Raw genomic sequence first — 144,179 nt, forward strand, 5'->3', positions numbered from 1 at the left:
GAAGTGCATGGTGATTCTGTGTATCATGAGCATGATCGGGTATTTAAAAGAAAGCTGCATAAGTGGGTGAACTGCCTGTATTTGTGACTATCACTTCCATCTAATAGCTGAACCTCGATTTGGCCTGGCCCTGCTCCATAAGCTTCACTGCCTGAAGGATCATTGTGTTATATCTTGTCCTTTTTGTTTTCTGTGCCTCATGCATCACTGAGGTGGAGAGCACATTAGCAATCAACATGCTCACTGACAGCTGCTGCTCACAAAAATTGGATTCAAACCTAGAAAAAAAACACTTTACAAAATTAGCATTAAGTATATATTATATATATATATATAGCATAAAAAATAACCAATACCCTAGTGAACTGTGAAAACAGCATTAATGGATGTATAACACATTTTATTAAGACACCCCCTCTGGGACTGAATCAAGGTATGTAGTTGCTACAGGAGCATTCCATCAGGAACAGGCTCCCAGACATTCATATCACTAATACAGTGATCCTGAGGCAAACCTTGGGCATAATTCAATGGAGTCACTCTTACTGTGTCGACAGCTACATTTGTGTTATATGAGAAAAAGTCTGACATACACTGGGATCGTGAATTATTCATGAGTGCATTACACGATGGATATCTAGCAGCGGCTACAAAGCAGTAATAATGAAGAGTTTTAGATTATATCATAAACCAAAAGACAAAGCTCAAGCAATTTAGAACCGCCATCGGAATCCCCAAGATACCCTCCTGAGTAATTTTTAGTTGTATATCTAGATATACCGTACACTAAATTTTAGGGCGTGATTCGATTCAGTTTGCGGTCTACTTTTTCGCCAAAGGCAGCCATTAAAATGGACACTCGGGGCTGAATTTTACAGGCCCTTTGATCCTGGGCTGGGAGGTGGGGGAGGGAGAAAATAGAGGGCAGCTGCATTGGGATGGCTCTCTGACACATTCCTACCACCGGGGGACTTTCCCAGGGCTGACCAGGGAAATGGATCCGCTGCTCACTACACGGGGTTGGGCAACCAATCTACATAGTTAAGGCCCCAATTAGGGGTGATTTTGTGACCTCACTAGAATTTTGTTCCCAGCAGAGCAGACCATACCACGTGAGGAGGCCACCTGCTCGATGGAAGTGGTCTCCCTGCAGCAGGCCAAGGCGCCAGCGGAGTCATAGGACCCATGCCCCAGTGACAGGGCCGCAGGCAGGAAAGGCTGCATCCACCCGGATGGGCCTGCCTCCTTCGTCCCCCACCGCCCCCCATTCCATGAACTTTTGACTTACCTGAATGCCTTCAAGGGCACTTCCATTTTGAGGAACCCCTGCAGTCCCTGACCTGCCTCAAAAGCAACCTCCCCTGATGGGGCTGCTGAGCTAGCCTTTTGATTGGGTCGGCAGCATCAAGAGGAGCTATTGCCATCGGTAACAAGTCAATGAGTTCAGAGGTGGGCAATTAGGATGTCACCTCCAGGAAGGTTGCTGAGCTGGTCCCGCTGCCAGCAAGTGCAGGCTCAGAACCCCCATTTGGTCCCAAAACCCACAGGAATATCCAACCCTTAGAATCGTTGAACTCAGTGATGTGTGGGGCAGCAAAGAGAGACACGACAAGATATGACATGATGAAGGGCCAAGTTGAATGGCTCACAAAGTGACTGGATGAGCCTGGGTTTAAAAAGCCTTCAAGAAAACAGATAAAACCAGAAGTGGCCATCACAAACACAGACAGGATATTTTTATACATCAATGCTATCTTTCTCTGATTACCTTAAATCAAAATGCCCTACATCCATTCAACACCTGGGTCACACTCTAACCAAGCATGGCCATACATAAAGCAAGCATAAAGGCCCGGATTTTCAACATGACGGAGGGCCTCTCCATCATGGCAAAAATAGGGAAGTGCCCAAAAATCATAAGCCCAGCCCCAAATACAGCACTTCCCATTTTTGAGGGAGGGGGGAAGGGGGGCAGTTCACATTTCATGCATGCGTCATTCACAGAGGCAGCAGGGCATTTAAATCATCAGTTGTCTCCACTGAAGGTGGATTTTCATATCCCAGGAGTGAAACCCAAAGTATGCAGAGTAGAACCAGTAAGAGCAGGTTTGAACTTTATGCATTTTTTTGGATATCCAGGTTGCCTCTTTGGAGAGATAAGGTACCCCTTTGGAATATTATCCACTTGCCTGGATAAGTGCAGCTCCAACTACACTCAAGAAGCTTGAGACCATCCAGGACAAAGCAGCCCATCCACAAACATTCACGCCCTCCACCACTGACACACAGTAGCAGCCATGTGTACCATCTACAAAATGCGCTGCAGGAACGCACCAAGACTCCTCAGACAGCACCTTCCAAACCCACGGCCACTAACATCTAGAAGGACAAGGGCAGCAAATACATGGGAACACCACCACCTGCAAGTCCCCTTCCAAGTCACTCACCAACCTGACTTGGAAATATATCGCTGTTTCTTCACTGCCACTGGGTTGAAATCCTGGAACTCCTTCCCTAACAGCACTGTGGATGTACACACCACATGGCCTGCAGCAGTACAAGAAGGCAGTTCACCGCCACCTTCTCAAGGGCACTTAGGGATGAGCAATAAATGCTGGCCTAGCCAGTAATACCCACATCCCATGAATGAATATTAAAAGAAAGGTGCTCTTTGGGAGAGGTTGGTGCCCTTTGGAATTGTTAAAAGCAGGAATGAATGTTTGTAAGAAGTGCATAAACTCATTAACTCTCAAGCTCATTGAAATTGTTAACAGACCTGTCAAAATCAACTGTCAAAACTGTCAAGAGGACTTGTCAAAAGTGTCAAGAGTAACTATCAAAGGCGCTTGTCAAAGTGAGCTGTCAAGGCATTTAAAAGTCTTGCCCTTTAAATATTTGGAAAACAAATGCCTGGTGTGTTTTAAAAAATCGTTGCTTGCTATTTCACTCTGTTGACATAAGCCTAAGGGTTTCCATGAGTGGATTACTGCTGCATTACTTATTTCACAACCATCAATTGTCACAGTAGGGTACATGCCATTTCACAGTTTGATTAACAGTCACAATTGGTTATAGGCTCTTTGAAATGGGGCTATGAATTCCAATGCTTGTTATAAGGATTTGTGCACTTGAGTGAATGTTTGTTGTTATGATGCTTTTTTTTTGAATGAACATAAAAGTAGTAATTGGTTTTAAGAATGAGAGGATTTTTCAATATAGTGAAGTCCTCAGTAGGTACTTAGAACTTTATAGAACTTTATTTTATCTCATCTCTGCATGGGTCTTGAAGTCTGTCTATGGTGGAAACTAGGTGAGTTGAAATGGTAGGTGTAAGGGCAAAGGGTATTGGGTAGGTGCATGAATTGGCACAGAAGCTTTAAAGGGCCATGGGGGGTGGATACAAGGGCATTGGTTGTCATGGAGGCTATGAGAAGCCATGGAGGATGGGTATAGGGGCATAGCTTGACATGGATGGTATGAGAGGCATGCGGGTGCGTACAGAGGCCTAGTTTGGCATGGAGGGCGTCAGTGGCCATGGGGCACAGATACAGGGGCTGGGTTGGCATGGAAGGTATGAGGGGTTATGGGGGTTTGGTACAGGGCATGAGGTGGCATGGCTTGGCATGGATGGGGCATGGAAGTGTGTGAATTGATGAGGAGGTGTGTGGGGTGAGGGTTGGAGGGATGGTTTACATTTTATTCTTTTTATTAATTTTTGGACACAGTGCTGGAGGCCCGAGGCAGGCCTTCCACAAACCCCCCCCTGCATCTGGCATCGTCCTTACTACTTCTGGGTTTGCCTGCCCCAATATCTAACATAGCCCACTACCCCCTCCACTCCCAACCATCCCCCACCACCCGCTGACTGAAAATCTGACATAAAGTAGGGTTCGTGGAGCCAGGAGTTCTCCCGACTTTGAGCACCGGACTTAAGGATGAAAATCTAGGCCAAGATCTTGCATTGACCTTGCATTGAGTTACTGTCTTTATTTCCTGGTTATATGGGCCTAGCAAGCCTGTGGAACTGGTTTTATTGCCAGCAGATTTCAATCTCAATCTATAAATATTCACTTGCCAGTAAGGGTGGACTATTTTCAGAATATTTTTATCATCTCCCTCAATGTCAATCCATCTGCTCCAAGTATGCTGCACCACTTAGGACACCTGGAACTCTGTCATAGGTGAAGAGGCTTTGTAACAAAAAGAAAGCACTGAGCTAACAAAGGCCCAACTCCGGATCATTTTAGTTTCAACCATCATCAACACTATGACATAAAGCAGGCAACACACTCTTTTGTCCATACTAAAACTCTTTATTCCCCTCTCCAAGCTACAGTGGAAACCCCCTAACAGGATTAAAGAGAGGAACAAAAAAAAAACCACGCCACTATTTTTGACATGCAGACTTTCACGTGTGAAATTTGACCCAAAACAGAACTCTACAACATTTACTCTTCTGCCAATTCTTGTTTCGTACTTCTGGAAAGAATACAAATAAAAAGCTTGCTAGTTCATTTAGGTACAGAGAAGGGTATTTGAGCTGGACTTATTTAAGAAACAGCTTCTCTAGCAGGAGGATTGTAGGATTGGTAGCCTGGAAGGACGAAATCCAATGAGCTGAAGGGCCAGCTTCACCCAGACATATTTGTTGATTCTACAAAGTGATCCTTCTGTAACCTTTAAATTTCAAACTCGCTACTTTGCAATCATTTTGGACTCTCTCTGCACAATCATTAAAACGACCGTCATTGTTCCTCATAAATTCCCTTCTTCTTTCTCCTAAGGTTCAAAACTTCTTCATTGCATTGAAACATAAGCTGATCATGCTGCTGCCAAGTCAAAATCATAATTATCCAATACCTCAAAATGAGAAATTCTCTCAAATTCTCCATTCTACTTATCAGAATCCAAGTTTGAGGACACCTATAAAAGCTGTAATGTTTGATTGGCCGCTTCTTCTTATCTGCTACACTTTTCAGTAATATGGCCATGGCCTTTCACCTTTAGCTTCTTGAGTCAAAAACAAAAACTTTACTCACACCAACAGTAGAGGCTGATCAGAAAAAGCCAAGATCTTATACAAAAGGACATATTTTACAATTTTATGCTCTCAGTTCATATATCTTGGGTGCTCCTATCAAGAAATCAGGCATGAATGTTAGGATAAGTTTTAATGCATGGAAAAATCCTTTGAGATCCCCTGATCATGGCACCCAAACCGACTCCACTCTTGACACGCACAGCTACAGCTCCAATTCAGCCACACAAATTTGGAAAATTTCACTTCAATGTCTCTGAGTTGAATAATTATGACAAGGCTAACTTTACACTGTTACATCTTTAGAAACACTTACGCAAACAGAAAGAATATCACTCTCACCAAATGGAGAAATTACATTTAGAAATGGACGCACGTTTTCTAATATTGCTAACCTAAAACTTTGTCAGAAGATGAGGGTGTTTTAATTGGCAGTTACTTATTTCAGCAGTATGTTTCGAGTAAACTGGCTGCTTGAAGCAGGTGGCTGTCTAACAAAAATGGCCATGAGCTCAAAGTTTCAGTATGTTTTAAAAAAACCCCACAAAGTTTGAGAAGATCAAAAGTTAGCTGAGAAAGTGCTCAATTTGCAGTTTGCTTGACTCAAAACGATTCTCAATAAGCAGTCACATGAAAAAATTCTTGTTAGCCTGTCTCACGTTACAAAAGCCACTGATGTGTGTTGACATAAATCATTTTTTTTCACAATTTCTTTTTCATTTAAAAGGGTAAAATGGATGTTTCGACAGAACTATCAACTTGGATTTTCCACAGAACCGGTCAAAGTCCTTCTGAGAGAGACGTTCTGCATCCAGACCACGACATTGATAAATTTCCTCCTCTAAACAAATCAATAAAACTCTCTCTATCTACTCTAAACTGCACTGCTCCAGCAGGGCTGGTAATTACATTGTCAAACTACTGTTTCACACTGATTGACTGTAACCCTCTTTCCTTGCTGGCATTTGATTGGCAGCTAGTTTATGCTGCTTCATGCTGATTGGCAGCTGTTTTAACTAATGCCAAAGGCAACAGTTAAATTCCCCAATCTGTAACGGCCATCCGAGCCAGCTCTGTCACTCTGGGAACCTCTGTCATATTAACATATCAAAGTGATTGTCTGACAAGCTAGCTATGGGTCTTTGTGATCAACTTTAACTTAGGCACTGCTGTGGAATGTTCTGGACTTTTCCTCAAAAACATATTCATGTGAAGTCTGAAATACAGCTGAAATGTTTTAACATTATTTACTTAATGATTTTCTTTTGTGATAGGAAAACAAAAAAAAAAGTTAGCATGAATTATTGTTTTCATTACAGGGTCCCAGAGGCTCATGTCAATTTGAACTAAATTAAAAGCAGCCATCAGAAAAAAAACTTTACTCGCTCACACAGTTTTGGCAAACATTACAAACCCATTAAGTGTAGATAAACTTGTATCCATTTAATGTTTTAGAGGGATGCTATTACAAAATACTTCTAGCTTGTAAGTATAAAAATTGTAATTTCAAAGACAATTGGACTGGAAATTTGCTACTGAAGCAGGTAGCTCGAGTTGGGAACTTCCCCGACTCGACAGACCTGCCTTGGTTTAAATGGCTCTGAATCATGCAATTTTCACTCTAGAAAGGTGGGTGCAGGTTGGAGTTGGGCCTGTCGACCCCATTGCCAGATATTTGCCCATTCACTTAACCTATCTATATCCCTTCATAGCCTCCTTATGACATCTTCACAACTTATTTTTCTACCTATCTTTGTGTTGGCAGTTGGCAGACAGTAAATAGAATTAAGACTAGGAAAAAGTCACTTGGTCCCTTGAGCCTGCTCCACCATTCAATAAGATCATGGCTAATCTGATTGTAACTTCAACTCCACATTCCCACCTACACCCAATAATCCTTCACCCCCTTGCTATCAAAATCTATCTATCTCTGCCTTAAAAATATTCAAAGACTTTTCTTCCACTACCTTTTGAGGAAGAGAGCTCCAAAGACTCACAACCATCTGAGAGAAAAAAATTTCTCCTCATCTCTGTCTCGAATGGGTGACCCCTTATTTTTAAACAGCGATCCCTAGTTCTAGATTCTCCCACAAGAGGAAACATCCTTTCTACATCCACCCTGTCAAGATCCCTCAGGATCTTATATGTTTCAATCAATTTGCCTCTTACTCTTCTAAACTCCAGTGCATACAAGCCTAACCTGTCTAACTTTCCTCATAAGACAACCCTCCTATTCCAGGTATTAGTCTGGTAAACCTTCTATGAACTGCTTCCAATGCGTTTATATTTAAATAAGGAGACTAATACTATATACAGTACTCCAGATGTGGTCTCACCAATGCCCTGTATAATTAACTGAAGCGTAACCTCCCTACTTGTATATTCAACTCCCCTTGCAATAAACAATAACATTCTATTGGCTTTCCTAATTCCTTGCTAACTTAATGCAATTCATGCACTAGGACGCCCAGATTCCTCTGAATCTCAGAGCTCTGCAATCTCTCACCATTTAGATAATATGCTTCCTTTTTATTCTTCCTGTCAAATTGAACAATTTCACATTTTCCCACATTAAACTCCATTTGTAATTACAAAGACAATTGGACTGGATTTCGCTACTAAAGCAGATAGTTTGAGTTGGGAACTTTCCCGACTTGGCAGACCTACCTTGGTTTAAATGGCCCTGAATCATGCAATTTTCGCTCTAGGGAGGTGGGTGCAGGTTGGATTGGGCCCGTCGACCTCATTGCTGGATATTTGCCCACTCAGTTAACCTATCTATATCCCTTTGTAGCCTCCTTATGACATCTTCACAACTTACTTTCCTACCTATCTTTGTGTCTGCAAATTTGGCAACCATACCTTCAGGCCCTTCATCTGAGTCAATTATATAAATTGTAAAAAGTTGAGGCCACGGCACTGATCCCTGCATTACATCATTCATTACATCTTGCCAACCAGAAAATTACCCATTTATGCTTACCCCATTTCCTGTTAGCTAGCCAATCTTCTATCCATGCCAAGATGTTACCCCCTATACCATGAGCTTTTATTTTCTGCATCAGTAAAGTGATGGAAGGGGTCACCCATAGTGCTATCAAGCAGCACTTGCTTAGCAATAACCTGCTCATTGACACTTAGTTTGGGTTCTGTCAGGGTCACTCAGTTCCTGACCTCATTACAGCCTTAATTCAAGCATAGACAAAAGAGCTGAAGAGGTGAAAGTGACTGCCTTTGACATCAAGGCAGGATTTGACTTACTGTGGCATCAAGGAACCCTGGCAAAACTGGAGTCAATGAAAATCAAGCAGAAAACTCCCTGCTGGTTGGTGTCATACCTGGCACAAAAGAAGATGGAATTCATCATGGAATGTGGGCATCACTGGCTAGGTCAGCATTTATTGTCCATCCATAATTGCCCTTGTTCAGAGGGCATTTAAGAGGATCTGGAGTCATATGTAGGCCAGACCAGGTAGGGACAGCAGATTTTATGAAAATCAACATGGTCATCATTAGACTTTTAATTCCACATTTTTATTGAATTCAAATTTTACCATCCACCATGGTGGGATTCGAATCTGGGTCCCCAGAGCGTTACGCTAAGTCTCTGGAATACTAGTCAGTGACTAGTATGCCACCATACCCCCTGTACATAACTGCAGGAGCTCCTTAGAATAGTGTCCTAGGCCCAACCATCTTCAGTTGTTTCATCAATGACCTTCCTTTCATCATATGATCAGAAGTAAGGATATTCGCTGATGATTGCACTATGTTCAGCACCATTCATGACTCCTCACTATTGAAGCAATCCATGCCCAAAAAGCAGCAAGACCTGGACAATATTCAGGCTTAGGCTGACACATGACCAGTAACATTTGCACCACACAAGTGCTGGGCAATGACCATCTCCAACAAGAAAGAATCTAACCATCTCTCCTTGACATTCAATGGCAATACCATCGCTGAATCCCCCACTATCAGCATCCTGGGGGTTACCATTGACAGAGACTGAACTGGACTAGAAATATAAATAATGTGGTTACAAGGGCAGGTCAGAGGCTAGGAATCCTGTGGTGAGTGACTCACCTCCTGACTCCCCAAAGCCTGTTCCCCATCTACAAGGCACAAGTCAGGTGTGGGATGGAATACTCTCCACTTGCCTGGTTGAGTGCAACCCCAATAACACTCAAGAAGCTTGACACCATCCAGGACAAAGCAACCTGCTCGACTGACATCTTGTCCTCAAATGTTCATTCCCTCCACCACTGATACACATTGGCAGCAGTGTATACCACCTAAAAGATGCACTGCAGCAACTCACCAAGGCTCCTTAAACAGCACCTTCCAAATCCATGACCGCTACCACCTGGAAGGACAAGGAAAGCAGACACATGGGAGCACCACCACCTGCAAACATGATTTCCCTCTCACAAAACAATGTTGACTCTACCTGGTACCTTGAACTTATCTAAGTGCCCTCTATAATGTTTTTAATAATAGCTTGTAATATTTTCCCTATGACAGATGTTAAGCTAACTGGTCTGTTCTTTCCTACTTTCTGTCTCCCTCCCTTTTTGAATAAAGGAGTTGCATTTGCTCTTTTACAATCTAATGGAACCTTCGCCAAATCTAGGGAGTTTCAGAAAATTAAAACCAATGCATCAGCTATTTCACTAACCATTTCTTTTAAAATCCTTGAATGAAGTTCATCAGGACTCAGGACCCAGGGAATTGTCAGCCAGCAGTTCCAACAATTTGCTCAGTACCATTTCCTTGGTGATTATAAATTTCTTGAGTTCCTCCCTCCCTTTCATTTCCTAAACTACAGCTATTTCTGGGATGTTATTTGTATACCCTAAAGTGAAGACTGATGCAAAATACCTGGTCAATTCATCTGCCATCCCCTTATTTTCCATTATTAATTCCCCAGACTTACTTACAATAGGACCAACACTCACTTTGTTAGCGACTCATCTGAGGGGCCATGAACCATGAGTTATGGAGAAGCAGCCCCGACTCCATGAAAATGATGGAAGCTGGGAGATGCCTACCCCCACAATGGAGCCAACCTGGTCATAAGTGCAAGGTGTGGACTTGCTACCCACATTCTTACCCCATGCCGGCAAAAATTGCCAGTGCTGAGAATAGGAGTGAGAATCCCAGAATAGAATCCTGCCCACCATACTAAATGGCTCTGGGGTTGTCCCGACTCCACAAAAATCCAGCCCAGTGTCTGCTTTGAACATTTAAAGATTAAGAATCCATTTGTGATCTTTGCATTAACTGAATTTTTGGAGGATTGTCCCAAAATATTATTGCTACAAAAACTGTGATAGATTAGAATTACTGCAGCCAGCCATTCACTTTGCTCTGGTAATATTTTGTTCTACTGGACCTTTTACACTAACCCCGGCATACATATGGCCTTAAATGACTGGCTTCTCCTTAGGACAGTAGTTTAGTCAATTCCTGAGTATGTTCCATTAATTCTTAATTTAATTGGAATTTTTAATTATTCAAGTTTCCTGTTACAATGTTCATAATTGTTGCATAAATGAAGCATCCAGTTAAAAGGATTTGAAGCAATGGCTAAAATTAACTCTTTCCACACTAATATGTAATGCATCCTAAGTACAGATCGGAAGAAGAAAGACCTTCTTTCTGAAAATAAACAGACAGCTATTGTAACATCGATGGGGAGTGGCTGCAGCATCTAATAAGGAAGACCATTGAGTGTGAGCAGAAGAATAGGATTAGACTGCATCTACTGAGGAGAAAGAATTAATTATAGAGTGCCTTTCACAACTTCAGAATGCCACAATAATGAGGTACTTCTTGAAGAGTAGCCACTGACAAAATGTAGAAGCCAATTTATGCATGGCCAATTTGCACTAACAGCAATTAAATAATGACCAGATAGTGTGTTTCAATAGTTTTACTTGAGTAATAAATCTTGAGCAGTAAACCAGGGAGAAATCCCATGCTCTTCTTTAAAGTAGTGCAATGGACTCTTTTAGGTACACAAGTAGAGCAGACTTGGCTTAACATCTCACTCAAAAAATCACACCTCAATTCTGCACTCAAGTTTCAGACTAGATTTTGTGCTTTAATCCTTGGAATGTGGCTTGAAACCACAACTTTCTGACTCAAGAAGCAAGAATGCGACCACTGAACTAAGGCTGACACATTCAGTGGAAAAAAACAAGTTCTGATTCCACGATTCAGCAAGCACAAGGATGATAGGTGAATGGGACTTGTTGTCAGTAAGGTTTTGGGCAACAGAGTTTTGGATGACCCCAAGTTTATAGAGGTTAGAATTTGGGAGGCTGGCCAGGAATGCATTGGAATAGTCCAGTCTGTTGGTAACAAAGGCAGGAATGAGGGTTTCAGTGGCAGATGAACTGAGACAGAATGACGTCGGACAATATAATGGAGCTGGAAATAGGCGATCTTTGGTGATGGCACAGATGCAGAGTCAGAAGTTTATCTCGGTCAAATCTGACACCAAGGTTGTGAACAGTCTGGTTTAGTGTTAGACAGTTGCTAGGGAGAGAGATGGAGTTGGTTACTAGGGAACAGAATATGGACCACAGTCTTCCCAATATTTAACTAGAGGAAATTTCTGCTCATCCAATACTGGATGATAATTTAGCAACAGTGGAGGAGTTAAGAGAGGTGGTAGTGAGGTAGGACTGGGTATCTTCAGTGTACATGTGAAAATGCTGTGCTTTCAGATGAAAGCAGCATATAGATGAGAAATAAGGGGACAGGGGTCAAGGATAGATCCTTGGGGGACACTAGAGGCAATGGTGCACGAGCGGAAGTGAAGCCATTGTACGTGATACTCTGGCTACAATTAGACAGATGAAGTGAGTCCTACCCAGCCAGTAGAGTGGCATTGGAAAAGGTTGGTGTGATCAACCATGTCAAAGGCTGTGGACTGTTCAAGAAGAATGAGAAGGGATAGTTTAATTTTGTCACGGTCACGTAGAATTTCATTTGTGAATTTGTAAAGAGACATTCTGGTTCTGTGGCAGGGGTGGAAACCTGATTGGAGGAGTTCAAAATGGAATTCGAGGAAAAATGGGCACACATTTGGGAAAGAACAACACGTTTAAGGACTTCTGAGAATAAAGGGAGGTTGGAGATACTTTGCAAGGATGGTGGGGTCAAAAGTTTTCTTTTTTTTTGACGAGATGGATGATGACAGCAGATTTAAAGAGAGTGACAGTGCCTGAAGAGACAGAAATGTTAACAACATCAGCTAACATGGGGACCAGGAAAATAAATTGTCATTCACTGTGAATAGGGTCTTGGGAGCAAGGGGTGGGGCTCATGGAAAAGATGTGATCAGAGGGGCACGAAGAGAGATAGGACAGAAACTAGAGAAAGATGCTAGTTCAGGGAGGAATGCTAGAAGAAGTCTGGCTGGATGTGTTAGTTGAAGGGAAGGAAGTAAGAGGTAGATGATCGGGTAGTCTCGATCTTCATGACAGGGAAATCTGTGAGCTCCTCACACTTTTGTTGTAAATAGGGTTGGAAAAAGACAGGGGATAGGGATTTAAGAAAATGATTTGCTGTAGAGAAGTACAATGTAAGAATTGTCTCAAAGCCTAGGGGCTATCCATTGCAATAAAGTACAGCATCTGTGGGGCACCATCTTGTCTTCATTTTAGCTTCCTTCCCCTGTTTACAACCATCAGTTTGGTAACAGATTTTCAACTGATCCCATTTACAATGCACAACATGTATTTGTTTGTTCCACTGTTTCTTTGATCCTAGCCAGGTCGATCTCATTATGCCATTTCCAAACCACCTGCCAGTCTCAAATGAGTGAAAATAGGTTTATGTAAACAGCACTCTCTCACTGGTTTTCTGTCCAGTGGGCCTGATGTGCCTGTGATTTCATACAATCTGACAAACATATTGCTCTGGAGGGATATCTGAGTGTGTGCTTTGCGCCATTCAGGGCAAGAGTAACACACTGAATTCATGATATCACCCATGCAATAGGTATGATGTTAGACATCAAAACAGAAGGAAAATTCTATTTTGCTAACTTACCCAACTGTATACATCAGTACAACAGATAAATTGTGATTTTTTTCTGCACAGCTCTGGCATGACTCTGAAAATTTAAGGCTGTTTACTGCATCGCCATCCAGGATAAAGCAGCCTGCTTGATTGGCACCCTTTCCACAAACATTCACTCCCTCCACGACCGACGAACAGTGGCAGCAGTGTGCACCATCTACAAGATACACTGCAGAAACTCACCAAGGCTCCTTAGGCAACAACTTCCAAACCCACAACCACTACCATCTAGAAGGACAAGGGCAGCAGATACATAGGAACACCACCACTGGAAGTTCCCCTCCAAGTCACTCATCACCCCAACTTGGAAATATATTGCCGTTCCTTCACTGTTGTTGGGTCAAAATCCTGGAACTCCCTCCTAACAGCACTATGGCTGTACCTACACCACAGGGAGTGCAACGGTTCAAGAAGGCAGCTCACCAACACCTTCTCAAGGGCAATTAGGGGTGGGCAATAAATACTGGCCTAGCCAGGGACGCCCACATCCCATAAATGATTTTTTTTTTTAAATCACTGCTAGAGGCGGTGGCACAGTGGTATTGTTGCTGGACTGGTATTCCAGAGACCCAGGATAATGCTCTGGGGACCTGGGTTCGAGTTCCACCACAACAGATGGTGAAATTTGAATTCAATAAAAAATCTGATGATGACCACAAAACCATTGCCGATTGTTGTTAAAAAAAAACCCATCTGGTTCACGAATGCCCTTTAGGGAAGGAAATCTGCTGGTCTGGCCTACATGTGACTCCAGGCCCACAGAAATATGAGTGACTCTTAAATGTTCTTTGAACAAGGGCAATTAGGGATGGGCAATAAATGCTGGCCTAGCCAGTGATGCTCACATCCCATGAATGAATAAACAAAAAAAATTATTATAATCACCCTACATGGCTCTCAGAACTTGAGGTACTACATGCCCACAATGTTCTCAGGTTTAGGATAATAAATACATGGGAGCCCAATTTTATCCTTAGATGTTGACTATTGATGGGACTTCCTGCAATGACAAACTAGGGCCTGCACGCACACTGACTAACTTCTACCAGTGGAGCGGCCCACTGTTACAACAAGTCCCCGGCCGAGGTCCCCCAGTTTGTTAATTTCCCAAACGGGACCCAAAATTTTGTTATGCTCCCGGCTGAGGAGGAATGAACTTGCTTCTTCATTCAATCCCCTCGGTTGGTCACAACAAGGTTAATTTAAAAGGATCCCTTCCCCCTGTGGATACCTTTTCCCAGTCCAAATGTATTTATTTATTTTAGAAGGAGCCAATTTAACCAGGCTTTCTTGTGTCAAAGAAAGAGTAGGTTTATTGGTTACTAAAAACCCAAGAAAATAATAACACTACACACATTCACATAGATCAGAAATGAGAAGTAAAGAGTCCAAATAAAAGTTAAAAAGGATATAAAAATCTGTCTTTGGCTTGTCCGTGTGGCATAGATGGTGAAATGTTGTGGCTGTTAAGTTGGGTGAGTCCAGTAGAGCTGACTTTGGCAGTTTTGCAGTTGGCTTTGAGACACTTGGTTCTGCAGCATAGCTGAAGAAGCTGTTCTATTTCCTTTTTGATTGTGGCTTCTGCTGAGCCTTGCCTCCAGCAACAGAGAGAGGCTTTGCCAGCAACTGCAGGGGCGACTAGTTGATATTCTTCTTGCTGTCACACACAACACATCAGCACACACTTTCTGCTCTGCAGCTAGCCTCTTAACCTATTTTTCCTCCTGTAAGGGGGAAAAAAAACATGTCTTGCACCCAGAGTCTTTTTTCTTCCATCTTCGACCATTTTACACATTCTGAGATATAACTCAACAGGAGATGGATTTTAGATGACTGCTGAGATGTGGTAATTAGTCTTTGTCTCCGCAACCACAGTCAATTAAAGTTCAGTCTTTTGCATCTTTCCTATCTCCCTTTCAAGTGCCCTTGCTTGAAGAAGGCCATGACACCTTTTCAGGTGTGATATTCCGTGTTCTCTCAGAACAGGTTTGTCAGTATGATCCATATAGGAATTTTCCAGAAAGTGATCAATTTACATGATCAGCCATCTTTTGCTCAGTGTCCTTGCATGTATTTCTTTAAATTCACACAAGTCTTCCTTAAAAAGTTCAATATGCCCTTAGGTAATAAGTGGCTGCAACTGGCTTTACATCACACCGCTCAGAATTTTAGGCCCAGTTGTTTGGGGGAATCAGCTGGATGATGGAATATGAAACCATTGATGATTGTTTTTCCGAAGCTGCCCGTACATAACCAGGTGGTTAGAGATACCAGATGGGTATCAATGGGCAGAATTTTCCCAGATCTGCACTAAGTGTGGTAGCAGGCGGGTAAAATGATGTTTTACCCGTCAGCCGTGATGGCGGGTTTTCACACCATATCGTCCCAAACATACTTCATTATTTATGCATTACCGGGAAACACACTGTTTCCATGGAGGCTGGGGTCTCATTCGCCCTCCCGCCGTTGCATCGCACCAGCTGCCATGTTTATAAGGCAGCCACCAGCACACCGCTCATCACTACAAGCTCATCACCACTGCCTGGAAGACACGGCCAGCAAAGGAAAAAAGACCCCAGCCCCCCCGGGTTTAATGACGGTCACCCGAATGACTGCTGGATGCTATACAGGCCCGCCGGGATGGCAAGTACACTCTGGCCGCAGGATGGGCAGCAACATCATCAATTTAGCAAAGGAGGACCAGGGGATTGATTAAGAAGGGGAAAATAGAGTACAAGCGTAAGCTTGCAGGGAACATAAAAACTGACTGTAAAAGTTTCTATAGGTATGTGAAGAGAAAAAGATCGGTGAAGACAAATGTAGGTCCCTTACAGTCAGAAACAGGGGAATTTATAATGGGGAACAAAGAAATGGCTGACCAACTAAATACATACTTTGGTTCTGTCTTCACAAAGGAGGACACTAATAACATACCAGAAATGTTGGGGAACACAGAGTTTAGTGAGAGCGAAGAACTGAAAGAAATCAGTACTAGTAAGGAAATGGTATCGGGGAAATTGATGGGATTGAAGGCCAATAAATCCCCGGGGCCTGATAATCTACATCCCAGAGTACTTAAGGAAGTGGCCCTAGAAATAATGGATGCATTGTTGGTCGTCTTCCGAGATTCTATAGACTCTTGAACAGTTCCTCCAGATTGGAGGGTAGCTAATGTAACCCCATTATTTAAAAAGGAAGACAGAGAGAAAACAGGGAATTATAGACCACTCAGCCTGACGTTGGTAGTGGGGAACATTCTAGAGTCCATTATAAAAGATTTAATAGCTGAGCACGTGGAAAACAGTGGCAGAATCGGACAGAGTCAGCATGGACTCATGAAAGGGAAGTCATGCTTGACAAATCTACTGGAGTTTTTCGAGGATGTAACTAGTAGAGTTGATGAGGAGGAGCCAGTGGATGTGGTTTATTTGGACTTTCAGAAGGCTTTCGACAAAGTCCCACATAAGAGATTGGCGTGTAAAATTAAAGTGCATGGGATTGGGGGTAGTGTATTGAGATGGATAGAAAACTGGTTGGCAGACAGGAAACAAAGAGTAGGAATAAACGGATCTTTTTCCGAATGGCAGGCAGTGACTAATGGGGTACCGCAGGGATCGGTGCTGGGACCCCAGTTATTCACAATATATATTAATGATTTAGATGAGGGAATTAAATGTAATATCTCCAAATTTGCAGATGACACAAAGCTGGGTGGGAGGGTGAGCTGTGAGGAGGATGCAGAGATGCTTCAGTGCGATTTGCACAAGCTGAGTGAGTGGGCAAATGCATGGCAGATGCAGTATAATGTGGATAAATGTGAGGTTATCCATTTTGGTAGCAAAAACAAGAAGGCAGATTATTATCTGAATGGCTATAAATTGAGAGAGGAGAATGTGCAACGAAACCTGGGTGTCCTTGTACACCAGTCACTGAAGGTAAGTATGCAGGTGCAGCAGGCGGTAAAGAAGGCAAATGGTACGTTGGCCTTCATAGCCAGAGGATTCGAGTACAGGGTCTTGCTGCAATTGTACAGGGCCTTGGTGAGACCACACCTGGAATATTGCGTGCAGTTTTGGTCTCCTTATCTGTGGAAGGATGTACTTGCTATAGAGAGAGTGCAGCGAAAGTTTACCCGACTGATTCCTGGGATGGCGGGACTAACATATGAGGAGAGATTGAGTCGATTAGGATTATATTCACTGGAGTTCAGAAGAATGAGGGGGGATCTCATAGAAACCTATAAAATTCTAACAGGACTAGACAGGACTATGCAGGAAGGATGTTCCCAATGGTGGGGGAGGCCAGAACCAGGGGTCACAGTCTGAGGATATGGGGTAGACCATTTAGGACTGAGATAAGGACAAATTTCTTCACCCAGAGAGTGGTGAGCCTGTGGAATTTGTTACCACAGAAAGTAGTTGAGACCAAAACATTGTATGCTTTCAAGAAGGAGTTAGATATAGCTCTTGGGGCGAAAGGGATCAAAGGATATGGGGAGAAAGCGGGAGCAGGCTATTGAGTTGGATGATCAGCCATGATCATAATGAATGGCGGAGCAGGCTTGAAGGGCTGAATGGCCTACTCCTGCTTCTAGTTACTATGTTTCTATGTTAATCCAGCTTGGGAGGTGGTGGCAGCGATGGTCAACGCCAACACCCTTCAGAAGACAACAGCCACCCAGTGCCGGGAGAGGATCAATGATTCTTCCATTCCACTCATGTAAGTCACTCTTTTCATCACTCTCAATTCGCACATTCACTAGCCCAGCATAAATCCACAGGGTCCTCACTCACTGCCAGTTCAAGGGACATCACCATTCACTCTATCACACATCTTCATTATCCTTAGCCTGTCCATGGGACCACTCACCACCCACACTGGCCAGGCACATCTATCATCTGGCCTGGCAGGCATCCTGCTTACACTTTCTCCATCTCTACCCATGCAGGTCAAGTTGGCACACAACAAGAGAGAGAGGCCTTAGACCGGTCGCGGAACGCCCAAAATCAAGGTCCTCACAGACATTGACAACAGAGCCATCCAGCTGGCCGGCCACAATCTGGACCGGTCCTGTGCTGATGGTGAGGTTGGTGCTGCTCTACCAAGTGAGGATCCAGCAGTGCAACATCCATCAGACAACCATGCTGTGAGTGATGTGTCCTGTTTCACAGGCCACTGCCATGCAATAATTATTCCCCCTTGCTTTCACAGGCACACCTGCCAAACAGCCGACAGAGTCAGAATCACAGAATCACACAGTGCAGAAGCGGCCTTTCAGCCCATCGAGTCTGCACCGACATGTGAGAAACACCTGACCTACCTACCTAATCCCATTTACCAGCATTTGGCCCATAGCTTTGAATGTTATGGTGTGCCAAGTGCTCATCCAGGTACTTTTTAAAGGATGTGAGGCAACCCGTCTCCACCACTCTCCCAGGCAGCGCATTCCAGACTGTCACCACCCTCTGGGTAAAAAAGTTTTTCCTCACATTCCCCCCCACCCCTTGAATCAGGGCCTCCAATCAAGCCCTGAAGAAACTTCCAAGGGGGAATCTGAAGGTACCCTCATAGCGCTCACCCACACCCTCCACCAGCACAGAGACACACACCTCGGTGGAACCTAACTCTAGAATAGGCATGGAAACGCATACTGGTGAGCACAGTGCACAGTCTGATCCACAGCAGGCAGCGGCAGGGACTTCCGAGGTCCCTGGCATTCGGATGACTGCCAGGAATCTGCTGAGTCCGAGTCAGATGACGAGCCTCTGGACTCGGGTCATGTCACAGTTGCTGGAGCTGCAAAGGCAAGCTCAGGAACAGCAGGAAGGGATGTCCGCTGCATTCCTCAGATTGCAAGGCACGATGGAAGAGTCCGCCCCTTTTCAGGCTGAGGCGATAGCACCAGCATTGCAATGCACTGAGATCAACACTGGCAGGATGGCAGCCGCCATTGAGACCTTGGTCCAGGACATCTCTCCTGCGCTGCTGCACCGGCTTAACTTCATCGCTGATGCCTTAGTTGGTCTCCAACAGTGAGTACGTGAGAGGGGTGCCGGGCAGCTCGATCTCACTCCAGCTACCCCTTCCCCTCATGAAGTCAGCCAGGGGCTCTTGGGCACCCATAGGGAGGAGGCTCAGCATGTGCACACTCCTGGATCATCCACCCAGGTGACTCTGGAAGTGTCCAGCCTATCCGAATCCCCTCTTCCTGTGATCTCCACAGCTCTGGCTCCACAAGCCGAGGAAGGTGCCACTGCCACACAGTAGGACCCCGGAAGCAGGCCTGGGCCCACAAAGTCTCGGCCCTCCAGAGGACGTTCGCCAAAGTCATCGTGGTCAGCAGGCTGCCTCCACCTCCGCTGCGGATGTCCGGGGAGCACCAAGATGTCATGGCAGGGTCAGAAAAGTTAAGGAGAATTAGTTGCACAGCCTGGGCATGGGTGTTTGGTCACTTGTACATAATGTTCACTATTGTCAATAAGCTCCTAAGAATATCACCCTGCCTGTGGCTCCTTGTTCTGATGAGCAGTGTTCTTGTCACTCAGATGTGAAACCTTCCTGCACAAGATAAAGGCAGGTGTCTCAGTCCAGGGCCTCTTCCCTGTGCTCTGTGCAGCCTTCAGACCAAAGTGATGGTCCAGCCTCACACTCCCTGGAAACATTACTGATGCTTGCACCTTGGTGGTGCTGGTTATTGCTGTCAGAATCTAGTGGGCAGGCGCCACAGAGTTTTCTCATATTCTCTGTGTGCTCTCAGCACCTTTAAGGTGGGGCTGGCCCCCATCACACCAGCAGCTGCAACTAGTGATGCTCTACGCCAGCTCTTGAAGGCCTCAGGTGGTGAAGGCGGACATAGCATCAGATGCATCTGAAATTTCAATGCTGCGTCTCTGCCCTCGGCCAGACAGGAATCAGACGTTCACAGAGGCTACGTGAAGATTCATGGAGTGTCCTCATTTCATGTTGTCATCATCCTCCTGCGATCAAACGACTATTAGGGCCTCCACTTCATCTCCATGACAGGAGCATTCTCACAGAGGGGATCAGCGCTGCCATAAGCCAGACTGGAGTCAAATGCTCACAACTGCAATGTGAGAATCGATGGACTCACCTCACTGCATGTCATCATCATCCTCCACAACTCTAGCAGCTATCTGGGCCTCCCAAGCACACCTGCCTTGTCTAGCTGGCGCAAGAGCTTCATCCCCGTCATCGTCACCACCAAGGACCTTCTCACCCTCATTCCCACTGCCGTCCTCCTGATCCAAAGAGACGTCCAGCTCCTCCATCCCCTCCTTAGCCAGCTCATCTCCACATTGGAGAGCAAGGTTGTAAAGGGCACAGCAGATGGCAATGATGTGTGACACCCTCTGTGGCCTATATTGCAGGGCCCCACCAGACCAGTCCAATCACCAGAATCCCATCTTCAACATCCTGATGATCTGCTCCACCAAGATGCGAGCTGCTGCATGAGCCTCATTATACCTTCACTCTGCTGCAGTCTGAGGCCTCCACACAGATGTCATCAGCCACATCCTCTGCAGATAGCTCTTGTCCCCGAGGAGCCATCCCTGCAGCCTCTGGGGACCCTGGAAGATGTCAGGGACCTGCGAGCAACTGAGGATGTAGGCGTCGTGCGCATTCCCTGGAAACCATGCACACACCTGCAGGATGCGTTTCTGGTGGTCGCATACCAGCTGCACATTCATTGAGTGGCAACCCTTGTGTTGATGTAGTCCACCGCGTGTAGCGACAGAGACCTGAGCGCTACATGAGTGCAATCGCACCCTGCACCTGTGGGAATCCTGAGATCAGGGCGAATCCAATGGCCCTTACATCCTGGCTGTCCCGGTCCCGGGCGAAATGCACAAAGTTGAGTGTCATGGGGAAGATGGCATCTGTGACCTTGTGGATTCATTTGTGGGTGGCGGATTGTGAAATCCCACAGAGGTCACCTGTGGAGCCCTGAAAGGAGCCACTGGCACGGAAATTGAGCATCACGGTCACTTTCACAGCCACTGGCAATGGATGCTCTCAATGTGCCCGTGGCACCAAGTCCTGCAGTAAGTGGCAGATATGAGCAACCAGGTCTCTAGACATGCGCTGTCTTCGGTGACACTGGTTCTTGGTCATCTGCAGGAATGACAGGTGGTGTCTATATACCCTGAGTGTCGCTAGGTACCGACCAGCTACGACTCGCTGTCGCTCCTGGGCAGTGTGTGCAGGAGCCCCAGCGGCCCCTTCTTCCTGAGGTTGCTGCTCCTGCCTTTGCACAGCCAGGTGCCTAACTCGCTCTCTCTTCCGTCTTCTTCGCTCTCTGTAGGCCATCAGGCAAACAGGTAGATCACCAGGATCCATGATCCTGATGTGGTCCTCCTGCAGCCTGAAAGAGACAGAGAGATGTGGTTATCATGGCTGTACTTAGCATCCTTTCCTAGCCCTGTGTGACTGCCCCTTAACGCTTCTGGGAGACTGCTGGCAACCCCTTGGATGGCCAGAGGTGAGTGCACTGCATGGCTGCCCTGTCAGCTTGCGACATGGGGAAACACTGGTCCAAACTGGGATGCTGAGATTGCATGGGGCTGTGATCGCCTCCAACAGTGTCAGGCACATGGCCAGCGTTGGTGAGGAGATTGTACAACTCATGCAGTCCAACTGCAGCATGGTCCAGTAAAGTGGCCGCAGACTCATAATCTGTGCTGGGGTGATGGGGGGTAAGGTCTGGAGGGCTTTTTGGCACATTGGTGCCTCCACATTGTTTGTGTGGGTGGGCAGGCTAGGAGCCCGACCCCAATCATATCACTGTGGCTACGCCTGATCTATCTCAGTTGCAGAGGGATAGTCAGTTTATACAGGTGTCCCTACTGCATGGCCACTTCCCTCACCCACCCTGCCCCCCACCTCGATTGCTTGTGCGTGGGATCCAACTCCAGGGCAGCATTTGCCCCCAGATACCCCTACCCTGAGTACAGTAACCTCGGGGGCCAAGCAGCACTTGCTCTCGGACACCACCCCACCGAAAACAGTCGCTTCCGAAGCAGGGCAGCACTTCACCCAGGCCTCCCCACCTTCCTGAAGCCTGCAAAGCAACAGGCGACCCTGGCAAGCTGTGGAAATGGTGCTGTTCACTCACCTCAGTTCCCCCAAAGTGAAGGCCGCCAAGTGCACATCGCCTATGTGCTGTTGTGAAACACGTCGCTGTGCTTTCCTGCTGACGTGGACGGACGGGAAAGCGGGGGGTCCAGAGCCTGGCGGGATGGCCTTTTAATGAAATGCTGGTGTATTACAGTGAGCTCGCCAATGACCGTTGGCAGGAACTGTGGCCCGCCGTCGGCGAGCTGAGCCGATGATCGCAACCTGCCTTCCCTCCGTCATTAACCACATCGCGCCATATTGCCCGTGCCTGCCACCTATCACGTCCTCTGCCAGCGGGCATGGAAAATTCCACCTAACATCTTGAGATTGTTACAATGCTCTTCCGTATGGCAAAAGAAACCAAAGTGAAATGAGGCATAATAGGATCCTGAAATAAAAACAGAAAATGAAGGAAATGCTCGACAGGTCAGGCAGCCTCTGTGCAGAGAAACAGGGTTGACACTTTCTGTCCATAACCCTTCATCAGAACTGAGGAAAAATATAAATGAGATAGGTTTTGAGCTAGTGAAAGGGGGAGGAGGAAGCACAAAAGGGAAAGTCTGTGATAGGGTGGAGGGCAGGAGGGATTAAATGGTGAAAATTTTTGCAATAATGGGTATAGTCAAGGAACAAAAGATGCATCCAAATGGGATGCGAATGGCTGGATATTGACCATCTGAATGCAAAGTGAATGAATAAAGAAACAATAAAAACAAAATAGAGGCAACTGGGTTATGATCTAAAATTGTTGAATTCAATGTTGAGTTTGTTCATTCTATTTTTTATTTCGGTATGAAATACAGGTTGAAGCAGAAGGACTCACAAGGATTCAGGGTGCTATAAAGAGTAGTCCTATAAATGTTTGGGAGAGATCCTTGATCTTAACTTTTGCAGAGTTCTCGATTGCTGTTCTGACAAAAGGATTTTTAAATGGAAAAAAATATATATTTGGCTAAGAGTGAGGTTGTTTAGTGTTCAATTTACATTCAGACTCAATAGCAATGTAGGCATGACATTGCACTAGTAGCATCATCTTACCTCATTAGAACGGGTCTCTCTATCAGTAATACTGACTCAACCCCAGGCAACTCAAGTTGCATACTTGATCAGTGAAATGGTAAACTACCATGGAGTGAAAGGGTGGCATTCTGAATGGCTAGAAATTTGACTCCATTAGGCAACATTTCAGGAATGTGCATGTTTCCATAAAGGGTAATCTCTGTTTTTGTTTTGGATTTCCAGCATCCGCAGTAGCTTTTAGCTTTTTGTTTTTATCTTTGCTTTGAATGGTGCATTGGGTGTGCAAATCTGTTGCTCTCCGTCATCTGACCCCAAGATGTAATGGGCCTGGGATTTGATGGGTTCATTGTCAAGAAAGATTAGCTTCCCACCTAAAATGGAAAGAGATCACATTGCTTTGACAGAGTAAAATATCATAGTTTGTCATAGATTTGCATGATAATCAAAGCAGAAGAATCTAATTCAACCCAACTGAGTCAACCCAAGAGATAGTTAAAAACAGGTCGAGCACTCATTCCAAAACATATTAATGGGATGTAGCAGTGTAAGAGGAGAAGTACCTCATATAAATACTAAAATATTATGGGATCATTAGGTTGTTTCATTTGTTTTAACTTTCTGGTCATCCAATAAATGTGGCATTCTTATATCGTCACCCTTGAAATCATGTTCAAATCATTGTACAGGGCTTTGGCGAGACCACTCCTAAGTACTGCAATTTTGGTCTTCACATTTAATGAAAGATATGCTTGCATTGGAGGCCGTATTGCAAAGGCACTGAAAAGGTTCACTAGATTGGTCCTTGCGATAAGAGAGTTGTCCTAAGATGAGGGGCTAAGCAAACTGGGCCTATACTCTCTGGAGTTTACAAGGATGAGAGGTGATCTCACTGAAATATACAAGATTCTGAAGGACTTGACAGGGTAGAAACTGAGAGGTTGTTTCCAATGGCTAGGGAATCTAAGACACGGGGGCATAGTCTCAAGACAAGGGGACATCACTAGGACTGAGATGAGGAGAAATTTCTCCAAGGGATATGCAGAGTGTGCAGGAAAGTGGACTTGAAACCTAAGATCAGCCATGTTCGTATTCAGGCTCAATGGACCTTATGGTCTTCTCCTGCTTCAACTCGCGTGTTCCCTCCTATTCCTTAATTCTTCTATGTAAGGATGTAGGTTTGATATAACTTGACCAAACTCTCAAAATTGATCAAATTTTACCAGCTTGCTTCACAAATTCAAAAGATCTTTTCAAAGTAAATTGTACTGCTGAATTCTGAAAGCTGACTTTCACAGTTAGGAGAAACCTGAGAAAGGCAGGAACATCTCTACTGCTAAGTAGTGTGTAGACCTATGTTTCAATAGTCTAATACAGGATAACCATTATAAACAGCTCTAAGTGTAAATCTGATAGCAGGCAAAACAAACAATGAAATTTCTGAGAATGGTATTTGAGGGAGTTATGGAACTGTCTATGGGAAAGAGATAAGGAAAGCAGTCCTGAATATGTTGTATGTGCACAAGGCTATAGCAGACTATGGAATGTGGAAGGGCTTTTACTCCATGGTTTAAACAAAGAACTCAATACAGCATTGGACATTTTATTAAGAACATGTTTTGGACAATAGGGTCTTGCCAATATAACAACCTAGGCCCGCCCCTGAAAGGGGGCGTAAAAGATGTGGTAGAGGGATAATCTGGATTGCAGTCAGTAGGGAGGTGGCTTGGCCAGTTGTCTCGCCTACAATCAACATGAATGGTCATTCAGTGGTTGCTATATGTATAGTTAATATAACATTATTGGTGTCCTGCTCACACTGTCTTTTTTTAATAATTGGCTTTAAATTGTGTGGTAGCTGTGGTTTTGAATGTCATGAAAAAATAATAACATCTTCTAGATGGAACTTGTGGGTCCTGTGTCATCTCTCAAAAATCTCAGGTAAGAATCATAAACCTGTAGATTCTAGAAGTGGAGCTTTGCATCTACCCTGTTTCTTTGGTATCAAGGTATTAGGAAAATTACCCCCAGTGAAGAATTTTGTAGTCAAGCACAACATTACCACAAAGCCATTTAATCAAAAGGGCCTTAGCCACTAGTAACGTATTGACAAGCTGTCCCATCAATAGGTTAAAAATTCAAACTCACCTATATAACCAATTGACTGGATGAGCATCTTTATTTGTAGCCAGAGGAAAGGGACCAGCTGTGACTCTTTCTGACCAAACCCTTCCCTTCACCCTGCATTAATCTTGGAAAGGGTTCTATATCAACACAATTACAGAACAAGGATCTGAGAGCTGCACAATGTACTTTACAACAACAATGTCACAGACAGAATGGACGTGCTCTTTTACTTCCCATAATCAATATGTTTTTATATGGAAAGAAGTGTGTCTTTTCTTAGCCTTGGAGTTATATTCCAATTATATAATTCAGCAGCAAGCTTTCATGAGTTTAAATTAAAGAATGTTATTTATTCTCACACACCCCAAATTAACGCAATGACACACATTTGGTCTCATCTATGCACGTACACAAAGTTTGGATTCAGATACAATAAGTCCTCACTTAATGTTGCCCCACTTAATGTTGTCTCACTTTAATATCATTAATGAAATAGTGGCAGTATATAAGTTTGACGCTGCCAGTTTCACTTTAAGGTTGTTTGCCTTATTTTGTAGCCTGCCTGCACACAATATCTTTACCACAGCACTTCTGCTCTCACTTTCAGTCCCTCTTCCCACTCCCTTTCCTATACCTGACACTCTTGCCTCCCAGCATTACTTTCCGGCCTGCCTCCAGCACCCTCCCCCACACTCCACCCAAAATTGCTCTCCAGCCCCAACCATGCCGCCCCCCACCCCTCACCCCCGCCCTCTGTTCTTACCAGGGTTTGTTTTCAGCTGCTCTGCTCCTGGCTTCGCTGCTGGCTCTCATTGTGAACTGAGGCTCCTTGGCCCCACCTGGTGGTAGAAGATAACTGGTGCAGGTAGTCCCAGGATTCCAACAGCTTCTTGCACCAACCAACTTCTGCCACTAGATAGAGTCTGGTCAGTCTAAAATTACTATACTGAGGTGAGTGTATTTTTAAAAATTCTATCATGTATTGTATTTCTTTTATATTAAATTATTTTATTTTACAAGGTATTTCAGCTAGGACTGCATAGTACTGCACACGTTCGGTACAGCGTTTCAACTTGTACGTTGTTTTTTGTGGGTGACAGGTGTTCGAAGGAACCTAACTCTGGCTTTAACATTGATTCCTATGGGAATCTATGATTCACTTCAAGTCATTCCACTTAAAGACATGATTTTCAGGAATGTAGCAATAATGTTAAATGAGGACTCCCTGTAAAGATAGAGCACTTTTATAGACTAGAGTTACTTAAGCCTCTGATTTATGAATTCTGGTCTCCCATGCGCCAGGCTTGTGGTTTCTTGAATGGATTTGATGATTTAAAGTTGAAGTGAGAGTCTTGTAAAGCGAAGGGTTCACAGCAGGTTGTGAGGTTTTATTATAGTTGAATATCTAGGAAATTGATTCTCAGGTGAACTTTGGAACTGGAATATGTTAGGTAGTTTGGCTGCTTGATGACTTGCAGTTCATTTCAGAGTCTTATTTTCAGACTGGCTGACAACTGATGGTTCTGCTGAATCTGCTAGGTGCTGGGGTAATAAGGGTGCAGTTCCTGAACCCAATTTCAATAACATGACTGCTGGGTTAATACTTCTGAGGCTCATCCTGTCTGGTTTGAATGGGGGAGGTAATTGTGATAAAATGAGAAGTTGATAGCCACTGAGTTTCAATCTTTCCTTTAGCCCAATGGAAGAATGGAGACAGGCAGGCTGGCAACTCCATAGACTTTAGGTGTTGGCCCATCCGTAAACAATGAGATGTGTGAATTCCACAGATGGCTGTGAGATACCCTTACCTATATCCATATTTAATTGGGTATTTGCCGGAGACTTGACACTGTCTGTAGTGCAAATGGCAAAAGCCAAATGATTTGCAGCAGCCATTTTAACAGCTTGCTTGTGTCCAAATTTTAAGAGTATTGACTGAAATTTTATAATATAATAGGCCTTTACTGCACATGACAGCAACAACTTACATTTATGTGAGAAATTTAACATGGTAAAACATCTTTAGGCATTCCACGGGAATGTTTTTATTCATTTATTGGATGTGGGCATTGCTGGCTAGGCCCGTTCCTAATTGCCCTTGAGAGGGTGGTGAGATACCTTCTTGAACTGCTGCCGTCTATGTGGTGTAGGTACGCCCACAGTACTACCAGGGTGGAGTTTAGAATTTTGACCCAGCAACAGTGAAGAAATGGCTATATATTTCCATGGCCTAGATGGGAATTTCCAGTTGGTGGTGTTCCCATGTGCCTGCTGCCCATTTCCTTCAAAATTGTAGCGGTTGTGGGTTTGGAAGATGCTGTATCAGGAACCTTGGTGAGTTCCTGCATCCCATAGATGGTAACACTGCTGCCAATGTGCGTCAATGGTGGAGAGAGTGAATGTTTTTGGATGGGGTGCCAATCAAGCGGGCTGCTTTGTCCTGGATGGTGTCAAGCTTCTTGAGTGTCATTGTCGCTGCACTCATCCAGGCAAGTGGAACATATTCCATCACACTCCTGACTTGGGTCTTGTAGATGGTGGACAGGCCTTGGGGAGTCAGGAGGTGAGTTACTCATCGCAGGATTCCAAGCCTCTGATCTGCTCTTGTAGCCACAATATTTATATGGTAACCACCAGGATGTTGATAGTGGGGAATTTAGCAATGGTAATACCATTGAATGTTAAGGGGCGATGGTTGGATTCTCTCATGTTGGAGATGGGTCTTGTGTGGCATGAATGTTACTTGCCATGTGTCAGCCCAAGCCTGGATATTGTCAAGGTGTTGCTGAATTTGGGCATGAACTGCTTAAATATCTGAGGAGTGTGAATGGTGCTGAACACTGTGCAACCATCAGCGAACATCCCCACTTCTGACCTTATGATGGAACGAAGGTCATTGATGAAGCAGCTGAAGATGGTCAGGCCTAGGGCAATACACTGAGAAAACATAGAAAAACCTATGACACATAAGGGACACATTCAGCCTGTTAGCTTGTGATCTATAGCCCTATAGGTTATAGCACTTCAAGTCTATATCCATGTTTTAAATGTGATGAGGGTGTCTGCCTCTACCACCCTTTTGGGCACTGACTTCTAGCTGCCCCCCTGCACACCCCCCCTCCTCCCCCACACTCCTCAACACCTTTCTAATTCTTCTACCAATTACTTTAAATCTATGTCCCAGGTTACTGACCTCTCTGCCAAGTGGAAAAGATCCTTCCTATCCACTCTATCTAGCACCCTCATAATTTTATACCCCACAATTAAAACTCCCCTCAAACTTCTCTGTTCCAAAGAAAATAATCCCAGCCAAAAAATCTTTCCCCATACCTAAAATCCTCCATTCCTGGCAGCATTGTTCCTTTGGATGCTCCTTCAGATGAATGTAAAAATGGCACTGTTTTGAAGAACAAGGGATTTATCGCCAATGTCCTGGCCAATATGTCCTAGCTGGCGAGCACAAGGATGGTGGGTAAATGGAATTTGGTACAAGTCAGGACACGGGCATCAAAGTTTTAGATGAGCTCAAATTTATGAGGGTAGAATGTGAAAGGCTGGCCAGGTGTGTGTTGGAGCTATCGAGCCAGAACTAACAAAGGCATGGATGATGGTTTTAGCAGCAGATTGGCTGAGGCAGGGCAGGTTTCAGATAGACAATATTGATGGTGGCCCAGATATGTGGTTGGAAGTGCATCTTGAGGCCAAATATGCCACCAAAGTTGCGAACAGTCTGGTTCAGCCTTAGACGGTTGCCATGGAGAAGGGAGGCGATGGCAAGAAGAACATGTCTTCATTTCTGTTGGACTGTGGATTAAAATTACAATGGCTGAAGTTTGAAAGACATGTTCACTGGAACAGTATGAGGGATATATACGATGTTGCTGTCCTGGAACAGAATGTGCCATGAAAGACAGGATGGTGCTGAGGAGGAGTCCGATCTAATGGGGAACTGCCTAGCAACAACATTTTAATTGGCTTTTGACCAGGTGACCAGGGTTTGTGTGAGAGCAGTGCAGCAAAATAGCTCCTAGCCTGAAAGGAAAAAGACCTAAAAGCTCTCTCTCCTGTCTGTGTAAGTTTCCAGTAATTTCACAATAAGAGTTAACTGACTTTTTCTCCTCATATCCCTATGACCTGCTATCTCTCTGAAAACCTCTGTCAAGAAGCAAAGGGGAAAATCATTGTTACAGACATTGAAAGAAAAATGCTCAACCCCTTCTTAAATCCATATACACACACATACAAGACACATAAGACACACAAAAAAACATGGATTTTAATGGTGGGATAAAACCGTTCAATAGCACCAATTCCGGAGTACAGGATTTGATGGGTTGATTTCGATCGATGTCTTCCAAATTCCTTTCAGTTCTTTGTTGACGACACGAAGTGGGTCTTCCAGGTCAGCCAGGTGGGTGAACATGAGGAGCACATCATTAGCGTAAGCCAAGAGGACCACCCTGATGCCCGGCCCGCCCAGAACCAATCCCAACAACCTCCTCCGCAAGAGGCGTAGGAAAGGCTCCAGATAGAATACAATTGGCCAGGCAGAGGGCAGCCCTGACGCACTCCTCTCCCAAAGTGAAGGGTTGCTGTTAGGGACCCGTTAACTTTAACTAGACACCCTGTTGCAGTGTACAGAAGCCGGATCTGTGAGATGAAATGCGTCTCGCACCCGAATGCTCGCAGAGTCCTGAATAAACATTCGTGATCAATCTGTCAAATGCCTTCTCCTGGTCAAGAGACAGGAAGGCGCTCGTCAGACCAGTCCTCTGGGAAAAGTAGATAATGTCCCAGACCAGACGGATGTTATCAAAGATGGTGCAGCCTGGGACCGTGTAGGACTGGTCAGGGTGCATCGTCTGTTCCAGCACGGTGCCAAGGCGAGAGGACATTGCCCTGGCAAAGATCTTGTAATCTGTGCTGAGGGGGGAGACTGGGCACCAGTTCTTAAGGTGGCTGAGATCTCCCTTCTTTGGTATCAGGGCAATAACCGAAAGGGGCATCTCCCTGGTCACGATACTCTCCCCCAGGACCCCCACATAGTCGTTCCCCAGGACGTCCCAGAACGCCCTGAAGAACTCTACAGTTAGCCCACCCAGCCCTGGGGACTTGCCCCTGAAGAGGCTGTCGAGAGTGCTGGTTAGCTCCCCGAAACTGAGAGGGGAGTCAAGCTTTCTGGCGCCCTCTGGGCCGACCTGCGGCAGGTCTTCTCACAAAATTCTGCGAGCATCCTCGCTGGACAGATCCAGAGAGAAGAGGGAAGTTTAATACTCTTGGGCAACGGCCCTGATGCCTCCCAGATCTGAGACAAGGGATCCGTCGTCGGCCAGCAGCGTAAGGAGCTGCTGACGGACCCTGTGCCTTTTTTTCAGCGAGTAGAAGAAGGGGGAGCCGCGATCCAAGTCCTTGAGGAACCGGATCCGTGACCTCACGTACGCGCCCCAGGACCCAACGAGTTGCAGGTCCCACAGCGCGCCCTTCTTCTCATCGTACACCGACCACAGGGCCGGGTCCACGTCGGGCTGACGGAGACGTGCCTCCAGGTCGAGCACCTCCTTATCCAACTCCTCGACCCTGGATTTCCGCCTCTTTGTCGACACCCTCGCGTACTCCTGACAGAAGATTCAGACGTGAGTCTTGCCCACGTCCCACCATAGCCTCAAGGAGGGAAAGCCTCCTTGCTTCCTTCTCCAGCCGGCCCAGAAACAACGGAACGAGTCCAGGAACCGCTCGTCCTTCAGCAGCAGGTTGTTAAAGTGCCAGTATGCAGGCCCCGTGTGAGCGCAAAACGAAGCGAGTTCTGCCCACACCAGACGGTGGTCTGTGCACAGCACCTGATGCATGGAATCCGACGGAACACAGCACACGTACGCCTTGGAAACGTAAAGGTGGTCGCGTCTGGATGCTCCAACTCCAGGTGACACAAAAGTGAATACGCTGAAGTCAGGTTGGAGATGTCGCCAGATGTCTACCAAGTCAAAGGACCCAACCAGGTCTCTCAACTTACTCACACCTAGCGTGCGGTGCTGGGTACCATGATGGTCCCGGACCCCAAGGGTACAGCAGAAATCTCCCTCCCCCCGCCGAAGATGATGCACTCACCTGTGTCGATGGAGCCCAGATGAGTGGGCACTTCCTCAAAGAAGCTCGCTTGCTGCTGCGTGCCCAGTGGAGGGTACACATTCACAAAGTGAAGCACTGCGCACAGTATGGTGCAGAAACCGGCCTGGCACCATCCCCGAGATCTCCGGCTGAAAATGTGGGGCCAACAAGATAGCCACCCCACCAGAATTGGAGGCTAGGTGACTCATGTGGACACCCCCTCGTCACTCCAGGAGCCAGTCCAACTACCTGGACTGAGATGCGGTCAGAACGAGGGGGATGGCGGGGTGGCAAGATCTTAAACAACACACCCACATACCCCTTCTCCCCCAAGTCTCTGCAGCAGTCTTTTCTGCTCCCCCTACAAAACACACAGCTATCTTCAGCCCTCACTGAAAAAAAGTTCAGACACCCACCTCAGATGTTAAACTAAATAGTTCTTGCCTCCTGGCCTCCCTGTCCTGCAGCATCAGCAGCATCTCCCGCTTTCCTTTCTCTCCTCCAGGCCTCAGGCCCTGCAGGCTCCAGTTCCCCAGCAACACAAGGGATGGAAGAAGGCTTGAGGGAAGGCAGCAACACAATAATAGGAACAGCCACAGGAAATCCCACAGCAGCAGGAACAGCCACAGGAAACCCCACAGCAGCAGGAACAGCCACAGGAAATCCCACAGAAGCAGCAACAGCCACAGGAAATCCCACAGAAGCAGCAACAGCCACAGGAAATCCCACAGCAGCAGGAACAGCCACAGGAAACCCCACAGCAGCAGGAACAGCCACAGGAAACCCCACAGCAGCAGGAACAGCCACAGGAAACCCCACAGCAGCCGGAACAGCCACAGGAAACCCCACAGCAGCAGGAACAGCCACAGGAAACCCCACAGCAGCAGGAACAGCCACAGGAAATCCCACAGCAGCAGCAACAGCCACAGGAAACCCCACAGCAGCAGGAACAGCCACAGGAAACCCCACAGAAGCAGCAACAGCCACAGGAAATCCCACAGAAGCAGCAACAGCCACAGGAAACCCCACAGAAGCAGCAACAGCCACAGGAAACCCCACAGAAGCAGGAACAGTCACAGGAAATCCCACAGCAGCAGCAACAGCCACAGGAAATCCCACAGCAGCAGCAACAGCCACAGGAAACCCCACAGCAGCAGGAACAGCCAGAGGAAACCCCACAGCAGCAGGAACAGCCAGAGGAAACCCCACAGCAGCAGGAACAGCCACAGGAAACCCCACAGCAGCCGGAACAGCCACAGGAAACCCCACAGCAGCAGGAACAGCCACAGGAAACCCCACAGCAGCAGGAACAGCCACTGTAAATCCCACAGCAGCAGCAACAGCCACAGGAAATCCCACAGCAGCAGCAACAGCCACAGGAAACCCCACAGCAGCAGGAACAGCCACAGGAAACCCCACAGCAGCAGGAACAGCCAGAGTCAGCACCGAGCTCAACCAAAGCAACAGCCACACAGCTCAGCAGTAACGAGCTGCAGCTGAGACCAATCGGGAAGCACAGCTGGGCATGAGTGCTAATCATTTGTACATAATGTTCACAAATTTAAATAAACTCTCTACAATGTCTCCCTACCTACGACTGCTTGTTCTGATGAGCAGTGTTCGTGTCATTCGGATGTGAAACCTTTCTGCACAAGATAAAGGGCAGGTGTCTCAGTCCAGGGCCTCCTCCCTGTGCTTTGTGCAGCCTTCAGACCAAAGTGATAGTCCAGCCTCACACTCACTGGACACATTACTGATGCCTGCACCTCGACGGTGCTTGTCATTGCTGCCAGTATATAGTGGGCAGGTGTCACCAAGTTCCGTCATTCTCTCTGTGTACTCTCAGCACCTTTAAGGTGGGGCCGGTCCCCACCTCTTCAGCATCTGTGACCAGTGATGCTGCGCTCCTGAAGAGGTCAGATGCTGAAGGCGGACAAAGGATCAGATGCTTCTAAAGTTCTGTGGCTGCATCTCTATGATATGAACCTGATCACAGAGCGCAAGCGAGCTGCCCTCTGCCAGACAGGAGTCAGACGTTCTCAGAGGTTATGTGAAGATCTATGGAGTGTCCTCACTGCATGTCATCATCATCCTCCTGCAATTGAGCAACTATTAGGGCCTCCTCTGTGTCACCATGACAGGGGCATTATCAAAGAGGGTATGTGCATTGCCATAAGCCAGATTGGAGTCTAAATGTTCATAGATGCAATGTGAGGATCTAATGTGAGGATTCCTGCATGTTGTCATCATCGTCCGCAAATGTAGCAGTTATGAGGGCCTCCCGAGAGCGCCTGCCTCGTCTGGCCAGTGCGAGGGCCTCATCGTCATCATCATCGCCTTCGAGGACCTCCTCAACCTCATCACCATTGACATCCTCCTCATCTCCTGCATCTCCCCCTGAGCCAGCTCCTCTCCCCGTTGCAGTGCCAGGTTATAAAGGGCGCAGCAGACGGCGACAATGTGTGGCACTCTCTATGGAGTATATTGCAGGGCTCCACCAGACCGGCCCAGGCACCAGAACCTCATTTTCAGCATCCTGATGGTTTGCTCCACCAAGTTGCGAGTTGCGGCTTCGCTCTGTTGCAGTCTGGGGCCGCCGCATGGGTGTCATCAGCCACCTCCTCTGTGGGTAGCCCTTGTTCCCGAGGACCCATCTCGGCAGCTTCTGTGGACTCTGGAAGACATGAAGGATCTGTAACCAACTAACAATGTAGAAATCGTGGACACTCCCTGGAAACCGTGCACACACCTGCAGGATGTATTTGTGGTACTTACACACCAACTGCACATTCGGGAAATGGAAGCTCTTGCAATTGACATAGTTGACCATGTGTTGCTGTGGAGATCTGAGCATCACGTGAGTGCAGTCGATGGCACCTTGCACCTGTGGGAAACCCGAGATCTGGGCAAATCCAATCGTTCTTGCATCCTGGCTCTCCTGGCCCCAGGCAAAATGCACAAAGTTGAGTGCCCTCGCAAAGATGGCATCCATGACCTCATGGATGCATTTGTGGGTTGCGGCTTGTGATATCCCACAGAGGTCACCTGTGGAGCCCTGAAAGGAGCCATTGGCATAAAAATTGAGCGCCGCGGTCACTTTCACAGCCACTGGCAGTGGATGCTCTCCATGTCCCCATGGCACCAAATCCTGCAGTAGTTGGAAGATGTGACTGAACAGTCCCTTAGACATGCACACTCTTCGGCGACACTGATTCTTGGTCATCTGCAGGAGTGAAAGGCAGCGTTTATTTACCCTGGGTTGAGCTAGGCACCAACCAATGACTGCTCACAGTGTGTGCAGGAGCCCCACCCGCTCCTTCTTCCTGAGGGTGCTGCTCCTCCCTCTGTGCAGCCAGGCGTCTCCGTTGCTCTCTTCATCGTCATCTTCACTCTCTGTATGCCACGAGATATACAGCTAGTTCACCAGGCTCCATGCTCCTGGTGCACTCCTCCTGCAGGATGAAAATGAGAGATGTGTGGGTTAGCTTGGGTATACTAAGAGCCAGTCTTGGTTAAGTCTGAAGGCCCCTTAATGCACCCTGGGGAGTACTGGCCTCTACCTGGATGGCCAGAGTTTAGTGCGCTGCATGGCTGCCCAAAACCCCACCTTCCTTCGCCCCACTTCGCTTGGCCGATTGGGGGCAGCTTTGCCCGTTGGACTGCATGTTGTGCTCTCAGCTCAGGCACAGGCATTCTCCTAACCCGCTTTGGAAGGCTGCACTGTTAGCTTGAACCATGGGGGAGACTAGTCCAAACTGGGATGATGACATTGGAAGGGGCTGTGAACACCTCCAGCAGGGACTGCTCTATGGCCAGCTTTAGCAAAGAGATTGTACAATGTACCCAGTCATCCAACTGTTCTGCAGTCCACTAAAATGCTCAGTCTGTGCCCAAGGAGTGAAAAGCTCTGGAGCACTTTGTGGCACTTGCATGGCTGTGTTGCTTGAGTGGGCAGATAGGCTAGAGTTATGCGGAGCAGGCAGGCAAATGGATTTAAGGCCACAATCAGATCAGCCATGATCTTATTGAATGGCAGAATGACGGAGCAGGCTCGGGAGGCTGAATGGCCTCTCCCTGCTCCTATTTCTTATGATCTAATGATTTGAATTGTATACGAATTGTTTGCCATCATCACAATAGCATGTGGCAGAAGTGCAGAGCTATGATCTGATCCATTGGTTGTGGGATAATTTGGCTTTGTCTATCACATGCTGCTTCCACTGTTTAGCATGCAAGTAGTCCTGTACTTTAACTCCACTAGGTTAACATCTCATTTTTAGTTATGCCTGCTGCTGCTCCTGGCGTGCTCACCAACACTTCTCATTGAATCAAAGTTTTCAAACCAAAGAGGACTTTGCAGGGGCGACTGGTCAGAGTGTGCTGTTTCAGTGCCGAGCTCAATGTCAGGTGGTCCACCTACTGTTATTCTTCTTTGACTTTTCTGTAGCAGTTTGGTACAACTGAGAGGCTTATGAAGTCATTTCAGGGGGTAGTTAAGAGTCAGCCACATGTGTCTCCAGTCATACGTAGGCCAGACCATGTAATGACGGCAGATTTCCTTGCCTGAAGGGCATTAGTGAATCTGATGGGGTTTTATAACATTCCAATAGTTTCTTGGTCACCACCACTGAGATGAGGTTTAAATCCCAGATTTATTAATTAATTGAATTTAAATTCCACCAGCTGCCATGGAGCGATGTGAACTCCTGTCCACTGATTATTAGCCTGAGCCTCTGGATTACTAGTCCATTGACATCACCATGACATCACTGACCCTGTGAGAGACTGCCATGCCATTTTTCAGAACTTATCTAAAGCACCTTAGATCCTGCTGACTTACCGAGTTCATTAAACATCTTCCAATACTGAAATGAGATCCAGCCATACCCACAGCCACCCACTTCCATATGAACTGTGCTGCTGCATATAACACCTCCTTCCTTAGTATCCCAACCAATGCATCCCTCCTTATTAAATTTGGGCCATCAGCAACTCTTGGTCAACCTGTGAAAAGTTTCCTTATTCAACTCCATCCATTTCAGGGCTAATTCTAATAATCTGTTCAGTCTTTTAATTCTTTAAAAATATAAATTGTTTCATCCCCTCCCCAAATTCCTGGGCTCCTCTGGCGAATCTGGCAGTCTACTGATAGGACTCACATCCTCATCATATCAGCATTATTTAAATGAGCAAACACCAGGTTCAGCCTATTCTATTGGAAATTGGCATGAGTCTCACTTAATTTTGTTTACACCCTGATATCGGGGTCCAGTGTTAAAAGAGCTTCCTGGATAGCTAGGAGAAACATACAGGATAAGGTGAACAGTATCACATCCTAAATGCATACTAATTAAGTTAAAGCCTTTCCTATTCATGAAATTGAGGGGGTTCCCGTATAAGCCTTTCAGTGTATCCCAAAAGTGCTTAAGGAAATTCTGCTGACTCTCTTCTGGAATTTAGGATAGTCCAGATCTATAGGACCCATTTTCCCAGTGATTACTGGTAACCAGTATCCTGTTCATAATACCACTGATGCTGCCTGGAAGGCCAAATGGCCTACTCCTGCTCTTATTTTCTATGTTTCTATGTCCCATCTCATGTGACACATCACATGACGGGACATGTTTCATTAAATTTTTAATGTTTTTAACAATGTCTTTAAAAAGTGCTTCAATCTCCCTGAGACAGCTCTGTGCCTCAGGGAGAATGAAGCGCTCTTTCGTGCGCATGCCCGACTCTCCCTCCTCCTCCCGCCCGCACAGGTAGCATTCAGCGCTACCGCTCGCAACCCACTCTGGGCGGGCTTTAATTGGCCCACCTGCGTGAAATCACAGTGCCGAGCCAATCACGGGTGGCAGTCGGCTCCGCGACCACCCGCGCCCCCTCCCGCCATGTCCGCCCAACCAAAGTAAAATCCTGGCTTATGTTTCTATGTCACAAATAAGCATAAGATAAAGAGATGCTGAGCCAGAAAGAGTCCAGTTTTATGGTGTAACTTGGTTAAAAAAATTAGTTTTGTGGGTTTTATTTCAAAGCTGGAGAAAGAAGTAGAAATTAAGGTTTAGCGAGAGAATTTGAGAGAGGAGACCTTTGTAGTCATGGGCCAGACCACCACCCCCACTCCACCCCTAGCGGGGTGGGAAGCATGAAATTGCATGGAGCAGATTCCCCCTGGGTTCTTGCCCGCCCCGACATCGAACTGATTTTACGCTGGGGCGCGCACAACCTCAGCCGGAAAGCCTGCCCTTGCCCCAATTAAGACCCTTAAGTAGCCCCTTAATGGCCACTTAAGGGCCGTTTCCTGGTCAGCCTCAATTTCAGGCTAGCGTTGTATGATAGCTCAGGGTGAAGCCCGGAAGTAAAGCTAGTTGGATCTCAGGCAGGAGGGGGGCTGGCAGGGAGACACTTCCATCAGAAGTCCCCTTAAGGTGCAGTGACCTCTGGATCTCCTCCCCCACCATCCCCTAGCCTATCTGCCGAGACCCCTGCTGACCCCCAGGCCTTCCCTACCATCCCTGCCCTTGGACCCCAGCCACTTACCTTGTCCTCCGGGTCCTGGGACTTAGTGCCAGGCAACTCCCTGCAGTGCCTCTTCCTGCCACTGCAGCGCTGTGCTGGAGAGCTGCCAGTCAATCAGATTGGCCGGCCACTCTCCCAGGTAGGACTTCCTCCTAAGTGAAGGACGAAAGTCCCACCTCATGCCAATGTAAAATGACATCAGGGCTGCTGATTTGGCGGGGATGTGTTCCCCACCAACTCCTCAGAGATTCAGGCCATGGTTCTTTAAAAATTGGAATGAATCTGGAGATCTTCAGGCATGTTCTGACACCAGGTGAGAAACTGTTAAAAAAGCTGAATTCCCATAGTTTGACTCCTAACAACAAAAGACCTCAAGGACAAGAAATCAGGTGGAAACAACACACAAAAAAATTACACCATAACAAAATGTTGTAAGAATTCATATTATCACCCTTCCATTTGGTGTTTCATCTCCCTCCTGAACAAAGAAAGAAGCTCCACTCTTAAAATATCAGTTTGGTCATCAGAATTTGAGATAATTCAAGGTTTCATCTAAATGATTTTCTTTTATCAATTCAATGCTTCATCAGGGTCAATCTACCGTTAAATAGGTGAGATATTACAAATGTTAAGTCTCAGTTGCAAATACAGTGACAGTCACACAAGACATTACTATAATAGTAAATTATTTCAACTTTCATTATAAAACAATTGTACTGCAGATAAAAAAAAACAGCGGCGGCTATAACTTTCCAGTAGCTGGAATGTGGCAAGACCCTTTCAACAAGTGGGCTAGTAAAAGAGTTACTGTAACCAAAACCCACTCAACATTTTACATTTAATTTAGTATATACCATAGTTATGATGTACAATGAAATACACTGAAATAAAAATAAACTCACAAATCATTTCAGCTTTGATTGATTTAGAATGTAACATGGTACTTTTGTAGACACTCATGACATTAAAATTAAACAGAATTCAGTCTGGGCCACCAACTTGTTATTTTTCAGATGGGGTGTTTCATCTAAAAAGCATGTTTCTGAGTACCTTGTCCATCCAAGCATTACATAAACAGGCTTCAACTATAGAAGTGACAGGAGACCTGTTTTTGTTTTCATGGAACTTCCTATGTGGGAATTGCCAAGCAAAGTCTGTTTTTTTCAATCTTTGAACTCTATTTTTGTTGGGTCAGAAAGAGAATTGAGGGTTATTCTCACATTAATACAAAAAAGTTAATCAAACATTCAAACTGAGGTCTTTTTAGCTCCTGCCTATTAATTTTTCTGGAGTTGTAATGAGAGAAAATGAGGAAAGTGGGGGGGAATAGATTAATAGCTGCTGTATGTGGGCAGATAGTTCAGAAGTGCAATACAGAAAGAGAAATGGGACAAAAGCAATATTAAGAATGGGAATATGATTGAACTGCAATGTTTAAAATAATTCTCTCTCCCTCCCAGTTTGTGAGCAAACTCAATCTGCTTGAACCCTGCTAATAGTTTTCAACTAGGATTTAGCCTTTCTCATCCAGCAATAATCCACTGGAATCCATTTCTTTGATTTCAGCTCAACTAAACCAAATAAACACTCCCTAAAGTGTCTATTTTTAGTGAAAACAAACACACACCTAGTATCTACAACAATGCCACATTGAAACTGCTATGTAACCACTTCTAAATTCAGAATCTCCAATCGGGTTATTTTCGGTGAGTGACACTTTTCAGTTTGAAATGTGCTGTTAAAGAAGGAAAGCCTGCATATAACCAGATGATATGGACTGTTAAAAAGAGATAGTGTAATAATGTTGTTGCTGTATTTCAAAATAGCTGATAAGAGCATATGGCAAACAATAATTTTATGTAGAATCTCTCGACAGTTACATCATGACATTATTTCTCCTGTGCATTATGAAAAGGTTGGGCAAGATGTATTACTTCATATTTTATTTTCTTGTAACTAGCCACAGAAAATTAATTTTCCCTCATCCATCCTCCAATCAGACCATCATACAACAATCCTCCAATATTTGGATTTGAGTTAGAAATTTTGTTTCCCACAGCCTGGGACTGGCTGTTGACCAAGAACTAATTTTTAAAAATTTGTTCTTGGGATGTGGGCGTCACTGGCTAGGCCAGCATTTATTGCTCACCCCATTGCATTTGAGGGCATTTAAGAGTCAGCCACATCAGTGTGGGTCTGGAGTCACATATAGGCCAGCAAATTTCCTTCCCTAAAGGGCATTAGTGAACCAGATGGGTTTTTACAAAAATCAGCAATGGTTTCATGGTCATCACTAGACTTTTCATTGAAATCAAATTCTACCATCTGCAGTGGTGGGATTTTACCCCAGGTCTCTAGGGCATTGCCCTAGGTTTCTGGATTACCAATCTAGTGACAATACCACTATGCCACCGCCTCTCCTAGAAGATTAGTCTTGTGTGACACCCATTTTTCCTTCATATGTGCAGTACTTTAGATTCATCATTATTAAGTTTCATCTTCCACTGTTTGTCCACTACATATTTTAACCAACATATTCTATGATTTATAAACTGTCTCTTCTGATTTCACTGCCCCTCCTAGTTAGGTATCAATAGCAAGTTCGATGAATTTGCATTGTTTCTGAGTCTGGTTTATGATGTAAATTATAAACCGTAGCAGTTCCAACACTGAGCCACAGGGCGCTCTGGAATTCTACCTTCCCTGACATAGCTCCTCAAGCAATTGCTTGTTTTCTACCCTCACTGCACTTTTTATCCATTCCCAGAGTTTATCACAAATCTTCTTTGCGTTTAATCAATAGCCTTTCTTTTGGGCCATATAAAATTCCTGTTGGAGGTTTAGATATGCCGTGGTCACAAGGCTTTCCACAATCTACTTAGGTTGTAATTTTCTCATAGACCTGGATTTTATGGCCATACGTATTGATGAGCTTGATCAGGCAAGACATTTCCCTTCTGAAACTATGTTAACTACTGTTTCTAGTTTATCTTTTTAAAAGACAGAGAATCCTGAAGTTCACTCCTGATATTTAATAAGATTATTTTATATCACACAGAAGTAAGACTAGTTGGTCCATAATTACTTGACTGTTTTGTCACCCTTTTTAAAAAAGGTAGCATTGCTGGCTTGTTTTCAAACTATTCCTTAACACCGTAATTGTGGGGCCTCATAAACCTCCTCTGCACTCAACATTGAGATAAATATCATATATTCCTCGTGATTTGTTTGCTTCCAGGCCTTTTGATCTGTTTAAGACTTTTTTTAACTCATTCATGGGTTATGAACATTGCCAGCAAGGCCAGAATTTATTGTCCATCCTTCGTTCCATGTCATTTAAATTTTTTTAACTAATGAAGAAGTTTAAAAGACGGAGTAGACTTGACACTCAACGTGTCCAATCAAGGTAAAGTAGCAATCAACAAAACCAACATAATGTTGAGCTTCAATAGAACATGACAAAGTCAAAATGGACAGTGATCAGACCACACCACTTGTATTGCATCCAGTGTAGTTACCAAATCACAAGGAAGAGATTCAAGACCTGAAGGTAATGCAAAGCAAAGCTATAAGTCTGATCTATAGCATCAAAGAACTAGATTATAAGGAAAGACTGAAGGCACTTGGGCTTTTCATCCTGAAAAGGAGGCACCTGAGAGGGCATCTTCTATATAATACAATGGTTAAGGGAATAGAAAGATAAATCTTGAACATTACTTTAAACTAAGAATAGGACAAGAGGATACAGATTCAAACTAGAAAATAGTAAATTTAGGATTGATGTGAGAAATTCTACTTCACACGCACAATGATCAATGCATTGACTGCTCTTCCAAATAGAGCAGTAGAGATTTAAACAATCCCTGCAATCAGTTTCAAAATGATTGAATGCTGCAGTTGTTATCTAGGACAGATGGTCTGAAAGGCCTTCCTCACCCATATTTGTCTTATAAAACTTTGCATTCCCATAAACGTATACCATGTTAATAATTTTAACATTCTAATTAAAAATGATCTTCACATTTCTGAACCTACCACCACCATCCTGCCCCAATCCCCTTCAACATCCATTCGTTTTGATGGATGGAAATGTAAAGGTTGATGAGTGTGGAAGTGGAAAACCCTAGCCAAGGTAATCACTATACTGGTATTAACAGTGGTAACATATTAACAGCATGCTTTCATATGTGCATATAATTGTTATGTTAAATCATAGAGCTCTGTTTAAACTGGCAAACAGCAAAGTGTTCTTACCTCCAAAGCTGACTTTTTTTGTCATTTAAAGGAATTTCAGGGCATTCGTCAATGTTCCATTAAAGATGGACTAATGCTGCCTCGTGTAATTTAGGCTAATATCAAACTGCCATACAAATTTATACTATCTTGGCATAACTGCTCAATAGATGTTTCTGATAACTGTAGTCTTGATTTTAACTCACTCAAAACCCACTCAGCAACACGGAATTAAAATCGGGCCTATGTTTCTTGCATGGGTCAACATGTCTTTGTTTTCTCTGCCCTGTGGTAAAGATACAATAATACATTTTCCAGTCTTTTGTATATTCCTGCTGATGCACAATTTCATGGTTTCTCCATTTCAGTATGTGAACAAACCTTGGGGTTATACACAACAGATAAGTTCTCTATCAATGGTTTTGACGATGCAACTTAATCTATTCAGAGAAAATGGTATCAGTTTCAAGCAAATAGCTCAAATGGGTGATGATGGGTTATAATTTTTCTCTCACTTGTAACCCAGCTGCAGTCTATTCCTTGTATTTTCAAACATGTCATATTATTCCTATGGCCAGTGAAATTGGCAAAAACATCTCAAACAGTAAAATACTTTAAATCAAAGGGCAAGCCAAATGCTTGACTGGCTGACCCCATTTGCACTTTATTAATTATATAAATAGATTAAAATCAAATGAACAGAAGTATCACCAGTTGCACTGATGTAACATTTGTACTTTGTTATAATTTTGCCTAAGGTTCTGTTCCTTCACCCAGGGGCGGTTAACCTTTAGGTGGTAAAAAATAAACTCTTCGTAAACAGAAATTAACATTATTGAGTGAAACACAGCCTTTTAACTATACTTATACTGTGAGCGGTTAACACCCGCATTAAATCAAAAGATCGAGCAAGGTTATTCAACGTTAAGTATTTATCTGACAATATTGGCAACAATAATTTTTTAAGACTCTGATACACAAAGTGCTGTAGTAAAGATGTGCTGTAGGAGAAGCTGTTTTAACTAGAATTGACACTGGTGATATGAAAAGACTTTGCTAATGTTGTGTTATTTGCTCCTAAATGAAGGGTCCTTCATTAAAGAATAACAAGATTCAAGATATCTCTTCTATACACATGCTACTTGCTGACTAACATTGCTCCAACTATTGTATCACGTTTAGATTACATCACTTCCCGTGATATTGTATACAAAATTATTTACATATTCAGTAGTGTGTTCATCAGTATTAAAGCGATTAAAGGAATGTCACAACAACTAAATGTTAATGTAATTGCCATAAATATCCTTTAAAGAATGAATTGAGTGGAAATATTATGGAGTAATAAGAAACAGCAAATGCACAAAATGAATTCTGCACATTGGACTTTACAAATGAAGATTATAGACAGATTCCAGATTGGGTAAATTTCCTGTCAGAATTTATAACTAACAGATTATTGAAGTGCAATAAAAAGAAACTCAAAACATTGTGGGGACCAAACTGAAGAGCCACTGAAAATGGGCATGGAGATTGCAACACATAATTAACGCATGCCAGCTGATTATAACACAGTGTGCCAACTTAGGGCTGCCAGCTCATTTGAATGTTCTCTGAGTACAGATGAATCAGCATCAGCGGAGGCATTGATATTCAATATCTGAGTAGCTAACACTGCTTAAAGCTAGCCTGCACTTATTAAAAAGGGGGGATGGGGAGGAAGGTGGTGTTGCATTGTGGTTGTAGCGGATGCTTGGAGTCATTGATGAAGAGAATCTGAGCTGGGAAAGAGTGAGAAATGGTACAGCACGGGAAAGATAGGGCCCCAAGGTATTCAAACGCTGCATTGAAGGTCTTGGTGGAGAAGGAGGAAAAGAAGAGAGATGTTCCATACTGGCATGGGGGTAGGAGACACATCCAGACACATGGGGCAGAGTAGTTTGCTCGTCGGGCGAGCACACGCCTGACCCGAATGAGGGTAAAATGATGCACGATGAATCCAGGTGAGCGTCCCAATGTCATCGTGCACTCGCAGAAACTTCGGTCGGCGGGAGGGCAGGCGGGAGTCGGCAGCCCACTCGCCGATGATTAACAGGCTTATTAAGGCCATTAAAGTTCTAATTAAATGAAAATTTTCACTGCCTGTCCAACCTTACGGTTGGCGGGCAGCTGAAAAGGCCAAGTGGCCTTTGGACTTTTTGCGAAACCTCATCCACAGGCGGGATAAGGTTTCGATCAGTGACTTAATAAATTTAAAATTTTTGAAAATAAATTGTAACGTGTCCTTGCTCATGTGACAGGGTCACATGAGGGGACATGTTATTAACATTTTTAAATTCTTTATTTTTTTATGTTCAAAACGCTTCAGCTCCCTGAGGCAGCCTCAGGGACCTTTCACTGCACGCACCCACGCATGTGCGAAGTTCCACGCTCGCCTCCTCCGCCCCCACACAGGCAGTGCTGAGCGCTGCAGCGCGTGGTTCATGCTGGCTGGCCATTAATTGAACAGCCAGCGTGAAATGACGGTCATGGCCCGATCGCGGGCGACAGTCCGATTTGCGGCCGTTCCCGCTTGCCCCCGCCGAACCCACCCAATGACCGGAAAATCCTGGCCATGGACAAATAGGAGCGGCAGCAGAGAGCTGTGGGGAAATCAAGCCCTGAGGACCTGCATGCAGTGTTGCAAGAAGTTGAATGACAATAGTGGTTAAGATGGGTCACCAGATGCCATATCCTACCATCTGCATTAATAGCCTCAGTTGCTGCCCAAAGTACCACATCCCCATCTCCCACCTAACAACAATCTCTATTAATCAGCACTCATACCTAACATACGTATGCTTCACCTCACACTCACACACCTAGTACTGCTGCAAGCCTCACACCCATATCTCACAGCTTGCATGCATTGCCAGCTATTCAATCATGACATCACCCAAAGACATTGCATGATACTCACTGACACACTTCCCTCTCTTTTGCAGGACATAGTGACAGACAACCAAGGCAGCAGAATCTAACTGGAGGGGGAGAGGCATGCCTGCAAACCTAACCCCTGTGGGGAAGACAGGGCTACCCATTATTAGAATGACCAATGTGAGGATGATGTGGCCAGGAGAGAGCCTGAAACTATTGAAGACAACAATATCCTCGTACTTAAATGTCCTTCTCACATCCCACTTCTGTCTCATGCCACAGTCACCTCTGATTAACAAGCTGCAGATGGTGTTAGTGTGCACCTTTTATTTCCACCCTCGCCTTTCCCTCATCCACCACCCTCCCCCCAAACACTGCTACCACACCTTTTTGCTGTTTCAGTTGAGATATCCCACCAGCAGGACAGACTCAGCAGAGGTGGCAGCACAGTGGTAATACAGTCAGGAGGGAGTTGCCCTGGGAGTTCTCAACATCAACTCTGGGCCCCATGAAGTCCCATAGCATCAGGTCAAACATGGGCGAGGAAACCTCCTGCTGATTACCACATACTGCCCTCCCTCAGCTGATGAATCAGTACTCCTCCATGTTGAACACCGCTTGGAGGAAGCAGTGAGGGTGGCAAGGGTGCAGAATGTACTCTGGGTGGGGGACTTCAATGTCCATCACCAAGAGTGGCTTGGTAACACCACTACTGACCGAGCTCTAAATGACATAGCTGCTAGACTGGGTCTGCGGCAGGTGGTGAGGGAACAAACAAGAGGGAAAAACATACTTGGCCTCATCCTCACAAACCTGCCTGCCACAGATTCATCTGTCCATGACAACATTGGTAGGAGTGACCACCACACAGACGTTTTGGAGATGAAGTCCTGGTTTCACATTGAATCGTGTTGTGTGGCACTACCACCATGCTAAATGGGATAGATTTCGAACAGATCTAGCAACTCAAGACAGGGCATCCACGAGGCACTGTGGGACAGCAGCAGAATTATACTTGAACACAGACTGTAATCTCGTGGCCCGGCATATCCCCCACTCTACCATTACCATAAAGCCAGGGAATCAACCCTGGTTCAATGAAAAGCAGGAGGGCATGCCAGAAGCAGCACCAGGCACACCTAAAATGAGGTGTCAACCAGGTGAAATTATAACACAGGGCTACTTGTGTGCCAAACAGCATAAGCCGCAAGTGATAGACAGAGCTAAGCGATCCCACAACCAACGGACCAGATCTAAGCTCTGCAGTCCTACCACATCCAGTTGTAGATGGTGGTGGACAACTAAACAACTCACTGGAGCAGGAGGCTCCACAAATATCCCCATTCTCAATAATGGGTGAGCCCAGCACATCAGTGCAAAGGATAAGGCTGAAGCATTTGCTTCACTTTCAGCCAGAAGTGCTGAGTGGATGATCCATCTCGGCCTCCTCCGGAGGTCCCCAGCATCAGAGGTGCCAGGCTTCAGACAATTCGATTCACTCCACATGATATCAAGCAACGGCTGAAGGCACTGCAGACTGCAAAGGCTAGGGCCCTGACAATATTCTGGCAATAGTACTGAAGACTTGTGCTCCAGAACTTGCAGTGCCCCTAGCCAAACTGTTCCAGTACAGCTACAACACTGGCATTTACCCGGCTATGTGGAAAATTGCCCAGGTATGTCCTGTACACAAAAAGCAGGACAAATCCAACCTGGCCAATTACTACCCCATCAGTCTACTCTCCATCATCAGTAAACTAATAGAATGGGTCATCAATCGTGTTAGTTTGGGTTCCGTCCAGGCCACTCAGTTCCTGAACTCATTACAGCCTTGGTTCAAACATGGACAAAAGAGCTGAGCTCCCGAGGTTAGGTGACTGTGACTGCCCTTAACATCAAGGCCACATTTGACCAATGGTGGCATCAAGGAGCCCTAGCAAAACTGGAGTCATGGGAATCAGCGGGAAAAATCTCCATCAGTTGAAGTCTTACTTAGCACAAAGGAAGATAGTTGTGGTTGTTGGAGGTCAGTCCTCTCAGCTCCAGGACATCACTGCAGGAGTTCCTCTGGATAGTGTCCTTGCCCCAACCATCTTCAGCTGTTTCATCAATGACCTTCCTTCCATCATAAGGCCAGGAGTGGGGATGTCCACTGACAATTGCATAACGTCCAGCACTATTCACAACTCCTCAGATACTGAAGCAGTCCATTTCCAAATGCAGCAAGACCTGGACAATATCCAGGCTTGGCTAACAAGCGGCAAGTAACATTCACACCACAGATATGCCAGGCAATGACTATCTGCAACAAGAGAGAATCCACCCTTCGCCCATTGCCGTTCAATGGCATTACCATCACTGAATCCCCCACTATCAACATCCTGGGGGTTACCTTTGACCAGAAACTGAACTGGACTAGCTATATAAATACTATGGCTACAAGAGCAAGTCAGGGGCTAGGAATCCTGCGACGAGTAACTTACCACCTGACTCCCCGAAGCCAGTCCACCATCTACAAGGCACAAGTCAGGAGTGTGATGAATACTCCCCACTTGCCTGGATGAGTGCAGCTCCAATAACATTCACGAAGCTTGACACTGTCCAGAACAAAGCAGCCCGCTCGATTGGCACCACATCCACAAACATTCACTCACCCCACCACCAATGCACAGTAACAGCAGTGTGTACCATCTGCAAGATACACTGCAGGAATTCACCAAGGCTCCTCAGACAGCATCTTCCAAACCCCTAGCTGCTACCATCTAGAAGGACAAGGGCAGCAGATGCATGGAAACACCACCAACTGGAAGTTCCCCTCCAAGCCACTCACCATCCTGACTTGGGAATATATTGCCGTTCCTTCACTGTCGTTGGGTCAAACTCCTGGAATTCCCTTCCTAACAGCGCTGTGGGTGTACCTACACCACATGGACTGCAGCGGTTCAAGAAGGCAGCTCACCACCACCTTCTCAAGGGCAACTAGGGATGGGCAATAAATGCTGGCCCAGCCAGCGATGCCCACATCCCATGAATGAATTTTTAAAAAAGGTGCAACCTGGTCAGGCAGTGGAGGAACATCGTGAAGACACAACACCATCACTTAGTTTCTCACTCACAGCTACCAGCTCAGATCCTGATATTGTGTGCATCTTAGAGGTGGCCTTTATTGCAAGGGAATGGAGTATAAAAGTAGGGAAGTTTTGCCCCGGCTTTACAGGACATTGGTGAGAACACGACCAGAGTACTGCCCGACAGTTTTGATCTTCTTACTTAAGGAGGAGCATACTTGCATTGGTAGCAATTCAAAGAAGGTTCACTAGGCTGATTTCTCGGATGAAGGGGTTGTCTTATTGGGAAAATGAAGCACGTTGGACCTATACTCATTGAAGTTTAGTAGAATGAGAAATGATCCTATTAAAACATTGTGAAACAGATTCTGAGGGGGCTTGGCAGGGTAGTTTTCCCTTGCAGAGAATCTAGAACTAGGGGGATGAAGAGTCACAGTGTCTCCATAACTGCTGTCCTCTTCCAAGAAGCCAACAATCATGCAACCACCTCTACTACATTTTGCCCTTGCTTTTGCCTGTCAGTCAGCCAGCCAGCTCTCCTCATCCTTCTCAACCTATCTCTAGCCTTTGACTCAGTTGATCACACCAACCTCTTCCAACACCCCTCCATCATTGTCCAGCTGGGTGGGACAGTGATCACCTGGTTCCATTCTTAGCTATCTAATTGCAAATGGAGAATCAACTGCATTGACCTCTCTTCATGCCCCTGCGCTATCACTTCTGGTACCCCCCAAGGATCTATCCTTAGCCCCCTCCTGTTTTGCATCTATATGGCACCCCTCAGCGACATTGTCTGAAAGCACAGCATTAGTATTCACATATATGCTGATGTAATCCAACCTTACCTCACCAACAACTTTCTTGATTCCTCCACTATCTCTAAATTATTAGGTTGCTTGGACTGAACTTAATGCAGCCCGTGGTGGCAGGAATCATTGCAGCCAGGCCGACTTCATCACAGGAGAGGACCTGTATCAGTCTCCCAGTTGAGGGAAAACCTCCCCCAATTAAGTCAGAGAGTAAAAGGAGCTGACATGGGATTCCAGGCAGCTAGCGGTGGAGTGTCCATTAGGCTCATTGATGAGCCAGATGACACCCATTAACCCTGAGCCCCCCGTAATTTAGTGATGGTTCAGGGATTAAATGGAAGCTGCATGGGCCTCCTGCATCCTCAGAAGGCCACCCAGCAAAAACTGTTGGCTTTGCCAGCATGTGCAGTAATTGTAAGTTAAACCTATCATACTGTTATGGGGATCATGTGGCTGTACAGATGAATCAGCCCTGAGCGTGGGTTATCTTAGGGGGTCTCAGTACAGGCATCAGAAGCTCTGTAAATAAAGTTAGTGTTCCTTACAAGAAACCTTCCCGGTACTCCAAGTTTATTACAATTGGCGACAAGAATAAATAGTTCCAATGCCACACCTCGCCGCTTGAATGTGAGTATTTCAATTTTTAAGGGAGGAAAGGAAAGTATACTCACAATTCATGCCACTCTTCGGCAGAATCAACCCATACGACTCATCCATCGAGGACTGGAGTCTGTACATAGAGCGACTAGCTTTCTACTTTATGGTGAACGAAATAACGGCGGAGGAGAAACAGAAGGCAATTCTTCTATGTGTCTGCGGGAGCAAAACATATAACCTAATCTGTAGCCTGACGGCTTTGAATGCACCAAATTCCAGATCCTTCAACGAACTAGTAGACCTTGTAAAGGCACATTTTCAGCCTAAACCATTGGTAATCATGCACAGATTCAAGTTCAACTCTCAAGTAAGGGCCCCCGGTGAGTCTATTGCAATGTACATCATGAAGTTAAAACAGTTAACAGAGCACTGTGACTTCGGTGATACTTTAAACGACATGTTGCAGATCGTTTGGCTTGCAGCATACACAACAACGCCATTCAATGCCATTTACTTGCAAAGATTAATATAGACCTGAAGTGCGCCATGGAGATAGTACTAGCGATGGAGATAGCGGTAGCAATGGAGAGTGCTGAGAGGGAGGCTTTGCAGAGTGTACAACATGGCGCCATTCTGCAGTCAGGGAGGGAACCTGCTGCCAGGCGTGTCGCGAAGACCAGGGAAGCTACCTTGAAGTGGGACACGGTCCCTACTGCTTGAAAAACAAAAAGAAATACTGGAAGCAGCTCACCACCAATCCAGAAAATTAAAGTGTTACCTTTGTCGGGGTAATCATGTATTGGAAACCTGCAGATTTAAAGAGACAGAGTTAACATTTCGAGTTCGAATGCTTCTGAAAGAATCAAACGGACTCAAAATTCTGGCCTGCATTTTTCAGTGGGTGTGCGGGGCTGGGCCTGACACGTCGGCATGTAAAATGATGCGCGATGATGTTGGGTGTGCGTCCCGATATCATTGTGCTGTTTCATGACGTTTCATTCGGCAGGCGCGCAGCCAACTCCGGTGCGCGCCCGCCGATATTTAAACGGCCTAATAAGGCCATTAAGGCAGTAATTAAGGTCAACTTTACGCTGCCTGATCAACCATACAGTTGGCGAGCAGGCGAAAAGGCCAAGCGGTCTTTAAGTTTTTTAGGAAACCTCATCCACGAGCGAGATGAGGTTTCCTAAAGCTTTTGTTAATTAAATTTTTTAAATTTCTGAAATATAAAAACATGTCCCATCTCATGTGACATAGTCACAAGAGGGGATATGTTTAATAAAATTTTTTATCCATTTATTTATTTATCTGAAAAGTGCTTTAATCTCCCTGAGGCAGCTCCATGCCTCAGGGAGATTGAAGCACTCTTTCGCACACGTGTGCGAAAGGGCACTGGCCCCGACTCTCCCTCCTCCCCCCACCCGCACAGGTAGCACTGAGCGCTACCGCTCGCGTATTACACTGGACGGGCCTTAATTGGCCCGCCCGCGTAAAATGGCGGCACGGAGCCAATCGCGGGCGGCGGACAGCTCCGTGACCTGCCCGCTCCCGCTGAGCTCACCCGATGTGGGAAAAATTAAGGCCTCTGTGTCTCTCTCCACAGATGCTGCCAGGCCTGCAGTTTTTCCAGCATTATCTGTTTTCATTTTATGATCAGAGCTTAAGTTTAACAACTTATCTTAAATACAACACTACTAACAATGTAGAACTTCCTCGGGACTGCACTGTAGTAGCTTATTTTATACACTTAAGTCCTGGAATGTGATGTGAATCCAGAGCCTTCTGACTTTGAGGCTAGAGTACTATTGAACCAAGTTGGCACTCAGCTTTAGTAAAGTAGTTGAGTAGGGAAGAACACTTGGCAAAGTGTATTGATTAGAGGATTAATTTGGTCAGGAACTAAAAACAGAAAATGCTGGAAAAACTTAGCAGGTCACCAGCATATGTGGAGAAAGAAACAGAGCTAATGTTTCGAGTCTGTATGACTTTTCTTCAGAGCCTAAGGAACTACCTGCTTTTCTTCAAATTGCGCTTTGGGATCTATAACACAAAACTGAGCACGGAAATGGAACAGCAGTTTAATGGCTCACCTGAGAAAATCTGATATGCAACACTCCCTCACTATTGTATTGCAGAATATAGTCTGCAGTTGTAGAGGTTGATTAAACCCATCTTTCAGACTGAGGCGCAAGTATTTTTTTATTTCATGGGATGTGGGCGTCACTGGAAAGGCAAGCATTTGTTGCCCAACCTAATTGTCCTGGAACTGAGTGGCTTCCTCAACTATTGTGGAGGGCATCGCTGTGGGTCTGGAGTCACATGTAGGCCAGACCAGATAAGGACAGCAAATTTCCTTCCCTAAAGGTCATTAGTGAACCATATAGGTTTTTACGACAAACGATGATAGTTTCATGGACACCATCACTGAGACTAGCTTACAATTCCAGATTTTATCAACTGAACTTAAATTCCACCAGCTGCCATGGTGAGGATTTGAGCCTGGGCCCCCAGAAGTTTAGCCTGAATCTCTGGATTACTAGTCCAGTAACATGGGGGAGGCTGACATAGTGACATCGTCACTGTTACTGTATTAGTGTTCCAGAGACCCAGGGTAATTCTCTGGGGACCTGGGTTGGAATCCCACCATGGCAGATGGTGAAACTTGAATTCAATAAAAGCCTGGAATTAAACAGGTCTGCAAGATCAGTTTTTTAATGTGTGGTAACTTTAAATGTTTTTCACAGCTGCAAGCACAGGGGGCAGAAGTTTTATGTCCCGCATGCGGGCACGTGCCCAACCCTATCGGGCGTGAAATAGCGCGCGATGATGTCGGGTGAACATCCCAACATTATCGCGTGTTCATGTGATATTTCGGTCAGCGGGCATGCTCGAGAATCGGCAGCACGCCCACCGACAATTAAGAAGCCTATTAAGGCTATTAAAGTATCAATTAACAGGGATTTTTCACTGCCTGTCCAACATTAAGGCTGGCGGGCAAGCAAATCGGCCAGGCGGCCTTTGCATTTTTCAGGAAACCTCATCCACGGGTGGGATGAGATTTCTGAAATTAAATTTTTTTTTAAATCTAAGCACAGAATTTTTATAACATCCACGCACAGGTGACTCATTCTGGTGCATGGACATTTTTCCTGGATTTTAAATTCTGTCTTTACTGAATTTAAATTCCTCAGCTCCCTGAGGCAAGTTAATATGTAGCAGGGAACTTCTCAACTCCATTCCCATTCCAACTTGGCCAATTGCAATTTTAAATTTACAACGCCTATTGTGTTCGGTTAGCACCTATAAAAAACTTGGTACATATTAAAATATTTGTAAAATCTAAAATCTTGTTGTCCTTTTTATGGAATTTTACCTCCATGCCTTTTTCAAAATTGCTTCTGGGCAAGATTGGCAGAGCAGCCTTAATGCACTCAGGACCGTTAGGGATGGGCAATAAAGTGCCAATCATAAATTCATACCGTACAGAGGAGGTCATTCAGCCCACATTTAGGCCAGATCAGGTAAGAGAAGCAGTGATCCTTACTATCCATTTGGATTTTTTAAAACAGTCCAGCAGATTTCATTGTCATTTTCTATTGATTTCCTACAAAATTATCATTTTTATTGCATTCAATTTTACATCTTTTTGCAATGGGATTGTTCACTTCTGACTTTTGAGTTGTGTAGTAATCTGATGTGTAATATACCTTTAAGACAAACGTGGTAATGTAAGATCACATGATGTTGGTACCCAATAGCAGAGTAGCACAGGCAACCTCTGTAGCCAGTTGTCTTGAGTTAGAGTCTGAAGAGAAAAGACAGAGTTTTGAGTTGTAAGCACGCAAGTGTAGCTGTTGAGTTCCTTTTGTAAATAAACAGAATGTGTTTCTTCTAAGAACAGCTACAGAAGTTCTCTGTCTTGAAACCAACTCAGTCCCCCCGAAACAAGTGTGCAACCTGGATCCTTTAGCCCCAACAAACCAAGGGCACTGGATCCAACAGGTTGCAAGCCCAGTGCTATAACCACTAAGCTAGCTCACAGTGTCAGGGAAATATGCATTTGAATCCTTTGAATCCTAGCTCCCAAAAATGAGTGGCTTTGGGACGGGTGAGAACTTTAAAAACTTCAAATAGCCTCCAACTTACACACTTGCAAGTTTAACAGAGGTGGGACAAGAGGCAGGCAACTGTCCTGGGAATTGGATTGACCCATTAATTTTTTTAATGAGCCTGACATCCTCTGATTAAGGTAATTTTGCAGGTTTAACTCTGGGCATTGAATTTCCCAGGCCTTGGAAAAACAAACATCTGAAGGGGGTGAGGGGGTGGGAGTATTTCATTTTATTCATTTATGGGATGTGGGCATCGCTGGCTAGGCCAAAATTTATTGACCATCCCTATTTGAGGAGGTGGTGGTGAGCTGCCTTCTTGAACCGCTGCAGTCCATGTGGTGCAGGCACACCCACAGTGCTGTTATGGAGGGAGTTCCAACGTTTTGACCCAGCAACAGTGAAGGAGTGGCGATATATTTCCAAGTCAGGATGGTGAGTGACTTGGAGGGGAACTTCCAGGTTCTGGTGTTCCCATCTATCTGCTGCCCTTGTCCTTCTAGTTGGTAATGGTTGTGAGTTTGGAAGGTGTTGCCTAAAGAGACTTGGTGAGTTTCTGCAGTGCATCTTGTAGATGGTACAGACCGCTGCCACTGTTCGTTGGTGGTGAAGGGATTGAATGTTTGTGGATGTGGTGCCAATCAAGCGGTTGCTGCATCCTGGATGGTGTCAAGCTTCTTGAATGTTGTTGGAGCTGCACTCATCCAGGCAAGTGGGGAGTATTCCATCACACTCCTAACATGTACCTTGTAGATGGTGGACAGGCTTTGGGGAGTCAGGAGGTGAGTTACTCGCTGCAGGATTCCTAGCCTCTGACCTGCTCTGATTTATTTATTTATATGGCTAGTCCAGCTCAGTTAATGGTCAATGGTAACCCCCAGGATGTTGATAGTGCGGGATTCAGTGATGGTATTGCCATTGAACATCAAGGGGCGATAGTCGGATTCTCTCTTGTTGGAGATGGTCATTGCCTGAAACTTGTGTGGCATGAATGTTACTTGCCACTTGTTGGCCCAAGCCTGGATATTGTCCAGGTTTTGCTGCACTTGAACATGGACTGCCTCATTATCTGAGGAGTCGTGAATGGTGCTGAACATCGTGCAATCATCAGCGAACATCCCCACTTCTGACCTCATGATGGAAGGAAGGTCATTGATGAAGCAGCTGAAGATGGTTGGACCTAGGATATTACCCATAGGAACTCCTGCAGTGATGTCATGGAACTGAGATGTTTGATCTCCGACAACCACAACCATCTTCCTTTATGCTAGGTATGACTCCAACCAGCGGAGAGTTTTCCCTCTGATTCCAATTGACTCCAGTTTTGCTAGGGCCCCTTGATGCAACAGTCAGTCAAATGCTGCCTTGATGTCAAGGGCAGTCACTCTCACCTCACCTCGGGAGTTCAGCTCTTTTGTCCATGTTTGAACCAAGGCTGTAATGAGGTCAGAAGCTGAGTGACCCTGGCTGAACCCAAACTAAGCTTCAGTGAGCATGTTATTTTTAAGCAAGTGCCGTTTGATAGCACTGTTGATGATCCCTTCCATTACTTTACTGATGAGTGAGAGTAGACTGATGGAGCGGTAATTGGCCGAGTTGCATTTGTCCTGCTTTTTGTGTACAGGTCATACCTGGGCAATTTTCCACATTGTTGAGTAGATTCCAGTGTTGTAGCTGTACTGGAACAACTTGGTTAGGGCCACGGCAAGTTCTGGAGCATAAGTCTTTAGTGCTATTGTCAGAATATTTTCAGGGCCCATAGCCTTTGCAGTATCCAGGCCTTCAGCCATTTCTTTTTATCACGTGGAGTGAATCAAATTGGCTGAAGACTGGCATCTGTGATGCTGGGGCCCTCTGAAAGAGGCCAAGATGGATCATCCACTCGGCACTTTTGGCTGAAGATTGTTGCAAATGCTTCAGCCTTATCTTTTGCACTGATGTGCTGGGCTCCCCCATTATTGAGAATGGGAATATTTGTGGAGCCTCCTCCTCCAGTGAGTTGTTTAATTGACCACCACCATTCACAACTGGATGTGGCAGGACTGCAGAGCCTAGATCTGATCCGTTGGATATGGAATTTCTTAGCTCTGTCAATCGCATGCTGCTTTCGCTGTTTGGCACACAAGTAGCCCTGTGTTGTAGCTTCACCAGGTTGACATCTCATTTTTAGGTATGCCTGGTGCTGCTCCTGACATGCCCTCCTGCACTCTGCATTGAACCAGGGTTGATACCCTGGCTTGGTTGTAATGGCAGAGTGGGAGATGTGCCAGGCCATGAGGTTACAAATTGTGTTTGAGTACAATTCCACTACTGCTGATGGCCCATAGTGCCTCATGGCTGCCTGGTCTGGAGTTGCTTGATCTGTTCGAAATTCATCCCATTTAGCATGGTGGTTGTGCCACACAACATGATGGAGGGTATCTTCAGTGTGAAGAAGGGACTTCATCACTCCTATTTGCATGGACAGATGTACCTGTGGCAGGCAGGTTGGTGAGGATGAGGTCAAATATGCTGTCCCCTCTTGTTGGTTCTCTCACCACCTGCCGCATACCCAGTCTAGCAGCCATGTCATTTAGGACTCAGCCAGCTTGATCTGTGGTGGTGCTACCGAGCCACTCTTGGTGATAGACATTGAAGTCCCCCACTCAGAGTACATCGTACAGTTTTGGAGAAAAAGCTAAGTGCTTCCTCCTGATCACTCAAGTTCCATCAGATCATCTCCTCCTGGGTCGAGGGTCAGATTGAAACCCAAACTTCTGTGTTTCCTGAAAAAACTCTGCCACCACACCCTCCCACCCCACCCTCAACTATGCAGCCCACACTGTCAAAATTCAGTACCAAGCCTCTGTTTATCCACAACTCTCAATGTCTTTCCATTAAATGAATTCTCCTATTACCTGTATTTTTTTTTTAGCCACAATACATTACCACACACTAATCCACAGACAGTGGCATCGGCCACCTGTTTACCCGATCCACAAACATGTCCATGTTTTTTGAAATCTTTTACAGCCTTTCTCACTTTGTGCTAAACTCACTTCATTTGTGTCATCTGTAAAGTTCAAGATTGCTCTCCCACGACCACATCAAAATCATCACCGCAATCCTCCTGGAAACTAACTTGCAACCATTTACTCTAACTCTTTGTTCCCTAGCATGAAACATTTTTTCCATGTTACTATATTTCCTAATACATTATCCATGATTTTTTTCCTAACAAGCTTCTAGTGTGACACCTTATCAAATACTGTCTGAAAATCTATATACACTACAATTTTGCATTCCCTTCATCTACCCAATCAATTGTCTCTTCAAAAAAAACCTCTTCTAAACTTGGGAAGCACAACTTGCCTTTAACAAATCCACATTGGCTGTCCTTTATTAACACACACGTTTGTTAATGCTCACTAAATTGATCTTAAATTATGGATTCTAAGAGTTTGTCCACAACTATACATTCATCCTGCGCAATTAGATTCCCTTCTCTTCGATTTACTGAACTGAGCCTATGAGATGCAAAATATATATGGATTAAAGGAAGAAGCAGGCTAGGGGAGCCAAATGACCTCTGCTCATTCCATATTTTCCTAATGTCTCTTTTCAATTGGATGTTACGATATTGTCCTCTCCTTTTTAGGTTCTGCACAAATGTTCTCCACATTAGATTCTCACATGGGAGATGACAAATACTCTGATATTAAAACATAGCTATGATAACAGAGCCTGTTGATGTATATAGGAGATTCATTGCTTGCAGCAATAATTTTAAATCAGGGCCCCTTTAAGATTATTTGACAGCCATCAGCCTTAGAGAAATTCACATAACATTTCCTTTCTATCAGATTATGAGTCTGTCAAAATATTTGTGAGTTAACTACTTCCTGCTCATTTTTTCCCAACATACCATCATTAATAACAATATGATATAAATAGCTTGCAATAAGCAGCGAGGAAACCAGACAATGCACACTAGAGGTCAGAAAATGTTATGAGAGACTGATTCCTATTCATTTCTTTGCAGGCTTTCCAGCAATTGAACATCACGGCAAAGACTCAGGCCTTGGAGAAGATTATTCAATTGACAAATATCTCTCGCTAAAAGTATTTGTTTGTCAGGAATGAACAACACTTAGTCGGGCACTACCTATGACAGAAATGTGCACTTCTACAGTATTTAATAGAGTAGGTTCATTTACATTCTTTGCAATGCTTGTAAGTAAGGAGAGTTACCATCAATACTCCTTTCAATAATCATTTCCAAAAGATTAAGATTAACTTTGAACAAAGATTTTTTTTCAAAATGAAAGAGGTAAAGGATGTTAAACAGTGACTGCTGGTGGCATTCCTTAGATTCACTGGCTGGCAGGGGCTCTTGAGATCAACCGTGTGTGAACATGGAATTAAAATATACCGTGAAATAATGAGTTTGCCGAAGTGCTCTGGTTAATAATTGTACTTGGTGGCCATTCGACTTCCTAACACTCCAATTCCCTTCCTCTGATGGAACGATCAACACTCACTCTTTAAAGAAAACTATTTTTAAAATAAAGAAACGATACTAAAATTAAACATACCTTCCTAATTTGTTCCATTTTGTACCAATCATATAAAAAGACCAAAATATATTTTTTATCTTCTGTAAAACAAATATGTTGCGTAACAAAAGCTGAATTACACTTTACTTACTGAAGATTTTCATTACAGGAAGCAGGTTACCCGAGATTCTCAACAGATTTACAAAAGACAACTACTGCAAATGCTAGAAATCCTTAGTAAAAGTAGAAAATGCTGGAAATATTCAGCAGATCAGGCAGCATCTGTGGAGAGCGAAACAGATTAGTCAGATGCTGTCTGCCCTGCTGAATATTTTAAGCATTTTCTACTTTTATTAAGGATTTCCAGCATTTGCAGTAGTTGTATTTTGTAAATCTGTTGAGAATCTTGGGTAACCTGCTTCCTGTAATGAAAATCTTCAGTAAATAAAGTGTAATTCAGCGTGGTAAAAGCAAGCAACAGAAGGAGCAACTATCAAATATTGCATGTAACAAAATGGAATGGAATGTTAATGAATACCATCGATCAGGCCATCAGCTGCTTTTGTTTGTACATGGATTTCTTGAATCAATATGATACAAATGTTCATATACAAAGGAGTAGTGGATTGGATGGAAGCAGTGTGACATCCAATTCTATTTAAAAACACAAAGGTAGAGAATTGTACAGTGAACACAGAAGTAAAACTACCTCAAAAGCTTACGCCTAAGAGAAAAAATTCATACACTGAAAATGAAATGAATGTTACATTATACATTTTATCTACCCTTGTCACATCTTTTCATTGCTAATTTTTATTTGCTGTTCCTTTTCCAGCCTTCCTCCCTTATTCCTGTTAAGTTTGAAACAGTTTTAAATGAATCCAAATGTCCTCATTTCTTTACTGTATTTCTTCTTCCTTCCTTGCTGGTATACATCCTCTAATTTATTTCTTTACATTGTGTTATAGCTTTACTTTTTCTTTCAGTTGTATTTTCCATTTCTGCTCTCAATTTATTTTTCTCGCTTTTTTATTTTTTAATCAACTTTCTTTGTTTCTGTCTCATGATTCTTTAACTTTGTCTTTATTGTGTTATTTTTCTGACCTTCCTGTTACATTCACATCATCACCAAAGGACCCTTTCACTTAAACACAGGTTGAATCTGAGCATTGGTGTCCCTCCCTGATGAAGCAGCTACGGTACAAGATCTGAGAGGCGCTCCAAAAACATGTTGATTTTCAGTGTTCGGGTTTATATCGAATAATGGGAGTGATCCCACTTATATATTGAGGCTTCATTTTGTAGAAATCTTCTATTCAGCACACTCCTACCTTATTATCAATTTGGATCTGCAGTGGTTGGAGCCACAGTAATACAAACAGCAGTCATCTGACTCATGCACCGCCGCCTGCTAATTAGCACGGCTCCAATTCTACAGATCTAATTTGCTAATTCGGAAAATATGTCCCAAGATGAATGTTACACACATAAAACACCAGGGTCTTTAAATATGAGTAAGGACAAATTTACATTAATTGCTAAAGAGTAACGTAGTCTTTCAGGAGGTCAAAATGATGCACGTTTTTTCGAGCTAACTCAGAGACACATGTATATCTGCACTGGCACACCTAAGACGTGAATATTTATTTAAGGGGTTGGACGAGAGTTAAGCAGTTGTCTTAAGCCTGACTCAAGCTTTAATGTGACATCAACAAAAGCAACAATGACAATTTCCATTTTTATAATGTCTTTAACATAAAAAATGTCCCAAGGCACTTCATGGAGAGGCGTACAGGAAATGAAAACAGTTGAAAGAGGATAGATTAGAAGGGCTGCCCGAAAGCTGGGTCAGAAAGATGGATTTTGATGTTTTTCAATGGGAAGTCAGAATAGGAGAGGCTAAGCGAGAGAATTCCATACAGTAGGACCCAGACAACCAAAGTGTATGTTACCATGGTGGGGTAAAGGAACTCCAGGGTGGGAGTACTCAAAAAATAGCAAACTGGAAAAAACTCACTGGTCTATTCAGTCTGCCCTGCACAATTGTGATGTCTTGTGCATCACCATACAAACACTGCCTCCTCACTTGGAAGCATGCAGTCTCCTAGGAGAAGCAGAAAAAGGGTAGCAAAGTGGATCCATTTGGGCAGAGTTCGAAAGTATGTGGTTATGATAGCAGAAAGCTACACCACTGAAGATGGAGGGAAGGGAGGGAAAATGCATAGGAGGTCAGAGTTAGAAAAGGAGAGCGCACATCCTCACATGTAGGACTGGAAGAGGCAAGGCCTGTGCCATGAGGTAGACCACAGAGGAGAGATGGTTAAGGTTGATGGAGTAGCTGACCCTGTTGACTTTACAGAAGGTCAAGGAGGACAGGACGGTTCAATGGTTGTATAAATTGGATGATGTATTATTACAGCCAAATGCTTTCATAAGCTTTAGTGGCCCATTCCCTCTAAAGGAGGAAAGAACTTCAACTCACCTGCCTCAGGTGGGAAAGTTCAATTGGTTCTCAGCTAAGGTGGGATGGTGTACGTGAGTGTGATTTTAATCTGCGGACTGGAGAGTGGCTCAGTATTATTGACTGAATGTTATTCGAATCTAGCTTCCGAGATCAGAGAGCGGCACTGGCATCAGTTGTGGAGAAGACTGGTGCAAAATATCCTTTTATTATAGCTTTTATTATATTATAGTGGCAAACTGGGCATAAAAGTGGAGACAATTGAAAGGAGAGGAAAAAAAACTGGAGTAATATAATAGAAGTTGGCCTGCAACTGAACTTATACAAATTGTTAATCATGCTCAGTGAAATACTTTTGCATACATTCTGCAATCAAAAAAAGTTAATATCTCAATTTTTAAAACAAGCAAAAATGGCAAAATAAATTAGAGTGAGAAACAAGACAGGGGTACTTGATGTTGTGAAAATAACTATTAAAATATCTAATGCTTATCTTAATGAGCTAGGCAATTAGCCTCTAGCCTGGGGCCAGGAAATTTCCTTAAGTGAAAACATTCTAAGATAAAATAAATCCAAAGTCAAGCTGAAACCGCCAGAATTTTGTACAAACAAACCACGAGATGACAAATGCCCATATAAACACTGGACCACCCGCTGTGGACACACAGAGACCCTCCTGATCCAAGGGTGGGCTGGCACAAGCAGTTTACACCGGAGAATTTCTGCACTTTGTTAGCAAAGGGGCCATGTGAATTTTTGCGGCTGTTCACAAACACACAGATTGCGAGCACTATGGGTGGGCACTGGGGGTCAAACACAAAGAAAAGACAAAGATACAATCATACACATTCGCTACCTACTGAGTGTATGACTGACAGCAAGAGCAGAAAAAAGTGAAAGAATCGTAAATGGTTTCAAGGTGACATCATTTACACTGCAGTTATCAATCTTCAGCAGTCCCAACAAAAACAACTTGCATTTATATAGCACCTTTATCATTGCAAAATGCCCAAGGCGCCTCACAGGTTCTCTCATTTATTGTGCCTGACTGGGACTCTGATTCTTTTTCCTAAGAGAGAGCTTTGCTCTGAGCATGAGTGAGTGCATACACAGACCAGGATCAAAATTGAAATGTTTAGAGTATAAGAAGAATGCTGCCTCAACATTTAAAATGAGTTGCAGGAGAGGGTGGCAGATGTTCCAAAAGCAGGGATTCTCACGGCATTTTCAAAACTAGGGAGCCTTAGCAAGTCCCCACACTATTTCTCTCCTGAGTCTGTTTGGCCCTAATTTCAAATATACGTTAAAATAAGTGGGCATAACCTCAAAATAGAGCTCAGCCATTCAGTGCTGATGTCACAAAGCATTTATTCACACAAACGGTAATGGAAACCTGAAAATGACTCCCTCAGAAAGCCGGTGAGGCCACATCAATTGAAGAGTTCATGTTGAGATTGAAAGATTTTTGTTATGTAAGGGTATTAGAGTTACAGAACCAGGGTGAATAGACCGAGTTAAGATACAAATCAGCCGTGATCTCAATGAATGACAGAACAGGCTTGAGGGGCTGAATAGCCTAATCCTGTCTCGATATGTTTCTACAGCTTTTAACATCACTGCAGAGCAAAAGGCTTGACACGAGAGCAAGTGTTAATGCAAACCATGCAATCCTGAAAGCATTACTTGCTACATTTGCTAACCATGCAGAACTACCATTTCTTAATTGATGTAAACATTTAAAATGTTACACCTTTCCTTTTCACCCGACTCTAAACTGCTTTTCCCCATAGAAACTCAATCCTTCAGAAATCATTGCCTACCACAATATGAGAGTTCAGCACATTGATGAACCAAGACACTACACAGATGGTAAGATGTGAGTTTGTGCAGAAAGCCCCAATCATTAGTCAAATTATTTAGAGGCGCACTGAGCAGAGGTGTGATGTTGCCCCAAAGACATGTAAGAAATTTGAGCTTTAATAAATAGAGGCCAATCAAGCTAACCATCATCATGTGAACCTCCTCATGGCTACTGTATTGTGGAGAAATTAATGACCTGCTAACAAAATGATATCTTTAAAAGCCACATGTTACCACAATTTCATTAGTAAATGATTAATTATGGATAAATCTGGCATCCTCCCGTTTTTCATTAAATCAGAAATTTCACCCTCACGGCTAGTTAAGCTTAATTTTCTCACCACCAAGACGGTTTCATTTCTTCTCTGCCTTGTAATATAGTCTGAGTGGAATGTGCAGTTTGAGAATAAAACCCCTTTCTACCCTGCTCCATCAATCTGCCTCAGCTCCAACCTCAAAAGAATGCCCCTTACTGCCTCGTCTAACACTTTCTCCATACTAAGCAAATCTGCCAGTTATTGCCAAATTAAGAGCACGATATTAAGTCCGCCGGGAATTGGATTCAAACTGCCCTAGCACATTTCACAGAACATTTTTTTACAGCAAGCAAACAGAATTTCACTCTTCCACTCTGGTCTGGATTTTAAAGCAAGTTGTGAGGAGGATACAAAGAGTCCACAAAGGAATACAGATAAATTAAGTGAGTGGGCAAAAAATTGGCAGATGGAGTACAGTGTGGGAAATGTGGGATTGTCCACTTTGGCAGGAAGGATAAAAAAGCAGAGCATTATTTAAATGGAGAGAGAATGCAGAATGCTGCAGTGCAGAGGGGTCGGAGTGTCCTTACAAAGTAGGGAAGTCTTGCTGCAACTGCACAGGATACTGTTGAGGCCCGTACCTAGACTACTGTGCACAATTTTGGTCTCCTTACTTAAGGAGGCATATACTTGCCTTGGAAGCAGTCCAGAGAAGGCTCACTAGGCTAATCCCTATGATGAAGAGGTTATCTTATAAGGGAAGGTTGAGCACATTTGGTCTATACTCATTGGAGTTTAGAAGAATGAGAGGTGATCCTATTGAAGCATATAAGATTCTGATGGGGCTTGACAGGATGTTGAAAGGATGTTTCCTCTATGGGGAATCTAGAATTAGTGGGAATAGTATAAAAAATAAGGGGTCTCCCATTTAAGACAGGGATGAAGAGAAATTTCTTCTCTCAGAGGGTTGTTAGTCTTTGGAATTCTCTTCCCCAGAGAATAGTAAAGGTTGGGTGATTGAATATATTCAAGGTTGAGTTAGACTTTTGATTTTTGACCTACAAGTATGTCAAGGGTTATGGGGGGCAGGCAGGAAAGTGGAGTTAAGGCCACAATCAGATCAGCCATGACCATATTGAATGCCAGAGCAGGCTCAAGGGAGCAAGTGACCTCCTGCTGCTCCTAGTTCTTATGATCTTATGAACTAGGTCCCACAGGTGAAAGGCCAATGTTTAACCCAGCATATACAGTACTTTGTTTATTGACATATAATGAAAAATAGATTATGTTTGAGTATCAGTTTTGTGGTAGGTTGTGTTTGTTTTGGTAAGCACATGAGAGTGGGTGTGATGAGTCAGGAAGTTAAAGAATAGTGTTTAAGTAAGAATTTTGGGGCATTAAATTGGTTAACATTTGCAAAACAGGTTAACTGTGATTTGGTAATCCCCTTTCTGCCATCTCCTAATTACTTCCGCTGTTCCTTGACTAACTACCCACTCTGCACTACTAACAATGATTAATTTCATCCCCATGCTTTCAGATGGGCTGGACTCATGTTGGAGTTTGTTAAGTTGAATATGTGATGGGACGATTGAAGAATGCTGAGCTCCTAAGTCTGGCTTCACATTCGTATAAGTAATTCTATTTTTTTTTCTTACCTTTTTAGTGCCAGCCATTACTGGTTCATTCACAGACCACTTGCTTGGCTGTTTAGGCAAGACAACCCTGCCTCAGCCCAACTGCTGCTGGAACCCTCATCCATTCTTTAGTTACCTTGAGACTCAATCATTCCAATGCTCTTCTGGCCAACGTCTTACCTTCCACCATATGTAAATTTGAGTTCATCCAAGCTTTGCTGCCTGTCACCTTACACCAAGACTTGTCCAACCATCACTGCTGGTATGGTATTGGTCCGTTAATGCATCTGTTTTAAAATTCTCATCCTGTGGTTACATCCCTCCATGGCCTCACATCCCTCCATCTCTATAACCTCTTCCAGCCCTGTAAACTCCAATAATACCACCCTTCTCCATTCTGTCAGCCTTGCCACCTTGATTTTCTTTGCTCCACCACTGGTGGATGTGTCTTCAGTTCTCCACATTGTAAGCTCTGTAATTCTCTCCCTAAACCTCTCTGCTCTACCTTTCTATCCTCCTTTAAGATGTCCTTTGTCCAAGCTTTTGTTCACTTATCATAACATTTTCTTCTTTGGCTTAGTGTCATCCTTTTGTCTGATTACATTCTAATGAAGCACCTTGGGATGCTAAGTTTACTTCATTAAAGAAATTATATAAACACAAGTTGTTGCTGAGGATACAGATTGCAGTGAGGAACCTACTGCAAATAGTCTCAATCCTGTTATGTAAAAGGTCCTAAAACAGGATTTTCATATGGGCATTGGGTTTAATATTAGTGTCAGACAGGCCCTGGATGAAACTGGCACCTAGCATTCACCTGACATAAATCAAGCAAACAGCATATTGGAGTTTCAGTGCCTGCTAAACAGCCAGTGCATAATCAGATTTCTAGGAATTCATTTGCAAATCCTACATCTTTCTCCTCTAAACCATTGCACTGCTCAGGCCACTCTACAACAATAAAAGAGATATTAAACTATTTCCTGTACTTCATGCATCAATGTGGACATCAAATGCACTAGTGTAGATGTCACCACCTGTGTGCTAAAGATGGAATTGTGCATAAATGCTTTGTCTAGTATGGTATTGAACAATAAATATCAAGACGCCTCAAGCTTGAAAAAAGGAAGAGTTGGGGCAGAATTTTCTGGTTGTCGGGTGGGCATGTGCCTGACCGGAACGAGCATAAAATGCCGCGCCATGATGTCGGGTGAGCATCCCGATGTCATCACGTACCAGCGAGATATTTCAGTCGACGGGCATGCACGGGAGCTGGCAGCACGCCCGCTGACAATTAATAGGCCTGTTAAGGCCATTAAAGTACCTATTGAATTAAATTTTTCACTGCCCATCCAACCTTATGGTTGGCGGGCAAGCGAAAAGGCCAAGCGGCCTTTGGAATTTTTGTGAAACCTCATCCACTGGGCGGGATAAGGTTTCGATCCGTCATTAAAAATAAAAATAAAACATTTTCAAACTAATTTCTGACATTTATAAACAGTTTTAAATTCTTTATTTTCATGGTTCAAAATCTTCATCTCCCTGAGGAAACTCTGTGCCTCAGGGAGCTTTTCCTCGGTGTGCCCGTTCGCGCATGCACAAACTTGCGCGCTCGCCCTCCTCCCCACCCATCCCCCCACCCAGTCAGTGCTGCAGCGCGTGGTTCATGCTGGGTGGGCTTTAATTGGCCCGCCAGCTTAAAATCACGTTCAGGCCCCGGTCGCAGGCGGCTTTCGGACTTGCGACCGCTCCAGCTCTCCCCCCGCCGAGCCCGCTCTAACAAGGGCAGAATTCTGCCCTTGCATTTACATGGGACAGGATTTTTTTCGGTGTCAGGGGCCGAATTTTACAGCCCCATGACAGGAGGGGTGGGCCCAGAGAATGTGGCGAGCTGTTCAAAACCCCATTGACTTCAGTGGGACCGGAAGACCCTGCTGGAGGGAGAGGCTGTATAATTCCACCCAGGGTTTCTCATCCCAGCACCCGAAGAGTCAACAGAGAACGCATCCCCACCTATACCTGCTGCCTTGCAGCGGGGCATTAATTTGCCTTAGAGAGCTGCTGGCCAATCTGATAATCAGCAGCTCTGTAGTCCCAGCTGTATCAGGTTTGAGCAGAGGCCAGTCCTGGGACTACAGAGCTGCTGGGGGTATGACCTCATTGGAGGTATCCGCCCCTTGCCCTACACCAAACACCAGCCCACAAAACTAATGCTGTTGGGCTATCTGCTTGGCATGGTCCTCCGCTCTGCTGCCGGTAAAATAGCAGCAGGGGCTGGAATTAAGCCCTTAAGTGGCCAATTAATGGCTATTTTAAGGGCCTCAATAGGCCCAATGGTGTGCAGGCCACCCAATGCCTCAAAGGTCTATGCACATGCACCCCCATGTCCCTCTGTCCCTGCACACTCTTAGGCCAGGATTTTCTGGCCCTACGGCAGTGGGTTTCCCTGCTGCAGATCCGGCGAGCCATTCAAATCTCCGTTGACTTCGGTGGGACTGGAAGACCTCACTGATGGGAGGGGCCATAAAATCCCACCCTTCAGAACTGCACTATTAAGTTCATATTGCCTCTCCCTATTCCTTCTGCCAAAATGCAGCACCTCATGCCTCCCTGTATTAAATTTCATCTGTCACTTGTCTACCCATTCTCAGTCTATGTCCTGAAACAGCCGATTTGTATCACCTTCGTTGTTCGCCACTCGTCCAACTTGGTATCGTCGGCAAATTTTGAAATTTTACTCTGCGTTCTGATATCCAACATATAGAGTGGAATTTTCTGTGCCCACTGGCATCAGGCATGCTCGGTGGCATGAGCGGACAATATGGCGAGAAGGCCAGAAATCAGTTTCACTTGACCGATTGCACTCAGAGGTAAGTACACAGTAACTCAAGGATCGCCTGTTGGACTTCAAGGTTGAGGCGACTGTGGTGGAGGGGGTGGACTTCAAGGTTGAGGCGACTGTGGTGGAGGGGGGTGGGGGTGGGGGGGGAGGTGGTGCGGGGGCAAGGGCTGCCCTTAGGTTAAAGGTAGTGCACAAGCATGTGCAGGGTCGTGTTGATAGCGGGGGCAGGTAAATGGCCACACTTTAGGGAAACCTTGTATAAAGTGACTATTCCTCCTGAAACAGTTCAAATGCAACCACATTGACATGTGTGGAGTCAGGTCTCTAGCTTATCTGCCCATTTAAGCAACAAAGAGGCATGAAAGTGCCACCAAATGCTCCAGAGCTTTTCACCCCTCGGGCACAGGCTGCAAACTAATGAGCAGTTTAGTGGGCTGTGGAACAGTTGGACAACTGGGCACGTTGTACAATCTCCTTGCTAAAACTGGTGGAGATGCTCACAGACCCTTGCAATGTCATCATCCTGGTTTGGACCAGTCTCCCCCATGGTTCAAGCTAACAGTACAGCCTTGCAGTGCGGGTTAGGAGAATGCCTGCGCCTGAGCTGAGACCACAACATGCAGTCCAGTGGGCAAAGATGCTGCCAATTGGTCAGGTGGAGTGAGTCGGAGGAAGGTGGGGTTTCAGGCAGCCATGCAGCCACACTAAACTCTGGCCAGCACTCATTAAGAGGCCTTCAGACTTAACCAAGAGAGGTTCTTAGAACACTGAAGCTAACCCACTGTCCTCGCTCTTTCATCCCACAGGAGGAAGTACATCAGGATTGTGGAGCCTGGGTGAACTAGCTGTATATCTCATGGTGTACAGAGAGCAAAGACAAGAGAAAAGAGAGTGACTGAGGTGCCTGGTTGCGCAGAGGGATGAGCAGCACCCTCAGGAAGAAGGGGTGCCTGGGGCTCTCGCACACGCTGATGAAGAGCCACAGTGAGCCATTGCTGATTGGCACCTAACTAGACCCAGGGTTTATAGATGCCGCCTTTCATTCCTGCAGTTGACTGGGAACCAGTGTTGTCAAAGACTGTGTATGTCTAGGGAACTGGTTAGTCACATCTGCCAGTTACTGCAGAATTTGGCACCACGGGGACATGGAGGGCATCCACTGCTAGTGGCCGTGAAAGAGACCGCAGCGCTCATTTTCTACACCAGTGGCTACTTTCAGGGCTCCACAGGTGACCTCTGTGGGATTTCACAAGCCGCCACCCACAAATGCACCCATGAGGTCACGGATGCCATTTTCGTGACGCCACACAATTTTGTGCATTTCACCCGGGACCAAGAGAGCCAGGATACAAGAGCGCTGGGATTTGCCCAGATCTCGGGCTTCCCACAGGTGCAGGGTGCCATCGACTGCACTCACATGGCGCTCAGATCTCCATCGCAACAAGCGGTCGACTACGTCAACTGCAAGGGCTTCCACTCACTGAACGTGCAGCTGGTGTGTGACCACCACAAACACATCCTACAGGTCTGCGCACAGTTTCCAGGGAGTGTGCACAACTCCTACATTCTCAGTCAGTCACAGATCCCTGATGTCTTCCAAGATTCACAGATGCTACAAGGATGGCTCCTTGGGGTCAAGCCTCCCTGTCTGGCTTTAGCACCTGACCCCTTCAGGAGCACAGCATCACTGGTCACAGATGCAGAAGAGATGGGGGCCAGCCCCACCAGAAAGGTGCTGAGAGCGCACAGAGAGAATGACAGAACTCTGTAGTGCATGCCCACTACATTCTGGCAGCAAAGTCAAGCACCCTCAAAGTGCAGGCATCAGTAATGTGTCCAGGAAGTGTGAAGCTGGACCATCACTTTGATCTGAAGGTTGCACAAAGCACAGGGAAGAGGCCCTGGACTGAGACACCTGCCTTTATCTTGTACAGAAAGGTTTCACATCTGAGTGACATGGACACTGCTCATCAGAACAAGAAGCCATAGGCAGGGAGACATTCTCAGGAGTTTATCTAAATTAGTGAACATTATGTACAAGTAGTTAACATCCGTGCCCAGGCTGTGCAATTACATCTTCTTAACGTTCCTAACCTTGTCGTAATGTCTTGGTGCTCCCCGGATATCCACAGCTGGGGTGTGTAGGCAGCCTGCTGACTGCTACGCCCTGACTGTGATGAACTTGATGAGGATCCTCTGGAGGGCCAAGACCTGGAGGGCCCCAGCCTGCTGTTGGGGTCCTGCTGTGTGGCAGTGGCACCATCTTCCGTCTGTGGAGCTGGAGCTTCTGGGGTCATAGTAAGAGAGGATTCAGATGGACTGGACACTCCCAGAGTCACCTGGATAGATGGCCCCAGGGTGTGCACCTGCTGATCCTCCTCCCTATGGGTGCCCAAAGGCCCTTGGCTGACTCCTTGAGGATAAGAGATAGCTGGAGTGGGATCGAGGTGCCCCATATCCCTCTTGTGTACACACTGTTGGAAGCCAACTATAGCATTGGTGATGGAGCAACATCCTAGACCAAGGTCTCCATGATGGTCACCATCATACCAGTGTTGACCTCAGTGTATTGGCATGCTGGCACTATCACCTCACCCTGAAGGCGGACAGACTCCTTCATTGTGCCTTGCAATCTGAGGAGTGTAGCGGATATCCCTTCCTGATGTTCCCGAGCTTTCCTTTGCAGCTCCAGCAACTGAGGTATGACCGAGTCCAGATGCTTGTCACTGACTCAGACTGAGCAAATTTCTGGTCTCCAGCAATCCTCAGAGTGCCGGACACCTGGGAAGTCCCTGCCACCACCTGTGATGTACTCACCAGATTGTGATCCTGAGGCTACTTAAAGCTAGGTTCCACTGACATGTGTGTCTCTGCGCTGGTGGACGGTGTGGGTGAGCGCTGTGACAGGTCTTCAGGGAAGGTTTCAGCGGATTCCTCTGCTGAGCTTCTCTCGGGGCTTGATTGGAGGCCCTGGGTCATGGACTGTCTTGGCTGTTTGGCAGATGTGCCTGTGAGAGCAAGGAGAGATAATTGGTGCATGGCAGTGGCCTGTAAAACAGGACACATCACTCACAGCATGGTTGTCTGATGGATGTTGCACTGGATCCTCACTTGGTAAAGCACCACTGACCTCACCGTCAGTGCAAGACCGATCCAGATCCATGCCAGCCAGTTGAATGGCTCTATTTTCAAAGTCCGTGAGGACCTTGATGTCAGGCATTCCTCCACTGGTAAGGGACCTCTCCCTGTTGAAGAAGGGACTTCTCTCTCTGAAGAAGAGTCATACGGACTCGAAATGTTAACTCTGTCTTTCTCTCCACAGATACTGTCAGGCATGCTGAGTTTTTCCAACATTTTTTGTTTTTGTTTCAGATTTCCAGCATCCGCAATATTTTGCCTTTACCTCTCCCTGTTGTTGTGTGCGAGCTTGTCCTGCATGAATAGAGATGGAGAGAGTGTAAGTGGGACTCCTGCCGGGCCAGATGATAAGTATGCCCGGCATGTGTTGGTGGTGGGTGGTCCCATGGACGGGATGAGGACAATGACGGTGTGTGTGAGAGAGTGAATGGTGATGTTCCTTGCACTGACAATGAGTGAGGGCCCTGTGGATGTGTGATGGGTTTGTGAGTGTGTGAGTTGAGAGTGATGAGAAGAGTGACTTACCCTGGTGGAACGATGGAGACCATTCATCCTCTTGTGGCACTGGGTGGCTCTCCTCTTTTGCAGGGCATTGGTGCTGACCACCTCTCCCACCACCTCCCATGCTGGATTGGTGATGCTGCTGTCTCCACTGCAGCCAGGGTGGGGGTAGAGGACATTAAAGCAGACCTCCACGGCATTCAAAAGGCAATCGAGGGACATATCAGTAAACCAGTGGCTGCAGTATTTTTGCCTTTTGGGGCCATCCTGTCCTCCGTGCAGCAGTTCTGGGCTGGAAGCGCTAAGAGGTGTGTATGCGGCTGCACTTTAAACATGGCGCCCAGCCTGATGAAGCGGCGAGGTGACAGCGTGGCAGGTGAAGCAAAGGCTGCCTGCCATGGAAACGTCATGTTTTCCAGAATTACATAATTAACGTGACGCGTTTGCGATGATACAGTGTGAGAAGCCGCCATTGCGGCCGATGGGTAAAACGTCATTTTCCCCACCCGCTACTGCAATTAGTGGAAATGTGGATCCATTCCACCCATAATCAAAAAAAAGCTGTGGTCCTCGCATGGACATTTGGGGAACATTGCTGTCTACCACCTTCCAGTGTGAAAAATAATCACGTACCCTGATTCAGAACAAAAACAAAAATACCTGGAAAAACTCAGCATGTCTGACAGCATCTGCGGAGAGGGATACAGTTGACGTTTCGAGTCCATATGACCCTTCAACAGAACTAAGATGTATAGAAATGAGATGAAATATAAGCTGGTAGAGGGGGGTGGGACAGGTAGAGCTCGATAGGGGGCCAGTGATAGGTGGAGGCCAAGAAGAGACTGCCAAAGATGTCATAGACAAAAGGACAAAGGGGTGTTGACGGTGGTGATATTATCTAAAAGATGTGCTAATGCGGACATTAAGGGAAGCAAGCTAGTGGCAGATGGCCCTAGTGCGGGTGGGGTCAGGGGAAGGGATCGAAATGGGCTAAAAGGTGGAGATGAAACAATAGATCAAAATAAATTTAAAGATAGGAGGGAAAAGAAAAAAATATAGTTGTAAAAAAATTATAAATTATTGGAAAAGGGGGAATCGGAAAGAGTGTGGGGATGGAGGAGAGAGTTCATGATCTGAAATTGTTGAACTCAATATTAAGTCCGGAAGACTGTAAAGTGCCTAGTCGGAAGATGAGGTGCTGTTCCTCCAGTTTGTGTTGAGCTTCACTGGAACATTGCAGCAGGCCAAGGATGGACATGTGGGCATGAGAGCAGGGTGGTGTGTTGAAATAGCAAGCGACAGGGAGGTCTGGGTCATGCTTGCAGACAGACCGAAGGTGTTCCGCAAAATGGTCACACAGTCTGCGTTTGGTCTCTCCAATGTATAGGAGACCGCATTGGGAGCAGCAAATGCAGTAGACTAAATTGAGGGAAGTGCAAGTGAAGTGCTGCTTCACTTGAAAGGAGTGTTTGGGCTCTTGGACGGTGAGGAGGGGGAAGTAAAGGGGCAGGTGTCACACCTTCTGCAGTTACATGGGAAGGTGCCGTGAGAGGGGGTTGAGGTGTAGGGTGTTATGGACGAGTGGATCAGGGTGTCCCGGAGGGAACGATCCCTGCAGAAAGCCACCAGGGGGGGTGAAGGGAAGATGTGTTTGGTAGTGGCATCATGCTGGAGTTGGCGGAAATGGCGGAGGATGATCCTTTGAATGCAGAGGCTGGTGGGGTGATAAGTGTGGACAAGGGGGACCCTATCATGGTTCTGGGAGGGAGAGGAAGGTGTGAGGGCGGATGTGCGGGAGATGGGCCGGACACGGTTGAGGGCCCTGTCAACCATCGTGGGTGGAAAACCTCGGTTAAGGAGGAAGGAAGATATGTCAGAGGAACTGTTTTGGAAAGTGGCATCATCAGAACAGATGCGACGGAGGCGAAGGAACTGAGAGAATGGGATGGACTCCTTACAGGAAGCGGGGTGTGAGGAGCTGTAGTCGAGGTAGCTGTGGGAGTTGATAGGCTTGTAATGAATATTGGTGGACAGTCTATCACCAGAAATTGAGACAGAGAGGTCAAGGAAGGGAAGGGAAGTGTCAGTGATTTGGCCCAATGTACCATGATTCACTGTTATCAGTCCTTAAGCCAATTTTTTTGTTGCACTGAGTCTCCTATTGCATATGCCACAATTTTGTTAACCAGTATTGTATGTGATACTTTGTCAAATGCTTTCTTAAAATCCATCTAGACAACATCCATTGCATTCCCTTCACCAATTTTCTTTGCTCCTTCATCAAAGAATTCAATTAGATTCGTCAAGCATGATCTGCCTTTTACAAATTCATGCTGGCTCTCCTTAATTAACTGAAACATCTCTACGCCTGTAGAGTTTTTTTTCCTGGTTTTTGTTTCTAAAGCCTTGCCCACCACAGATGTTAAATTATTGTCCTGCATTTGCTAGAACTATTCTTCCACTCTTCCTTGAACATAGGTGTCAAAATTGCTCAGTTACATTTTTTCCTGTCAGTCTTTGGTTCAATTTTACCCTGGCTACATTCCACCTCATTCCATTGAAATTAGTTTTATTTTTGTTATTCATTCACGGGGTGTGGGTTTCGCTGGCTGGGCCAGTATTTATTGCCCTTCCCTAATTGCCCTTGAGAAGGTGGTGGTGAACTGCCTTCCTGAACTGCTGCAGTCCCTGTGGTGTAGGTACACCCACAATGCTGTTAGGAAAGGAGTTCCAGGATTTTGACCCAGCGACAGTGAAGGAACAGCGATATATTTCCAAGTCAGGATGGTGAGTTACTTGGAGGAGAACTTCCAGGTGGTGGTGTTCCCATGTATCTACAGCCCTTGTCCTTCTAGATGATAGTGGTCGTGGATTTAGAAGGTGCTGTCTGAGGAGCCTTGGTGAATTCCTGCAGTGTATCTAGTAGATGGTACACACTGCTGCTACTGTGCGTCGATGGCGGAGGGAGTGAACGTTTGTGGATAGAGTGTCAATCAAGTGGGCTGCTTTGCCCTGGATGGTGTCAAGCTTCTTGAGTGTTGTGCAAGCTGCCCTCATCCAGGCAAGTGGGAAGTATTCCATCACACTCCTGACTTGTGCCTTGTAGATGGTGGACAGGCTTTGAGAGTCAGGAGGTGAGTTACTTGTCACACAAGCCCGAGCCTCTGACCTGCTCTAGTAGCCATAGTATTTATATGGCTAGCCCAGCTCAATTTCTGGTCAATGGTAACCCCCCAGGGTGTTAATAGTGGGGGATTTAGTGATGGTAATACCTTTGAATGTCAAGGGGTGATGGTTGGATTCTCTCTTGTTGGAGATGGTCATTGCCTGGCACTTGTGTGGCTTGCCACTTGTCAGCCCAAGCCTGGATATTGTCCAGGTCTTGCTGCATTTGGACATGGACTGCTTCATTATCTGAGGAGTTACAAATGGTGCCGAACATTGTGCAATCATCAGCGGACATCCCCACTTCTGACCTTATGATGGAAGGAAGGTCATTGATGAAGCAGCTGAAGATGGTTGGGCCAAGGACACTACCCTGAGGAACTCCTGGACTGATATCCTGGAGCTGAGATGACTGACCTCCAACAACCACAACTATCTTTCTTAGTGCTAGGTATGACTCCAACCAGCGTTGAGTTTTCCCCTTGATTCCCAATGACTCCAGTTTTACTCGGGCTCCTTGATGCTACACTCAGTCAAATGCGGCCTTGATGTCAAGGGCAGTTACTCTCACCTCACCTTGGGAGTTCAGCATTTTTGGTCCATGTTTGAACCAAGTCTGTAACGAGGTCAGGAGCTGAGTGGCCCTGGTGGATCCCCAACTGAGCATCGGTGAGCAGGTTATTGTTAAGCAAATGCCTTTTGATAGCACTGTCAATTAACCCTTCAATCAAGCATAGACTTTTGGGAAAGTAATTGGCCGAGTTGGATTTCCCCTGCTTTTTGTGTATAGGACATACCTGGGCTATTTTCCACATAGCTGAGTAGATGCCAGTGTTGTAGCTGTACTGGAGCAGCTTGGCTAGGGGCACGGCAAGTTCTGGAGCACAAGTCCTTAGTGCTATTGCCGGAATATTGTCAGGGCCCATGGCTTTTGTAGTATCCAGTGCCTTTAGTCATTTCTTGATATCATGTGGAGTGAATTGAATTTGCTGAAGACTGGCATCTCTGATGCTGCGGATCTGCAGAGAGGCCAAGATGGATCATCCACTCGGCACTTCTGGCTGAAGATTGTAGCAAATGTTTCAGTCTTATCTTTTGCGCTGATGTGCTTTGCTCCTCCATCATTGAGGATGGGGATATTTGTTGAGCCTCCTCCTCCAGTGAGCTGTTTAATTGTCCACCACCATTCACAACTGGATGTGGCAGGACTGCAGAGCTTAAATCTGATCTGTTGGTTGTGGGATCGCTTAACTCTGTCTATCACTTGCTCCTCATGCTGTTTGGCATGCCAGTAGTCTTGCGTTGTAGCTTTACCAGATTGACACCTCATTTCTAGATATGCCTGGTGCTGCTCCTGGCATGACCTCCTGCATTCTTTATTGAACCAGGTTTGACCCCTGGCTTGTTGGTAATGGTAGAGTGTGGGATATGCCGAGCCATGAGGTTACAGATTGTGTTTGAGTAAAATTCTGCTACTGCTGATGGCCCACAGCGCCTCATGGATGCCCGTTCTTGAGTGTTTGAAATCTATCCTATTTAGCACAGTCAAGGGCCACACAACACGGTGGAGGGTATCCTCAATGTGAAGGCAGGACTTGGTCTCCACAATGACTGTCCGTTGGTCACTCCTACTGATACTGAGATGGACAGATGCATCTGCGGCAGGCAGGTTGATGAAGATGAAGTCAAGTGTGCTTTTCCCTCTTGTTGGTTCCCTCGCCACCTGCCGCAGACCCAGTCCAGCAGCTATGTCATTTGGGACTCAGCCAGCTTGGTCAGTAGTGGTGCTACTGATGAACATTGAAGTCCCCCATCCAGAGTACATTCTGCACCCTTGCCACCCTCAGTGTTTCCTCAAAGTCGTGTTTGACATGAGGAGCACTGATTCATTGTCTTTGTTGTTTCTGGTGCCAGGTCGCTGCCGGATGGTCTATTTCATTCCTTTTCGGTGACTTTGTGGTGGCTTGATACAATTGAATGGCTTACTAGGCCATTTCAGAGGGCAGTTAAGAGTCAACCACATTGCTGTAGGGCTGTAGTCACATGTGGGCCAGACCTGGTAAGGACGACAGATTTCCTTCCCTGAAGGACATTAGTGAACGAGATGGGTTTTTACAACAATCAACAATGGTTTCATGGTCATCGTTAGGCTTTTAATTCCAGGTGCTGTTCCAATTTAGGTGTTAGGGGTCATGATCTTCTGACTCCAATTTGTTTCACGGTATTTTTTGGTGGGTTGTTTTTTGTTTCTCATTGCTTTCTTTATTCCTTTACTTTAGTTTTGGATGTCTGCTGTCCAGCCATTCACACCTCATCTTTTGGCTTATTTTTAATTCACTACTATGCCTTACAGTTTTTGTACCATGAAACTTTTTGTCATTTAATCTCTCCAGCCCTCCACCCTTCACAGAGCTTCCCTTTTGTTCTTCCTCCCCACTCCTTCTTTCACTTCCTCAAAACCCACTGCCGTTTCATCTTTCCTCAGCTCTAATGAAGGATCATCAACCTGAAACAGTAACATTGTTTCACTCAACGGATGTTGATGTCAAGTCTTCACTTTCCCAAAAAGATCAAACTCATTTTGCTTAACATTTCCTCAAGACCTAGATTCCTGTTACTTGGACCTAGATTTTCGCTCCCGAGGCAATTGCGCAGGATCAAGAAATCTCCCAGCCTCCTGTATCTTCCTTCAGAGTAAGTGTCCCAAAAGGGGGGATCTTCATTCTTGCGGGGGCGGGGGGAGGGGGGTGGGGGAGGGAAGCTGTGGGATGGAGCCGGGCCCACTACCCCAGCACACAGATCAGAGGGGGCCACAGCTGACTGCCGAGGTGGGCTGGTTGAAAGGCCCGCCTCAGTTCTCTGGGATATCGTCCCAGTTGTTTTATTAAACATTAGCCCTCTAGGCCTCACACTTCACACCCCCTCACTTTCCAACCACTGCCAGTACCCCACACCTACCCCCATGGCCATTTATACCTCAATGCCAACTTTGTACCAACTCATGCCAATCCATTCCCTGTACTCATCCCCATGGCCCCTTATAACACTATGCCAATTTAGTGCCAATTCATGTCCCCTCACCTTCATCCTTTGTCCTTACACCTTCTATGCCAAATCACCCAGGATCCACCATGGGCAGACCTCAGGGGCCATGCCAAGATGAAATAAAATAAAGTTCTATGTATCCGTTACAGGCTTCACTATATATTAAACAAATTCCCACTCATGAAAGCCACTTTGAATTCATTTAAATTCCCTGAAGTATGTAATCCTTTGCAAAAACAAACATTTGTATTCATAGGCCAGAATTTTCTGGCCTCACTGGCGTCAGGCATCATGGCGGGCTGGGCGCGGGGGATCTGGGGGAGGTAGCGGTAGGGTTGGAGGTACAATATGGTTAGAAGATCAAAGATCAGTTTCACACCATCATGAAACCAGCCTGTGATCGTCCGCTCCACCTGTCAATGGCAGGTCGTGTTTCCTGCCACTGCCCATTGGGAATCTAATTTTAATACTTTAGCTTCTCATTATAAGCCCTGCTTGCTGGAATAAACCCTCCAACTGGATCATCTGGGCATGCCGACGTGTTTCACAACTGTACATAAGCAACATGCACTTGGCAAGCTGCACTTCGCTTGGGACTTCGAAGTTTGTTTGCCTACCTTGCTTCGGGCAGCACTCCGGTTATCCATGCCAGGCTTCGCAGGCAGCACCACATCACTTTTAGTGGGGCTCACGGGCAGGTCTCAACCTACCAGACCAGCCGTAAGGCTTTTCAATGGCTGCAGGGCTAGGGCTTACTGTGTTGGGGGAGAAGTAACCTCAGACAAGGGAAGAGGTTGCAGGGCGAAAGCTGTACAGGGGAACGGGCATATCCCAATGTGCGTAAGGGGGCACATGTTGATCTGTACAAGCAGCCTTAAGATGGCGAGGGCTGAGGAGGAGGATGATGAGACCAGATGGACATGTGAGAGCATGTGTGTGAGAATGGATGGTGATGGCCCTTGAAATGGCAGTGAATGAGATGCCAGTGAATGTGAATCAGCCTTTTGAGTGTGTGAGTTTAGAGTGATAAGATGGTTACTTTAACCTGGCAGCACAGACGAGATCATTCATCCGTTTTCTGCACTGGATGGCCAACCTCTTGTGTGCAGCATTGGCATTGACCACCTCTGCGACTGCCTCCCAAGCCAGAGTGGCGAGACTGATGGGCCTCCTACAGCCAGAGCAGGGGTAGAGGACAACGAGGCGGATCTCCGTGGCATCCAGAAGGCATCCCAGGCACGCGTCACTGAATCGGAGGTCATCACTCTTCTTGGCTTTTGGGGCTATGTCTTCACCAGAGCAGTCCTGGGCTACAAGCATTAAGAAGTGTGCGCTTGATTGCAGTTTAACTATAGGGGCCCTGTGTGAGGAGCGGTGAGGTAACAGTCTGGCAGGCAAATTGGAGGCTGCCCACCAGCAAGATGGCGTGTTTCCTGTTGCTGCATAATTAATGAGGCGGGAATGGGACGATATGGTGCGAAAACCCACCATTGCGGCCGGCGGGTAAAATGTCACTTTTCCCGCCTGCTACCGCACTTTGTGCAAATCTGAGATGATTCTGCCCATAACCTCACATCAAAGATAATTAATCCTTTAATAAGCTCTTAGAGCTGTCAAACAAAGTGTGAACTTACACTCCCCATCCTCCCCTTCCCACCACCACCACTGTGCTAATGATAATTTGTGATAACCAACCAAGCAAGATGGGAACATAGGAGCAGGAGTAGGCCATTCAGCCCATCAAGTCTGTTCCACCATTCATTTAGATCATGGCTGATCAACAATTTCAATGCGGCACCATCTCCATACCCCCTGATGTCATTAGTCTCCAGAAATATTTTGATTTCCATCTTGAACATGCTCAGTGATTGAGTTTTACAACCCTCTGGTATAGAGAATTCCAAAGATTCACCATCCTCTGAGTGAAGAAATTCTTCCTCATTTAAGGAGAGTGTGAGAGGAGGACTCCGGGACAGGCAGCCAGCAGCACCTAAAGGAGAGTGTGAGAGGAGGACCCTGGGACAGACAGGCAGTCAGCAACACCTAGAGGATCTAGTCCATCTAGAGGATCTAGCATCTAGTCTATACTCAAGTAGGAGTCAAGGTAAAATAAAAGCAAGGATCCTTATTCTATTTAGTTAAAATATGTCTGGGGAGCTCAGTCCCATTATTTGCACATCCTGTGCTATGTGGAAAATCCTAGATGCTCCTGCTGGTCTAGGATATGTGCAGGAGGTGCCTCCGACTGGAGCAACTCAAGCTCTGGGTTTTGGAGATTGAGCAGCAGCTGGGGGCACTACGGTGCATTCACGAGGCTGAGAAGTGAATGGATAGCATGTTTCAGGATGTGGTCACCCCGCAGCTTAAAGAAGTGCAAGCAGAGAGGGAATGAGTGACTACCAGACAGAAGAAGGGGGCCAGGCAGGTAGTGAGGGAATCCCCCAAGTGCATCTTACTCGCAAACCGTTTATTGGCCTTGGAAAACAGTGAGAGTAATGGTTCCTCTGTGGAGGCCAACCAGAGCCAAGGCCATGGCTTTGTGGGTGGTCCAGCTGCTCGGTCGGGGGGGGGGTGCGGGGTGGAAGGAGTGTGGAAGGGCAATAGTGGTAGGGGATTCGTTACTAAGGGGAGTAGACAGGCATTTCTGCATCGTAGATGTGACTCCAGGATGGTATGTGCCTGTACCTCCAGGGTCAAGGATGTCACGGAACAGCTGCAGGGCATTCTGAAGGGGGAGGGTGAACAGCCGGAGGTCGTGGTCCACGTTGGGACCAATGACAGAGGAGGAAAGAGAAATGAGGCCCTGCAAGCAGACCTTAGGTAGCTAGGTAGGAAATTGAAAAGCAAGACTTCAAAGGTAGTAATCACCATATTACTCCCAGTGCCACGCAGTAGTGAGTATAGGAACAGAAGGATAGAGCAGGTGAATGCATGGCTGGAAAGATGGTGCATGAGGGATGGCTTTAGATTCCTGGGGCATTGGAACTCTCTCTGGGAGAGGTGGGACCTGTACAAGTTGGACAGGTTGCATCTGAACAGGAACGGGGCCAACATCCTTATGGGGAGGCTTGTTAATGATGCTGGGGTGGATTTAAATTAAATTGGCAGGGGCATGGGATCCTGAAAAGTAGTTCAGAGAGGAGAGAAGCTGAGATGGAATTAGAAGTTAAAACGCTAGTAAGTGAGTCTGGAAGGCAGAGGAAACATAGGCTAGATAAGAATTAAGTGAGTTTAGCAAGGCTAAATGGAAAATATTTTAATGCAAGGAGCCTGAGGAATAAGACAGATGAGCTGAGGGCACAGACAGGCAGGTGGGAGTATGGTCTCATAACCATGAACAAGACTTGGCTAAAGGAAGGGCAGGATTGGCAGCTCAACATTCCTGTTTATAGGGTATTCAGACGAGATAGAGAGGGATAGAAGAGGAGCGGGGTGAAGCAATATTGATCAAGGAATCAATTATAGCAGTGAGGAGGGATGATATCTTGGAGGGATCAATAAATGAGGCCAAATGGGTAGAAATAAAAAACGTAAAAAGGGGCAAACATGCTGTTGGGTGTGTACTACAGGCCCCCAAACAGTCAGGGAGAGATAGAGGATCAAATATGTAACCAAATTTCAGAGAAGTATAAGATAATAAGGCAGTAATGGTAGGGGATTTTAACTACCCAAATATCAACTGGGATAGTTTTAGCGTGAATGGTAAGGAGGGAGCAAAATTCTTAAGTTGCATCCAGGAAAACCTTTTTAGCCAGTACATAGAAAGTCCAACAAGGGAGAGGGCAGTTCTGGACCTAATATTCGGAAATGAGCCCAGGCAGGTGAAAGGTGTATCAGTAAGGGAGCATTTTGGAGATAGTGACCGTAGCTCAGTTAGATTTAGGATAGTTATGGTAAAGGATAGGGTTGGGGCGGGAATAAAAATTCTAAACTGGGGAAAGGCTAATTTTATTAAAATGAGATATGATTTGGCCCAAGTGGACTGGGAGCAGCTACTTGAAGATAAAACTGTGTCAGAGCAGTGAGAGGCATTCAAGGAGGAAATAGCGAGAGTACAGGGCAAATATGCTCCCATAAAGAGAAAGGTGGGGACCAAGTCCGGAGAACCCTGGATGTCAAGTAACATAAAGGTTAGGATTAAGAAATTAAAAAGAAGCTCCTGGCAGATACCGAGGGCTCAGTATGGCAGAGTCCTTAGAGGAGTATAAAAAGTGCAGGGGGGAACTTAAAAAGTAAATTAGAAAAGTTAAGAGAGTGCATGAGAAAGCATTGGTGGATAGAATGAAGGAAAACCTGAAGGGGTTTTTTAAATATATAAAGAGATAGAGAATAACTAGGGAAAGAGTAGGGCCAATTAGGGACCATAGAAGTGATGTGTGTGTGGAGCCGGAAGATGCGGGTACAGTCCTCAATGAATACCTTGTGTCAGTCTTCAGAATGGAAAAGAACGACACAGGTATAGACATCAGGGTGGAGGACTGTTAAATATTAGAGTAAATTATCATAGAATCAGAAGAGATTATAGCGGGTCTAGCAGCTTTAAAATTGGATAAATCCGTAGGCCCAGATGAGATGTATCCCAGGCTGTTGAGGGAGGCAAGGGAAGAGCTATCGGGGACCCGGCAGTAATTTTCAAATCCTCTCTGGCCACAGGTGAGGTGCCAGGGGACTGGAGGACTGCTAACGTTGTCCCATTATTAAAAAAGGAAGGGACCAAGAAATTACAGGCCAGTCAGTTTAACTTCCCCCATATCATAGTCATGCCAAACCCCCTTTCCCCTGCTGGCAAAAATAGGATCTGTTCAAAATGGGGGCAGGAATTCCAGATCCAAGTTCCAGCCACCATTTTTAAAGGTCCCCAGACTCTCCATTACCCCGCAAAAATTTAGACCTTGAATTCACCTTGGTGACTCACCTCTTTGTCCTCTTGTCCAAGGGCAATAATGATGCCCATTTTGCGATGATGACCAGAACTCTACATCTTACTCAAGATGTAACACCAACCATATTTTTAAAAGTAGCTTTGTGATTTGTAGCATTGCAGTAGGAGGCATGGAAATTATAATTACCCCCTAAAAATAATTACTCAAATCCTTAAGCTATTAATATCTAATGCATATGGTGGCAGTTCAGAAAGCCTCCATGGAAGAATTCATTTAGCTTCTTAAAATGGTTTGGATGAAGCAGAATTGACTAACATTATCACACCGCTCGCTGAAATGAACTGTTTGATGCATATTATGTGGGTGTTACCATGCTTACATTTCATTACTTCATACTAGAATCAAGATTTCAATCAAACCAGCTGCAGGGGAGATGGACGAATGGTGGGGGTGGGAGGAGGGCAGCATGTGGAGGGAGGTTGGGGGAAGGGAGGAAAACATATGCACAGCTTGTTCATCCCTACCTTATTCTGAAGCAGGAGTAGAAATCAATTTACTGTTAATCTAATTGAATTTATTCTAATAATACATAGGAAGATCTCCTGTGGCATTGGTCGGGGTAGTCAGAAAGGGTGTGTAATTTTAAACGGTTATAAGGATAGGACTAAGTAACATAGCAGATAATGAGAGGAATCGTTGTTTTGTTATTGGTGAAGTATGGCCTGCATTTTTCTACTCATTGACATAAAATACCATAATAGGAGTTAACTTCAGTTTCTGGTGAGAACAAACAAATCATGTTAAAATAGGTTAAATAAATAAAGACACAGTGGGTCAAAAGGTTAGGAAGGACTAAGATGGTGAAGAGAGTTGACTTGCTCTTCATCCATAAAAAGCCCCCTATGGTCAGCATCTCAAGTAGCCTCTCCTAATCAAATTCCTACTGCTCGGCTTCATGTGCCGATCCCCGTTTAGAACTGTGGACAGAGGTGTGAATGTGAGTGACTAGCACCTCAAAGCCAGATAGCTCTGGGCAGGTGGGGTCCATCAGTCTTGGCTGGCAGCCTACAAGTTCACCTGTGATAATTATTGTGGCGTTTCACTTCTTTAAACAGGAATGTTATTCATCTTGCAGACTTGGTGTACCTAGCTTCACAGTATGGCTTTTGTGCTGGTTGAGGAATGGTCAACATGATCTTTGCAGTCGTCAGATTCAAGAAAGGTCTCACAAACAGAACAAAGGCCTCTACATGGTAAAGGCCTGACCAAGGCCTTTGACGCAGTTAACTGTGGACAAATGTGGCTGTCCTGAAAAAATGTTCAGGGTCGTTGGCCCATTTCATGATGGCCAGTGCAATTCAGAATGGCGCCTTATCAGATGCCTTTCCTGTCACCAATGGCATCAATCAAATCCATGTAATGGCTCCAACCCTGTCTACCATCTACGTTTAGGATATGCATGCTCTTGTGTGCGAGCAAAGATCTCCAGATACATATACACATTCTTTTCAGGACCTCTTCAATCTGCAAAGGCGCAAGGCTCACACAAAAATCACAGAACAACCACTAAGTAAACTCCTGTTTTCCAACCACTATGCTCTCAGAGCACACACTCCAGAAGACCCCACAGTCACGATGAATACACCCACAACTCAGAAGTTCAGAGGTTCTGTAATCTCGGGAGTATCCTCTCCAACAACATCATGGCCTGGCAAAAGCAAGCTCAACATTCAGCAAGTTCACCCACAGGCTTAGGAGAGGGCGTTGCTGAGTTCAAACAGACCCCATTTTCGCTGGAGCGAGGTCCGTTTCCGCAGTGTGTGACTTAAGGATAGTCATGAATGCTCGTAAATGGTCTAGTCAGTTAAATCCCCTGGCCTTTAAATTTTGGGGGAAAAAACAGCCTGCTCCCCCTTAAGAATTATATCCCTTATTTTATAATGATTCTCCATGTTCATCCGACCAAAATGCATCATCTCACATTTCTCTGCATTGGACTTCATCTGCCACCTATCTGCCCACTCCACCAACTTGTCTATGTCTTTTTGAAATTCTGGACTGTCCTCCTCATAGTTTACAATGCATACAAGTTTCGTATCATCCATAAGGAAGAGAGGCATAGATAGGCATGGAAGGTATGGACGGCTATTGGAAGTGGGTGGGGGCAAGAATTGGTATGAATGGGACATAAGGAGTTGATGGGGGGATAAGGGGGAGTGACGGGCCAGGGGGTCTAATATTCAACTGCACAGTTAGGATGAAGTCCCAGTGCACTGAGGAGGTCCTTTTAACCAGCCCACTTTAGGCTAGCTTTTAATTCCAGATGTTATTTAATTAAATAAATTTAACTTTCCGTTGCCGTGATGGGACATAAACTCATGTCTCCAAATCATTAATTCAAGCCTCTACTAATCCAGTGTCATAAACATTGTCCTATCATACCTACTGTGGTGAGGTGCTATGGTTGACAGCTGTAGAAGCAGGTTTTGGATTTGATAGCATGGTGGGGAGGGGTAAGGAGTCTTGAGGTGTAGAAGCCACAGAGAGAGGGTTGTTAAGATTAGCAGCATTGCAGCATATTTTAGAGTTTGACAGCATAGTAATGAATGATGTGTTTAACGGCACAGAAGGGAAATGCTGTGATATAGTAATATTGAGGTGGCAATGAAGTAGGGTCCTGAAGGCTGATGTTAGTACTGAAGTCTTTCTATCCAAGTTTATTTTTATCTCTCCTCCATATTTTTTCTGACCATTGTTTTTTTTGTTGTTGTCTGAATTCACCATAAAAAATTTTTTGTTTCTCCACTGAGATTTTTTATTAACCCTACTTGCTGATACTTTTTGAGGTTATAGTAATTTTTACTTCACTCTCTCTCGCATTAATGCCATTTACCTTTAAGATATGTGTTTTCTTCCAATAGACATTGAGCTGCCCATGATCGGGGGATATTGGTGGGGGTGGGGAAGTGTTGGACTAGGATTTCCCTTGCATGTAAAACGTTTGGAAAAGGAAAGCTGGCCACCAAAAGGCTCGGAGTCTTAGGTATGTGTTGAGAACGGGACAAAAAATACTTTAGATATTTTTGAAATCTTACAAATCACCTTGTGCCAATCTTCAGGCCAGCAAGACAGAAGAGTTATCAAGTTTTAAAGTTATACAGCACAGAAGTAGGCCCTTCGGCCCATCGTGTCCGTGCCGGCCATCAAACACCTATCTATTCTAATCCTATTTTCCAGCACTTGGCCCATAGCCCTTTAGTCCATGGCATTTTGAGTGCTCATCTAAATAGTTCTTAAATGTTGTGAGGATTCTTGCCTCTACCACCCCCTCAGGCAGTGTGTACTAGATTCCAACCACCATCTGGGTGAAAAAAACTTTTCCTCAAATCTCCTCTAAACCTCCTGCCCCTTGCCTTAAATCTATGCCCCCTGGTTATTGACACCTCCGCTAAGGGAAAAAGTTTCTTCCTATCTACCTTATCCATGCCCCCCATAATTTTGTATACCTCTATCAGGTTCCCCCTCAGCTTTCTCTGCCCTGAGGAAAACAACCCTAGCCTGTCCAGTCTCTCTTCATAGATGAAACGCTCCAGCCCAGGCAACATCCTGGTGAATCTCCTCCACACCCTCTCCAGTGCAATCACATCCTTCCTATAGTGTGGCAACCAGAACTGCACACAGTACTCCAACTGTGGCCTAACTAGCGTTTAAACAGCTCCAACATAATCTCCCTGCTCTTATATTCTATGCCTCGGCTAATAAAGGCAAGTATCTCATAGGCCTTCTTAAACACCTTATCTACCTGTGCTGCCGCCTTCAGGGATCTATGGACATGTACACCAAGGTCCCTCTGCTCCTCTGTACTTCCTAGGGTCCTACCATTCATTGTGTATTCCCTAGCCATGTTAGTCCTCCCAAAATGCATCACCGCACACTTCTCAGGATTAAATTCCATTTGCAGCTGCTCTGCCCATCTTACCAGCCCATCTATATCGTGCAATAATCTAAGGCTTTCCTCCTTAATATTTACACCACCAATTTTCATGACATCTGTGAACTTACTGATCATACCTCCTATATTCATGTCTAAATCATTAACGTACACTACAAACAGCAAGGGTCCCAGCACCGATTCCTGCGGTACACCACTCGTCACAATCTTCCAATCGCAAAAACAACCTTCGACCATCACCCCCTGCCTCCTGCCACTAAGTGAATTTTGGATCCAATTTGCCAAATAGCCCTGGATCCCATGGGCTCTTACCTTCTTGACCATTCTCCATGTGGGACCTTGTCAAAAGCCTTACTGAAGTCATGTAGACTACATCAACTACACTACCCTCATCTACACAACTAGTCACCTCCTCGAAAAATTCAATCAAATTTGTTAAACATGATCTCTCCCTAACAAAGCCATGCTGACTATCCCTGATTAATCCCTGCCTCTCCAAGTGGAGATTAATCCTGTCCCTCAGAATTTTTTCCAATAGTTTCCCTACCACTGATGTTCGATCCACTGTCCTGTAATTACTTGGTTTATCCCTACTATCCTTCTTGAATGGTGGTACCACATTTGCTGTCCTCCAGTCCTCTGGCACCTCCCCTGTAGCCAGAGATGATTTGAAAACTGGTGTCAGAGCCCCTGCAATCTCCTCCCTTGCCTCACATAGCAGCCTGGGATACAACTCATCTGGGACTAGGGATTTATCCACTTTTAAGCCCGCCAAAACCGCTAATACCTCCTCAGAATTTCTTGTAACAGGGGCTCCAGACATTGAAAACAAATGGGATAAAATAGGCCCCTAAATATAAGGAGCATCATACATGTGTGGACCTCTGGATCAGTAGTGATGTATGCCTGGTGGTGCACTGAAGAAAGGCAAAATAGAAAGCTATAAACTGGACTGGAGTGTGTTGCAAAGGGATTCCTTTGCTCCACACCAGTTTACTGTGACCAGCTTTCCATATCATTATGCTTCAAGCTTCTGTTGAAGAGGATTACAATACTGGCAGCGCTGATTCCATATGATACTTCTCTGCTCTTGTAAAGGCATAGAATAAATTTCAGCAGCTTAAAAAATAATTATCCAGCAGTGTTTGTTGTTTGTTTTCTCAGGCACACTTGGAATGGCACAGCTGATGATAAATGTTGAGCTGCTCAAATCCCAAAGGGAAACTTTAAACTATTACCACAACTGTTTTGCAATTTGTATATATTTCAAGATGCATGCTTTGAATTCAGTAGTAATAGGACCACTGAGTCTTACAGGTTTCTTACAAAACTAAATTAACTCTTTATTAATTGGAGGAAAAAAATGATTTCAAGCACATACATAGGTTTATAAATTACTACTATGATAACTCCTTGCTTCCCCAGTTAATCTAACTCCCAGTTTCACCTCCGTTAAGGCAACAGTAAAACACATAGATGTTAAAAGGCCCAGGCAAAGTAACATGATACCCTGGACAGTTGAATTCAAAGTGAGTTTTCTTAACTTCAGTGCTTGCAGACAGCAGTTTGAGGCTTAGTACTAGAGGCTTTTCACACTTGTTAGATCTTAGAATTCCTTCCTTTATACACAGCCTTCTCTCCTTTAGGCGTATTTTCCCCTTTGAATGCAAATTCTCATTGTTTCATTATGTCTTTGGACTTTACCTCTCTAACAATAAAATCTATCATAGTGCCAATTTTACCAGTAATCTTTGGGAAAAATAAACACACTATATCTTAACTTCTCCTGGGTAAATGAAACATTTCACCTCCTCTTTTGAATTCAAGCTAGTCTGGTTTATTTAAAAATGTAAATGTTCCCTTTACACCTTACACTCTAAAACTTCATCCATGTTTACCTATCTAACATCTCAAACCTAGCTTATCTTCTGATACATCAAAGCCTTTAAACCAGCTGCCTTTAATTCAATTAAGTCCCACACACACACAAACACACACACAGCGACCTATAGGCACAGACCCCACTAATACTCTACAATAAATTCCAATAACATTATGAAAATTATTATATCTTCCTGACATCCTCCTTCTTATTGAAAAAAAGAACCATCATAATTTAAAAGCCTACAGCAAAACAAGAAGTTTTGGGATTTCTGGGCATAAGTGCATCTTATTGGAAATTTGTACCAAATTTTAGTAGTGTGGTTGCTCCATTTACTGAACTTCATTTTTTGAACCCATCTTACATTACCTCCTATACTTATTACATTATTACATTACTAGATGCATGCGTTAACATAACAATATATGTATAAATCCTTGGTATCAACAGAAATCTTTCCAGTCCAGTGTCCAGGTTTTAAATGTCCAATTTCCCTTTAAGCTTCAAATCCTTGACAACGCATCTGCAATCAGATTTTCTTGTCCCGCCACATGTACAATCTGTAGATTAAACGATTGCAGTAATATACTCCATTTGAACAGCCTTGCACTTCTGTATCGAAATTTGCCCAGAAACTTTAAAGGATTGTGGTTTGTATACACAATTGTTTCTGACGAATTGCTTGCCACATAAATCTCAAAATGATGCAACGCTAACACTAAACCCAAGGGGAAAAATGTTCCCCCGTCAGTGGGGGAAGAGTGGGAGCGAGCGGGCGGGCTCCCGATCAGCGGCCGCAGTCGGGGGCGTGCCGCCATTTTACGTGGGCGGGCCAATTAAGGCCCGCCCAGCGTGACGTCCACCAGAAAGCGCTATGTGCTCCCTGTGTGGGTGGGTGGGGGGGGGGGTGGCGGATTCCCTCAGCCGGGGCACAGTGCTACCTCAGGGAGATCGGCTCCATTTTGAAACTTTTGATGAAGGAGTTTAAAAATGTTCCCTACCATGTCCCATCATGTGACACTGTCACATGAGTTGGGACATGTCCATAACTTTTATTGCAACCTTTCATTAAAATTTAAAAACCCTCATGAAGCCTCATCCCGCCAGCAGATGAGGTTTCATGTTTTTTCACAAGTCTGCCTGGGCTCCCGGCCTGCCCGCCAACCTTAAGGTTGGATGAGCAGGTTCATTTATAAGCTGAATTGGTTTCTTAATGGCCTTAATAGGCCGTTGACAGGTCGGTGGGCGCACAGCCAACTCGGCTACGCGCCCGCCGACCTGAAAATGTAAATGCTGTCGGGTGACGTCAGGAGTTCCACCCGACGTAACCCACCTCACTTTATGCATCAGCTTGCGGGTCCCACCCCCCCACTTTATGCATCGGTGTGCGGGTCCCCCAGCCCTCCCATGCCGATGGAAAAATTCTGCCCAAGGTTTCCTTTTTAATCATTGAATATTTTCTCTACATTCAAATTCTGTGAAAAATACCCTATCAGTTTTTCAATTCCAGTGTTGTAACAGTAGGGCCCCAATGCCTATATCGCTTGTGTCAATTGCCAACTTAAATTGCTTGGCGTAATTTGGAACAGCCAAAATTGGTGTCGTAATTAATACAGTTTTCAAACTGTCAAATGCCTTCTGACACTCCTGTATTCATTGAAACTTCTTGTTCTTTTTTAATAGTTCAGTCAATGGAACAACCGCTTGGCTAAAATTAAGTACAAATTTCCAATAAAACGCACTTATGCCCAGAAGTCCCAAAACTTTTTGTTTTGCTGTCGGCATGGGGAAATCCTCGAAAGCCTCGACTTTCACATCTCTCAGAGCCACCTTACCATGTCCAATGGTATGACCTAGATGTGTAATTCGCGCTTTTGAAAATTCACTTTTAGCCAAGTTCACCACCAAATTACCTTCTTGTAACCAAGTAAATAATTCCAGATGTTGTAAATGCTCCTCCCACATCTGACTGAAAGCTATCAAGTCATCAATATGAACAGCACAATTGCTCAGTCCTGCAATTACTTTATTTGTCAGTCTTTGAAATGTTGCAGGTGCATTTTTCACACCACATGGCTTGACTTTAAACTGATATAGTCCATCTGGTATCACAAAAGCCGATATCTCCTTTGCTCTTTCCGGTACATGCAAATATCCTCTTAGCAAGTCAATCTTTGTGATAAATTTTGATTGTCCCACTTTCTCAATGCAACCTTCCAAATGTGGTATAGGATATGAATCTGCTTTTGTCACCGCATTCACCTTTCGATAGTGCACACACAGTTTTTGTGTTCCATCCGGTTTTGGCACTAGCACAATAGGTGAACTCCAGTTACTGCAACTAGACTCAATTATATCATTTTGAAGCATGAAATCAATTTCTTTCTGTACTTGTGATAACTTTGCCACATTTAATCTATAAGGATGTTGCCTTATTGGAGATGAAACTTCTACACATACATCATGTATAGCTAAATTCGTCCTTCCCAGCTTATTGCCACAAATAGGCCTGTGTGACCGCAAAAGCTTCTCCAAATCACAATATTACATTTAAATTTTCAAGTTCCCCTTCATTATCCAATTTGATTAGAGGAAAATCAATTACAGAATCCTGCATTACTACCTCTTTCTCATTATCTACCACCACGAATGCCTCCTTTTGGCCTTCTTCCCTGTCAAAGTACTTTTAAAGAATACTTACATGACGAACCCTCTGCTTCTTTCTTCTATCTGGAGTATTTATTAAATAACCTACTTCACTGAATTTCTTTTCAATCCTCTAAGGCCCACTAAACTTTGCCTTTAACGAGTCATCCAGTACTGGTAACAGAACTAGAACTTTATTCCGAGCAACAAAACTATGAGCTGTAGCTTTCCTGTCTGCCTTCACTTTCATCACTTGCTGTGATATCTTTAAATGTTCCCTAGCTAACTCACAGGCTCTGGCCTATCTCTCTCTGAAATTTTATACATAATCCAGGAGAGTCATTTCTGAATTTTGACCCCAATTTCTCATGCATCAATTTCAGTGATCCCCTTACCTCATGACCATAAACTAGTTCAAAAAGACTAAAACCAGTCAATGCATTAGGAGCATCCTTAATAGCAAATAACAGGAATGGAATTCCCCATCCGAATTCTGTGCATAATCCTGACTATGTGCCATCATCCTAGTTTTTAAAGTTTGATGCGATCTTTCCAAAGCCTCTTGTGACTCAGGATGATAAGCTGTTGACTTAACAAAATAAAAACAGAATTACCTGGAAAAACTCAGCAAGTCTGGCAGCATCGGCGGAGAAGAAATCAGTCAACGTTTCGAGCCCTCATGGCCCTTCAGCAGAACTGAAGCATAGTTTCAACAAGGGAGAAATATAAATTGGTTTAAGGTGGGTGGGGGGGAAGAGACACATTGAGGGTGTGGTGTGAGCAGATAATCAAAAGATGTCAGAGACAAAAGGGTCAAAGAGGTGTTGAAGGTGGTGGTCTTTGTCTGAGAAAAGTGCTAATTAAGAATGCAAGACAGGATATTCAAAGTACAGCTCTAGTGGGGGTGGGGTGGAAAGACTAAAGGTTTTAGTTTTAGATTTAAAAATAATGGAAATAGGTGGGGAAAGAAGAATCTATATAAATTATTGAAAAAAAAGGCGGGTGGGGGGGGGAAAAGAAACGGGGTGGGGATGGGGGGAGGGAGGGAGCTTTTTGTTTTTATAGCTGTTGACTTAAATTGTTTTATCCCCAAACTGTGCATTACTTCCTTAAACAATTGTGACATGAAATTTGAGCCCTGATCTGAATGTATTTCTTTAGATTAACCATATCTTGTAAAAGATTTAACTAACTCTTCCACAATTTTATTTGTTTTAATATTTCTCAAAAGTATTGTTTCAGGAAACTGGTAGACACATCCATTATTATCAGTAAGTACTGATTTCCGCTTTTCATATTAGGGAGGGGACCTACACAATCAATCATGACCCTAGTAAAGATTCTTCAAATGCTGGAATTGTAATTAAAGGTGCTGGCTTAATCACTGCTTGTGGTTTCCCTATCACCTGACATGTGTAACATGTTCTACAGAATTTGACGACATCTCTATGCAATCCAGACCAATAAAAATGTTGTTGTATTTCTGCCTGTGTCTTTCTAATCGCTAAATATGCCCTCATTGAATTTCATGAGCAATTCTCAGAATCTCATTTCTATATACAAATGGTATTACAATCAGATGCACCTCCCTCCAGCTTTCATTTGCTGAAACATGATAAGGCCTCCATTTTCTCATTAAAACATTATCCTTAAGGTAATAACATACTGGAATACATTCTTCCTCTGTTTCTGAGTAATAGTAACAGTTTGATACAACTGTTTTATTTCTGAATCTTTTTTCTGTAACTCCACAAACTGCCTTGAGTTAAACAATTTAGCTGCATTGTCTTCCAGTCTTTCTTCCTGAACAATGTTTTCAAACATAGTGCTAGTTAATGGACTTCCACACCTTCTCTCTGCCTTCAAACTTCCTGCTCTTCTTCTTTTAACCTATGAGCCTGTGATCTTGTTATCACACAGCCTGGAAATAATCCAGGATGCTCTCTCTGCAACATTTCTGTTGAAAACACTTCTACAGGCTACAGGCTGCAGATACCAAGGGCTCAATATGGCAGATTCCCAAAGCATTGGTGGGTAGAATAAAGGAAAATGTAAAGGGCTTTTTAAATATATAAAGAACAAGAGCATAGCTAGAGAAAGAGTAGGGCCAAGTAGGAACCATAGAGGTAATGTGTGTGTGGACCTGGAAGGCATGGGTACAGTCCTCAATGAATAGTTTGCAACAGTCTTCACAATGGAAAAGTACAATGCAGGTATAGACATCAGGGTGGCGGACTGTGAAATACTAGAGGAAATTAACTTAGAGAAAGGGGAGGTACAAGCGGGTTTAGTGGCATTAAAAGTGGATAAATCCGCAGGCCCAGATGAGATGTATCCCAGGCTGTTGAGGGAGGCAATGGAAGAGATATCAAGGACCCTGGCAATGATTTTAAAATCCTCTCTGGCCACAGGTTAGGTGCCAGAGGATTGGAAGACTGCTAACATTGTCCCATTATTAAAAAAAGGAGGAAGGGGAGACCAGGAAATGACAGGCCAACCTCGGTGGTGGGGAAATTACTAGAAATAATTCTGAGGGACAGAATATATCTGCACTTGGATTAATCAGGAATAGTCAGCATGGATTTGTTAAGGGAAGGTTGTGTTTGATAAATTTGATCGAATTTTTTGAGGAGGTAACTAGATGTGTTGATGAGGGTAATGCACTTGATGTGGTCTAAATGGACTTTAGCAAGGCTTTTGATAAGGTCCCTCATGCAGACTGGTCAAGAAAGTAAGGCCCCATGGAATCCAAGGTAAAATTGGATCCAAAATTAGCTGAGTTGCAGGAAGCAGAGGGATGTTTCTGTGACTGGGAGTCTGTTTCCAGTGGGATTCCACAGGGCTCAGTGCTGGGGACCTTGCTGTTTGCGGTGTACATAAATGATTTGGCTTATATGTAGGGGCTATGATCAAGAAGTTTACTGATGATACAAAAATTGGTAGGGTGGTAAATAGTGAGGAGGATAGCCGTAAACTGCACGAGGATATCAATGGACTGGTCAGGTGGGCAGAGCAGTGGCAAATGGAATCCAACCCGGAAAAATGTGAGATAATGCACTTGGGGAGGGCTAACAAGGCAAGGGATTACAATATGTATGGTAGGAACTTGGAAAGTACTGAAGATCGCTGCACGATTTCTAGCCTCTGACCTGCTCTTGGAGCCACAGTATTTATATGGCTAGTCCAGTTCAGTTTCTGGTCAATGGAACCTCCAGGGTGTTGATAGGGGAGGATTCAGCAATGGTAATACCATTGAATGAAAAAGGCAATGATTAATTCTCTCTTGTTAGAGTTAGTCATTGCCTGGTACTTGAGTGAAGCGAATGTTACTTGCCACTTGTCAGCCCAAGCCTGGATATTGTCCAGGTCTTGCTGCATTTGGACATGACTGCTTCAGTATCTGAGGAGCCGCGAATGGTGCTGAACATCATGCAATCATCAGTGAACAACTCCACTTCTGACATTATTATGGAAGGAAGGCCATTGATGAAGCAGCTGAAGATGGTTAGGCTGAGGACACTATCCTGAGGAACTCCTGCAGTGATGTCCTGGAGCTGAGATCTTTGACCTCCAACAATCACAACCATTCCTTTGTGCTAGGTATGACTGTATTTGTTGACCAAATTATCAGGGTTCATGGGCTATGGGTCATTGTTTAGACACACCAAGGCAAGGTGAAGAATAAAGCTCCATGCACACTATTCAAGCCTTAACCCCAACATCAGAAAACTATCCATCACTATTACAATGTGACACTTCAATTTCTCACTATAGGCATCTTTAAACTACTTATTTGCGCAAAGCTATAGGTGGATTTATTCCTTTAAGTTATCCATATTTACATGATCACAAGATAAATTACAGACGAGGAAAGCCTAGTTTTTATTCACCCATCCAGAGATCCTAAGTGCCCACATTTTGGCCAGATTTTCCGGCCCTGCAGGGATTGCAGCAGCCCAGCCAAATATCCATTGACTTTCAGTGGCATCGGACAATCCTGGCTGCAGGCAGGGCTGGAAAATCTCACCTGAATTTATTTCTGAAACTATTCCAGTGTTTTCAGCTCCTCTAGTGTTCCTGGGAGCCCATTCCATGTGTTGATCACTCCTTGTCTGAAGTAGAATTTCTTAATAACAGTCCCAAATTTACCGTTTACTAGTTTGAACCAGTGTCCCCTCATCCTACTGTTGCAATTTAAAATGATATTCTGGATCGACCCTCCTCATTCCATTAAGTACCTTCCGGGCTGAATATTGAATTCAACAACTTTAGATCTTAAACTCCCTCCCCCATCCCCACCCCCTTTCCGTTTCTTCCCCCTCCCTTTTGTTTTTTCCAATAATTTATATAGATTTTTCTTTTCCCACCTATTTCCATTATTTTTAAATCTATAACTGTAATACCCTGTCAGTCTTTCCACCCCACCCCCACTAGAGCTGTACCTTGGGTGTCCTGCCATCCATTCTTAAGTAGCACATTTTCTTAGATAATATCACCACCTTCAACACCTCTTTGTTCCTTTTGTCTGTGCCATCTTTTGATTATCTGCTCCTATCACTGCTTGCTTGTCCCCACAACCACTCCCCCCCCACAACTTCTCTCCCCCCCCACCCCCCACCTTAAACCAGCTTATATTTCACCCCTCTCCTAACTTTACTCAGTTCTGCTGAAGGGTCATGAGGACTCGAAACGTCAACTCTTTTCTTCTCCGCCGATGCTGCCAGACCTGCTGAGTTTTTCCAGGTAATTCTGTTTTTGTTTTCCATTAAGTACCCTATTTGCCTCTAGAAGATCTCCTGGTCGATAATCCCTTTCTGCAATGTAAAGCTTGATATTCTCTGGTCTTTCCTCACAGCTCAACCTTTGACATGAGGGATCAGCCTCAAGATTCTTCTCTGCACTAATTCTTCTGCTTCATTCTCTTCCTTGTGCCTTGGCAAACAGAATTGGGTTCAGTATGCAATGCGTGGTCTGACCAGAGCAATTAAATAGCTTGGTCACGATTTTTCAATTGATTTTGTTGGCTGCAGATTTATATTGATCAGATTTGTTGAGAATCAGGTTTATTAGGACTTCCTGGGCCAGAATTTGACATTGGCCGTGCGGGCTCAGCAGGAGCGGGCGAGGGCAGTCGGCTTCACACCGCTATTTTACACAGGCCGGTCAATTAAGGCCCATCCAGTGTAAGATGCGACTCTGGCATCAGCGTGGAGGGGCGGGCAGGGGCGGGAGCTCAATGTCCGCCGGGTCCAGTAGTTACCCGGTGACCGATTCAAAAACGACTCACCCCAGAGGACACAGATGAGAGAAACGCACACAGGCTCTCACCAGAGGCCCGTCAGGGTCAGGAGCCTAAAGGCCCATCACTCACCCCAGAGGACACAGACGACATTAACGCACCAGCGTCACACCCTCTCAGCCAGGCAGGCACCAGCGCAGATACCAGCACCTCGGTGAGCATTAGATTGTTGGCTAGTATCTCGGTGCACAGCGGTGAGGGCACTTCACACTCACTTGAAGTGCAAGTGGAGGCAGAGAGTGCCCAGGTGCCGGCAGTCAGAGGACTGCTGGGGACCAGGAACATGCTCAGTCGGTGGCTGATGATGTGCCTCTGGAGGTGTCCCTGGGGCAGCAGATGCTGGAAGTCCAGCAGAGTGTGCGGGAGGATCCGGCAGAGATACATGAGGGACTGTGTGACATGGTCTCTGTTGTGGAGGAGTCCATGCGGAGCATGAGCAATGCAATGACTCTCAAAGCCGAGCGTGATTCTTCCTCCATGGAGAGAGTGGCGACTCTCATGGAGAGGCTTCTCTAGGAGCTCAATCAGGGCTTCCTGGGGATGCACTCGGACCTGCAAGCCCTCACACCTGCAATGACCTCAGGTGGCCATTGTCAGTGTGGGAAGTGGATTGGGCACCCAGTATCCCAGCCAGGTGCACATTCATCAGTGGTGAGCATGGAGTTCCAAAGTGACCTGACATTGGCGCACGAGCTGCCAGTCGTCTCTGCGGGCTCCTCTCAGGGCGCTCTGGATGAGGGCAGCAGCTCCTCCACCCCTCTGCCAGTGACCGCGGGATCCGATGAGGCTGCAGTGACTGGGGAGATGCCAGCTGCAGCACTGGCCGCTTCCTCCCAGGCGGGGCCATCACAGGCTCCATGGGCAGAGGACACGTGCCAAGGTCATCAAGGACAACAGGACAGCAGAGTGAGTAGGCTGTCTCCAATGCCAGTGCCAGCAAGGAGGGAGCACCTAGACGTAGCACCCACAAATGCAAACTTAAAGCACCTTAAGCACAACACAGACTTATCACTGGTGATATTTTTTGCCCCACTTTTAAGTTAGTTATTAGTAGGTATGATGGAGAACACCATTCCATTTAATTTGATTTATGTATGCCAGGCACCACACCATTAAATGTTTGTGTTCAACAAGCCTCTGGGTGCTTCATTAGTTCTGCAGGTGAAGGGTAACCCATGATATTATGAGTGACTTACTGTCATTGAACTTTACTTGAATGGCACATAGTTCATGTTGTTCACCAAGCAAATGTTCCTGTCAGGTATCAAGTACAGAGCCTGCAGCCCTGGCATGTGGTGGTGGTTCATCTTTGGTATGCTAGCTGAAGGAGCATTGGATCAAAGCCTCCCGGGTATCCATGCCTCCCTGGAGGTTGCCCAGGTCGGCGTCTACCCCCTCAGCGTTCTCCTGAGTGTGCTCATCCTCGGACTCACTACTGGACTCATCATCTGCTGCCAGAGTAGCTGTGTCAACATCTTCTTCCCCTACTGTGTCCCCCATTTCCAGCGCCAGATTGTGGACAGCGCAACATGCAACCACTATCAGTGACACACGATCTGGGGGTATTGCAGTGCGCCCCCTGAATGGTCCAAGTATCGGAAGCACATCTTGAGAAGACTGATGGTTCTCTCCACCACAGCCCTTGTGGAGGCGTGGCTCCTATTGTACCGCTGCTCAGCCTCTGTTCTTGGATGGCGGAGAGGCGTCATGAACCACTTTTTGAGGGGATAGCCCTTGTCACCCAGCAGCCATCCATCCAGCCGGGCTGGAGCACTTGGCCCCTGGGAGTGTCTCAGGATGTAAGCATCATGGGAGCTGCCTGGGTACCTTGCACAGACTTGCAGAATCTGCATCCTGTGGTCACACACTATCTGCACGTTCATGGAGTGGAAGCCCTTCCTGTTGAAGAAGGCACCCGGCTGACCCGCTGGCACCTTGATGGCCACATGTATGCAGTCTATTGCACCATGGACGCGGGGAAAGTCAGCAAGCACGGCAAAGCCTCTGGCTCACTCTGCCTGGCTGGCCTTGTCTGTGCAGTAGTGAATGAAAGTTAATGCATGCCTGAACAGAGCGTCTGTCACCAGCTTGACACAATTAAGGACAGCTGATTGGGAGACTCCACAAAGATCACCCACTGACCCCTGGAAAGAGCCAGAGGCATATAAGTTGAGGGCCACTGTGACCTTCAACGGCACTGGTATGGGGTGTCCAGTCACACAGTCAGAGCTGATCTCAGGGCCGATCATCTGACAGATGGAGGGCACTTGCTCCCTTGAGAGATGGATACTGCACCTCAGACATATTGAGGTAGCTGCATCACCACCTTTAAACCCTGGCAGCAGGATAGTGGCGTCTTCTACGGCCCCTTCCGTCTCGGGCTTCCTGTTCGCCCTCCGTCCCTTGTGCCTGCGCCTGTCCTCTCAAAGGTGGCTCCCCTGGAGGAATAGAGAAACCTGGCGTCCTCCCCCTGCTGGCCCTCCCTTCCTCCTCAGAGGAGGTGCCTCCAGCAGAGACCACAATCCCCATTCCCAGGGCAAGGGAAGGCTGTCTGATACCTGGAAGGGCCCAAGTGTTATGATTCCTCCAGAGTCCTGAACTGAAGCCTGTTGTTTCCGTCAAAGCAGCTCTGAAGAGAAATTAAGTTGTCCTGTTCACACAAGCAAGTAGCAGCAATTTATAATCCAAAGTACTAACAACTCGCATCAGCGAGCCCACTCACCCCTCTTATCCCGCCCGTGGATGAGGTTTTTGAAGATGTGACCTACCCTCCTGCCCGTTGCGCCCATGCGACGCCCTGAAAATCGCACGGGCTGCATAAAATCAAATACAATTGGTGCCTCAAGGGCCTTAACTGGCGCCCATTAATTAATGGCAGGCACGCCTCAGTCCTCATAGCGCCCGCCTACCGAAATATCGCGATGGTGCGCGGTGACGTCGGGACACACGCCTGACATCATCACGCGTCATTTTACATTCCGGCGTGTCAGGCCTGTGCCTGCATGCCGAATGTAAAATTCTGGCCCTGGGTTTCTTTCAGCTTCATCATAATCTATTTCAATACCACTTATATTTTCTCCCTATGTGTAAAATTTCATGATAGTCTGCATTAAATTTCATGCCATTGCTCTATCCAGTTATCTATTTTATTTAAATCACTCTGTAACTTCTGAGCTGCCTTCTCAGCCGCCCCTCCTAGTCTGCAAACCCATTTCTTTGGACAAGCAGCCAGCAGGCAGATGAAATATCTATAAAACTGAAGATCCAGAAGCAAAATGTAGCAATCTATTGAGTCATCCAGTCTACATGGCTAGAAAGTTTAAAATAGATACCTTACATAGGGGAAAGTCTTTGCAATTTCTAACATTTAAATTAAAAACGCAAATGCATATTAGGTTAGTAGGTGAGAAAAGAAAGACATGTACACTGTCTTTCATGACCTCAGAATGGTCCAAAACACCTTACAATCAATTAAATATTTTTGAAGTGTAGTCACAGTTGTAATTATGAAACATGGAAACCAACTTGCACACAGCAAGGTCATGTGAATAGGAATGAGATAATGACCAGCTAATCTGTTTTTAGTGATGTTTGTTGATTGACCAGGAGACCAGGGAGACAGTGCCATGAGATCTTTTGTGTCCATCTGAGAGGGTATTGATGTCTCATCTGAGAGACAGTACCTCCGACAGTACAGCATCCCTTTCGTACTGATCTGGAGTAATCAAGGCCAGGATTTTCAATTGCCTGTGGAGGCGTGAACAGGAGCGGGCAAACTTTGAAAATAGCCCTCCCGGATGGCATGTCAGTACCCCGACCCTTCCAGGACGCATTGCTACTTTCAAAGCAAGGGCGGTGGGGGAGGGGGGGTAGGCAAACTGAGAACCTGGGAACCCACTTGCCTGCTTAACTCCCTGTTAAGCTCCTTGAGGACTTTGTTAGTGGGCTGGCGAGAACCAGAAGGCGATGTTCAAATCGCAAATCGCCAAACTTGAACAGTCTGGTGCACATTAGTGCATAGCTGTCAGGTTTGATTTGGGGAGCCATCAAGTATTGTTTTTTTCTGAGGAAACATTTTTGCCGATAAGGGTTATTATCTCAGATCAGGTGTAGTAGATTTATGTTGGCCATTTGACCACTTCTCTGTGGCGTAAGGCTACTGGCCCTCAGATGCCTACGTTACAAGGCAGGCGCCATCATGGCTTCTGCCTGCCTTTGACGGTTGTGCTTAGCAGTGAGCTCCTGTTTCCAGGCAGCGCTGGGAGCCACTAACTGGATGCCAAACTCGCCGCCAGCCCAATTAGGGCATCTGCTGGCGACACAGATGAGGCAAGGGGTCAGGATCCGGGATTTATCCAGGCTTTGAATTCCTGATGCTGGATTAAAAATAAAGACCCAAGTCTCTGTATTGGGACTTGAAGCTCATAACTTTCTGACTCAGAGGGCTGAATTTTCCCAGCCCTATACTGATGAACTGGGAGGTGGGAGGGCTGCTTACTTGGCTGACGAGGGCATCGGGAAGGGAGTCTGATGTCTTTCTGTCACCATGGCATATTGCACGAACCTCAGTGACATGGCTGCCTGCTGGGTAGCCAATTGAACCACATAAGGGCCTAATTAAGGGCCAGTTCCCACCCCCACTAGGATTTTGCCCATGTACGAGTCCCTGCCGCCACATGGGTAACCACCAGGTTCCCAGGGGATCCCTGCTTAATAGTTGCTCCATGGCCCAAGGAAGGGTCAGCCCAGGGACTTTAGCCATCCCAGTTGCGACAACATACCCACTTGAGGATAATGCCCCTTCCCACAATCACCCGTGCTTGCCTGCCTGGTCCCACCTCCTGAAAACAAACCTACCTGTCTTCAAGGGGACTTTGGCATTGAGGCAGCCTTTCCATCTTGCAGGCTCAGCAGAGGCCATCTGTAATAGTGGCACTGCCAAGCTACCAGTCAAGCAGGCTACCATCCCCAATTGGATAGAGGTCCTGACAGCAGCCCGTTAATTGGCCCACCAGCAAAATGCCACCCAAGGTCCCATCACCAGCTCTGCGGGATTGATTCCTGATTTCGGTCCCAGTGGCGGGACTTCTTTGATACTAATAAAATTTAGCTGAGAAGCAAGATTGCTACCACTGAACCACTACTGACACCAGGTGGCTGGAAGCAGTAGTACAAGTAGTTATCGCATGCGTTGACGAGATGAGACAGCCATTTTATGGCCCTAGGGACTTCTTAAGGTAAGGCCTGTTTTGTGTGAAGGTCATTAAAGTCCCTTTAAAATGAATTCAGACAGAAGTATTAAGACAGCATCATGCTGCAAAAATGCTCTGTCAAATAGAGTATTTTCGTTTTGAGACAAAACTTTAGCAAGGACTAGTTAAACACTTAATGGTTAAGTTAGAACCAAACTTAGGTTCATCCATTCTCAAGAGTGCTGCTGCCATTGTAACAATTAAAGCCACAAAAGTTAACTTTAAAAAAAATTGGAATAACGAAACTGTTATCTTTAATCTCTCAGCTTAAAATAAATAAAAACTTAAATCCTTTTAGGAAGGGCAGGTTGCTGTTCACGTTGCAGCTCTCATGCTAAATTGAGTGTCGTGATAATTACTTTCTAAAATCTGTGAGCCCATCCACTGTGCTCTCAATACAAGTTCAGAGGTTGACATAAACAGTGTATTAAACTTATGGAAAGAACCTGACCTTTGACATGCAGGAAGTACAGCACTGGTATTAGTATCTAGTGCCTGGCCATTCCCCACTGTAACATTGTCTCCATCTTGTGGTCGATGTCCCATAAACCAGCTGGAACACTGCAGGACCCACAAAAGCAAACAGAGAAATTATTCCAAAAATGGAACAAAAAGAAGTTGGAAATTTGTTTGCGCGGTTTGCTCCTTTCCATCATTGCTCACTTTCAAGTAGGTAATTACAAATGAACCAAAGACTCAGTTTTCCCATGGCCTTTGACCCTTGGCAAAGGTAATTTAGTCATTTCTACATCAAAGCACAAGATCACGATGTATTTCTTTATTCAGATAATAAACTGTTCTCATAGTTATACTTTTCTGCAATTGTTTTTTATAACATCATTCAAAATTTATCAGAATCATTTCTTGCAGCTGCTATGATTAATTTCACTGCTTTGAAATCTCAGTGAATAGTGAATTAAGAAATGAGGAAAAAAATGCAAGTATCCCTCTGAGGAGCTGAAGGTTCGATTTCTGATGCGGCTGCTATTCAAGACCACCTATTTGAGGATGAGAGAGAGAATAAGACTGACATAGAAAAGAGAAATAAATCTGTCAGGTGCTAACACAAAAGCCAACTCTTCTGTCTTTAATATTTCCCATCTTCCACCCTATCACAAACTTTCCCTTTTGCTCTTTTTCCATCCTTCCCCATCTTTCCCCCATCAGATACTAACTACTGGTCACTCATCCAGGGAAATCATCATAGCTAGGTTAGTTGGCCTGAAGTAGCAGTAGCTATAACAGCTCCATATCAGCATGGTCTGAATGAGGACCACCTGCCCCAGAAGATTAGAGACGACAAGAGGCTCTGTTTGACCTGAAACCTTCATTAATGAGAGCATTTGTTTTTACCTGGAATTGCAGTTTATTAGCATATTCACTGATACAACACGGTTTCCTATTCTAAATCATAGAATCATAGAATGATACAGCACAAAAGGAGGCCAATCCTGTGTTGGGTCTTTGGAAGAACTATCCAATTAGTCCCACTTCCCTGCTCTTTCCCTATAACCTAGCATTTTTTCTTTTTCAAGTATTTATCCAATTCTCTATTGAGTCTGCTACCACCACCCTTTGAAGCAGTACACTCCAGACCTTAACGACTTACTGTGTAAAAATTGTTTTCCTCACGACGACTCTTGCGCCAATTAACTTAAATCTGTGGTCTCTGGTTACCAATCCTTCTGCCACTCATAACACTTTCTTCTAAAGATACTTTCTCAATACCCTTCAAGATTTTACACACCTCTATACACTCTCCTCTCATCTTTCTTTGTCCTAACTGCAATTTCACTAGTCTCTCCATGTAACTGAAGTCTTTCATCCCTGGTAACTAGCAAACCTCCTCTGCACTCCCTCTAAGGCCTTAACAACCTCCCTCAAATACAGTGCCCAGAATTGGATACATTACGCCAACTGGGGCCCAACCAGTGTTTTATAAAGGTTTTACATCATTTCCTTGCTTTTGTACTCTGAGCCAAGGATCCAGTATCCAACTTGTCCTACCATCTTCAAAGACTTGCGTACTTAGATCCCTAGGTCTCTCTATTCCCAGACCCCACTTTATAATTGTACCATTTAGCGTATAATGTCTCTCCTCTTTCTTCCTACCAAAATGAATTACTTCACACTTTGTCTACACTTCATCTGCCATGTGCCTGTGCATCTCACTAGTCTATGGCCTCATGAAATCTGTTCCTATCCTCCCCAGTATTTAATACATTTCTGAGTTTCGTGTCACTTGAAAACTTTGCAATTATGCACTGTAGATCCAAGTCCTGGCCATTTATTTATAATAAAAAGAACAGAAGTCTCAACATTGACCCCTGAGGAACAACACTGTACAATTCCCACCAGTCTGAAAAACAGCCATTCACCACCACTACCCTACTTTCTGATCCCTTAGCTAGTTTATATTCACATTGCCACTGCCCCTTTAATTCAATGGCTTCAATTTTTCCAGCAAGTCTATTATTTGCCAACAAGTCTGTTATGTGGTAATTTACCAAATACCTTTTAAAAGTTCAAATACACAACATTAACCCCACCACACTGAGTACCCTCTCTGTTACTTCAAGAATTCAATCAAGTTGATCAAACATGATTTGCCTTGAACAAAACCATGCCCATTTTCATTTACTCATCCATAGTTTTCCAAATGTTAATTCATTCTGTTCCAGGTTAATGTTTCGAAAAGTTTACCCACCACTACCATTAGACTTACTGGCTTATAGTTGCCAGGTTTATCCCGTTCCCCATTTTTAAACAATGGTGTAATATTTGCAGTCCTCCAGTTCTGAGCCTTCGCTTCCATATCTAAAGAGAATTGAAAAACTGTGGCCAGAGTCTCCACAGTTTTCAACTTTACTTCACTTGGCAGCCTAGGGCTGCAGCCTATTCAGTCTGGTTGACTTTTCTACTTTGAGGACTGCCAATCTTTTAAGCGCCTCCACTTTTTCTATTTTTGTCCTATCCAATTTCTCTACCGTCTCCTTTTGTTTTTGTGACATTGGCAGCATCCTCTTCTTTGGTGAAGAAGATATGGAAAGAACTCTTTTAGTATCTCAGCCCTCTGCCCCATCTCCATTTCGATGCTTCATCCTACGCTTCCTTTGATGACTCTTTCACTTTTTAAATGTTAAGGTTTTCTTCTATGTTACCCGTTAATCTATTCTCATACTCTCTCATGCCCCTCTTATTTCCTTTTTCAATTGTCCTCTGTACTTTTTGTTCAGCTTTTTGCTTTACTGGAATATAAGCTTGACATTTATCATAAGCTTCTTTTATCTATTTCAGTTTAATCTCTATGGGAGAAATACTTGCTCACGTATCATCGTTTCAAGCAGCGCTACACAGTCAATGCCCATTGCCTTGGGGGCAGGCAGCTCCACAGACCTGCACAAATCATGTGGGTTTCTTCAATCAATGAGGAAACCCATGCAGGACACACAGATAGTGACCCATGGATTTGTCTGCCACCAGGGAATGGACATAAGTCTGGATAGCACCACTTGAAGAGGTGCTACACAAACAAATTTTTCCATCTATATCTTTAGTCTGACAGCTTAATCAGTTTGGTCTAGGCCATTCTAAAAGACTAAAATTTGGTAGAAATTGTGTGTGCATTGATATCCACAGTGCACTTTTCAAAAAATTCGATTCCATACTGTTGCAGCTTGATGGAGATCAGCAACTATCCAAATGCTCAATAGACACTAAATAATATGAAATAGCTCCGAAATTGGTTATCTGAAATGTATAGGCATTTAAGTAGAAATCTGGTGTGAATATCTGTATATGCAAGAGGCACTAAATATAAAGCAACTAAGTGATGTTGAATTTACTCAAGATATTGGTGTGATCACAGTTGGAGTGTCAGAGCTGATTCTACACTCCTACTGACCTGGAAGAGAGTGGCACTTATAGGGATTGCATCTTGGTAAATCACAATGGCAGAGCCCATGATTTTCCATCCATTCATTTAAACTGTTAAAAGCCACGGGCAGTGTGCCTACAATTTCCTGCAATGCATCCTATCAAATGCTGCACCTGTTGGGAGCATAGTCATGCAAATCCAGCTCCCTGCTGGAAGCACGGGAACGTGAAAACTACTCATTAAGGATTCAGTCCTATTAGGCATTTGGCCTGACCACTTTGTTTTTAAGAAGGATGTTAAAGGCATGGACAAGGTACATGAAGACTCACTAGAATGATCACAGCTTATAGACATGTAAAAGCAACCCAAGACTGAATTTTATTTCACTGAAACAGAGAGCATGAAGAAAAGGGTTTTTTTCAAAGGCTAAAAAATCGGAAAGGGCCAGATTGTGGGCTCATGAATTACGATGTGCAAGATCACCACGTCTGTCCAAGGTGACGCAAGCGGCACATAAATTTCATGCTGATTGCTGATCACCATGACTGTAGCATGCAGCACAAAGTTAAATGTGCTGCTGACTGGCTACATTCCCAGCAGGGGGCCCAGGTGTGAAGCTCACATGAGTTAAAGCTAGCCCACACCTCTTAAAGGGAAAGTGCCTTCTGGCTGCAGCACATGTTGGAGCTGTATCAAAACTATTCTCCCCACGGAATAAAACTACCAGTGCAGCAGCAGACCACAGAGTGCTTGCAGGTTCTCTAATGCTGCACTGGAGGCCGTAGTTCAGGGGGAGGGGGAAAGGAAAGGAGACATCGGGCTGAATTTTCACGCAGTCTGGGAGACTCAGCAGACCTTTAAAAGTGGCAGCTGGGACCCAATTCCACAATTCCTAGCCCCATTCCTAGCACCCTCAATTTTCACCAGCCCAGCTAAGGGTGTAGGCTGGTACAGGTTGCGAGCCCAAACCCTGCATCCCTAACCTGGCCAGCTTGGTTGCGGGGATAGGCATGTCCTAGTCTCTCACAATTTTCATAGACAAATCCAACCCGGCCAATTACCGCCTCATCAGTCTACTCTTGGTCATCAGTAAAGTAATGGAAGGGGTCATCAACAGTGCTATCAAGCGGCAATTGCTTAGCAATAATCTGCTCACTGACACCCAGTTTTGGTTCCGCCAGAGCCACTCAGCCCCTGACCTCATTACATCCTTGGCTCAAACATGGACAGAAGAGCTGAACTCCCGTGGTGAGGTGAGAGTGACTGCCCTTGACATCAAGGCAGCATTTGACCGAGTTTGGCATCAAGGAGCCCTAGCAAAACTGGAATCAATGGGGATCAGGGGGAAAACTCTCCACTGGTTGGGGTCATAACTAGCACAAAGGAAGATGGTTGTGGTTGTTGGAGGTTAGTCATCTCAGCTCCAGGACATCATTGCAGGAGTTCCTCAGGGTAGTGTCCTCGGCCCAACCATCTTCAGCTGCTTCATCAATGACCTTCCTTCTATTCTAAGGTCAGAAGTGAGGATATTTGCTGATCATTGCACGATGTTCAGCACCATTTGTGACTCCTCAGGTGCTGAAGCAGTCCATGTCCAAATGCAGCAAGACCTGGACAATATCCAGGCTTGGGCTGACAAGTGGCAAGTAACATTCACGCCACATAAGTGTCAGGCAATGACGATCTCCGACAAGAGAGAACCCAACCATCGCCCCTTGATGTTTGATGGCACTACCATCACTGAATCCCCCACTATCAACATCCTGGGGGTTACCATTGACCAGAACCTTAACTGGACGAGCCATATAAATACTGTGACTCCAAGAGCAGGTCAGAGGCTAGGAATCATGCAACGAGTAATTCACTTCCTGACTCCCCAAAGCCTGTCCACCATCTACAAGGCACAAGTCAGGAGTGTGATGGAATACTCCCCACTTGCCTGGATAAATGCAGCTCCCACAACACTCAAGAAGCTTGACGCTGTCCAGGACAAAGCAGCCCACTTGATTGGCACCACGTCCACAAACATTCATTCCTTCCATCACCTGCGCACAGTAGCAGCGGTGTGTACCATCTACAAGATGCATTGCAGGAATTCACAAAGGTTCCTTTGACAGCACCTTCCAAACCCATGACCACTACTGTCTAGAAGGACAAAGGCAGCAGATAAATGGTAACACCACCACCTGGAAGTTCCCCTCCAAGGCACTCACCATCCTGACTTGGAAATATATCACCGTTCCTTCACTGTCGCTGGGTCAAAATCCTGGAACTCCCTTCCTAACAGCACTGTGGGTGTACCTACACCACATGGACTGCAGTAGTTCAAGAAGGCAGCCCACCACTGCCTTCTCAAGGGCAACTAGGAATGGGCAATAAATGCTGCCCCAGCGAGCGAAGCCCACATCCCAAGAATGAATTTTTAAAATGCCAACCTATGGCACTTCCATGCCTATTCACCCAGTGTACACTCCATACAGGACCAATGAACCCTATAATAACAATAGATGCATGAAAGGATGTTTAAAAAAACACTTCTTCATAATTTTGTAATTTCTTTACAAAAATGTTTTTACTGCTGGCCCATAAAAGTGCTAAACATCCAGACCCTTTAAAGTACCAGTAGCTGAAACTGCAAATGCTTCACACCTCTTTATCATGCATGAATAAATGTTGTATGATGGACAGAATAGAGCACAAAGAAAAAGCTGTTGATCAAACAATATTTTTCCTTGGGTACAGATGATTCAACAGCTTAATGGATGTCTGGGCTCTCAGTAAAGAATGCATAATGGGGATTGGCTGAGAGCTCAGATATCTATTAGGGTGTTGAAAAAGATGCGCCCAAGGGGAAACATTCTTGGATTGATTGCTCTTTCTCTGTCATCTATTCTGCCCATTGCAGAATTTTTATTTATCCAAGATAAAAAGGTGTCAAGTGCTTAAAGTTTCAGCTACTGATACTTTAAAGGGTCTGGTTGATTGACACTTTTATAGGGCTGTAGTAAAAGCACTTTTTTAAGAAATTGGAAATTTATGAATTAATGACTTTTTAAAAATGTTTTTCACACATGCTGTTGCTACTCTATGGTTCAGTGGTTCTACACAGAGTGAATGGGCAAGGAAGTGCCATAGGTTGGCTTGGAGGGTATGAGTAGGTTTGGGGTTGGGTGGAGGGGCATGGATTGGCATAGAGGGTATGTGGCCATTGGGGGAGGGCAGTAGGGCCTAGCTTGTTATGGAGGGTATGAGGGGCCATTGGGGTAGGTGGAGGGACATAGATTTGCATGAAGGATATAAGGGACCATGCGGGGTGAGTGGGGGGAATGAGGTGACATAAGTTGGCATGAATGGGTCATGGGGAACGTGTGTGGGGTGAAGGGATGTAAGGGATAGGGGCAGAAGTCTGCTTTTTATTTTATTGATTTTTTATAACTGAGCACTGAGGCGGGCCTTTTAAAGAGCCCGCCTCGGCACCTGACACCCCTGGTGGCTGCCTCGAACTCTTTCAAGAGGAACAGACCTGTCTCCAGTTAACTCCTGCTCCCCCAGAACGAAAATCCCACAGGTACTTTGCAGGTACTTTAATCTGAGGCAGGCACGCCAAGCAGGAAATTTCCCCACTCCTGCTACCCGCCAATAGGATGAAAATCCAGCCCATCATGTTTTCAAGGAGGGCCATGAGTTCCTCCAGACATATACTGTGAAGGCAATGGGGGCCACACTTCAAGGAGTCCTGTCCTAAGGACCAGCTGCAGTGCCTAAAAAACTCAATAACCTTACATGTGTGGTCAAGATCAGAGGATGCATCTTCAAACCTCTTACACTATCACACCACCAATCGCACAATGCCCAATGTATCACACACCCATCACTCACTCATCAGTAATCTCTAGCAAACAGGACTGCTGCCTCATATTCTGATACCCCATTTCACCCTCACACACTTACAGCCTCACACCCACATCTTGCAGCTTTCACAGACTTCCAGTTATTCAGCTATGACAGGCACATCACACAAACACATTGCAACACACTCACTGACACCAGTCACTCTCTCTTGCAGGTCAAAGTGGCCTATCACAGAAGGAGCTAGTAGGATCCTACTGTGGACAGGTAAGCCTGCAGCTCCTGAGTCCCTTGGAGCAGATGGTGATGCAAATTATTGGTGCCATAGTGACTGAGGCCATTGCAATGAACATCACAGAGAATATCCAGGATGATGGTATATTCCTGCTTTATGCACCTTATTAAATCGCACTTCACCCTCATCCTGCAATCTAGCATAAAGTACAAGCTGCAGATCGTGTGACCATGGAGTTCTTTCTTTCCATCCAACCCCATCCCCTTCCTTCACCCTCAACCCTCCCTTCTGCATTTGTGCTTTTAGATACTCAACACCTGCCAACTAGCCAGCTATTGCAGTCTCATGGTGAAGGCCATGAACAAAAGCAGACATGTAATGAAGAAGCATCGTCACTTTATCTGACACTTGCAGTCACCTGTTCAGATACTGGTACTGTGCGTACTTTGGAGGATGGTATAGAGTCAGGATCTGCACATGAGCAGGACTGGGCTGCAGCTAATCCAGGGGGAAAGGATAGCACATATTCCAGCTTCCCAGAGGGCAAGATCACAGATGAGTTCCGCTGCAGCGGACTCGGGTGCGAACGTTGATGGAGTGGCCTACAGGAGAATGCTGATGGGTAAGCAGACAGGGATGTTTAGTCCACCAAGACGTGTCATAGGCCAGAATTTTGGGCTCAGCCAGTAGGGGCAGGGCCCGCTCACCGAGGCATAAAATGACGTGGGGTGATTTCGGGCGGGTGTCCCGACGTCACCCCGAGTCATTTAGATTTTCAGTTCGGCGGGCGCAATGCCGACTCGGCTGCGCGCCCGCCGAACTGTCAAAGACCTATTAAGGCCATTTAAAAACTAATTAAATCAATAAACTGAACTGCCCGTCCAACCTTAAGGTTGACGGGCAGGTGAAGAGCCCAGGCAGCCTTTGCATTTTTCATGGAACCTCATCCACAGGCGGGATAACGTTTCATGAAATGTTTATAAATTGAATTAAAATTTTTATAAAAATTCAATGACATGTCCTAGCTCATGTGACACTGTCACATGGGGGGACATGCCTTAAAATGTTTTCTTTCCTTTATTTAGCTTTCTAAAAGTTAAACTAATCTCCCTGAGGCACCTCTGTGCTGCAGGGAGATTTCTGCACTTCGCACGCATGCGTGAAAGAGCGCAGTCCCCGACTCAGGGAATCCCTCCCCGCCCGCACAGGGAGGGTTCAGCGCTTCCAGGCGTGCGTCACGCTGGGCAGGCTTTAATTGGCCCGCCCACATAAAATGGCGGCGAGCACCAGACTGGGGGCGCTGATCGGGTTCGCGCCCGCCCCAGCACAACTCCCCAGACGGGGGGGGATAATTCTCCCCATAGAGTCTGTCAAGCATCAATGACAAGTTCCAACATAGCACAGGACTATCTGCAGAGCTTGGAGCCCATCCCTTCCAGTGTGAAAGTAGTGGCTTATTCCATGCCTGCATTTGCAGATCCAACCGTGATGCAGCATCTGGTGACTGAATTCTCAGCTTCCATTGCAGCACGAACTGAAGCCACCCAATGTCAAAGAGCTGCAGTGGAGGCTTAGACTGTGGTCATGAGATCCATGCTTGTTTGTTGCTATGCAGGCTCAGACTGCTGCAAGCACTAAAAGGGGCTTGCAGACCCTTACCAACAGATTACTTGAATTGCTGAGGCACCGCCCTGGAGGAATGACAATGGCTCCCTGGTTCAAGAACTTGCCTGTCAGGAAGACAGCATTCATGCTCCCACCGCTGCCACTCTACCAGTATCGCTCCTGATGCCTCTTAGCATGCCAGCCCAAAATACCACATGCTAAGACTGTGCCATTTGAATATAGGCCCTCAAGGTCCAGAGATGCTCAAGGTCATCCTGCAAGGCCATCTACAGTCTTGCCCACTGAAAGTCAGCAACCTTCTACCCACCATGCTGTAACCACTGGGCTAGCACTGTGTAGAGAACCAGGACAGGCAAAGACACCTGCAAGCCAGACACTACAAGAAAGTAAAAGGATTTATATTCAGTTTTGTATGTGTTATTGGATAAAGTTGTTTTGGAATAGTTTTTTGTTCTGTCTTTCGTTTCAGGATTCTGGCCGAGAGATATTGTGATGTTCCATAACAGAGGGACAGCAAGGTGGGAAACTGTGGAGCAACAGTGATGTGGGAATGTTATCAGGGAATTCAGAGTATGATGAGCTGCTCACACACAGTCCATCTGGACTGATGGTATCATGGATGCCTCCAACCTTCCTTCTCCTCCTCCCAAGGTGCTCACCAAAGGCCTTGTGGCAAAGGCTGTGCCTGCATGACAGCTAAGTTGTGCAGAATGTAGTAGACCACCGTGAGTTTGGAGAGCCTTTCAGTGAGGGTGGCCCCTCCCTGAACAGTCCAGGTAGTGGAAGCATTATTTTTAAAAGCCAGGACTGGACGTGTTCCTGGCACAGTTCAGTGACATCCTCTTTGGTGAATCATAGCTGCCTCAGGCACTGGTCCTGGCTGAGGTGGAGGTAGGGGAAGTGCTCTGAGTCTGGCCTTTTACACATCTTGCCCTCAATTTGCCTCGTTATGGAAGACTCTTCAGCAAATTCACCCGAGTTATATTGTCTTGAATTATACCTCATACATGTCAAAAACCTTCTCAACCCCATCTTTTTGATCAAGCTTCCAGGTACCTATTCTAACTCTCCTACTTAGCATATTACCAATTTCTTTTTTTCTTTGACTTTTCTTTCCCTTTCTCTCTTTTCTCTCTCTGCCCACCCACCCACACACCCATTGCCATGGGGTCAGGGCTGTAAAATGTGACGAGCCATTCAAAAGTCCATTGACTTTGACAGGACAGTAAAATCTTGCCGGCATAAAATTCCATCCACTGTGTAAACCTACCTACAGACATTTATGATCTTAAAGTTGCCATATAAACCCCACTGCTTCTTACTGTTGGGAAAAGAATTGTCACCAATAATCCAATGTATTTCCTGCTCTTCTTCAAATGGGTCCTTAACATAATGGAAGATATAGATTGTAAAGGGGAGATTAGCTCCAGAGGTGGGTAAATGGTTATTCAGATAGATTGCCATCAGTGGGGTATGGATATAGAATAATAGATGGTTGGCAGTTAGCTACAAGGAAGTTACTGAATCTCCCTGTTCTGGAGAAGTCAAACTGCAAGGATAAAACCCAAGTATTTCATGTCATCCCAATTTGAATTGCTGTCATGGACCTGATGGTCATTCAAAACAATTATCCTAGTTGGGTTCTTTTCTGCTTGAGTTACTGGTTTTCGCTATTTTCAGTAAAGGTGAAAGTCATTCTAGATGTTGTAGGTAAAAAAGAGACAGGAAAGAGGTTGGACCACAGCATTACATGACCTCTGATACCAGGGATAGTTGAGTAATAGAGTACAAGAATATATTAGTATATGGCAGACGGAACATACCCCCTACATTCTCACATATATAAGTACATTATCTAGGAATGAACATACAGAAAAATAATTGCAAAATACCTTGTAATATCTTTGTACCTGTCATGTCTCAACTTATCTACCTCATGTTTCATATCATACTACATAAATCCTGCCAGCCTGCGTGACGTTGCCCTTTCTCTACTTAATTGATAGCTTTCATTCATAGTTTAAATGACTATAAAATTGACTGGAGTTCAAAAGACTGAATAAAGTCAACTATTTCTCACTTATTAACAAACATTTTAAAATTAAACTTTATATATATGTATTGTTTGCCTTTCAAAGCACAAACCAGATTAACGTCGGATGGATGAATAACATATTTAGTGCACGCTGAAGGCATCCGTTAAGCCTCCAGTATTGAGTGGGAGTAACGTTAAATAAGGGAAAAATGTGGTAGCAACAGCAAAGATGTAAAAGTAAGAATGCAATGTAAAGTTTTTTTTACCAGTAATGGAAAGCATAAAGTTTAAGGCAAAGCTGGCACTTGAGATATAATACCATAGGGCTACAGCACAAGCTTTAAAAAATCTTATAGCTCAGTGAAAATGTTATTATATTCTTGTAACCTCCTAGATAGGTTGTCCTGGTATTTAAGGGTGAATTTATCCTACAATATTAGTTTTACACAGACGCTAAAGTTGCAATATAAATCCACAGTCAAGACACAGCCTGACTCCAAGGAATTGATTTCCTGAAGGAGCCAATCTAAAGCTGTTTGATTTTGACACTGTGTTGTATGCAACGCCAGCATCAATTTACATATAACAGGGGCATCCCTTACGCTTCCTGGGCCCGTTTTAAATTCATCTGAAGTTAATTAAAATGTTTAGACTGTACAGCCACTGCTGTTCTTACCTTGTAAACATTTAAATATTTACTGCTGGGAGAACAGCTCTCCATATTTACGTGTGTATGTGTGTGTGTATGCGTGTGTGTGTATGCAGGTGTGTGTGTGTGTGTGTATGTACCCATGCATGGAGCTCTCTCTTGGGCAGAAGTATCAGGATTCCTGTCAAGCTGAGCGAATGAGATATTGCCTTGCTGGAACCCAAGGGGCAGCCGGTGGTGTAAGAGTATTAATGCAGCATTAATGCTACATTTCGCACATGTTGCGTTTTGCAACATTCGGAATCATCATTTTCTGACACTTTTCCTTAATATTCTAAGCTGCCTGTTTTATATACATTATAGTCCTTTTCCCCCATGCAATGAGAAATTCAGCAGCACAGGAGTTAAACTATATTCCTTGTTATAAAAGTTAATGTGTGCCGTTTTGTAGCTTCCTCTCTGCATTCAGAACATAGCCTGAGGACTATCCTGCTGAAGGGAAGTAATTTAGCTTATCCTATTCTACAGCCCCGACAGCTGCTTTTATTTTTTGTGGGGTCTTTTCCTCATTTAGTGCAACAAAGATTGTCCTCATAGCTTGACCTTCTAAATGACTGCAGGGCAGTGCCCTGATGCAAGTAAATAGATAACACACTCTATCAGAGATTTACAAATCATTGGAAAGTGCTGGGGTTGATAGTGGCATCAATCGAAGTTTGACACAGGCCGAGGTCACCCATCCATCTAACTAAAATGCCTGTGGTTACTAAAGGAAGACACTTTCTTTACCAGTGAAGAACTACGTTGATGAGAAATACTGTACTATCAGTTGATAAAACACCCAACTTTCCCAAGATCTACTGTACCTGAGAGTGTCTTTATTCCAAAGCCACTATCCCATTGGCAGACTATCCCAGGAGGGTATGAGTAACACAATTTCAATGCAGCTAATCTCTTCCTTTCGGTCTGCGATTAGAAATAGGACAAGACACTGAAATAGGTTAATTTGCCAACACAATAGTTTGCAAATGATGTCTTTCCTTCCACTTCTCTATCAGACAGAACAGGTTCCAAAAACATGGGAACCTGATGAAAACAAAAAGCCTTTGCGTTTTGCGAACCAGCTCTGTGTTGACATAAACTGAAGATGCAACTACAAAAAGTCAGAGCTTTGCAAAGCTGTTTTCAGATTTTTGTCTGTTTGTCTGTATATGTATGGAGGAATTTAATAGACCTTCCAGCAGCTACTGTTAAGTGCCTTGTGTGATTAATATGCTGAAAGAAGGTTTTCAAAACTCGGTGATATATATTAAAACAAAGAGTGCCTTCTTTCTCCCCGAATCACATTTTCAACATTTCTGTTTGCTAGTATTTTTAAAACCACACCTGTTGGGAAAATCATCGATACCAATATTTTCAATTTGCTGCAAATCCTGCAAAAAGCAAGGATTTTTGTTTTCCAATATGACCATGGACAGGATTTTTACCTCGTCGGGCGGGCGCGTCAGGTGGGCCCGGGAGCGGCTGCGAAACCAACTGCCACCTGCGATCGGGCCCCAGCCACGATTTCACGCTGGCTGGCCAATTAACAGCCAGCCAGCGTGAAACGCGCGCTGGGAGCCTCAGTACTGCCAGAGTGGGGGCGGGAGGAGCGCGAGCGCTGAAGTGTGCGCATGCGCGAGGGTATGCACAGTGAAAGCTCCCTGATGGCCTCAGGGAGCTGAAGATTTTTAACATTTAAAATAAAGAATTAAAAAATAAGGAAAACTCTCTCACTTGAGCAGGCACATGTTAAAAATTAGTTTTAAAAGCTTTTATTTATTTTTAAAAATCACTGGTCAAAACCTCATCCCACCCGTGGATGTGGTTTCACAAAAAATGCAAAGGCCGCTTGGCCGATTCGCCAGCCCGCCAACCGAAAGGTTGGACAGGCAGCGGAAAATTCAAGTTAATTAATTGATTAAGGGCTTTAATAGGCCTCTTAATTGTCAGCGGGTGCGCTGCCCCCTCTTGCACATGCCCACTGAGCGAAATATTGCGAGAGTGTGCAATGAAGTCTGGACACGCGCCCGACATCATCGCACACTATTTTACTCTCGCTCGGGTTGGGCATGCGCCCGCCCAACAAGGGAAAAATTCTGCTCCATATTTTCCAGTCAATTGAAATCCCAGAAACTGGAAATCACTGTAGTGACACCAAGGGTCAGTTCTTTGGATCAAAACAGATAAAGGCTGATGAAGCCATATTCTGACTGGTAGCACCTGGGACTCAACAACCCTGGTCAAGTAACAGCTTCTTAGGTACTGTAAGGGTTAATATGTATTGACTAGTCTGTCAAATAACACATTATCTGATCATTTATTTTGGTTACAAACATCAGCTCCTTGCTTAATTTTCCAATGTCAAGTGTCAAATGAAGCACGGCAGGTAATTCTGCAGAGAACAGAAAAACATGATGTTATTATCCTTTGAAGCTTCAAACAGCACTGGCCATCATTTGCATGAAATCACGTAACAAATACATAGGCCAGGATTTTCTGGTCACCGAGCGGACTCGGTGGGGGCAAGCAGGAGCAGCCACGAATTGGATCGCCGCTCGCAATTGAGCCAGCATGAATCACGCGCTGCAGCGCTCAGCACTGCCTCTATGTTGGGGAGGGGGGTTGCCAACGCGGAACTTCCTGCATGCGTGTGGGTGCATGAAGTAATAGCTTCCTGAGGCACAGAGCTGCACCAACCAAAATATTGCGTGAGTGCACAATGACGTCGGGACGCTCGCCCGATATCATTGCGCGTCATTTTATGCTCGCTTGGGGTGGTTGCGCACCCGCCTGACGAGCGCAACATTCTGCCCATAGGCCAACATGAGTTTTATTGGCCAGTCCTGTTTTATCACTATGCTAATTCGCTATGTTAATTTGTGTTGGCTGAAGCTAACCATTCATAAGTTAGCAAATAAACCTGCTATAACAGCGCTGTGGGTGTACCTACACCACAGGGACTGCAGCGGTTCAAGAAGGCAGCTCACCACCACCTTCTCAAGGGCAATTAGGGATGGGCAATAAATGCTGGCCACATCCCATGAATGAATGAAAAAAATTGTGGACACTGAAATGTTGAAGGAGTGAAATAAGTCAACAGCAGATGATGCCATCATGTAAATAGGAGTGCACGATAAAACACAATGTTACATTTGCCCCCTATTGTGCCAACTGTGTCCATAAAGTTGTTCACATCACACGTCTGGGTGCTTTGATTCTACAGTGTATGTTCCAGAAAGAAGTCAAAGCCCAGAGGGTGTTTCCTTCATGGCGGAGTTCAGCCCAGATGCATTTCTGGTTGGAGACAGCAACATGAAAATCCTTGAAATGAATGATGCTACAGCTCAATGGGCTTTCAGTGCTCAGACCACTTTCAGGCAATGACCAGAGACTTATAAAATCAAACAGGTTCCAAGTAGTTGAGAAATGGTAGCCAGCTGCTTGCTCAGCTGGGAGCTGCTGGAGTTCTTTCCAGTTGGTGTTAAATCAGCAGTCTGAGCTGTGAGGCTAAAACGATCCAAAAGGCGGGAAGCATGGCAGTCATATGATATGGTCCATTGATAAGTTTAAGTGCAGCCTCGCAAGCAGTTTCTGTGCTTCTGGCCAAAATCTATTATTTCCCTTAGCAGCGAAATGGTGGCTGTTAACACTTCTGTGGGTATAATGAGTTTCGATGTCTCTGTCTTTGTTATGGTCCTGGCTGGGGAGAGTCAGTTCATCTGTTAGTCATCTAGTTTTATGATTATAATGAGGCCTTACAATGGGGTGTGAGATTCCACAGGTTGAGAGTGGAATTCTTTTGTTCTTGTAACTTCTGTTGGTAGCTCCCAGAACAGATGGCCAATCTTGTGAGTCATGTGACCTGTAGCAGCCATTTTGTGGTTCAGCAGAAGTCCAATTTAAAATAGCAAAAAAAGAATAAAGTTTGAATGCACACAGTGTTGATTTCTTTACATGTCTTATTGACATGACAATAGACAGTGAAAATTGTTTGTGTGTCATGGGCATTATCAGATTGGAGATGGATTGGTAGCGGTGCACCTCAGTCAGTAATGCTCGATTCCTTTTTGTTTTTCTTTTGTACTTCTCCTTTTCATACATACGCATATATATTAGAAACCTTTAAAAACAAATTGATCTGGTATGGGAAACACAATATCAACATTTGCTAAGGATTTTCAAGTGATGCTAATTTGGCAAATAGCAAGGTCTGTAAAAAACTTCAGGAAAAGATAGGTGACCAGCATCAACAGATTGGTGGCAAATGTAAAGTAATGTGGGAAAGTGTGCAGTCATAGATTTTGAAGGAAAAATTTAAGGAATGGAACTGAAAAGTGTGGATGAACAGGTAGACATAAAGGCTCAAATCCATAACTTTTTGAAAGTATGATTTCCAGTAGATAAGCCTCATTATGTATTTTTGGCTGAGAGCCCAGGCATCCATTAGAGTACTAAAACACTTGAGCCCCAGGGAAAACATTGCTTGATTGACAGCCCTGGTTCTCGGATCGCTTCTGTCAATTGCACAATGTTGATTTACACAAGACAGAGGTTTCAAGTGCTTTTAGTTTTAGCTATTGATACTTTAAAGCATCTGGATGATTGACACTTTTATTGGCCTGTAATAAAAGGAAGGTTATTCTTAAGAAAGTGGAAGGTTATCAATGAATGACTTTTTAAAGCTTTTTTTAACACACCCTACTGTCATTATAGGGTTCATTGGTTCTGTATAGTGTATAGTGGTTGAATGGGCATAGAAATGCCATAGCTAGGCATGAGAGGCCATAGGGGGTGAGGCATACCTTTGCATGATGGCATGAAGGGCCATAGAGGTGAAGGCATACCTTGGCATGGGGGGCATGAGGGGCCATAAGGGTGGTAGGGGAGCATGAGGTGGCATGGATTGGACCTGGAGAGTGTATGGGGAGGGGTGAGGGTATGAGGGCTGAGGGCTATAGGGCCTTTCTTTCTCCATTATAATTGAGATGAAGTCCTACATCACCGCCTCCGCACCCAGCAGCCCCTGTGACTGCCTCTGAACTCTTTCCTGGGTCGGCTGTCCTGGCTGCAGCACAGACCTGCCTTGCCCCTGCCCGCACCCACCCCCACCCCTCACCCCACAATGAAAATCCCACCTTTCCTGGCATTTTCTTCCGAGTCAATCGGGCGGAGCTGAGGATTTCCCCAACTTCCGCAACTAAAATCCAACTCCATGTATCCATTCCTGTGAAGTTGAGCTCCTTCCCTTCTGATTCTGAGGGGAGATTGCTTTCATTGAGCCAAGACTGACAACTGGCAAATGTGGGAAGAACAAGATGATAAATTTGTACCAGACCACAATTAGAGCACTGTGGGCAGTTTTGGAGATCCCATGATCAAAAACATATCAAAGCCACAGAAAGTTAACATACTAAATCCACCAGGACAATGCTAAGGATGAGAAGCTATCTATTCAGGAGTAGGGAAATTGCGGAAGTATACCCGAGTCCCTTCATTCCTAAGAATGGCACCTCTCGGTTGCTGAGTGATGCACGAGGTAGAATTTCATGAGGGCTATCCCATCCCCCATTGTTACCTTCAACATAACCTTCCAAACCCATGATCCTCCACCACCCAGGAGAACAAGGGCAGCAGGCACATGGGAACACACCATCTGCAATTTTGTCTCTGAGTCACATAGCATCCTGACTTGGAAATACATCATTGTTCCTTCCCTATCACTAGGTTAAAATCCTGGAACTTCTTTCCTAACAGGTCCAACGCCACATGGACTGCAGCGGTTCAAGAAGGCAGCTCATCACCTTCTTGAGGGCAATAAAGGCTGGCCTTGCCAGCAATGCTCACACCTCGTGGACAAATTTAGGAAATGCTAGAGAAACATCTGTCATCCATTTAGACAGGTTTTCCAGGGTTTTAGCTTATCTTCCAATGACGTTACAGCAGGAAGATTCTACCTTGACGGCTCTTTTCACTGGTACAGAAGGCTGAGAGACAAATCTATAGAAGCCTTTAAAATCCAGTATGATTTTATGGAATCGCAGAATTGTTACAGTGCAGAAGGAGGCCATTCGGCCCATCATGTCTGCACCAGCTCTCCAAATGAGAAATTCACCTGGTGCCATTCCCCTGCCTTCTCCTCACAACCCTGCACATTCTTCTCAAATAACAGTCCAAATTCCCTTTTGAATGCCTCGATTGAACCTTTTAAAAGAACAGAGAAACATTTGAGCAGAAGGACTGGGATAAGCCAGTCTAGCCATAACGTGGGACAGTCAAGGTGGGCCAAATGGCCTCCTTCTGTGCTCTAATCGACTTTGCCGCTGCCCAACTAGAAGTAAGATATAGGAACAGCTCAGAATTGCATCAAATTTTGACCCAACCTTTGAAATGTCTGGCTTCTGCCCAGTGACTTCCAGTGAATGACATAGCGGAAAATTAACATTTCTTAAAACATATCCCAGTCTGCATGAGGGACTAGGCAATAGAAGGACAGGGAGGCAGATTGGGAAGATGTAATTAGACTGGGAGGAGGTTTGTGTGGGGTATAAACATGCTCTGGCATAGACCAACTGAACCAAATGGGCTGTTTCTGTGCTGAATATTCTAAATAATAACAATAAGAAGATTCTAAATAATAACACGTAATTTAAGACATAAATACATAATAATATGTAAACTCTAGAGAAGATAGACCCAATATCCTCAATCTTTCCTCATAAGTGGAATTGTCCTATGAGGAGAGATTGACAAGGCTAGGCCTGTATTGTTTAGATTTTGGAAGAATGAGAGGTGATCTCATTGAAGCATACAAAATTCATACAGGGCTCGACAGGGTGATGCAGGAACGGTGTTTCCGCTGTCTGGTGGGGATGGTGGGGTGGTGGGCGGTGGGGTGTGGTGGGGGTGAGGTCTAGAGTCCGGGGACACAGATTCAGAATAACTAGTAGGCCATTTAGGACTGAGATAAGGAGGGATTTCTTCTTTCACAGGGTGGTGAATCTTTGGAATTCTTTATCCTCTGTGGAGGCTCAGTCATTGAGTATATTCAAGACAGAGATCGATATATTTCTAGATATTAAGGATATCAAGAGATATGGGGATCGTGCAGAAAAGTGGCATGGAAGTGCAAAACCAGCCATGATCTAGTTGAATGGCGGAGCAGGCTTGTGGAGCCAAATGGCCTATGCCTGCTCCTATTATGTTCCTTTGTAATTCGGCCGCCCGATTTTAACCCGGGGCCAAGGCGCAGAGGCCTGAGCAGCAAAATAAATTCCCATGACGGGCAATGTGAAGCCTGGGCAATTTTCACTTCTGGGCTTCATTTAAATGCCCCGATGCTGTCTCCAACCTCATGCCCATGGGGATGGCATGGTGGCTGGTGCCCGGGGCTAGTGTCCGACCGTCATTTCAGCTCACAGTTCCCACCAGGACAGGCAGGATTAAAATTGGGGATAATGCCTTAAAAAATGTTTAAAATTTAAATTACAAATGATGAAAAGTGAGCTATTGGCTAGTTATTGTAAAAGGACATCATTAATCCTATAAAGCAAAGAACAAAAAATTGGTACTAATAAATTTTAAGGTTAATTTAGTCTGAAGACAGCAGAGGCTGGGTAAAGAGAAGTTTCAGGTGCCAGGATAGAACATAATAGGCACTGAAATAGTTCCAGGGGAAGATAAATTTGGACTATTAACGTTTCAACATTAATTTCAAAAAGCTTTTCCGCATAATATAGAAACATGCTGGAAAGAGGATTGTCAGATCAGCTAAAGGCTTCACTTGCTATCAGCAGATCAAATTATCTTTCCCCCTGCGGTTTTCTGCACACCAGGAGAGCTTCATTTTACTAATACTCACTTTGCATTACGCTCGTAAGAAAAAAGGTAATTTATATTTCTTTACAGATAGAGCTACAAGGCTGTTGGCTGATCCACCAAGTTTACCTTCAAATATTGTGCTACAAACAAATTAATCCCATCTGGAAGGAGATGGCTCACTAAAGTCTAGTTTGAGAGGTGTCAGAAGCCCTCCACTATCTCAGCAATGTTACCACCAGTAAATGAACCAGTGGATGAAATCTTCTCAGCCCTGTGGAGGTGGTGGTGGGGGGGTAAGTTGGAAAGATGAGCGTTGGGTCAGCTCCCTGAGCCAATCCTGCTTCCTTGCGCTCGTGCCACAGGCAGGTTTACAGCAGCAGCGGCCAACTGCCTGGCTGCAGTAAAAAGCCAATTAGGCCAATTAAGGGACAAATTTCAGACTGTATCTTACTGGCATTGGAGAGGCCCCTCCAAAGGCTAGCATCACCTTTGGGGGCGGCCTCCCAGTGGTAAGTCAGAGGGCCGTCAGTACTTCCTTTCACTAGTCCAATGAGTGAGCCATGAGAATAAAAAGGCCTTAGGCTCGGTCATAGCCCCTCCACACTGATGGCCCTAAGGACTGTGGGCCTTCCTTATTTTTAACATTTAAGCAGATGGTAAAGAGTACCTCCATTTTGAGGCACCATTGCACTTTCCTTTGTGCCTCAGGGGCTCCTAACTCTCCTGATGAGTGTGCCGTCCACACAGTGCTGTGGGCTCTCCTGTTGGGCCACCCACCTTGGGAGCCTTCTCGCCGTCCTTAATTGGATGGCGAACACAGAGGCAACCTCTTAATTGACTTCCCTCTGAAAGATTCCTCCATGTCAGCGCGTCTCTGTAGGAAATGGTCCTGACTCATCATTACTGTGGTAATCTGAGGTGTAATACACCTTTAAGAGAATCTGACCTGATTGGCCACATGACTGTAAGACCCAAGCTGTGTAGCGCAGGCTACCATGTTAGTGTTAGTCTGGAATAGGGCCTGGTTGAGGAAGCACACATCATGTTAGTGTTCCGTTGTTTGTGTAAATAAATAGCATGTGCTTCATTTCGTACTAGCCTCTGCACCTGCAGTATATTGTAATCGACTCACCTGCCAACAGATAAGCGTGCAACCGATTCGCAAGCAAAGCGACCCCATAGTAGAACATAACAACTGGCGATGAGGCAAAACACGACCAGTCGATGACACCAAGGAAAGCTGCGAAAACTCAACTGTAATGAATCAGCCGTGTCCTGCAGTACAATATACAGTTGTAAGCCCTCACTATAGTCGTCAAAGTTATCTCTGTCCAGCATGCCACAATTTGGCCGCATTGAGCCGTTTGATCAGATCACCAGAGACAGTTCACATTATATTGAATGCCTCACCCTTTTCTTTTTGGTCAATGGCATATCGGGGGAGGAGAAGAGGCGGGCAATCCTCTTATCGACATGTGGCAGTAAAACATACGGCTTAATTCATAGTCTAACGGCATCCAGCACCTGAGATTCCAAGAGCTTTGATGAGTTGGTGAATATTGTGAAAAGCCGCTTTCAGCCGAAACTCTCGGTAACAACGTAGCGTTTTAAATTCAATTCGAGGCATCACACCCCTGGAGAGATAGTTGCTTGCTATGTAGCAGCCTTAAAACAACTGACAGAGCACTGTGAGTTCGGGACATCGATTAATGACGTGTTAAGAGACCAATTAATGTGTGGGATTAACGAAGAAGCCATTCAAAAAAGGCTGTTACCAGAAACAAATTTAGACTTCAGCAAGGCACTGGAGTTGACATTTGCAATGGAGAGCACAGTCAGGGACTCAGAAGAAATCAAGGGAGCACAAAATGGCGCCATTCTTAACATCGGGAGGGTGGCACTGGCTAGAAATGGCGCAGAAGCGCAGGGCTCCGCGGAAAGACGGGAAACAGCCACCATTAACAGGCCAGCAAAAATCAATGGTTTAATGGATAAAAACCATGTTAATAGTAGCAGAATTGGAACCAGACAGCCTACAAATGAATGACAATTTAAAAGAATCGAGGGTTTCTGCTGTCATTGCAATGGGCACATTATGCGATATTGTAAAGAAAGATTGAGGCAAAATCTCAAACAAGAAGACAGAAGTCGTGAAATTATATAATGGAGGAACCAGAAAAAACAGAGTGAGATATGTACTCACTACACAACTTAAAAATGGGTAAAACAGAGCCAATCTATGTGACAGTAGAAGTCAACAGAAAACCCATTCGAATGGAGGTGGTACAGGTGCATCCACAACAGTCACAGGGGAACAAACGTTTAAGTATCTGAATGGAGGAGGCCACTCACAAAAGCTGGAAAACTCAGATGCCAGACTATATACTGACGAAGACATACGAGTAAAGGGTATGTGCAATGTTCCAGTACAATATAGAAGCTAGTCTGCTAATCTGTCCCTCATGGTAATAGCAGGCAGAGGACCGAGTCTCCTTGGAAGAAACCGATTAAGAGAGATCAGTCTTGAGAGATTACTGAGATCTCAATCAGAAGCAGGAAATGTTGCTGTTCAAAAAAAAGGGGCATGTAAAGATTCAACAAAAGGAACTCGTGGAGCTGACGCTTAAGGACAGAGTTTGAGTTGAAGCCAGTAACCTCCAAAAAGAAGAAGAAAACCAGCTGGTAGACTTTTGCATATTGAAGATTCCATCAGATCCCAATTTGTACCATTAAAAAGGTCTGAGAAAGAACAGAAAGAATTCCACATATCTCTGGCCGAGATGAAGAATCGATTATCCAAGGAAGCACAACAATACTTAATTCTCCAGGAAATAACTAACAAATATAAAAATAAATGGAAGAACTGAAGAACCAGCTATGTGGAAGCCAAGAAGCCTTAAAAATAGAGACCCCTGAGTTTTCAAAGTAGTTGATAGATGAGGAAGTGATGGAAGACTCAACCACTGAGTCAACTCAACCAAGTCGAGCTCATACCTGAGCCTAGTCTAGCCAATAGCAAAGTTGAAGAGGAAGGCAAGATTAATGTCAGCACTGCCAAGAAGAAAACCCATCAAAAGAAGACACGTTGGAGGAGAAAGCAAAATTACTAACAAGGCCCCGAATTTTTTTTTTTACACAACAGGAAGCTGATCATTTTGTGTAAAATTTAACCTTGCCCAACATCCTGATTTTTCAGAACCTGCCTGTCTGTTGCCCTTCAGATTGTTGAACTTGGAGGGGAAGGGCAGCAGGAGTGCATGCGATGGGGCCCAAAAGAGCACAAAAACATTCCCGTTGGAGTCTACACCACAGGTAGAAGGAACTCCTCTTGCTTTGGAAGTACCTGTAGGACCCATTGAGCCTGAGAGAGTCCAAGAGGCAAACTTACAGGTTCCTACTGGGGAGCCTAGTGGACAGATAACTCCTGAGAGGGAGGTCTCAGATAAACCATCCAAAGTCGTAGAACTACGACAGTCAACACATTTGAAAAAGCCTCCTGAGAGACTGGCTTTGTAAATAGTCCGTTTGTGTAAATAATTAATATATTGTAAAATGCACTTTCAAGTAAAGGGGGAGGGATGTGGTAATCTGAGGTGTAATACACCTTTAAGAGATCATGAACAGATTGACCATGTGACTGCAAGACCCAATAGCTGTGTAGCGCGGGCTTCCATTTTAATATTAGTCTGGAGTAAGGTCTGGTTGGAGAAGTACACATCATGATAGTGTTCTGTTGTTTGTGTAAATAAATAGCATGTGCTTCATTTCATATTGGTCTCTGCATCTGCAGTATATTGTAATCGACTCACCTGCCGACAGATAAGCGTGCAACCGGTTCTCAAGCAAAGTGATGCCATAGTAGAACATAACAATTACAGGCATATGAGTTTCAGTGATTTATTTTCCACCATGGGCAATAGTTCACAACCAAACTGGATGTTGTCTCAATCTGATGCAATCTTTCTAACGGGGGGAAACCAAATAGTTCCACAGAAGTGGAAACATTAGTTAATACAAAAGCAAAATACTTTGGATGCTGGAAATCTGAAATAAAAACCAAAAATGCTGGAAATGCCAACAGGTTCAAAGAACTTGGGTATAATGTGCATGAGCCACAGAAAGTTAACATTCAGGCAAAGCAAACAATCAGGAAGGCAAATAGTATGTGAGCTTTTCTGACAAAGGGTGTGGAGTATACAACAATTATACAGGATATTGTTGAGGCCACACATGATATACTGTGTGCAGTTTATATCTCCTTACCTAAGACTTGCCCTAGAGCAGGGCCAGGGAGAGAAATCATGGGCCCTTGTGTTTTTCCTGTTTCCAGGCCCACTGATCACATTATGTAACAATTTTTAACTATTGAATTTAAATAAGTTCGACAATTCTGTTTGTTCTGGAATTTCAATTTTTTTGCACACAATACCAATTTATTACAATTGAATATATTATTTTAAACTGTGTGTGTATAATATAAAATATGACAATGATTGAACAATCAGTTAATCAAAACACCCTGCACCATATTCATTTTCATTCTCTGTCCAAAAGACTTTGCGGAAATCTTCTGAACAGCTAAATCTTTCACTTCATCTCCTCCGACTCAGAGGACAGTGAATGGCAATCCCTCTATTGTTTGTAAGCTTTAACCTTTATAATTTAGAGTCAAGAACCATCCTTCCACACAAGGAGAGCCACACACAATGGAATCTAAAAAGTGGATATAATAGTACAACATAGAAGGAGGCCATTTGACCCATCAAGCTTGGGCAGGCTCTTTTGAGCAGCAATCCGTTCTTTCCCCAAATCCCCGTAACATTTTTCTCCTTCCAAATACATATCCAATTCTCTTTTGAAAGCTAGGATTGAACCTGCTTCCACCACCTTGTCAGACCGAGTGATCCAACCATTCATTGCAAAAAAGCTTTTCCTCATGTCGCCTCTGATCATTTGTCAATCTCCTTAAATTTGTGTCCTCTCGCTCTCAGCCCTTCAGCCATTGGAAACAATTTGTCTTTATTTTCTCCATATAAACTCTCATGATTTTAAATACATCTATTAGCCTTTTCTGCTCTAAGGAGAACAACCCCAGCTTCTGGAGCTGTAACCCCTCATCCCTGGAACCATTGCAGTAAATCTCTACCATAGCCTCTCCAAAATCTTCACATCCTTCCTGAAGTGTGGTGCCCAGATTTGAACACAATGCTCCAAGCGGGGCGAACTGTTGTTTTAAATAGACTTGGAATAAATTCCTGACTTTTGCACCCTATTCACCCCATTCCCACTAAACTGCTGACCACCCAACTTCCTTTCCTGATCCCCATGCCAGCTCAAGTAGTTTATAAAGTTCACTATCCTCAGGCACTGCCCCTTCCACATTCAAAATTCCCCTACTAAAGAAAACAACTCTCAATACCTCTGTCCTTGCGAACTACCACTTTTTCTCCAAAGTCCCTTTCCTCCGAACATGTTATTGTCCCCAGTGCCCATCTTCCTGCAAGTCCGTTTCTGAATTTCTCCAATTCTGCCACGGTCACTGTCACTGCACTGAAACAGCTCCAAGCCAAGTTGCAATGACATCCTCTGTAACTGTGACCTTGATCGCCCTGCGGCATTTGATGTGGTCCCATCATTCTATCCTTTCTCTAATTTTTCTCGCTGCCATCCAGCTCAGTGAGATTGCCCTCACTTATTGGTCCCAGGCTTACCTCTATGAGAGTTTCTCCAACAATGGGTTCTTTTCCCACCCCTCTACATGCCAGCTTTCACAAGTATGTTGAGCTCACTCAGATCTACCCTCTCTGCCAACTCTCACTACACATCCACCACCTCTGTACTGGCAGCCTCCTCATCTGAGATCCAGTCTTAAATAGCTGTGATATCCTCCAGTTAGGTATGTTAAAACAGCAGCATTCCATCTCACTCCCCATTCGCTGTCTCAAGCTGAACCAAAGTGCAATCTCAGTGTTCTATTCAATCCTGAGCTAAGTTTTCCATCATAAATTGATGCTACATTGGATAAATTATACATTGTGATGACTCAATGGAGCAGACTGGTTTCGTCAAGAATCAGTTAAACTTTATTACAGCGATATTGTTTAGTGCTTGCAGGCTTGACTAGATTTCTCATTGGAAAAGCCCCGTCCCGCAGATTGCCCACGCTAAGAGTTCACTGGTCGGAGCCCCCAAAGTACATCACATGACCTGTGATTGACAGGACGGAGTGGCTACATCCAGTTGCCACATTTCCTCCCCCTTTAGATTTTTACAATTACTCTTTACAGAAAAACATTTTAATAATCCAACAAACATATATACAATTTCAGGTGATTATAAATCAAGTCTCTGAGGTGCTCTTCTTATACGGCTAGAGCAGTGTAGCTCTACCCCTGGAGGTTCCTGAACAGGATCGACAGGATCTGGAGCTGCACTATGAGGCACATCATTGGAACTCGGCAGTTCAGGGTTTGGCAACTTTTCTGAAACATCTGGAATGTCTGTTCTATGTCAATCGCACACCTCAAAAGATGACAGTTCAATGTTAATCACAAGTGGATCAGTTAATTGTTGGAATGTCTCTCTGGCACGAATGTGATTTATGTGCTTACGGACAATTCTATCTCCCACTTGTACTTGGAAAGATAATGGACCAATCTCTAAAACAATGGCTGCCGGAGCCCAGCAGGGTCCACTGCCAAAACTTTGCGCTTATACCGTGTCACCTACACTGAATGTGTGAGCTTTATGGTGTAGGTCATGGTTAAATTTCTGATTACTCTGGTTCAGTGCTACCTTCCCCCCTAAATTTGAAAACACCAAGTGTAAATGTGTAGGCAGGTGGCGTTTCATTAATAACGCTGATGGTGTTGAACCCATAGTTGAATGTAGCGTTGTATGAAACCGGGAAAGTTGATATTCCAAAGTGCCTTCCCATAATCTTTTCATACCAGGCTTCAAAGTTTGTACTGCCCTCTTGACTAGATCGTTCAATGAGGGGTGCCAAGGGACTGTTTTTATATAATATGTTTTATAATATAATATATGTTTTACAATATAATATATATTTTAACATGTCAGACTCCATTCAGGTCCATAAATTCCTGAAACTCGGTGCTGGTAAAGGCTGTACCATTATCAGAAACAACAATTTCAGGTAGGCCATGAATGCTGAAACAGTGACATTGCTTCTCAATAGTTACGTTCAGACATTGGCAATTTGAATTCGTAAGCATCCATCAATTTTGAATGTGTATCTACAATTAACAAAAACATAGTACCTAAGAGTGGGCCTACATAATCAATATGCAGTCGAACAAAAGGTCAACCAGGCCACTCCCACGGATGCAGGGGAGATGAATCAGGCAACTTCTGTTGTTGCTGACATAGGAGACAGTGCTTGACAATGCTTTCAATGTCACTGTCAATGCCTGGCCACCCGACATAGCTTCATGCAAGCATTTTCACCTTTGATATGCCCAGATGCACACTGTGGAGCTCTGTCAAGAGTGGCTCTCTACCTTATGATGGGAAGACAACTCTTGAACCCCACATCGCAACTCTATCTTGAAGCTTAATTCCACGTTTCTGACATGGAATCCTCTCAATTCTTCAGATACAGGAGAGTTTGGCCATACTTGCAAAACAAAGTCTCTGACATTCGACACTATTGGATCTCTGTTCATCCAATTTCTAATTTGTTTCGTGCACACAGGTGGAGAATCTAAGAAATTCAGTAATAGCACTAATTCTTGTGGAATGGGAATATTTTCAATACTATCTGGTAACGGGAGGTGACTGAGTGCATCTACATTTGCAATGTGTAGGCCAGGGCGGTACATGAAAGTATACTCATATGCAGATAATGTCAGCACCCAGCGTTGTATTCTTGCTGATGCTATTGGCGGTATGGCCTTATCCTCGCTGAATAATCGCGTTAATGGTTCATGGTCTGACACAATGGTGAAATGCCATACATCTAGGTACTAGTGAAACTTTTTACACAGAATACTACTGATAATCCTTCTTTTTCTAACTGGAAATAGCCCTTCTCTGCCCGGGAAAGGGTTCTGGAGACATAGCGCCTTTTGAGCTCCATTCCTAACAGCACTGTGGATGCACCTACACCACATGGACTGCAGCAGTACAAGAAGGCAGCTCACCACCACCTTCTCAAAGGCAACTAGGGATGGGCAATAAATGCTAGCCTAGCCAGCGAAGCCCACATCCCATGAATGAATATTTTAAAAAAGCCAATGGACCTTTCTGATCCATTTTCCATTTTATGTGATCCTACACCACAAGGAGAGGCATCACATGTTCACACTAGCTCTTTAGATGGGTTGTAGTGTACTAATAAACACGATGAATGCAGCAGTTTATTTGCTTTCACAAAAGCTTCTTTCTGTTGTGAACCCCATGGCCAACAGTGGTTCTTTTTTTAGCAGCGAGTGTAATGGTGTCAAAACGGTTGACAGGCTAGGTAAGAAGTGGCTATAGTAGTTGATCATATCTAGGAAGGACTTGAGTTCTGTTACATTGGATGGTAATGTTGCATCTTTTATTGCCATATCCCACCAGATTAATTATGCATTCCTGGGAAACGCCGTTTCCATGGCGGCGGGTTCTCATTTGTCAGCCATGCCATCTCCTCGCCTCTTCTTCACACCGGGAAGCGCATTTAAAGTGCAGCCGTGCACACACCTCTCAGTGCTTCCAGCCCATGACTGCTGCACGGAGAACATGGCCCCACAGCCACCCGCTTCAGTAATGTGTCCCTTGAGCGCCTTTTAAACGCCATGGAGGCCCGTCATGATGGTCTCTACCCCTGCTCTGGCTGCAGGATGGGCTGCTGCATCACCAATCCAGCATGGGAAGCAGTGGCAGCGGTGGTCAGTGCCAGTGCCCTGCAAAAGAGGACAGCCACTCAGTGCTGCTACAGGATGAATGGTCTCATATCCGTTCTGCCAGGGTAACTCACTCTTCTCACTCTCAACTCACACACTCACAAATCCATCGCACATCCACAGGGATCTTAAACCTTAAGTGGCAACACCACTAACTCTCACACACGCCCTCACATCTCCATCAGGCTCATATCCTCTTGAGCTGGCGTCCTCATCCTGTCCATGGCTCTGCTCACCACACAAACATTCCATGCAGTGCCATGTGTCCTGCCCACACTCTCTCCATCTGTTTTCATGCAGGAGAAGCTGGCTCACAACAGCAGGGAGAAGTCCCAGATAGGAGCTGGAGTGTCCCACATCAGACTCCTCAATCACTTTGAGGAGTGAACCATTGTTCTGACTGGTGAGGATGTGGACCGTGCCTGCGGCAACGATGAGGTCAGCATTGAACACCCACATTAGGATCCTGCACCACATCATCCCTCTCTCAACGCAACTGTGTCTGCTCTCTCTCTCTTACGTTTGACTCTGCTGCCCCCTGCACTAATTATCTCTACTTCGGTTTACAGGGAGCTCTGCCAAGCAACCGACACCCTCAGGCAGCCAGTCCCTCAGCTCCATCTATGTCCTCACCTCCAGCCAAAAGGACACCTCCTCCATTGAAGAGCTGGAAATAAGCAGCCTGGAAGACCCATCATAGTGCTTACACACACCCTTCACCAGTGCAGAAACACACACCTCAGTGGGATCTAGATTTAGAGAAGGCTTAGGTTCACAATCTAGTGATCACCACATGACACAGGATCAGCCGAGCTCCCTGGCACGCGGAGGGCTCCTGGGGAAGAGGCATCTGTGAAGTCCGAGTCAGATAACGAGCCTCTGGATTTGGCCTTCCAACTCATCCTGGAGAGTCAGCAGGAGGCAGGGGAACATCACGCAGAGCTATTGGAAGCCCTCAAAAGAGATGCTCGCGAGTCAGAGGAGTGTGTCCGCCTGCTCTCTGGTGAAGTGGTACATACATGTGCATGTATGGAGGTCTCCATTAGAGGATGGCAGATGCTATGGAGACCCTGGTCCAGCAGAACATGGAGATGCAAGCAGGCTTGCACTCCATCACGGGAGGCATGGGTGAGTTCCTGCAGTGGCAACAGGAGAGGGAAACGCGGCACCTCAATGTCCCTCCAGGTGCTCCTTCCCCTCAATGAGTCAGGCCGGGGCCCTTGGACATCCGAAGGGAGGAGGTGCAGCAACTGGACATCCCTGGGTCATCCACTCAGGAATCTCAGAGGCTGTCCATTCCCTCTGAGTCCCCTTTGCCAGTGAACCCCTCAACCTCGTCCTCTGTCACCGCAGATGGAGCAGCTGGCCAACGAGTGAATCTGGAGGGAGAAGAGTGCATGTGTGGCAGGGCCTTTCAGAGCCTCGTGCAAGCACTCTCCCTCGCATGTGGATCCTTCACGTATCATACACACCTCAATGTCCTGAGCATTTTGAATGCTGCCGGCTGGGGTTCACTTTCAGTTGTCCATCTGACCTGACCTGCATCTCCACCCACCCACTGACCACACTCCCATGCAGCACCTGATCTCCCCCACCCAGACTGTTGTTTCACTTTCGATTTAGACAGGATGGCCTTGATTCTCTTTTTCGTAAGCTCTCCCTGTCTTTTCCCCTCCCCCAGTCACCCATTTTCTTTCCTCAATCACTGTTGGTACCCCGGCATCACATTCCACCTCCCCTCCATGACCTACCAGCCACAACACCCATTTCCTTCAGGGATGTCCAGGTGAACATGTACATTCCCTTCCTTCCTGAAAATCCCACACCCATCCAATTTAATTTCCTGACCACCTCCTTCCCAATCTCAGGATCTGTGTCTGCCACCAATTCCCCACCAGCCACCTTCGCTGTCCCTTATGCCGCTACCGTCAAACCCTCACTGTCTCACCCTACCGCCTCACTCCGCTCTTGGTCATTCTCACTATTCCCTCACTTCAGGCCCACCCTCAGTTCACTCCCCAGAAGGCAGTCATGGACTCATCAGAACCCTCCATTGCTCGTTCATCTGGATATTCCCCCCTCCGGTTCCCCCCCACCCCCCGCCCCCCCACCCCAACCCCCATCGGAACATCTTCCCCCCAACCCTGGTCCTCAAGCCCCCGGACTCCACCCTGCTTCCTTTTCAGTCCTTCCCCCTTCCTGACTCCTTCAGACACCCTTACTTCTTCCACCATCTTTAGTCCTTCCCCCCTCCCAACTCTTTCCTCCAGCCTTACTTCTTCCTCCAGCCTTACTCCCTCTCCTCTCTGCACGCCTTCCTCCCCAGGGACTCCCTCCCCCACTCCCAACTTCCCCCCCTAACACCTTCATTCCCCCCTCCCAACCTCACCCCATCCTGACACCTTCATTCCTCCCTCCCAACCACGCCCCATCCTGACACCTTCTTTCCCCACCTCCCAACCTCACCCCATCATGACACCTCTTCCTCTCCCAATCCATCCTAGACCATCCTCTCCCGCCCCCTGGTGCATATTCCTCTCCCAAACATAGCTGGACCATCCTCTCCACATCCTCAATGATCATTCATTGTGAGTAGAGCCTCAACGGTGACTTTCTAACCTTCACAGGCTGCTTCACAGTGGAGCCATGTCCATGAGAATCCACCCACATGTCATGGATGTTCCTCCAGTGTGCCATTGGTGTCGCGCTCCTGCATCTTCTGCTCCTCAGAAGTCCACGATTTGAGCAAGGCCTTGGTGGGTAATCCCAACTTCTGCACATCACACTTGTCAAAGCGTGTTCTGCAGCGGCATGCAATCACACTGACATGGGCGGACAATCCAGCGTGGGGGATGATTCCGGCAGGCTGGGTTTATAATGATATGCAGATGTATTACAATGAGGTTTCTGACGTCCAATGGCAGGAAACAAGGCCCGCCATCGATGGGCTGAGCAGATGATTGCAAACTGGTTTCACGACAGCATGAAACTGATTTTTGGCCTTCTCTCCATATTGTCCGCTCACGCCACCAAGCACGCCCAATACCAGCGGGCATGGACGATTCCGCCCGCAATCTCAGAGTGAGGCTTCCATCCATTAGAACTGAGATGAGGAGAAACTCCTTCGCTCAAAGTGTTGTGAATCTTTGGAACTCTCTACTCCAGAGAGCTGTGGATGCTCAATGTTAAGTACATTCAAGGCAGAAGTTGATAGATTTTTGAGTACTAAGGGACTTAAGACATATGCTGACAGTGCAGGCAGTTGGGGTTGAGGGAGATGATCAGCCATGATCTTGTTGAATGGTGAAGCAGACTTGAGGGCCAAATGGCCTATTCCTGCTCCTATTTCTTATGTTATTATTTCCAACGTTCTCTCTCCTTATGTTGGAAACATTAGTCCTCTTCCCTGAGATACTAAGGGTTTTATCTGAAGCCAGCTAGTTCAGCACAGAACATGGTTCTCACTGGTCTGTACAGCTCAGTGCCACACCTCACGATGCATTTCCCCATTAAGTCATCAGAAAAACAAAACAATCTACCTTGCACAATAACTCAATGCAAATGTTAGCACTAATGCATGAATACAGTCCACACTGCTTTTAGCAGGTACATTTGTGTTTAAGTGATTTGCCCGTTATAGGTGATGCATATTTTCACAGGTGGAGGGAATGCAGGAGGCTAGCTGTAACTGTCCTCCATCTGTAACAGCTGGGAAAATAGTGAGAGAAGTTCAGGTGTGAAATTCCAAACCGCAATTCCAACTTCTAACCTATTCTAATCGAGAACCATTATTCCAACCAAGCATTTGTGGAGTGGCCACTTTTGGGAATAAAGACACCCAGGCATATGTGTGGAATTCTTCTGCTCTTGATTTCAATTGTGCGACTGTAAGACTAAGAGTATCATTAAAGTTCTACTCTAAGAGAGCTATTTCTCTGCATGGAAGCTTGTGGAAATGTCCTTTTATCAAATCCAATGGGAGTGGACTGAATTGGCAGAGCAAGAAAAGAAAGCAATATGAAAAAGTCTGCCTGGCATAAGAGGCACGCTTACTGTCTTCTCCACTGCACCTTTATAATCAACTCCTATGATACTGGCAAACAATTAGCACTATTTGCCTGATATAGGTGACTGCCCGTGATAAGCATGGACAGAGTAAGTGATGGGGATTGTATTTGGAATTTAATCAAAACATAGATACATTTATTCCATCCTTCTGCGACACTTTTCTGGCAGAAATGCTGGAACAGAGAGTTCAGCATGCCACATGTTATCACAGAATTTTAAGAAAGCAGTGCTGTAGATGACAGAGATGTAGAGCCCCATCAATACTTTAAAAACTGAAGTGAATTCTTTAGGCTTGTAGCATAGTACTAAACTATACAGATGCTGTAATATCTGCAACACTGAGCTGAGCCCTGAATAGTATTTAAAAAAAAACTAAATTTAACACAGCTGTATTCTCACACCATTTCAATGTAAAGTTGTGCATTACTATCCTCTCCACAACTACCAGATGCAGATATCTAAACTGTGTACTTTCCATGAATAACACACTAGTATGTACAACCAGAAGATCACCAGTTATTGACCTCAATCACTAGATCACTCTAACCCATTCCATTCTAATCTGAACTCCTTGAGGTGGTCATTGTAGGCCGCAGCCACATTTCACCCAGCATCTTCAGCTTTCCATGCTACTCTTTCTTCTTGTTAAGAAGTGATTTAAAGGTCATAGAAACAAGGTGAGTAAATAAGTTGCAATACAGATCAGCTGTGATCTAATTGAATGGTAGAACAGGCTCAAGGTTCTGAATTGCCTCCTCCTGTTCCTGCCTTCCCTTTTAAAATTCCAAATGACTAGCTTCCTCAGCCTTTTGTGCAGCTTTGCAGTTAGCTGTAATCTTGACTGGAAACATCCAAAAGAAGCTCAGTAGCAAGGAACAGAGTGATATAGGGTGAGGAAGTTCTCGACTGGGGCCATTGTCAGAAACTGTGCTGAATTTCTCATTCCCTGCCAACAGTAAAGAAAGATCAGACATGGTCAACTGCCTGGATTCCAGTGAACAAAAATAGATAAGCCATTATGGGCCTTGATAGTCCTAAGGAATGTTCATTCGCTCGGCATTAGCAAGAAAAGGGACCTATTACATGGTGGTCTCTACCCTTTTGTCTTGTCTCAGTATTTCTGGATCTTCCATAAGGGAGCAGACTCGAGCCTACACTTGCACAAATCTATAGTATCCACGGAAGTAAATTGGAGTGGCAGTTTTCCCAAAATTCCAGCCTCAATGTCTCCAGGTTTCATCCAAGCAATGAAATTTCCAGTAACATCCCAAATCATTAGTGGATAGGCTTTGTATCTGGTTCTGGGACCATCTCAGATCAGAGCATCTAAGGGCTCAAGGAACAAGGTGCAGAATGCCTAACAGTCTGACAATTATCCTGAAACCATTCACACAACCCTCTAATCCCATTTTCAATGCCATTGGAAAGCAGGCTCGTAATATTTATTCATAAAAATAAATGTGATAGATTTCAGAAACAGTCAAATTACATCATTATATTTTCTCATTATAACGGTGTTTTATTCCAGGTCACCACTGCATCCCCCACAGAAGATCACAGATGCTGACAACGTAAACTTCAGATTAAAAAGAGCTCTTCCAAATGTTCTATTGAGTTTTTTAGTCATGATCTTGTAAAACCTCATGTCCTTTCTGTAAAATAGTGTTAGCAGCATTGTCAGGCAGATATAATAATGGTGTTGGAATTTATTGTAAGATAGCGGTATCTGTGTCTGTATGTGTGTGACTTAATTGAATTAAAGGCAGCTGGTCTGAAGGCTTTGATGTATTAGAAGATAAGCTAGGTTTGAAATGTTAAGTAGGTAAACGTGGGAGAAGTTTAGAATGTAAGGTGTAAAAGGACATTTGCATTTTTAAATAAACTAAATTAACTTGAATTCAAAAGAGGGAGCGAAATATTACACCTAACCAGCATTAGTTTAGAAACTGTGTTTATTTTTCCCAAAGATTACTGGTAAAATTGGTACTATGATAGATTTTTATGATCAGTGAGGTAAAATCTAAAGACATAGTGAAACAATGGGAATTTGCATTCAAAGGGGAAAATATGTACAAAGAAGAGAAGGCTGTGTGTAAAGGCAGGCATTTTAAGACCTAACAAGTGTGCAAAGCCTTCAGCATCTAGGCCTCAAGCTGCTGTCTACAACAAACTGTAGTTAAGAAAACTCACTTTGAATCGCTCTGAAGAAGAATCATACGGACTCGAAACATTAACTCTGTCTTTCTCTCCACAGATGCTGTCAGACCTGCTGAGTTTTTCCAACATTTTTTTTGTTTTTGCTTCACTTTGAACTGGATTGCTCAGGGTATCCATGTTTCTTTGGCTGGGTCTTTTAAAATCTATGTGTCTTATTGTTGCCTTAATGGAGGTGTAACTGGGAGTCAGATTAATTAGGGGATTTAGAAGTTATTATAGTAGTAATTTGTAGACATATATATGTGCTTAAAATAATTTCTCTTATTAATAAATGTTTAATCTAGTTTTATAAAAACCTATAAGGCTCGATGGTCATATTACTATTGAATTCAAAGCTCACGTCTCAAAAAACACAAATTTCAAAAATTGTTTTGTGGCAGTTGTCTCAAGTTTCCCTTTGGGATTTGAACAAATCAGCATTTACCATTGGCTGTGCCATAACATAGTTGGGGGTTCCTTGTGGGATATATTTGAAATTCCTTGATTGGGTTGGAGTTGGTGAATCCTAAGGTTACGCTTACGAGAAGCACTTTGAATTCAGGAGTTGGTGCGAGGATTTTTTGAAGTGGTGAGACAGCAATATGGGTTTAGCAGTCGCTCAGACTTGCCTGGGAGTTGAAGTTATAACTTTGGCATGTTTACAAAAGGTAATTAAAGTCAAGTTAATGAAATTGGTGGATAAATTACAATTGGGGTTACCTGTAGAGGCTAAGAAAGCAGACATAATTAAAGGTATAGCACAGCACTTAAAGTTGGGAGTGATACCTGACACTAGTGAGTCACAGCTGGAGGTAGTGAGACTTCAGTTAGAAATGAAGGAGCTTGAATTGGAACAAGCAAAGGAACTGAGAAAACTTGAATTGGAGACAAAACAAAAAGGAAAAAGAATTGGAAATGAAAAAAAACTGGAACTATAGCTGCATAAAAAGAAATGGAAATGCAAAAACTTGATCTCCAGAGGGAAAAGTTGGCAATGGAAAAGAGAATGAAGGAAAGAGTCAGGGAGTATCGGCTTTAAAAACTGGATTTTCAAAAGAAGACTTCAGTTGTTGAGGAAAGTTCTGATGATGAAAAAACCTTCAACCTAAAGCCCAGTGGGGAGATGTTTAAATTTATACAAGCTCCTCTAAAGTTTGAGGAAAGAGATGTTGAAGCATTCTTTATTATTTCACTTGAGAAGATAGCTAAATAGATGAAATAGCCACAGGAAAACTGGACATTGTTGTTAACAATCCAGTTTGTGGGTAGAGCACATGAAGTTTATGCTTCACTGTCAGAAGAAATGTCAGTGAACTATGATGTGGTAAAAAAAAAATGCTATTTTGAGTGCATATCAGATGGATCCTGAGACATACAGGCAGCAATTTAGGAATATGAGAAAACAGTCTGGGAAAACTTATATTGAGTTTGAAAGAGTAAAACAAAGTAATTCTGACTGGTGGATATGGGCATTAAACATAGAAACAACATATGCAGCTCTTAGAGAGGTAATTCTTTTGGAAGAATTTAAAGATTCAATTCCTTCGGTGGTGAGAACTCATGTGGAGGAACAGAAGGTTGAAACGGCAAGACAAGCAGCAGAGATAGCTGATGATTATGACTTACTTCATAGAGCTAAACCTTTTCCTTGTCACCCTTTTAAATCAGAGAAGGACAGAAAATGGGAAGGTGAAAGGAAGGCGGATAGTCAGGGAAGAGAAGGAGTAGGTGGAAATTCCCAAAAGGTTTTTCTCACAGAATAAATAGAGAGGTGCTGAGGGCAGAGGTGATACTCGAAAATTGAGGTGTTTTTGTTGTAATAAAGTTGGACATGCGAAATCTGTGTGCTGGAAATTGCAGGGAAAATCTGTTGGAATTATAGGGGTGCAGAAAAGTACTCAAAGTAAAAATACTGTGGGTTATGAGGTTCAGGCACTGGTCTGTGTATAAATAAAACAGGGAGAATCAGTGATGGATAATGAAGTGGGAATGTGTTCACGATTTACTCAAAAGAAATTGGAGGAGCAGGTTGCAGAAATGTGTCAAGATGTTGTGTGTGAATGGAAAGTCTTTCCATGTGTACAGGGTGGAGTAGGTAAAGATGTTAAAATTTTAAGAGACACAGGGACACAACCCTTAATGTTGTGAGATAGTGACATTTGTTGCTCAGGACGAGTACTGCAGGAACAGGTGACAATAAGTGGGGTTCATGGAGATGCTAAACCTATTCCATTGTGGAAGGTAAATTTAATGAGTAAGTGGAAATCAGGTGAGGTGATTGTTGGAGTAGAGAAAAAATTGCCCATTGCAGGAGTTCAATTTATACTGGGTAATGATCTAGCTGGATCACAGATGTGGGTGATGCCTATGGTAGTTGAACAGCCTGTAGAAGTATTTTCAACAGAAGTGTTGCAGAGGGAGCATTCTGCATTGTTTGAGATTGTATGAAAATGAAGTCACAGGCTCATAGGTTGAAACAAGAAGAACAGGAAGTTCAAAGGCTGGTAGAAAATCTAGAAATCCCATTAGCCGACACTGTGTTTGATAACTGTGTTTGATAAGGTTGTTCAGGAGGAAAGACTGCAAGACAATTCAACTGAAGTGTTTAACTCAAGTCAGGGTAGTTACAGAAAAGATATTTGCAATTAAATCATTTATATCAGAAAGTTTACTCAGAAACAGAGGCAAAATGTATTCCAGTATGTTATTACCTTAAGGATCATGTTTTAATGAAAAATGGAGGCCTTATCATGTTTCAGCAAATGAAAGCTGGAGGGAGGTGCATCAGATTGTACTACAATTTGGATATAGAAATGAGATTCTGAGGATAGCTCATGAAATTCTAATGGTGGGACATTTAGGAATTAGAAAGACACAGGTGAAAATACAAAAACATTTTTTTTGGCCTGGATTGCTTAGGGATGTAGTCAATTTCTGTAGAACATGTCACACATGTCAGGTGATAGGGAAATGTACAAGCAGTCATTAAGCCAGCACCTTTAATTCCAATTCCAGCATTTGAAGAACTTTTACTAGGGTCATGATTGATTGTGTAGGACCCCTCCCTAAGACAAAAAGTGGAAATCAGTACTTACTGACAATAATGGGTGTGTTTAACAGGTTTCCTGAAGCAATACCTTTGAGAAATATTACAACAAAGAGAATTGTGGAAGGATAAACTAAATATTTTAGAAGATATGGTTCACCTAAAGAAACACATGGGGAGAATTTTCCAGTCAGCAAGTGGGGGTGGTGCCCACTCGCCAACGCATAAAATGATGCAATGTGACATCAGGCAGGCATCCCGATGTCACCACGCGTCATTTAGATTTTCAACCGAACTGTCAAAGGCCTATTAAGGCCTGTTTAAAACTAATTAAGTCAATTAAATGAACTGCCCATCCAACCTTAAGATTAGTGGGCTGGCGAAGAGCCCAGGCAGCTTTTGCATTTTTCATGGAATCTCATCCACAGGCAGGATGAGGTTTCAAGAAGTATTTATAAATTAAATTAATTTTTAAATTAATGTTCCTTGACATGTCCCAGCTCATGTGACACTGTCACAATCTAAATTGGCCTGCCCACGTAAACTAGCGGTGTTCACCTAATTGGGGGCACTGTTCGGGTTTGCGTTCGCTCCTGCCCATCCCCGCACAACCCCCCCGATGGAGGGAAAATTCAGCCCAGTCAGATCAGGGTTCAAATTTCATGTCACAGCTGTTTAAGGAAGTAGTTAACAGTTTGGGAATAAAACAGTTGAAGTCAACAGCTTACCATTCTGAATCACAAGGGGCTTTGGAAAGATGGGATCAAACTTTAAAAACTATGATGAAGGTGTGTAGTCAGGATTATCGACAGGGTTGGGATGGGTGAATTCCATTCTTGTTATTTGCTATTAGGGATGTTTCTAATGCATCAACTGGTTTTAGTCCTTTTGAACTAGTTTATGATCATGAGGTAAGGGGACCACTGAAATTGATTCATGAGAAATTGGTGGGTTAAAATTCAGAAACTACTCTTCTGGATTGTGTATCAAATTTCAGTGAGAGATTGGACAGAGCACCTGAGTTAGCTAGGAAACATTTAAAAATATCACAGCAAGTGATGAAAGTGAAGGCAGACAGGAAAACTACAGCTCGAAGTTTTGTTGCTGGGGAGAAAGTGTTAGTTCTGTTACCAGTACTGGGTGACTCATTAAAGGCAAAGTTTAGTGGGCCTTAGAGGATTGAAAAGAAGCTGAGTGAAGTAAATTATTTAATAAATACCCCAGATAGAAGAAAGAAGCAGAGGGTGTGTCATGTAAATATGCTTTAAAAGTACTTTGACAGGAAAGACGAACAAAAGGAGGTATTAGTGGTGGTAGATAATGAGAAAGTAGTATAAATGCAGGATTCTGAAATTGATTTTCCTCTACTCAAATTGGATAATGAGAGGGTATTCAAAAACTTAAATGTAAAATTGAGTTACCTTCCAGGCAAGTATCAAAGTGATTTGGAGAAGCTATTGCAGTCACACAAAGATATTTGTGGAAATAGGTTGGGGAGGACAAATTTAGCTATACATGATATGTCTGTAGAAGTTTCATCTTTGCTAAGGCAACATCCTTATAGATTAAATCTGACAAAGTTATCACAAGTGCAGGAAGAAATCGAATCCATGCTTCAAAATTATATCATTGAGTCTAGTTGCAGTAACTGGAGTTCACCTATTGTGCTAGTACCAAAATCAGATGGAACACAAAGACTGTGTGTGTCCTATCAAAAGGTGAATGCGGTGACTAAAATAGATTCATATCCTATACCACGGTTGGAAGATTGTATTGAGAAAGTGGGACAATCAAAATTTATGACCAAGATTGATTTGCTAAAAGGATATTGGCAAGTACCGTTATCGGAGAGAGCAAAGGAGATATCAGCTTTAGTGATGCCAGATGGACTATATCAGTTTAAAGTCATGCTGTTTGGTATGAAAAATGCACATGCAACGTTTCAAATTCAGTCAGATGTGGGAGAACCATTTACAACATCTGGAAGAATTATTTGGTGGTGAACTTGGCTAAAAGTGAATTTGCAAAAGCACAAGTTACGTATCTAGGTCATACCATTGGACATGGTAAGGTGGCTCCAAGAGATGTGAAAGTCTAGGCTATCTTGGATTTCCTTGTGCCTACAACAAAATGAGAAGTTTTGAGATTGCTGGGCATGAGTGGGTTTTATCAGAAATTTGTACCAAATTTTAGCAGTTTGGTAAAAAGAAACAAAAAGTTTCAATGGACACTGGAGTGTCAGAAGGCATTTGACAGTTTGAAAACTATATTAACTATGAAACCAGTCTTGGCCAAGCAATTTAAGTTGGCCGTTGATGCAAGCAATATAGGCATTGGGGTCGTACTGTTACAAGGAGATGACACTGGAATTGAAAAACTGACAGGGTATTTTTCAGGGAAGTTGAATGCATAACAGAGAAGATATGCAATGATCGAAAAGGAGTCTTTGCATTTGGTGTTAGCATTGCAGCATTTTGAGATTTATGTTTCGAACAATTATTCAGAAACAATTGTTTATACAGACCATAATCCTTTAAAGTTTCTGGACAAATTTCGAGACAGAAGTGCAAGCCTATTCAGATGGAATTTATTACTGCAACCATTTAATCAACAGGTTATACATGTAGTGGGATGAGAAAATTTGATTGCAGATGCATTATCAAGAGTTGAATCTTAAAGGGAAAATTGGACATTTAAAACCTGGACACTGAACTGAAATGATTTCTGTTGATACGAATGATTTGTATATATATTGTTATGTTAATGCATGCATCTGGTAATGTAACAGTGCAAGTATATAGATAAGTATAGGAGATAGAATAAGATGGGTTAATAAAAATGAGGCCATCTTTTTAAATTATGATCGTTCATTTTACAATAAGGAGGGGGATGTCAGAAAATATAATAATAATGTTATTGGCATTTATTGTAAAATAGTGGTATCTGTGTCTATGGCCAGAATTTTGCCCTTGACGGGCGGGTGGGCCCGCCGACTGACTTGGCGGCAGGCGGGCAGCCGATTGCCGCCACTGGAACGGGCCGCGCCGCTATTTTCCACGGGCAGGCCAATTAAGGCCTGCCCAGCGGATTAGCGACTCCCGTGGAGAACGGGAAAATAATCACGGAGGCGGGCATGCTCAGATCGCCGGTTCCAATGGGGAACCGACAGTCTGTATAAAGCATGGCCAAGCTTGAGGCAGTGCACCATGGCCAGTCGGGGAGAGAGAGAGGCAGCTGTCACAGGACAGGAGCATCAGCAAGAGGAGAGGGGCAGGCTGCAGGAGAGGGCAGCTGCCCCAGTGCGCCAGTGTGCCCCCCGCTTCTCTGATGCCTGCCTTGCTGTCCTCCTCCAAGAGATGTCCAGCTGTCGGGATATATTGTATCTGGATGATGGGAGGAGGAGGGTCCCCCATGTCACCAAGCAGGCGTGGGAGGAGGTTGGTGACTGTGTAAGATGCCCATGATGATGTGCGGCGCACAGGCACCCAGTGCTGCAAGCACTTCAATGATTTGCTGCGCTCTGGATGGGTGAGTACCATGTCAGCCTTGGCCATTTGACCCAGAAGGTAGCCTTAGCCTTTGAGCTCCCCTCCCGCTCCCCACGTCTTACTGTCGTTACTGCATTGGGCATTTGGCGCACGCTGGGTGGGCAAATGGGTAGTGACCATGCTTACATCAGCCTTAGTGGTTGAGGAGAAGATGGGTTCTCCCCGCAGCATATGTTGGTGTTTGTCGCATTTGAATAGTCTGGGGGCAACCTTCAGAGGAGGCCTCCGGACACGTACTCAGAACTCCAACACATGTCTTATTGATGGTGATGAGATGGTGGAAGGGGAGCCTTAAGGTATCATGGCCAAGTGCCATCTGCTGGCCTTGGCGCCACATATAGTGGTGCCTCCTTGCCATGGGCGCTAAGACCCGTGTGCTATTCAAAGTGATGGACGCTGAATGTGTCCAAGGTGGCCGTTGGGGGAGGGGGTTGGAACCAGCTGTACTATCTTCTGGGGACTGATCACCAGTAGTGTGGACAGGAGCCACTGGAGGCCTCAGATGGGGCACTGTGGTTGGGGTGTGGCCTGCGCATGCAGAGTACATGAGCGATCAGCCCCAGTAAATCCTCTTCTCTGTTCTGCAGGCAAAAACTGAACACAAACAGAGGGAGCGCCAGAGGACTGGAGGTGGGCACGCCCTGCTCCAGCGCCTCATGACCTTTGAAGAACAGGCCATGGAGCTGGACAGGAGGCAGAAGGCCAGGGCGGCTGGGGGCGGCAAGGCTGGGGTCCAACGGGCAGGTATTTGAGGCCCACAGTCCCATCTACTCTGTCTGCCCACCATCCAAACCTCTGATGGTTGCTGCAATCGTTAATGCAGCAACACTGCTCATTCATAGACTGAGACACTCTGATGTGTGGGTCATACACAAAGATCTCTCATCCCCTTGAGGAATCGCATCTCCACAACCATCCAACGTCACCTTATCCCATTTCTGACCACTATCCCCATGGCCTAACATGCCATGGCACGGCTGCTGCACAGCCAAAGACTTATTGGATCTTAGGGGCGTTGGAACCTCCAGCACCCTTTCAGCCAGTGCGCCCCACATTGCTCTGTCCAAAAGGTCCTCAGCACCTCAGCTGTGAACCTCATGGCACTCAACTTAAATAAATGCCACCACGTTACTCATCCCTGCGCCAAGGGGAAATGTTGCCT

The 144,179-nt window shown here is 44.8% G+C and overlaps 1 long non-coding RNA gene across 3 annotated transcripts; it reads right to left on the reverse strand.

Moving 5' to 3' along the window:
• Nucleotides 1–38,061: 38,061 nt before the first annotated feature.
• On the reverse strand, nt 38,062–115,013 carry LOC144680348 (uncharacterized). Of its 3 annotated transcripts, XR_013576544.1 has the most exons (8): nt 114,881–115,013; nt 114,260–114,359; nt 101,574–101,683; nt 53,379–53,463; nt 50,437–50,465; nt 49,733–49,874; nt 38,487–38,632; nt 38,062–38,390 (listed from the first exon to the last, which is right to left on the reverse strand). It is a non-coding gene; the product is annotated as an uncharacterized LOC144680348 (long non-coding RNA). The 3 variants fall into 3 exon arrangements; XR_013576545.1 differs by lacking the exon at nt 114,260–114,359; XR_013576546.1 differs by lacking the exons at nt 50,437–50,465; nt 53,379–53,463.
• Between the last annotated feature and the right edge of the window lie 29,166 nt (nt 115,014–144,179).

Source organism: Cetorhinus maximus, chromosome 5 (genome assembly GCF_964194155.1).
Source record: "Cetorhinus maximus chromosome 5, sCetMax3.hap1.1, whole genome shotgun sequence".
NCBI lineage: Eukaryota > Metazoa > Chordata > Chondrichthyes > Lamniformes > Cetorhinidae > Cetorhinus > Cetorhinus maximus.